This window comes from Cornus florida, unplaced genomic scaffold (assembly GCF_030987335.1).
Source record: "Cornus florida cultivar Cherokee Brave unplaced genomic scaffold, ASM3098733v1 CherokeeBrave_3.0.0_Hap2_Chr05, whole genome shotgun sequence".
NCBI classification, from domain to species: Eukaryota; Viridiplantae; Streptophyta; class Magnoliopsida; order Cornales; family Cornaceae; genus Cornus; species Cornus florida.
Genome location: NW_026775575.1, coordinates 115,778,401 through 115,922,579, shown reverse-complemented (window position 1 = coordinate 115,922,579; position 144,179 = coordinate 115,778,401). Strand labels below are relative to the sequence as shown.

The 144,179-nt window shown below is 35.1% G+C and overlaps 6 protein-coding genes, 1 long non-coding RNA gene and 1 pseudogene across 13 annotated transcripts; 6 read left to right on the top strand and 2 right to left on the bottom strand.

Moving 5' to 3' along the window:
* The first annotated feature begins 14,012 nt into the window (after positions 1-14,012).
* On the top strand, positions 14,013-25,153 carry LOC132308846 (ABC transporter E family member 2). Of its 2 annotated transcripts, none has more exons than XM_059807098.1 (13): positions 14,013-14,151; positions 14,257-14,433; positions 16,410-16,495; positions 16,598-16,695; positions 16,777-16,894; positions 16,993-17,082; positions 18,445-18,749; positions 18,851-19,046; positions 19,120-19,305; positions 19,404-19,673; positions 24,084-24,329; positions 24,547-24,683; positions 24,776-25,153. In XM_059807098.1, the coding sequence occupies exons 2-12, from the start codon at positions 14,331-14,333 to the stop codon at positions 24,664-24,666; spliced, it is 1,818 nt and encodes a 605-aa protein (XP_059663081.1). In that variant the 5' UTR covers positions 14,013-14,151; positions 14,257-14,330; the 3' UTR covers positions 24,667-24,683; positions 24,776-25,153. The 2 variants fall into 2 exon arrangements, with proteins under 2 accessions (XP_059663081.1, XP_059663082.1); XM_059807099.1 differs by having other exon boundaries at positions 14,030-14,151; positions 14,252-14,433.
* A 22,935-nt stretch (positions 25,154-48,088) lies between these two features.
* Positions 48,089-50,592, top strand: LOC132308845 (abscisic acid 8'-hydroxylase CYP707A2-like). The gene is made up of 7 exons (XM_059807097.1): positions 48,089-48,378; positions 48,467-48,785; positions 48,964-49,350; positions 49,573-49,747; positions 49,842-49,948; positions 50,063-50,181; positions 50,311-50,592. The coding sequence occupies exons 1-7, from the start codon at positions 48,182-48,184 to the stop codon at positions 50,402-50,404; spliced, it is 1,398 nt and encodes a 465-aa protein (XP_059663080.1). The 5' UTR covers positions 48,089-48,181; the 3' UTR covers positions 50,405-50,592.
* Positions 50,593-56,952: 6,360 nt separating this feature from the next.
* LOC132308844 (protein decapping 5-like) lies at positions 56,953-64,469 on the top strand. Of its 2 annotated transcripts, XM_059807095.1 has the most exons (8): positions 56,953-57,268; positions 60,765-60,865; positions 61,557-61,628; positions 61,719-62,561; positions 63,473-63,670; positions 63,851-63,961; positions 64,095-64,265; positions 64,397-64,469. In XM_059807095.1, exons 1-7 carry the CDS (start codon positions 57,088-57,090, stop codon positions 64,236-64,238), a joined length of 1,650 nt encoding a protein of 549 aa, XP_059663078.1. In that variant the 5' UTR covers positions 56,953-57,087; the 3' UTR covers positions 64,239-64,265; positions 64,397-64,469. The 2 variants fall into 2 exon arrangements, with proteins under 2 accessions (XP_059663078.1, XP_059663077.1); XM_059807094.1 differs by having other exon boundaries at positions 64,095-64,469.
* A 1,403-nt stretch (positions 64,470-65,872) lies between these two features.
* Positions 65,873-67,403, bottom strand: LOC132308843 (protein MODIFYING WALL LIGNIN-2-like). The gene is made up of 3 exons (XM_059807093.1): positions 67,119-67,403; positions 66,811-67,016; positions 65,873-66,403 (listed from the first exon to the last, which is right to left on the bottom strand). Exons 1-3 carry the CDS (start codon positions 67,221-67,223, stop codon positions 66,172-66,174), a joined length of 543 nt encoding a protein of 180 aa, XP_059663076.1. The 5' UTR covers positions 67,224-67,403; the 3' UTR covers positions 65,873-66,171.
* A 1,404-nt stretch (positions 67,404-68,807) lies between these two features.
* On the bottom strand, positions 68,808-75,300 carry LOC132308842 (long-chain-alcohol oxidase FAO4A). Its single transcript, XM_059807092.1, has 3 exons — positions 74,861-75,300; positions 74,318-74,587; positions 68,808-70,816 (listed from the first exon to the last, which is right to left on the bottom strand). Exons 1-3 carry the CDS (start codon positions 75,191-75,193, stop codon positions 69,002-69,004), a joined length of 2,418 nt encoding a protein of 805 aa, XP_059663075.1. The 5' UTR covers positions 75,194-75,300; the 3' UTR covers positions 68,808-69,001.
* Positions 75,301-104,161: 28,861 nt separating this feature from the next.
* LOC132310502 (uncharacterized) lies at positions 104,162-113,851 on the top strand. Its single transcript, XM_059808671.1, has 4 exons — positions 104,162-104,328; positions 106,086-106,422; positions 108,424-108,603; positions 112,854-113,851. Exons 2-4 carry the CDS (start codon positions 106,168-106,170, stop codon positions 113,520-113,522), a joined length of 1,104 nt encoding a protein of 367 aa, XP_059664654.1. The 5' UTR covers positions 104,162-104,328; positions 106,086-106,167; the 3' UTR covers positions 113,523-113,851.
* A 6,752-nt stretch (positions 113,852-120,603) lies between these two features.
* LOC132308841 (uncharacterized) lies at positions 120,604-137,857 on the top strand. Of its 5 annotated transcripts, none has more exons than XR_009482490.1 (5): positions 120,604-121,051; positions 121,395-121,486; positions 123,706-123,812; positions 133,666-133,854; positions 136,014-137,857. It is a non-coding gene; the product is annotated as an uncharacterized LOC132308841 (long non-coding RNA). The 5 variants fall into 5 exon arrangements; XR_009482488.1 differs by having other exon boundaries at positions 120,604-121,156; positions 123,645-123,812; XR_009482489.1 differs by having other exon boundaries at positions 120,604-121,486.
* A 559-nt stretch (positions 137,858-138,416) lies between these two features.
* Positions 138,417-140,925, top strand: LOC132310501 (methanol O-anthraniloyltransferase-like; annotated as a pseudogene).
* Positions 140,926-144,179: the final 3,254 nt, after the last annotated feature.

Sequence of the window (144,179 nt, the reverse complement as noted above, 5' to 3'; positions counted from 1 at the left end):
CAGGATGGACCTCCTCAACTTGAAAGATTTAAAATCTTAAATAAGGTCATTTCATATCTAGAATTTTAGTAAAAGATTTAAAAATTATAAACTATTGAACTAAATTTGACATTTGATTTATGATGTGTAAACTCATGAGGAAATTCCATAATAATTACAAATGATAGTATATAAATTTTTACGTATCCTTTTAAAAGTGTAGAGAATTTAACATATTTTTTTTGGTCACATAAAAAAGTTCATTAAAGCATAATAATTCATGCCTCGGTATAAATTATAAATGTATATATTATATATGACCTAATATTTATGAAAAAAGTTGAGGAAGATAAAAAAAAACATGTTTTTAATTCGATTAATTAAACTATTTGATTGTTCAGATTCTTCAACTCTTTTATATATGTATATATTTAAACCATAATTTTTATATTAAAATGATATTAAAAGTATTTTTAAATCAAATTAATTATACTTTTTATAAAAAAAGGAAAAAAATATATAATATTCCCACTATTTAAAAGCAAACGTGTTCTTTCCCAAAAATTTCCTCCCAAAAAATTCTAGAGCCTAATTCACATTATTCCAAAAGGAAAAAAAAAAAAAAAAATTATAAAAGGAAAAAAAAAAAATCGTACCAACTTTGTTTTAAAAAAAAAAATGCACAACAAACGGAAAAAGAAAATGTAAAAGGAAAAGGAAAAAATGTACCATTTTTTATTTTTAAAACACATGTCCACCCAACTTCAGACTTTTCTCTTTTTCCAAATATTTTTTTCTTATTTTAAATTTAGAAATTTTATAAACGTATATATCAACTATATATAATGGTTTATAATGCCTCTAGAAAGTTTAAAACAAAAAAAAGTGCATTAAAGCATAATGAATCATGCCTCATTCATTAATAGTATAGCTTATAAATGTATACATTATATATGACCAAACATTTTATGAAAAAAGTTGAAAAAGACCAAAAGAACATGTTTTTAATTCGATTAAAAATGAAATGATACCCTTTGAATTTTCAACCTTAAATTTTATTAAAACTGTATTATTTTTATTTTGATACTTAAAATCTCCAACCAAGTATTTCTTAACTCTTTTTTTTTTTCACTTTAAATTAAATCCAATTTTATTAAAAAGTATTAGTGGACATTAATTACTTGAATTTCATTTCATTTTTTTAATGGTTAATAACCTTTGGGATTTTCAACCCAAAAAAAATGTCATTAAAAGTGGACTACAAAACATGTATAACCTCTTGGAATTTTTAACCTTAAAATTTCATTTAAAGTTTATTATTTTTATGTTTAATGCAAAACTTTTGTAACTCTTGAAATTTCTAACCTTTAATAGTATTTGATGTCTCTTAAAATTTTAAACAATAACATAAAGGTCCGTTATATAAATAAAGGTCTACTATATAAATAAAGGTAAAAATTATAAGATAAAACTCTAATATTAAGGGAGCAGCAAGATTAGATGTCAACAAGAGTATTACAAGTAGGGATCACAAGAAGAAGAAGTATCAAGTAGTATTTTTCGTCAATTTGCTTTGGTGGTGAAGATGAGAATTCATGTGCAACAAACTAGGAGCATCAATTAGCTTGGTTAAGTTATTTGCATGTTTTGAATACTCTACTCAGTTTAACTCATAGTGATGAATTCATATTAAATTGTTTTAATATTAGGCGTAGTGATGATCAAATGATTGTTAGGTTTCGTTCATCAAATTAACAATTATTGAGTTTTCTTGTACTTATATTGAAGTATTTATTTGAATATGAGTATTTTGTTATATTCTTCCTTTGGATTACATGCACCCTTCTTTCTTTTCTTCTTCTTCTTTTTATTTTTATTTTTTATTTTTTTTTATTTTTAATGAGGACTTGAGTTTGGTTGTTGATGTTATCCAAAGCCTTCAATTGTTTTGGTTTTCATTTGATTTGCATTTGTTAATTCAATTTTTAAAACATTTTTGTTTAATCTTCCTTGGTCCTATTTCTTGGAAAAATTTAGATAGTATTTGTATGTCAACTTATTTCTATGAATTTTGGATTGTGATTTTTTCTTTTCTTTCTCCATTGTATTTATTTTTTGAAAGTTCGTTCATCTCGAGAAATTTGAGTCCATGAAAAGGAAAGTCTTAACAAAAATGTTATAGAAAGCAGAAGTATCTTCTTTCTTGCAATGCAAAATGCTGGAAGGTTATTCATTTTGTGCTTAATCTATGTGGATTACAAAATGCTATATATATATAAATATATGTATATATATTGATTAGAATCTATATTTTAGAATATATCTTAATATATATAATTTTGAGTTTAAAGCCCAAGAAGTGAAATAAAATATCTTTTGGTTGGCATGATGATCATTGAAAATATATGAGAATTGCTTTACTAAAATACTGAGAGATTTCTACATAAAATAATTATAGATAAAAGTGTGATAAAACTAAAAAAATATTTAATCCGAGTAACAAAAAAACAAATTAAAAAATAGAAGCTCATTTGTGATATAGATAACATATGAAGATATATTTTCAAATTCCTTTCACATTGAAAGTATCAAATCAAATAAATCAGTTTATCAAAGTTTTCTTAACCATTGATCAAATATTTTTTTTTTAATAATTTATTACAATCTTATTAATAACTTGGATTTACACCACGTGCATATGCACGTGCTATTTTGCTAGTATATATATATATATATGGATAGCTATAATGAGATTATGAGAGCATCCTTCCTTTACTGGAAGACAAATCCTTGAATTTTATCTCCTCCATAGAAGTAAAAGATGAGATATCATTGTTTTTTGAACAAAAATCGTAACACGATAAGGGATTTGTATTATATTCTTGAGCAGATTGAATAAAATGATAGTCAAACTAGTTTTAAATTATAAAATTTTATAATTTTAAAAAGGATATTTTGGTATTTTGGAATAAGAGTTTAGAGGGCATTTTGAACCTTAACAATAGTTCTTGATGCATTTGTAATTATTTTTTTCAATTCAATAAAAGTGAAAAATTAACTTTTGAAATTGATCAATTTGTTATTCAGGACTCCAAAATTCAAATTTAAACTAGTGTTGTTGACAAAATTAAGTATGGGTATTAAATTACGTATTTATGTAAAAAAAAAACAAAAAAAAAAAAAAAATTAATATTAATTATTAATGATAATTTTTTAAAAAAGAGCACTATTAGCTAGGAAAGCATGTGCGATGCATCTGAAATCATCTAAAATAATTATCATAAGAAACAAATAATTTATTCTAAAGAAAGTAAAAAAAAAAAAAAAAAAAATGTTACTTGTATTTTTGTAATTTTTATTCATTGTTAATTAATTATAAAATAAGGGCTTGTGAAATGAAAAAATATATATACATCATTTAGGCTCGGTTTTTTTGACGTAAAATATTTTCTTAGGAAAATATGTATTTTTTTTTGATAATTTTTTTTTAGTTTTATTTTTTTTCAATGCTTAATAAAGGTTTATGTCGAGGTTGATGTAAAGTCTAAATAAGTTATTTTTTTTTTTTTTTTATGTTTTAATATTTTTCCTTCGTTAATATTTTTATGACAACCAAAAACCATAAATGAAGATGCAAGAAATTATTCCCTCTTTCTCTCTCTAGAATTCTTACATTTCAATAGAAAAAAAAATCCCCCTCTTATCCACTTGTAATGGTCTATTTATAGACCATTACAATTATTATCGCTAACTGATTACATTGGGCCTATTTCCAAGGGTTTTCTTCCTTTTGGGCCTGATTTTCCAATGGGCTTGTTCTTCCTTAGTGGATCCTCCAGGTTCGGCCCATTCCGTGGTGCTTTTGCATGGGCCATACTTTAATTGTTCGACCCGATCCCATACCAACAATCTATATCCAGCCCATGCCACTTACTGCATCCTCAACTGCCCCCATAATTACCCCTTATTGATTAGGGGATAATTATTAGAGGCTACTTACTAATCATAACCTGACGGCTCGAGAAGATCGCGTGGGAGAATGGACTGTTAGATTTGGGGTCGGCGTTTCGGGATTCAAAAAACTCATCGCTTTCTTGACTCCTCGGCCCTTGGACTCACCTTGTCTTTATAAGCCTCGTAGATGTTCCATCGATCCTCTTTACCGTCTCCATCTCACTTTTTGTTGTTCGAATTTTCTCCGGCGATTTCTTGCAAAAGATCCTCCTTCCAGTGGCCTTGTAGTACCTTTTGCCGTTCTCACTCTCTGAGGTTAGTTTCATTTGCATTTTTCTTTTGGAAGACCCCTTTCTCTTCCTTTAAATCTTCATTCATTCTCACCATGATAGTAAATCTAGACGTTCTTCGCATGAAACTTCACCTCCTTGACGATATAGAAATTAAAAATTGCCCCCGAGAGGTGAATGTTAGAACAGGTGCTGGCCTTCTTCCCGGCGAGGTCCTGTTTTCACTTCTTCATCTTAATCTCCTTAGGTTTCCTTTGCATCCCTTCTTTTGCTATATTTTCAACAAGCTAAAACTTTCCCCTTTGCAAGTAAACCCAAATTTCCTTAGGATTTTGTCTGTTATGCTACTTCTGATCTGTGACAGAGGTCTAGATCTAGACCTCATAGATCTTCTCATCTGTTACAAGGTTAGCAAGATCAGAACTGATGAACCGTTTTACCACTTTTTCCCCATTGAGAAGAGGTCCATCTGCACGGATAAAATCAAATCCGAGAAAGGTTGGAGGAAAAATATAATTGGGGTTAGGGGAGCCTGGTTCTCTCCAGCTGTGGAGGATTTCCCTATCCCAAGCACTTTTGGAGAGTGCTCTGTCTCTTTTTACAAGAAATATAAAAACCATAAGAGTGACTGTCCCTGCGAGATTTGCATTCCTCGTTTTTGTAGTTTCTCGTGCCATTCCTTAGGCATTCTTTGTGATGATTTGAGCTACGGTGTGTGCAGGGATAGGGATAACTACCTAAAGTAGTACGTTCTGACCAACGTTCCCTCCTGCTCGGACCTCCTCACCTCAGACAACCTTCTCGCTATCTCAGCCCTCGGCATGACAATGAGCCAACTCCAGATCCCTTCATTCGGCAGGAAGAAAACTGCCCCTAGGCCTGTTATCACCCCTGCATCAAATTCTTCACCAGCTTTAGCATCTTCCTTTGCTACCCTTTCTGATACCACTCCTTCCACCGATCCGTCCGTGACGGCTACTGACCCGGTCGCTAACACAGCGACCGCCAGTCCGAACGTTATCCCCTCTGTCAGCAATCCTCCTGGCTCTACTACTGCTTCCGCACGGGAAAAGGCAAGAGGAAAAAGGCACCAGCCTGATAGTGCCCTCAGCGTCGATGATGTTCCTTTATCTCAAAGGGTCAGGCCCTCTGGGCCAAATGTGACATCTTAAGCAAGACCTCCTCAGATTAGGCCCCCTACCCCTTCTGGGCATGCCTCCGCTTCAGGAACGGCACCATGGAACCTTCGCTTCATTCGGACAGACGGATCGTCTGTTAAACCGATCGAGACCATGTTCAAGGATGGTCAAACCGCAATGGCTTACTACAGGAGCATGTGGACTCCCAAGGACATTGAGGTAGCCAAAGGTCTGTCTCAGAGGTAAGTGTTCAGCCGATTTCCCTTATCTGCCATGGAGGTAACTTCTGCCCCTTAGTCAATAAGTCTTTACACAGTCTTTTCACTTATTTTCTTCTAACCATCTGCTCGACTTAACCAGTTGTCCTGTATATCTCTACAGACCCTGTACGAGATGATGGCTATGCAGAAACAAGTTGAGCTTGTGAATGCCAAGGTCGTGCACTTTCTGACAGCCTTAATGCAGCGAACAAGGAGAACGATGCTTTGGCTGCTCAGAAGACCGGGTTGATGGTTCAGCTTGGTAAGATTGAAAATGAGAGAGATTCGCTGAGGAAGGAGACTGACTCTCTTCAGGATGAGAGGAATGCATTGCAGCTCGAAAAGAGCGTCTGGCATACCGAGCGGGAATCCTTTAAGGCTGAAAAGGAAGAACTGTTACGCCTTCTGAGTGATGAGCAATCCGCTCAGATGGCCTTTGAGAAAAGGGCCTTGGACGAGCGCAATGCTTTACTCGATACCATCAGTAGGGTAAACGGTGGTATGCTAGCTCTACATGCTCGGTTTTCTAGAGTTGGGGCCCTCAGATATGCTCAGGGGTTCCGAGAAGGTTATGCCGATCGTGTTCTGGATGAGGGTCAGACTTGTTGACAAGGAACTGGAGATTGACCCTCCTGGTGTTTATGCCGATCCAGACTCCACCGCTGCTGAGGGCATATTTGATGAATGCCAAGAGATTGCCTCTTCTCGGATCACTCCTACTCCTTCTGCTGCTCTGACTTTGGACATTCTTCCTCTGTCCATCGTGACTCCACCTATTATTACTGTTGAAGATAACCCTCAGCGGAATGATTCTTCCAACGCTATTGAGGGTAGGACTCAACAGAACGATTCTGTCATTCACCTCGACTCTCCACCTCGTGAGGATGGTGATACCAACAACAATGAGGAGACAGTCCAGCACCATCAAGAGGCTGACGAAGCGAACGTTTCTTAGTTAGAACTTTTTTTTATTTTTTTTTATGTATTGACTTTTGTATATTTGCCATCTTTACACCTCATCTTTTTTGTAACTCTTTGAACTTTATTATTAATGAGATGGCCGACTTCTGATCAAACTCTTTATGTAAACTTTTTGTTTCAATGATCTGATCTGGTTCCTCCCTATATGTCAGTGGTTGGCATTCAGCTAATTTTTTGGCGTTCGGCTCATAGTGCCAGCTGCCATTTACTTTGCTGAGTGGTTGGCGCTCGGGTAGAACATCATTTGCCACTTTCATTCTTTTACTTCTTTTGGCCAGTTTTTGGCTTTCGGCTAATAGTGTTAGCCGCTTCTTACTTTACTTAGGCGCCTGGCGCTCGGCCAGAATGCCACTTGCCACTTGGCCTTTTATTTTTTAGCAAGTGTTTGGCGTTCGGCTAATAGTGCCAGCTGCCACTTACTTTGCTTAGGCGTCTGGCGCTCGGCTAGAACGCTACTTGCCACTTGGCCTTTTATTTCTTAGCAAGTGTTTGGCGTTCGGCTCATAGTGCCAACTGCCACTTACTTTGCTTAGGCGCCTGGTGCTCGGTTAGAATGCCACTTGGCCTTTTATAGAGGAATATTATTTTTATAAATCTCAGAAACTTATACATTCGCCTGTATTCAATTGAAAATGAACAAAATTCAATATTGAAATTCAACTTTTTATTGATAATACCTCTTCAGAGAAGTAGCATTCCAAGGCTTGTTAACCAGCCTTCCGGCCATGGTTTCTAAAGTATATGCCCCCTTTCCTATGGCTTCTGCAATTCTGTATGGGCCTTCCCATGGTGGCATCATCTTTTTGACGATCCCCACCTTCTTTTTCAGAACCAGATCACCTGCTCTAAAGTCTCTGTGCTTTACTTTTTTGTTATGGCTATTCGCAAGCGTCTGCTGGTAGGATGCGAGCCTTACCGCTGCTGCATCTCTTTTTTCCTCCAACAAATCGAGGTTAAACCTCAACATACTGTCATTATGCTCTCGATTCCATGCCTAGCTTCGAACAGTCGGAACTAAGTGCTTGACTGGTATAACTGCCTCGGTACCATACGCCATGGTAAATGGGCTTTCTCCGGACAGTCATCTTGGGGTCGTTCTGTAAGCCCATCGGACGTTCGGCAGTTCATCTAACCATCTTCCTTTCTTTTCTTCTAGCTTATTCTTGATACAAGTAAAGATTGTTCTATTTGTGATTTTCACCTATCCATTGGCCTGTGGGTGACTTACTGCCACCAGCTTTTGTTTAATTCCATATTCCTCCAACAGCCCTCTTATTTACTTACTGTCAAGGTTGGTCCCATTATCTATGACGATTGACCTCGGAACACCAAATCGGCAAATAATATTACTCTAAATGAATCGTCTCACATGAGTTTGAGTAACGCTCGGGTATGGCTCTACTTCCACCCACTTAATAAAGTAATCTGTAGCCAGCAGCACATACTTGTTCTGAGCTCTTGCAGTTGGTAGATGACCAACTACATCCATCCCCCACTGTGCGAAAGGCCATGGTGTGGCCATTACATGCAAGTCCTCAGGTGGTTGGTGAATCAGTGGTCCGAACCTTTGGCACTTATCGCACCTTCTGGACAATTCTTCTGCGTCTCGCGACATGTTCGGCCAGAAGTACCCTTGCGTCATTGCTTTGTGCGCTAAAGATCTCCCACCTGAGTGGTTTCCACATACACCTTCATGAATAGCTCGTAGTATCTGCTGAGCCTCTGTGGGGGTAATGCACTTTAAGTACGGTCCGGAAAAAGATCTTTTGTATAACTGGTTATGCACTACGGCGTACTTCGCAGCATTCGCTTTGATTTTCCTAGCCTATCTCTTTGCTCAGGCAGAGTACCATTTCGGATGTAAGTTATGATCGGATCAATCCAGCTTGGCTCATATGGAATAACATTCACTTGCCAAGGATCTGAGCCCGAAAGTTCTTCGAAAATGGATGGCTGGTTTAATATTCCCACTGGAATCACCCTTGCCAATGTTTCTCCAAAACCCGAGGCACTACATGCTAGCTGGTCGGCATCCTTGTTATAATCCCTCGGAATTTGAATGAATTCAATTTTTTCAAAGTTTTTGACCTCTCGCATAACAGTAGAACGATATGCTTCCATCGTTTCATCCTTGGTTTCATACTCACCCTTCACCTGCCGAACAATTGATTGTGAGTCACTAAAAACTTTCAAATTCCTGACCTTCAGCTCCTTGGCAAGCTTAATTCCTGCCAGCAATACTTCATACTCCGCCTCATTGTTCGTGGCTTTGAATTCAAGTTGAAAAGCTTGGCTTAAGGCTGTACCTTCTGGCGTCTGCAGTTTGATCCCAATGCCTGCACCCATCTGATTTGAGGATCCATCGACGAAGAGTTTCCATAAGCAACCACGAAGATCTTCCTCCACGTCCTCTGAATCACATTTTAGTAAAAAATCTGCCACCGCTTGCCCTTTGACTACTGTTCTAGGTTCGTATGTGATATCAAATGAGCTTAACTCTATGGCCCACTTTGTCATTCTTCCTGAGAAATCTGGTTTGTGCAGGATTCTTTTGATAGGGAAAGTGGTTAGAACGATGATAGGATGGGATTCAAAATAATGCCTGAGCTTTCTTTTCGCATGCAGTAGCGAGAGTATCACCCGCTCTGCCTTTGAATAACGTCTTTCGACCTCAGTCATTGTCTTGCTAATATAGAACACTGGATATTGCTTCCCTTTTGCGTGGCGGATCAGAACACCACTTGTCGCGATGCTGGATACTCCGAGATATAAAAACAGCTTTTCGCCCGATTCTGGAGCTGACAGTACCGGAAGGTTCTGCATATACTTTTTCAGAGCAGTTAACGCTAGGCGCTGTTCATCCCCCCAAACTTGCCTGCCGTGGCTTCTTATTGTGTCAAAAAATGGTTTGCATCAATCTAACAATTTGAAAATGAACCGACTCAGTGCAGCAATTCGTCCCGTAAGTGTTTGCACTTCTTTAACTGTCGTCAGCTCGGCATTCTTAGTCAGAGCATCTGCTTGGGCAGGGCTTGCCTCGATGCCTCTGAGATTAACCACGTGCCCCAAGAATTGGCCTGAACTTACACCGAATGAGCACTTGGTTGGATTGAGCTTCATTCCATATTGCCTCAACACATCAAACACGTCTCACAGATGTTTCACATGATCAGCTTTCTTCTTACTTTTTACCACCATGTCATCAATGTAAGCTTCCACTGTCTTCCCTATTTGTTCCTCAAAAATTCTGCTAATAAGTCTTTGGTAAGTTGCTCCGGCGTTCTTCAGTCCGAATGGCATGACTTTGTAGCAATACGTCCCGCGTTCGGTAACGAAAGAAGTTTTTTCTTCATCAGCGGGGTCCATGGGGATCTGATTATAACCTGAATAAGCATCTAAAAAGGTCAAACGTTTATATCCAGTAGTTACATCCACCATCTGATCAATCTTTGGCAGCGGGAAGCTATCCTTTGGACAAGCTTTGTTTAAATTGGTAAAATCAATGCATACGCACTATTTCCCATTTTTCTTCTGCACAACGACAACATTTGACAACCAGTCAGGGTAGTACACTTCTCTTATAAACCCCGCATTAAATAGCTTGTCAACCTCCTCGGCAATGATTCGATTGCGCTCGGGAGCAAACCGTCGCTGCTTTTGCTTTACAGGTTTTGCGCTGGGATTAACGTTCAAGGAGTGATAAGATACAGAAGGATCGATCCCCGGCATGTCTAGGTGACTCCATGCAAACACATCTACGTTTTGAGACAAAAAATCAACTAATTCCTGCTTTTCCTCCTCAACAAGTCGTTCCCCCACTCTGGTAGTTCGTTCCGGTCGGAACTGATCGATCTGCACATCAAACAGGGGTTCTTCAGTCAAGTCCACTGGTTCCTCCTCCCCATTCTGCTTGGAGAGAGGCTCCTGTAATTGCTATCTCGGACTTGCCGAACGAATGGGAGCTTTCCCCTTTCCGGCATGTTTCAGTGTTACCGAATAACATTCTTTAGCTGCAACCTGGTCTCTATGAATGTCAATCACTTTGGTCCCGTCTGGCCCCAGGCATCTCATTACCTGATACAGAGTGGAAGAAACACCTTGAACTCTGTGGATCCACCCTCTGCCCATCAGAAGATTATAAGAGGGATGAATTTCAATAACCACAAAAGTTTCCATCAAAACCCTCTCGGCAGCATGTACCGCTACCTCCACCGTACCGATGGGCTCCACTCGTTTTCCATCAAACCCTAGTAGTGGATTCCTGGTGGATTTCAGCCGATCCTGTTTGATCTCGAGCCGATCGAATATATCCCTTGGCATGACATTCGCACTACTTCCAGGGTCAATTAGAACTCTGCGTACCAAGCATTTGGCCACTGTCAGACTTACGACCAGCGGGTCCTCATGAGGGATCTGAACACGCAATAGGTCTGTTACGTCAAACTTTATCTGCGTTGATGTGTTCTGTTGGTGCAGAGTGTTTACACTGCCTATTCTATTCATCTGTGCCTGGCGAAGGCGTGTTCGAAGTAGTTCATCTGACTTTTCAGCAGGTTCTAGCCGACCGTGAATTGCATTGATTATTCGAACTGGTTGCGTGTTGTGAGAATTCGACTTCTGATTCCTCTTCACGTGCTCCATTGGTCGGTTCTGTTCCACCTCTGGGCCTTAAATATAACTTGTGAACTCCCCTCTGGCTATCAGCATCTCTACCTGTCTCCTTAGGTTCCTGCATTCGTTAGTCTGGTGGCCAAAGTCAGAATGAAATGCACAGTGCTTAGACTGATTCTCTGTTCGAGGGGTTGTCTGATTGGTAAAGGAGGTCGGAACTTATCTTTATTTTCTTGGTACAGTCTTGCTAAGGTAACTTTCAATGGAGTAACCAGCTCTTCTTCTCTGGGCCTCTTCTCAAATTTCCACGAGGAGCGCTGCGGTTGAACCTGCTTTTGTCTGATCTTTGCTTTGGTCTTTTCTTCCGTGGATATGACGGATGTCTTCCGAGCATTTGCCGCCTCTTCTTCTTCCAAGCGCACAAATCTATCGGCTCTTTCGTTAAGTTCATCCATAGTCTTAGGCGTGTTCACCACCAAGCTTGTGTGGAATGGGGTGCCTCGGGTCATGGCCAGTATGAATGCTTGAACTGCCGTTGAAGGGTGACATTCAATAACCATACTCTTGGTAAGGTTAAACCTGATTAGGAAAGCCTGGAGACGCTCATCTGTATGTTGCTTCATTGTGAATAAGCTCGAAATATCTTTCGCTGGACGCTTGTTTCCATAATATTGGCTTATGAACCGATCACACAAGCTTCAGAAACTATCCACTGAACCCCTCGGCAGGTTCTTGAACCAATTCAGAGCTGGTTCAGCTAGACTCGTAGGAAAGCACTTGAACATCAAAGAGTCATTCTCAGTGTTCAGAGCCATTTTCAACTGGATGTGATACACATGATCGATCGGATCGGTCGTTCCGTCGAAGAGAATGAAAACGGGCATGGAAAATTTCCTCGGATTCGGAGCATTCAGAATCTCATCGGTGAACGGTGAATCAACCGTTCGAGCTGCTGAACGGAGTGCTTCATTTTCTCTCTGGAACCCCGCGGTTGCTCTCTGGTCTACAGACCTCCTCTCTGAGCCGTGATAATCGAACGTTGTCATGGAAGGCCGATAGGTCGGATCGAATGACCTGTCATCAATAAAGTCTTTGCGCCATGGAGGAACAGCTTTGTGACGATCCAACTCTGTTGCTTCACCTCGGCTGAGCGTTTCTTGATGTGGATCAAAAGTCATTGCTTCGTTTCGCCTGATCTGCTCACGCCGTGGATCCACGTGAGTTGATCCTTCACGAACATCAATACGACGAAGATTTGGCGACAAACCGTCTCGCCGGATTTCCTCACGGTGAGGATTAACCAGATTATTTCCGACCTTCTCACCGTGATGTGCTGCATCGGTACGTGCACCTTCTTCTCATACCGGGAGTGGCCGCGGAATTACTGGAGTTTCTTGACGCTGCATTTCAGTCCTTAGATCCGCATTTTCTCTCCAGAGAGCTTCGATCATGTTCATCAACTCATCAAGTTTCACTTGTTGGACGTTCTCGACCGTATTGGAGTTCTAACCCCCTATCATGATTCCGGATCAAAGCAAAGGCATGAATTACGAACTCCGAAACAGATCTGAGCGTCACCGATGCAAACTCCGTTAGATCTGGGCTCAACTTCACCAAATCGTGATCACTGTTTGCTAGATCTAAACTTTCCAAGCTTTGAACTCACCGGATCTAAGTACAATTGAGCAAATCACAATTGTGTCATTCCGAAGCAAATGCCTCAGAATCCACAATAAGCAATAATTCTCTCTGAACAAACTACAATCTCACTGATCCAGAATCAACTTCCAGAAATCACACTGTGTACTCACAAACTTGATTGAACTAATATGGTACTGATCAGGCTCGAATCGATCTTCTTCTTCTTTCCCACAGACGACGCCAATTGAAGATGCAAGAAATTCTTCACTCTTTCTCTCTCTAGAATTCTTACATTTCAATAGAAAAAAAAATCCCCCTCTTATCCACCTGTAATGGTCTATAAATAGACCATTACAATTATTATCGCTAACTGATTACATTGGGCCTATTTCCAAGGGTTTTCTTCCTTTTGGGCCTGATTTTCCAATGGGCTTGTTCTTCCTTAGTGGATCCTCCAGGTTCGGGCCATTCTGTGGTGCTTTTGCATGGGCCATACTTTAATTGTTCGACCCGATCCCATACCAGTAAGCTATATCCGGCCCATGCCACTTACTGCATCCTCAATAAAACACAAAAAATATTTTACGTTTAAACAAACCTAAATGAAATAGATAAAAATAAAGCAGATTTGTATATGATAGTTTGTTATTTGTAAGACTTACATTGTTTAATTTGATTTTATATATATTACCGACTAAATTTAAGTCCCGAAATTCAATAGGAAAAAGGCTATATAGCGCTTGGATTGGATATGCCCGTATTTAAATTTCCTTCCCCTACTTTGTTAGAAAGAAGTCATTTATTATATATACTCATATAAGGTTGATATTCCTCAATAAAATTTCTCTATGCCCGATTATTTTCATGAAAAGAATTATGTTGGCAGAGGAATAGTATTTTTAATTATATATATATAATAAAATAAAAACAATAAAGTAAAATATAGATATAGATAGACAATGAATAATACAATATATAATCAATATTACTACGTAGTAATGAATATATTATAAAAATAATATTACCCAAAAAAAAAAAAAAAAAAAAAAAAAAAAAAAGGGACAAAAAACAGACAAAAAAAGGTCAAAAAAAGGAAAAGGAAAGACGCCAAACGATGCCGTTCCTTACGGCATGTGGCAGATACACATTCGACCAATCGAACCCTAGAAATCCCACCGGCAATATATGCGTGAGCACTACGCCACAAGCGCTCTGTAGAGGTGGCGTTGCTCGTTCAGCTAATACGAGTTTCCCGTTCCCAGCACACGACACTCTCTCTCATTGAAATCTTGCTAGGTTATTCTCCTCTTCAATTTCTCTCTCTATATCTATTTCTGTATATATCTTTTGATTGTGTTTGTACTGAGTCCCTCTATCTATATTTGATTGTTTGAAGCACAGAGGCTTAGGGTTTGATAAACCTTCGATTCGATCTCCATCATCGTGTTTGTTCGTCTATCTATATAGACAGAGAGATGGCGGATCGATTGACTCGTATCGCCATCGTCAGCTCCGACCGTTGCAAGCCCAAGAAGTGCCGTCAGGAATGCAAAAAGAGTTGTCCTGTTGTTAAAACCGGTAACACATATTTATTTCAATGGTTTATCTCCTTAAATTATTCTTTTTCATTGGTTCTTACCGTCAGAGAAAAATATTATTTTTCTTCTCTTAATCGGCTATATATTTTTGGTCCTCCCAATTGGGTCATTCATGGTGTGGATTTTAGGTTTAGGTCCTCCCAAAATTTCCATTTTCCATCTAGTTGAGTAGTGACTCCTTAGATGTTTTTAAAAAATCCTTGAGGAGTGAGATGCCTTACACATAGCCTTTTTTATCTATCTCACAATTGATCGGTGTCTCACTTAATTAAAGTGGTCCATATTATTAACTTTGTTTCTCTTTGTCTTCTTCCTTTTACATATGCTATATATTCTTAGTCTGCATTATTTACTATAAAAATAAATCTTTACATCTCAATTGAAAAAAAAGAAAAAAAAAAACAATAACAATCTGTTGATGCAGGCACATAAATTTCAACCGGGTTTGCATACCATAAAATGTGAACACATAACTAAACATATACATGCTTCACAAGACATAAAAGTATCAAAACAAGAAAGGTGGAAAGAAAGAAAAGAAACTGCCATATGCTCTTAACAAATGTTAGTGCTATATCTTATCCCAAAGTATTAGGTGTGCGGGTTGTCAATGATGCTCAAAAGTGCTTATAGAAGCAATAGACTAGTCAATGAAAGAATACATAATTTAGTGTTATGTTTTATGTGCTATAAGGCAGCAATAACTTCCGATACGGCTTGGTGTTGCAATGTACCGGTGTCGGACATGTGTCCAACGCTTGGACACGTGTCCGACACTTGGTAGATAGAAGTATCTGATTATTTTATTTTATTTTTATTGATTGGACACGTCGGAGGACACACCAGATGACACGTCTCAGTCCAATCAAGCCTTTTTGTTTGGAAAAAAATAGAGAAGAAGATGATATATGTATGTGTATATATCCATTCCCTATATATAATAAACAGAGAAAAACCCTAAGAATCCACATACAAATTATTCTATTAACTGTAAAATAATACAATAGGCTCAGATCGTTTGGGGCTGTTGCCCTTGACTTGATCCGATAAGTCAATTCAGGGCCGGTCACTCAACCTAAGGTTGGACAGTTGGTTAATCGGCATGACGATGAGGTCTTGATGAAGAAAAGCACGGACGATGAGGTCTTGACGAAGAAAAGGACGGGAAAGAGTTGGAGAAGAAGAACCTTTTCAGAATGTGAAGAGATTGAGGGATGAGAGAGAGATGGAAAGAAATAGACGTGTCAATGAAAGAGAGAAGGATGGGAAGAGATAGATGGATGTGTCACTTTGTCAATGAAAGAGAGATAACAAATCTTATCACTTTTACTAGGTGTTTGGTTACAAGAATTACTTTTGGATACAAAGACATCCCTGGTTCATTTGGGCTTGTACACCTTTATTTATTTTTTAATAGAAATATGAGATGTATGGTGGGTCTTAAATATAATATTTATGGATATAAATAAAAGAAATTTAGCAAAAATTAATTTCATATATATAAAAATAAATTATATTATTATTTTATTGCCGTATCCTTGCCGTGTCCGTGCCCTATTTTTTTTTGAGATTTGCTGTATCGCCATGTTGTGTCATACCCGTGTCTCGTGTCGTACTCGTGTCTCTCGTGTCCATGTTCGTGCTTCACAGCATATGAGAGTTGGGTCATTGTGCATTTTTCTGTGAGATTGTTCAATTGTGTACAGAGAATTTATTTTGTATCTTTGAATTGTAGGACTCTTTACTGTAAACGCGATAGTAGTTTCCTAAATTGGGCTTTAGGGTTTTGTATTTGTAACTAAAGGCAGATTGTTAAGGAATTTATTTGATGTTTACTTCCCTTATCATGTACCTTCTTCTTCTATTAGAAAAGAAAGGGAGATTGCCTTGCTCATTAGACTCGTTTTGTGCTATAGATTTATGCTTCTTTAACCCATACTTGCTATATATTTGCAGGTAAACTCTGTATTGAGGTCACTGCTGCATCTAAGATTGCATTCATTTCAGAGGAGTTGTGCATTGGATGTGGTATTTGTGTTAAGGCATGTCAAATACAATGAGTCCATTTTTTTTGTGAAAATTGTGTTGCCTACTAGCGATTAACAGGATGTTTAGGCTAATTTTTGTTTAATCTGCCGATGCAGAAATGCCCATTTGAAGCAATCCAGATCATTAATTTGCCAAAAGACTTGGATAAAGATACAACCCATCGCTATGGCCCTAACACCTTCAAATTGCACAGGTTAATTTACAACTGCAGTTCCTATATAATGAGTGCTTCCAATTTTTTGTTGTTTGGATTTGAGGAAAATTTCAATTGCAGGTTACCAGTCCCAAGGCCTGGGCAAGTTCTTGGATTGGTTGGAACTAATGGTATTGGGAAGTCAACTGCCCTTAAAGTTTTGGCTGGAAAATTGAAACCTAATTTGGGCCGTTTCAATGTAATTCTCTTGGCTATCTTACTAATTCTTTTTTATTATTTTTATTATTTTTATTTTAAATTTATACATGGTTACCTTTTATGATCCTCCTTTTGCAGAATCCTCCAGATTGGCAGGAGATCCTAACGTACTTCCGAGGATCTGAATTGCAGAATTATTTTACCCGTATTCTTGAAGACAATTTGAAGGTGCCTTCTGAATTGAGGTTTCTAATAATGTTTATTTAGCCTCTTTTACTTGTCAAGGTCCAATGGATTTTCTCTTAAATGAGTTTGTTTTAAGATTTAAGGCATATGCTTAAGTGGGCATTTCACTACCTTATCCTTTCATTTATCTGTTTTATGGCTTGAGATATTTAAGATATCGGCTGATTGTTGAATCATTGGTAATGTGTGGAATCTGTTGCATCTACTCTGGATCTATAATCCATTATCTAAAAATAGTAACAAGCTAGTATTGAATTTGTTTTAGAAAGGTAAGTCTATTAGTGTTTCAGGAGGCCCAAAGCCATGTTTGTGTCTTCAAGTAGTACCATATGTCAAACAAAATGTTAAGATTTAAGGCATATGCTTAAGTGGGCATTTCACTACCTTATCCTTTTATTTATCTGTTTTATGGCATGGAGATGTTTAAGGTATCGGCTGATTGTTGAATCATTGGTAATGTGTGGAATCTGTTGCATCTACTCTGTTTTTATAATCCATTATCTAAAAATAGTAATAAGCTAGTATTGAATTTGTTTTAAAAAGGTAAGTCTATAAGCATTCCAGGAGGCCCAAAGCCATGTTTGTGTGTTTTTTTCATTTACTTTAAGGAAATTAAATCATTCCATTTTGTTTGACGTACGTTACTGCTTTAAGAAACAATTACATACTTAGAAACAATTCCATGCCATTACAGATTTGTTTTTTGTTTTTTTTCTTAGTAAGCCGCAACAACAATTCAACGCACACACTCACTATGCCACCGTACTCATAGGTGACTTGAACCCTCAACCTCCCATATGAAAAGATGAGGACATACTACTTAAGCTAAAAGCTCAATGTCTGCCATTAAAGAAAAGTGTGTAGTCTTTACATGCAATGAATAGAACTCACATCAATTGGAATGGCAATACGTGTGTGTGTAGATATATACTGGATTAATGGGTCACTCTGGTGGGGTTTCTGCAATTTATTATCTAATTATGTTTAAAAACTACCCAATTTACCTATTTCACCGAACTAATTTTCTTTCAGAAATAATAATTGTTTTTATAGCAATAGTCATAGTTTCTATAGCTCTTCTTCTTATTTCTTTTTTCTCCCCACATATCTGGTATTTTGTTTTTGCATTTGAAACTATCAGCTTATGTTTATTCGTAATTCTGATATCTAGTTGTATCAGTGTTCATCTGAGCGTCTTATGCAATTACTTGCAACTGGGTCACTGAGGATAGGCCATATTGTCTGTAAAATGTTGGTCGTCTATATGTTCATGACATCAATCACTATATTTTTCAAAGCATATTTTTACTTCTCCCATTCAAGATGTATATTTTTGCTCAATAGGCAATTATCAAGCCCCAATACGTTGATCACATTCCAAAAGCAGTTCAAGGCAATGTTGGGCAAGTGCTTGAACAAAAAGATGAGAGAGATATGAAGGAAGAACTATGTCATGATCTTCAGCTCAACCAGGTTATTGACCGTAATGTAGGGGATTTGTCTGGTGGGGAGCTGCAGAGATTTGCTATTGCGGTCGTTGCCATCCAGAATGCTGAGATATATATGTTTGATGAACCTTCAAGTTATCTCGATGTCAAACAGAGGCTTAAAGCTGCTCAAGTTGTCCGATCATTGCTCAGGCCAAATAGGTTTACTTCATAGCTATTTCATATTGTATTGAGGCTTTACGTATTTTGTTTACCTTTTTTGAGGTTTCAAAACTAATTATGTGTGTTGTTGGCACTTTCAGCTATGTAATTGTCGTGGAGCATGACCTTAGTGTCTTAGATTACTTGTCTGATTTCATTTGCTGCCTCTATGGGAAGCCTGGCGCGTATGGAGTTGTAACCCTTCCCTTTTCTGTCAGAGAAGGAATTAATATATTTTTGGCCGGATTTGTTCCCACAGAGAACCTGCGTTTTCGGGATGAATCTCTTACTTTTAAGGTAAAATTGTCAAATATATGGAGTGTCTTAACACAGCTGTGGTACTATTTACTTTACTTTTGTTCTCCCCCAGGTTGCTGAGACTCCGCAGGAAAGTGCCGAGGAAATTGAAACATATGCACGATACAAATACCCAACGATGAGTAAAACTCAGGGTAATTTTAAGCTTCGTGTGATAGAGGGTGAATTTACTGATTCTCAGATTATTGTAATGCTTGGTGAGAATGGGACTGGGAAGACAACATTTATTCGCATGCTGGTATTATTTTTGTCATTTTGTTTTTCCTTAAAATGAATGGTTGTTTTAGTTATTACATACCACGAAGGCCTGAGCTGTTTTACTGGTCAAAACTGCAGGCTGGTTTATTGAAGCCCGATACCGTTGAAGATTCTGATGTCGAGATTCCTGAGTTCAATGTTTCTTACAAGCCCCAAAAGATCAGCCCAAGATTTCCAGCTTCAGTCAGGCACCTACTCCATCAAAAAATACGCGATTCATATATGCACCCTCAGTTTGTGTCAGACGTCATGAAGCCTCTTCAAATTGAGCAATTAATGGATCAAGAAGTTGTAAATCTTTCTGGTGGGGAGTTGCAAAGAGTTGCATTGTGTCTTTGCCTTGGGAAGGTAAATATTTGTCATTGTTGTGTATTTTTTGCCGTCGCCGTGGTGCATTTTTTGCTGACAGTTGCTATGTTGATAGCTTTGTTAACTTGACCAATTTTGGCTTAGTGTAGTGACAGGTTGGGTATCAGACAGGCACCATCTGGACCCATCTTGGCATAGAGAACTCCCATCCTGTTCAAGTGCCATACCTGTGACAGGTCTCCCCAAACCTTCCTATCCCTGACCCCCACCCAACACTTGTCATTGACCTCACAATCATAATTCTTTGAGACTCGCATGAGGTTCCCGAGAAATTAAATTAGTCATGGCATTTGGTAAATTAAAATCCAATTTTTTGCTCAAACTTGCGGAAAAAAGAATCAACTGGAGCTCAATGAATTTTTAAAAGTAGCAAATAATATACATATGCATGTGCACGCATATAAAGTGAGAGAGAATGGTAGAAATAAGAGTTAAGAGATGGATCTACTGAAAGCCAATGCAATTAAACAATATCTAATTATTTATTCTAGGGTAAAATGCAATAAACCCCCTTGAACTATTGGTCAATTTGCAACAAACCCCCTTGAACTACAAAAGTTGCAATAAATTCCCTAAGCTATACATTTTTGTTACAGTTTGCCCCATCCGGCAATGCTCCGGCAGTTAAAAACATCACGTGCTGTCACGTGACACACATCTTGCATTTATATGACCATACTGCCCTTTTGAATATTGAAGAACAATTGTATCCTTCTTTGTTACCCGTAGAGCCAAACACCACCTAACTCAGTTACCTTCAATCCCTAAATCGTCGGCCTGAAAGCGCGATTCGTCTCCTATTTGTCAACCCACTACTCAAGTATTGTCTCTCTCAACCTTTACTCTCTCTCCTAACTGTCGGCTATGGGAACCACTGTCTGCTAGAAAGTTTTTGGTGGTGATCCTTATGGGATGTGCCGAAGGTTGTGGGGGAGAGGATGGCGGTGGTGGTTAATTTACCGGAATATAGAGTTGTTGCTGGTGGTTGTGGAGCGGGAATGGTGGCGGCGATGCCGATTTGGTTGTGGTGGGTTTTGTTGTGTAGATATGGTGGTGACGCCGATTTGGGTGTGGTGGTTTTGTTGTGTAGATGTGGTGGTCATTTGCCTAAACGATCTGAAGCGGCTGCCGTGGTGACAGTCTGAGGCAGTGGTTGAGGGTGAGGATGGCGGTGGTGACGGCCCAAGTTGTGGTGGTGGTTAATTCGTTGGGATATATTATTGTTGTTGGTGGTTGGGGGTGGAACGGTGGTGGTGACGCAATTGGGCTGCTGGTGGGTTTTATTGCATAGATTTGCGGCGGCAACGATGGCAGCATTGATCTGCAGCGGCCCTGCGACGCAATGTGTAACTGTCGACAGTGGCGATAGATGTGGAAATGGAGATATATAGATATAGCACCGTATATGTATAGATATAAATTAATGCATCAAATACCCCCATTTAAAAAACAACCCCCATAGTAAATGACTAATAAAGTGATAGGTTTACACAGAGAGGGGATGTATTTGATTTGAGTTAGACAAGTGATGAGTTTTACACTAAGGGGGTTTACACTTAATTGATTAAAGATTAAAATTGCATTATTTGCCTTAAAATAAAAAAATAAAAAATTAAAATTGTATATTTTTATAAGGGTAACATGGTCTTTTGACTTTTCTGGTACCAGAAACTGAACTGATGGGGTTAAATTGCAACTAAAACATAGTTGAGGGGGTGTTTCTTGTAGTTCTGGGGGTTTCTTGCAATACCTCAATAGTTGAGGGTGATTTATTGCACTTTACCCTTTATTCTATTTAAAGGGAAAGTAGATAATATGTCACCTTTTATTTTCCTTTTCCTTTCTCTGTGATTATAATTTTCTTCTGTAGCTAAAGCACTGCGCCCTGCACTAGTTCATGTCTTATTTATCTGATACTGTACTGATAACATTTAACTATGCAATCAGTGCCACATTCCATAGGTTTATCATTGGGCCTAGAACTGCAGTGGTGGTGCTGAACTGATTGTAGTCCAATTTGTAAATTAAGAATGCCGGAAAATCGGCCACTTACTTTCTTTTTCTTTACTTCTTTTATTTTTATTTTTATTTTTTATTTTACATATATATATATATATATATATTTTGGGTAAGCTTTATCTTCCTGTAGATCTTTTTTGTCTTTAAGGAATGAGAAGAGTGTTACTTAAGTCATGGGGTGGGAGATTGTAGACAGAATGATCTGGCAATTATGCATGGAACAAGTGTGTGGAAACCATTCCTTTAGTTCTATGTTCTGTTCCGGATTGGCATCATCAAATATATATATATATATATAGATTCCCTAGTCGATACTCGCCCACCCCCTCCCTCAAGGAATTGTTTCCATGCAAGAGGATTCGAACCTTAGACCTAATGCTTCATGAGGCGCTAGGGCCAAATTCTGGGTTTACATCCTCATGTATTTGTTCAGAGAATCAATCTACTTAAAATAAAATGGAAGGGCTGAAAATAGACATACTGCTAGGGTTAGGAAAAAAATTATATAAAGAATTCAGATAAAGAATGTGATGGAAGATAAAAGTAGGAAAATCGAAAAAGAATGGTGGTAGGTTCAGGATTTCAATTTCACTTGGAGAAAAAGTAATTATGCAATCTCAATGTTCTCCCCTTTTTGTTTATTATCCATTGTGATTCCATGTTAGAAATATCACATAGCAGGAGGCTTATTTTTTGATCGAAATGCCCATGGTCAAATATTTCACATAGAATGCAAGTTTTGGGGTCTCTGCAAAGAAAACAGGCCCCTACAAAGCATATAAACCTTATTCAGGATATTAGCTAGACAAGGACTAGAGTTTGTACTACATTGTGGAGAGACTAGTGGTTTCTTTATAGAAATTAGGCCCACATTTATTTACAGTAGTTTTAGAGGAAATAACAAAGGATATTCAAGAGGACATTTCACGGTGCATGTTGTCTGCTTATGACATAGTTCTATTGGATACTTTTAAGGAAGCCTCAACAATAAAATTAGAAATACGGCGAAATGTCTAAGAAGCGAAAAGCCTAAAAATTAGTAGGTCTAAAACAGTATATATGGCATGTAAGTGTAATAAAGTACTAGACGAGGACAATATAGCTGTCACAATCCGAGACCAATGGGTTTCGTAAGATGGTCATTTTTTATATTTAGGGTCCATTATAGAAGAAGGTGGAGAGATAGATAACAATGCTATAAGTAAGATTGGAGTAGGGTGGACTAAATGTAGACCAACTAGGGGTATTCTATGTAAAAAATGAATTCAAATAAGTTTAAAGGAAAATTCTATAGGAAGGTTATTGGGCCAACTACACAATATGGAGGAGAATGTTGGGCATTAAAACAAAAAAATTACATTTCAGTAGTTGAAATGAGAATGTTAAGATGGTTGGTAGGAGTGACTAGAATGGATGGGATTAATAGACGTGCGGAGGAATTTAGGAGTGACCTATTAGTGACAAAATTAGCGAAAATGGACTTGGGTATACTGGTCATACCCATGGATGCATTGGTAAGAAAAGGTAGTTCTATTTGCACAGAAGGTAAGAAACAAAGAGGCCGACCAAAATTCATGTAGTATGAAGTATTTAGAAATGATACTAAATTTAAGTATAATATGAGACATGGATTGTTATAGAAAAGAATGGAAAAAGAATAGGCTGACCTAATTTATATAATGACGAGGCTTGTGTTATAGTATTTGATTCGGAATCAGTCAGGACCCTATTGATTATCTTTCTCCTGCTTCATTTAGTCCCTACATGTGAAGGCTTAAGTCTATCGGACCTGGCTTTCTGTTGTGTGGTCTTCTATATGGTTAACGTTGTAGCACCAACCCAAATGCTGTTGCTGGACACACACATGGAGATTTCTTGAGAGTAGTTAATTTTCTGATTTTCTTAGGGGTTTGGTCTTCAGTTTGGAGATGCTTGCTTTATTCTACATTTCCCTCTTCATTTTCTGTTTTTTCCTTTTCGTTCTTTCTGCTTTGTTGTATCTCTTGTAATTATTTATTTATTTATTTATATTATTATTTTTTGTAACGTAACTGAAACACAACGTGATTGTTTTTGATCGAAACTGTTGAAACTTTTGGCCTTTTGAATTGTTTAGTAAACATGGTTTTTGTTTTGTTGTTTTTATGGAGTTGCTTTATTTCTTTATGTATTTTGGGGGACTTGTTTGCAAAGCAAACAGGCAGGGAAGTTGAGTCGGAAGTTTTTGTAATCACAATCAAAACAAAAGATGTTTTCTTTCAGAAAGCATATCATTTGGATGATCATCGTTGTTTATACATATTTGTTTTTGAATTTATATATAGAAACACACGCTCACAATCTAAACTTGAAATCTGTTGGTTCATGCAGCCCGCGGACATTTATCTGATAGACGAACCAAGTGCATATCTAGACTCTGAGCAGCGTATTGTTGCTTCAAAAGTCATTAAAAGATTTATCCTTCATGCGAAGAAGACTGCATTCGTGGTGGAGCATGATTTCATAATGGCTACATATCTGGCAGATAGGGTCATTGTCTATGAGGGGAGGCCCTCAGTGGATTGTACGGCAAATGCGCCTCAGTCATTGTTGACTGGAATGAACCTTTTCTTATCCGTAAGCTTTGCTAACACCTTTTCTTGTTTTTATTTGTTTGGCATCTGTTTATTAGAAGGAAAGAAATAATGATTTAAAAAACTTTAATGAATTTGATGTAAAACATATCATTTCCTTGCTCAATATTAGCTGATAGTCCCCTTCTTTCCCTTTAAAACTTTTCTGGGGAACATTCTCTCTCTGTTAGTAAAAATTCTTCTGAATACGGTTTATGCAGCATCTGGACATCACATTTAGGCGAGACCCAACTAATTTTCGCCCGAGAATCAACAAACTGGAATCGACCAAGGACAGGGAGCAAAAATCTGCTGGATCTTATTATTACCTGGATGATTAATTTTGTTATGGACAGAGGTTATATTCATGAACTGGGACCTTCCAATTCATTCATGTACTCTCTTCTTTTGGTATCTGATATTAACAGTAGTTTTAATCTTTATTTGCAGTTGTTGCTATCCTAGATAAAAGGGCATCTATATCTGCTGAATTATGGGAGCTCACGGATGAATAAGAAGGGGCTCTAATGTTTTGTGACAAGATCATGTTCGTCTCCCAGTTTATTCCAATGCATTTTCTGGTCGTTTTGATGCTGCTTTAGTATATTTATGGTTTTTATAAAAACTGTTTTAGGCCACAATTTCGGATGAATAGGTTTTTTTCCCAGAGTGTACCTCTTTTTTTTTTTTTTCTTTCTCGAAACTGGCAAGTTGTAATTTGTTTAAATATATAGAACCTACAGAGAAGTCAAAACTAATTTATTGTCTTCACTAAGTCCTAGACACATGATTTACAATTCCATCATGTCCTTTTTGGACTCTTTTTAAGACTCGCCCTTATTCTTCCTCCTTCAATGGAAAACAGGATCTATTTCCTTTTTTTTTTTTAATTTTTAATTTTTAATTTTTTTAATTTGGTTGATCAGAGTGTGGGGTTTTGATCACCTGAGAAACTAAAAAGGTTTTTGACACAATACTGTGGTTCTGAAGTTCACATGGTTGCTAAAACGTGATGCAGGTGGTGCATTATAGTGGGTATTTCTGCCCTGTCAGAGTGGGGTTAATAGGATTTTAAATTGTTTGAGTAATCAAAAAGACCTAACGGAATCTTGTTACCCTCAAAATCCGCGGTTCTATTTAATTTTTGAGGGTAGAGCCGATCTGATTGTCCTTATCACCCTACACAAATCTGTGTTTTAATGAACATGTTCGTGAACCTATACAATAAGCTTTATGTTTATGAATGTGTTTGTGAGTCTATACCTGTTTGTGAGCTCTAGTCGAGCCCTGGACCTCAAATTGTGCCTAATACAACTTAATAACACAAATACTCAAATTGTGCCTAATACAACTTAATAACACAAATACAAATATGAAACAATGGATCGCTTCGACTGAGTCAAACGTTAATCACTTTCGTAGGTGCATATATCAGCTTTTTGATTCTATTGTAGGTCCATCAAATTAGGTCCACTTTAATTTGATGGAGTGTTTGTAGTTGTCTATTATAACGAATAACTGCTCGTGGGTAACTTAACTACCAAAGTTAATTTTTGTCCTAACAAAACCACAAGTACTTCCAATAAAAGCCCATTAATGAATTATTTCTCAAGGGTAACTAGTAAAGTTAATTTTTGTCCTAACAAAAACCACAAGTACTTCTAGCGAAGCCCATTAAGTCATTTTGCCAACAAAATTTTATGGTGGGCACTGATTCGTCTTGTATTAATGGAACTTATGGTTCAAGCTCAACTTAGTACTTGATGCGCTACACAATACAGAGGACAGCTATTATTGAGATCCAATTTAAGCAGTACAATAGATATGATCCGATCCACATGGATTGGATCCGACTAACAAATTGACGTATCAAATTAACTTTTTGTGAGTGATATGGGCGATATTGTAACGACTCACTCCATCATATGATATGATATTTGTTCGCTTTGAGTCCGAGTTCATATGGTTTTATTCTTGGGCTTTATCTCAAATGACGTCATACCAATTAGAGTGACATACCTTACATATATAATACTTTTTCATTTCACACTCAGGTAATGTAGGATTGTGCACCTATCCACAACACACCCACCCACAAGGTCGCCACACATATACTCTTGGATCGGATCGGCTCATTCACGGATTGACGAATCAGTTATCACAGCTTACTAAAGCATTTTATTTGGGCTCGGATAAAGCCCAAGATTTTGCAGTTGACAATTGAGAACTTGTATTAATATGTTTATCTGACAAAATACAAGAAGAAAGCTCTCTGAGAAGCACTGAGCATGTTCCTTAAAATAAGGTCAAATCACGATACGATAATGTCATTTTAGAGGGCGATTATTACACTTGGGGCATGTTCCTTAAAGTAAAGTCGAATCACGTCATCATTGTAATGATTGTAACGAATAATTATTAATTACTTATTAATATTAATGCAAACCCAATAAGGATTTTACTTTCTTTTGATATTGTTCTTGGTTTAACAATATTGAACTATTTGAGAATAGCCTAATCCGCAAAATCAATCCAATCCAATCAAATATCCCATAAATCGAATCGAATTGGATTCATATTTTTCTAATTTGTTGGGTCGGATCAGATCCGTGGTGCCAACTAATTTTCATGGATTCTTTGACCTTTATTTCAGCAATCAATAGACTTCCAACGAGTAACGATACACATTAAAGAAATTCTAAATGATAATATTACAAATATTTATTGCAAATTCAATCTGACCTAGTCATGAAACATGGACCTTATGGTGAAAAGAGAGCTATAGATTAGGTTCTCACTAAATTTATTGAATCCTTAGCAGTTCAATTAAACCTCTGAAATTCAAGAGCATAAGGTCCATATCACCCACGAAAAGTTTTTGTGGTGTATAATAAAATATTTCACGTTGGTGTTAAATTTTATTATTGTCCCTACTGAAATTATTAAAAAAATTTACCCCCAACTTATATATTTTTCAGGGTCAGTCATATTTAATTTCAGCTATGTTTTTACCAAGGTAGGATTTATGTATATATGATGTTGAAAAGAACCATATCTATATTTACTACTCATGCCCTGAATGAGTAAAATAACATTTTGTTAAGTCAGTATCCAACTTACAATAACTCTATTATCACTTATTTTTTAAGATTTAGCCTTGATGGAATTTATCACGGTATTCTTGACTTAAGTGATATGATTTTCATCTCCCAAGATTAAGGGTTCAAGTCGTAAAATGTGTGCGCAATTTATTTACAAGAAAAAAAAAATTTAACAAACGAACATTCAAAAAAGACTATCCATTTCAATGCAACAAATATAGTGTGTGTATACACACAAACACACACACATGGGTAACATGCAAATGTGTTTTTCCACGAAGCTGCTCCTATGCAATCAAATGGGTAACATTAACGTAATTCATAAGCATGCATGTTAGGAAGCTCACTAAACTACAAATGTCAAAAACTCCCCATGCTTACTTAATTTCATTATATACATGTGTGTGTATATATACACACACACATATATAACTAGAGCTAGAACTTCTATAACTCCTTTCGAGTTGACTTGTGAAAGAGTCAACGATGCCTTCTCATGTATTAGATCTAATATTAACCCATTGTAGTAGGCAGGCGTTGAAACCAAAAAAAATTTTTAAAAATCTAAAATAAGAGCTTATTATAAGCATGATTAATTACTCGATCACCCAAAAATAAAAAATAAAAAAATACAAGCATGATTAATTATGACATTAGTGATTAGTTTTACTAATTGTTCAACAAAGCATCAAAACAACTGGCAAATTTTCGTCGTTTTGACTTATCTCTTTAGTTATTATAAATAATATATAATTTAAATTATGTGTGTGCGTGTATTTGTATTAAATAGTTATATACATATATAAGCTTCTTCCAAGGCTCCGAGTGTTATGCAAGGGTCGCAGTGCGATGCACTAATTAATGTCTGGCGATTAGTTATATACTGCTTATATATATATATATATATAGTTGCTCATTAATTTATAGTTATTCTGAGTATTGTACATAACAAGTACGTGCATGCGTACTTCAAATTAAAGCAAAGCACGTGTCTGAGAGTTGCATGGATATATTCGCATGTAAATCATAGAAAATGGGAATAAATTAATTAGTCTTTAATTCCATTATATTATAGTATTTATATAACATAAAGAAGGTTGTTATTGTTATAGTTTAAAATTTTACATTTTTAATTAGTCCACTTCCTTAGTATTATATATACAGACACATATATAATATCATATATAATATATATGTTTGTGTCCTATATGTGGTAGCTAAGTGGGACAGCCAATGCATCTTCTAAACTGTGATAACAGCTACAATTAGTACATAATTATATATATTGACTTTAATATAAATTAATTTAAGCTAATGAACTGTTTTTCCTATAAAAATATGTGAATGAGTGAAGTGAGGCCGCTAGGAAACACTACAAAAACAGCTTCACCTTATCTGTAAAGTCAGAAGGTGACTTGTATATTAAGTGATTGCATGAATATAATAGTTTTTCTTTTATAATAAATAATAAAAGTAAGTAGCATAATGACAATCTTTCTATATATATATATATATATATATATATATATATATATGAGTAATTTTGTCAAACTTGACAAGTCAATGAGGAAGCAAGCTGAGTCAAATAGCAAGAAAGCCACCGTTATTAAATAAATTTCCTAATTTTCGGAATGTTTTATAAAATCTCCTCCTTTTATTTTGTATTTAAACTATGAATATGTAATATTTCCACATATATTATTAGCCGGTGAGTACTGAACTCGACTGAGTTACTTATGAATGGAAAACGGAGTTGAATCAATTATCCAAATTTTTTGAATGTGTTAGATTTGATAACATCACCAAAAAGTGGTATACAGTGGCTTCCACCCCAGAAATTGCTGGGATACCGACTTAAATCAATTATCATTTTTTTTTTTTTGAAATACTGATATATATATATATTGGATTTGATAACATCATCAAAAAGTGGTATTGAGTGGCTTCCACCCAAGAAATTGCACAGCCCTAGAATCAAAATCAAATATCAAGGTGGGACAGTTTAATATGGTAGTATTGTGCATACAGTTTTCAAATCCCATCATCCATCTTAATGTTGTATTGTCTTATTCACAATATATATATATATATATATATATATATATATAGTGATGAATAACAGATTCCTAGAGAGAGAAAGCAGGTACATTGCCCATAATGCAACAAGGACAAATTGTCTAACAAGATTGGGGGTACCAATACCGTATATGGATGACCCCATCGCATCACCCTCTTCAAAACTCTTCTGGTCCCGATTAAGTCCCATGCATTTCAACCAACACCACTCGTGTCAGTATCACTTCAATTGGAGGTATTTGACTTGCAAATTTTCCACAAACCGCCACAGACCATGGTTTTGTTCCGGCACATAGACCTACAAACCGCCACATAGACCATGGTTTTCCACAATTCAGACTCTTTGATTAAAAATGTAGACCTACATGAGTGTATAAACACTAATACATGTATGTATAGAAAAAGTTTAGACGGTATATGATGAGGTTTAGAGGCTTAGTCCAATTGGTTTCTTTCATCTCTAGACCGAGAGTTTGAATGGAGCAAATGGGCGTGTTTGTAACTTTACCCCTCAAAAAATGAAGGTTGGGTATGAGTAATTGTGAAGGGAGAGGTTTGATAACGCTTATATGTGAGATATTATGTAATTATGTATAGGCGTGTTGAATAAAATCATAAGTAATAAGTAGAAAGTGCGTAAAGTCGAGACTATCTACATAGTGCGGGTCACGACAGTGACAGTGACAGGTGGTATCAGAGTCAATCACAAATAAAAAATGGAGACCCTTGACTATAGACCCCATAATTCTAACGTCCTATATCTGTAGAATTGATGACATTTATTTGTGTTAATACCCCTTGTGTTTTGATAAAAAGCATGAATATTGAGCGAGGGCAAATCTTAAGAGTACTCAACTAGGCAAGTGAAGTAGAGGTGGCTCTCTAGTAAAACTCATGATGGTAGGTAAGTTCACACAAGTTGTCCTTCAAAGACTCATATTCTATTACGAATAATTCAGATGGTCGAACTATGTTTGCTTGAGTTTAGGGAGGGAAAACAAAAATTTCACTCCACATTCTCTCTCTATATTTAATTCACTTACTTCCTGTATATTTTTATATATAACTAAATTTTTTTCTTTTGTGATTTTTTTGAAATTTTCATTTATAATATTTTGCTGCGCTAAGACTTATCAAAAAGTTTTATTTATTTATTTTTGTTGCTAGTTGGTTCCCTTTTTTTTTTTTTTTTTTTTGAAAATTAAGATAATATTAAAAGAAAAGAAGTTACAAATGTTCCAACTTAGCCCAGACTAACCAAAATAAACATAACCCAAAAGAACAACGGGCCCATGAAGGAGCAACCCAACCAGGCAAAAGATGGAAAAGTTGTTGCTAGCACCACATTCATACAGAGATGATAATGGAAGAAATTCCTGTTGCTAGTTATTTTCATCATGATTCGTCGTATCATAATTCTTTTTTAAAGATCCATTATCATTGCACATCTTCATAAATAAGATAATTTATAACGATATTCTCACACTCACACTCCTAATTTTACATTCTCACACTCCTATAAAGTATGAAGTCATTGTTTAATTGGGAGCTTACCTATTGCAAAGAAACCACACACCAAGAGTAAAACTATCTTGGTGGGGTCGGGATTACTTTTAAAGCTAACAAATTAATTTTTGATACACTCCTAATTTTACATTCTCACACTCCTATAAAGTATGAAGTCATTGTTTAATTGGGAGCTTACCTATTGCAAAGAAACCACACACCAAGAGTAAAACTATCTTGGTGGGGTCGGGATTACTTTTAAAGCTAACAAATTAATTTTTGATACCATGAATTGATAACTTCTATTCCAAATTATTTTCACTTAAGTTTTGTTTATCAATAATAATTCAATTATACGTTAGTTTATTTTCTATCATTTATAATACTAATTAACAAGCAACAGTAACCGTTTGCAAGGAAGGTGCATGATTGTGATATATGCTGATATGAAAATGACAGATATGCCATTGTTTGAAAGTACTTAATTGAAGATTTAAATTTCGAATTAAAGAAAGTTTAATTAAAATTTTAAGGATTAAATGCTCTCACACCTCTTCAGGTTTTAATTTATTGTTCTCATATTAAATCTCAGCCAATTTTGCTAATACACCCCTATGAGGTTTGGATTATCTTGCTGTGACATCCTTTTTTTTCAAATTGATAAAATATAATGCCTAAATTACCCTCCTTAATTTTATGTGAATATAATGCCAATTTAATGGACCAAAATAACCCTAGCAGTCCTTCTATGGCCAACCCAAATACGACCACAACTACAGTACCACTGGAAGAGCAGAAAACAAACCATGGTCACCCCAAACAAACACCACCACCGCCACACCACAACCACCTGGGAGGGAAAAAAAAATTAGAAGTAATGGCCATCACTATTTTTACAAAGTCATTCATATAGAATTTATCCAATATATATATGTGTGTGTGTGTGTGTATAGAAACAAAGGCTAGTTTATAAAAAAAAAAAAAACATGATATAGAATTTTTTTTAAAAAAAATCCATTTTACTTTCCAAATAAATAAATCTTTTTTATTTTCGTTCCATTTATTGGCAACCAAACATAGAGTTGGTTTACTCCCAAAAAAACTCTTTTGGTAACCACTCTATCTATTGACAAATATATATATATATATATATATATATATATATGAAAAGATTTATTTAAATATTGTTAATGCATCGACATTAGAATCTAGAGAGCACCTAAAATCGGACCTCTGAATTGGGACCAGAGAGTGAGAATCTGGTTGCAAGTCGGCGACGCACGCCAGTGGTGGTAATGGCTCCGTAGTGAGACAGAGAGAGTGGAGATCTATATGTAGTTAATATTTGAAGAGGCTTCTGCAAGGGTGAGTATGATACATGAATAGAGGCACCGGAGTCAAGGATCCAAGAGGGTCCAAAATAACCTTTGTGGTCAGCCGAGGTAGACAGCGCAGTGGTGGTTGTGGTGGCCATTAAGGATTTTATTTTTACTTTATTATTATTCTTTTTTTTTTTTTTTTTTGGTTTTGACAATTAAATAATAAAGGATAATATTGTTATTTCACGTTTGACCTGCACATGTCAGCAATGACGTAAGTATGAGATTTTATAAAGTCAAGGGTATAATAATAAAAACACTTTTTTCATATTTTTTATAGGAGGTGTGAGAGCAATTTTGGCTAAAGTTTAATATAAAAGCAATAAGTCAAAACTTAAAAGGGTGTGAGAGCATTTAGCCAAATTTTAAATATATTTCCTCTAATGTTAAATCCAAACTACAAATTCATTGCGGCAACATAAATGTTCATCATAGCATAATTCAGGTCAGATTAAAAAAGTTTCTATTCCAAGCATTTACTCAATTTTGATGCACTTTTATTCTCACTTATTGGTGGTGGAATTGATAATATATATATGTAACCTTCTTTGGAGCAGAAGATAAGTCCATATAGATCTTTTAGTGTTCCAAAAAAACTTTTGCTGATATTGGGGTATTACTCATGAAATTTTGTCGAGTGTTAAAAGTGTGTGTTTCTATTTATATATATAGACATATATATGTACTTTGTCATATCTAAAGGCAATTATCTGATTCTGTTTCACACTAAACGTGAGGTGATGTCAATTCCTGCACAGAGGTTAAAATCTTTTGCATGTTGTGGGTACACAATCCCACCAAGATAAAGGTATAAAATCTTTTCTTTGATCACTATCGTTTTCATTTTTTAATTTTGTAGGATAAATAACTCACACGCATTCCATAAATTAATTATTCTCTTATTAGTGACCCACTCTCCCGTAATTTTTGAAAAAAAAAGATGAAATACAACCACTTAAGCCAAGCCGTTCATGAATCATGATCATAATCGTTTTATCCTTATGCACATATATCTAACATATATATATATATATATATATATGCGCGAGCGCGCATTTGGGATGGCCATCCCAACTCCTATCCATATTACTAACACAACTTTTTGCAAAGTTCTTTTATCAACCAACTGCGCTCCATTATATAATTTTGTTGTACGTGTTTGGCAAGCATGCAATGCAAAATCAATCTAGTACAAGTTAATGTTGTGATTTGACCTCGACCATGATATTTTTCATAATTAATTTAGATTCAAAACTAAACTCTAATTTTGATGGTGATTAATATACGAAACAAATTCAATCCTGGTTGATTGTCAAAAGGGTGAAAGAAAAGAAAAAGGAATTTATATATAAAAAATTAATAACGCATTTTATGCACAAGATTAGTTTATATTTACAACAAACTATGAGCTACTACTGATCCCGGCCATTATAAATATATACAAACACACTCGTAGGTACAGTCATGAGATGACATAAATATCACTCCACCATATGGCTATAGTAATCATATAACAAATCAAATGCCACAATAGCAGTCGTAGTGGGAAAATTTTTCCTCTATAAAATAAAACGTCAAATTAATGCTAGCTGGAACCAAGAAGCTCTCAAAGGAAAAGAAGGAATTAAATAAAGTAACACAATTGACTCTCATAGGCCAACACCAAACTTTAGTGAAGCAGCCAAAGTTAATTTGAATAATTGATTAAAAGCTTTTTTGAACTTCTATCTTGCCTAGATCCATATGAAGAAACCCACCTCATTTATAGAGTACTTATCCAGCTATAACCAAACAACTGTCTCATAGAATATTAATTTTTCAAAAGCAAGTATTAGTGCGTAATAAGAAACATATAATAATATGTGATTGTTTTTGCTAGATTCAATTAACCTTAGACACTTGTGTCGTATATACCATTGATTTATGTCCCAAAAAACCTTTTTGTTTTTTGTTTTTTTGTTTTTGGTTTCATGTTAGTTGCATGTGATTTAGTAACAGCTCTAACAATAATATATTAGAAATATATATAGTGCGTTCATGGAAGGATTCAGTGGATGATCTCAACTACATCCCGTTCAATTACCTAATAAGGGAATGTATATACAAAAGTTGCAGAAAAAACTTTAATATATATATACATATATATATATATATTCTTTAACATACTCTCTCACGTACGCGCACGGACAAAACTAAAAGAGTTTCGTGAGGGCACAGGCCCCAACTGGATTTTCGGAAAATTATATTTTTACTTATAAAATCTTGGATAATTTTACAAACGTCCTCGGAACTTTTATTTTTTGCCCCATTATTTTTTCTTCTTCTCACTCATGCACATATTACATATAAGTACTAGCCAAGAACTCCCATCATTTTTAGTCTTTCATATCAACTATCCTTCCCTTCATCATCCAAGGCTCTCTCTTTAAATAACTAAATTAATAATTTCATTTCTATTCTTTTCATTGATAATCCATCTTTTTACGAAAGAAGTGTAAATACTAAGACAACAAGAAAAGTCATAATTAATTTATCCTTCCCTTGCGGTATATTCAGTATTTAACAGTGTTGCAACATTTTTATTCATGAAAGTAGTCAAGGATAATTGTTAATATATTTTATGAAAATATTATTAATTTATAATTAAGTTTAATATTATTTTAGTTAATTTTTTTTAAACTTTATTATTATTTAATGTCATTTATACTGAAATAAATTTATGGATCTGTTATTGCTCACGTGTGATCTTCTTTCTTTTGGCTCAACACGAGATGATGAACTGGAGACTTTGTCTAAAAATTTAAGCGATCACAGAAAACATAACTTTTATATTTCCTCTAACACTAATATTATTATTATTATTATTATTTTTTATGTTCTTGAAAGGAAGAGAAAACAAAAATAAAAAAAAGGAAGAGAAAACATTAATGATAGAAATTAAGAGGAGACAATGAAGCCCATACATGTGGGGTCCAAAAATGAATGATAAAAGGCGTAGTCAAATGTGTCATGTGTAGGGGCAACCTTACAGCTTGGGAAAGGGAAACATTGAATACAGAATCCAATACTATTAAAAGCCGAAAGATAGTAAGATCTGACAAGTGGCCTCACCCAACGCTAGAAGTCGAACGCATATACGAGTACTATGAATGGATTGTATTGTATTGTATTATTACGGAGTACTATATCTATATATATATATATATATATATATATGATATATCGTAGTAGATGACGAGATGAGATTAAAGAGGACGGCCCAGCAGCCAACTGTACGTGCATGCACTTACAATTATTGGAAACCCATCATTGACTATGAAGAGGGATGGTCATCCGTACAGGTGTCTCGCTGTTGTACCTGCTCCTTACTCATTTCATTTCTTCATACAAAGGTTTGGTACTGCTACTACAACTTCAATCTTAACAAATTAAAATATACAGCTATTTTTAGCAAAAATTTTATTGCGAGATAAAGTATTCAATTCGACTTTAATTTAATTGATGATGGTGTGAATAAAAATTAGTTTGTGTCTTCTCTGTCTCTGTCTCTGTCTCTCTCTTACTGACAGTAAATGTCTTTTAAATCATCTAAAATACCACGGATTTAAATAGGTTATTCCCTGTATTAAGTGGACCGATTACCACTCGATAAGATGCAACTCTTAACTAAAATCTAGTTAAGTTATTCCTTGTAAAATCTTACATATATAAGGTGTTACGTTATCTATTTTTTTCATTATGGATTTCTTTCATCTAACTAAACAAAAAATATGAAAAATATCATTCGATTCATAGAAATACCTCATTCATTAGTCATTTTTTTTTTCCATCTATTTTTTCATCTTTCTTACCATATGGAGCATTAGATTCCGGTGCCATCAATTTTAATTTCAAAAAGTCAATTTGATGCTCTCAAACATAGTATAATTGTAGTTCAAATTTATAGGTTTAAGTAAATTTTATTTTTATTGTTTTTTAATATTATTGATTTAGAACCGTTTGACAACTACAATTGTTTTATATTTTTATTTTAACCCAAAATAAAAGTAATGTTTTTACTTTGAAGTGAAACTATAAGCAATTTTAGTAGCTACTGCTATTGTAATGCATTCAAGAGGGGAGATTATAGACTTGCCCTTAGAAAACACCATTTTTTTTTTTTTGGGGCCACTTTTACCATTTAAATTGCAACAAAAATTATCAAATATGCTTCAATGTTATACTTCACTGCAATACACTACTTAAAAAAGGAAACCACCAAACAAAAACAGTTGCCCATGTTCAAATTTTGATTTGAGGAATGCTAATTTTAGTTGCACTCATAATTGGTTAAGATTCCTAAATTTACACTAATTAATTAAATGTCTTCGATGACTTTTAAAATATAAATTTATAAGACAAAAGGGCACTTTTAATTATTTCTTTTCTCTCCTCATGTGGATGGTGCGTATATATAAACACCTAAATTCTTTTATTTTATTTTATTTTTCTCACACTATACACCTACAGCTTTCCTTTTGCCCGTGTGTGTGTGTATATATATATATATAGTAATTATATACACCCCGTATATAGCTAAAAGACAATTAAAAAAATGAAAGAAAAGAATCCACAAAAAAAGAAAAAAGAAATTGAAATAGAATAATCATAATCCATTATGAGAATGTTATTCATATGCATATACACACGTGTTTATATATGTATATGATCAACTTAGGAGAAAAATAATAATTAAAAGGGCACATTTATCTTATAAATTTATATTTTAAATGTCTAATTAAGAGTACGATTGTATAAGGACAGTCACATGTGCGACTTGTAATTAACATTTCTCTTTTGATTAAGTAACTAATAACGGTTATTTTTTATTTTTTGAATAATTAGTTAAAAGAAGAGTGATACATCTTTCGACTTCAATTAGCGACTACTCCTCTAAATATAACGTGGTTGGGAGTGAGTCGAAGAGAAAAAGATGTTTAATAAAAATTTTCAAGAGTTCTAATGGAATCTTACCACATTGTATTCGAAGGAAAAATCAACAATTAACGTCGGAAGACATATCATTTTTCTTAGTTAAATGGATAAGTAATTTCTCCAAGGTTTTGGTTGGTGCCTTGTCACAAAAGGACGCATCTTGATGTTAGAAACTGATAGATATTAAGATGACCCAAAGATAATGGAAAAAACTAAATCCAATGTTTAATTTACAAAATTTGTAAATAGGTCCAAGTAGGAATTTTTATTTATTTTATTTTATTCTTTAAGGGTGGTCTTATCCGACCGAGGCACACGGGGTGGTAAGATGCACAGTTGTGGATGAGTCAGTTTAATTAGCCGACTCAAAGTGGGTTCCAAGTAGAATTTTCCTAGATGAAATTAAGACAAAACATGAGTCAATATTGTTCAAATCTAAATTCTAATCTATAAAACTCCAAATAAGTGCATGCACATTTCTTAGCTGGACCTTTAATTTCTAAAGATTCTGTTGCTTACAGTCCCAACTTCCAACAATCCACAGAAAATGAAAATGAAAATGATGGTGAATTTAGCTTTATTCATCATCTGACAGAGCATCAGTCTATTCAAATGCCATGGCATCATCCAAGTATCCAAACATCTTACTGTCACTTCATTTTCCAATCAAGTACAATAGATATATATATATATATGTATGTATAGAACTATGTATGTGTGTGTATCTTTCCAACTTTACTAAAAAATGAAGTCGATCGATCATAGGTAGGTTGGCCTTTGTCGCCTTTCAGATGTTATATGTCTCGTGATTTTCACCTCCTCAGCGCCGAATCAAGACATCGGTGAAGTTCAACACTACGTGCGTACATTACTGGGGGATTCAATGTATACAACTCCTTTATCCTAAATTTATTGTAAATATCTTAAAAGCAGATTATTATAAATTTCAGAAATTGAACATGTAGTTCAGTTCAATTAAAAAATTTCAATTAAGAAAATTGAACTCAAACAGAGTATACTAGAATATTATAAAGGAATATAAATATAAGTTTTGGTTGGACAATTACAATTGTAATATGTGATCCACGGTATATTGCTTCACAAATTAATAGAGTTGTAGACAGGTACGATTTTTGATAGAATTGGAATCAAATTGTCTCTAACGGTTTTTTAAAAATTGGAATCGAAACAAAATTGTTAGGACATGGAATCAAACTGAACCGTGAAGACCGGTCCGGTTCGATTCGATTCCACAGTTCCCACTATAAAAAATTTTAAAATAAATTATTTACTTTTTCAAAAAAAAATTATACTTTTGATAAGTAATTTAAATTAATGTATAAATCCTTACGGAAGATCACATTCATTTCGTTAATTAGTATGTTTAACTCATTTTAATAAACATTCTTATATATTGTTGTTATAGGTGTGAGACATAAATTTGTAATTGCCATATTTTGTTCTCAAAACGAGTTCGATTGAGTTGTAAATTTTCAGTTTTACTTGTTAAGAATCAAGATCGAAAGCGGAATTGAAGAAGTGATTGTGTTCATACTTTGATATACTCCGTGACGATGAAAACAATACTTTAGGAAGGTAAGAAAGTGTGTGAGGACACTTTGGAGTTTCAAAATTGGTGTTTTTCAAGTCTGGTCAATTTGAATCGGTTCAACCACCCTGAACTGGTTCACGTGTCAACGTTGTTTTCTTGGAAAACTCATTGACCAACTTGAACCGGTTCCACCACTCGATTCAAGTGTCCAAAATTATTTTCTTCGAAATCTCACTGGCCAACTTGAACTGATTCAACCACTCTGAACCGATTCAACATCTTCAGACAGTTTTGGTAACTTAGTTTCCTGATCTGTGTTGGCTCCCTATTGTGCGTAGATTTTTACCATAATTATTGTACTTTTACCATATTAATTATGCATGGAATTGACTTGTTTTCAAAGTACAATTACATTTTTAAAAGTTTATAAAAACATGTTTTCTCAATTAATTTCACGGCTTTTTACATACAAAATTGTGATTTAATTAAATGAGAGTCTCTTTGTGAGATTTTTATTCAAAAAATCAATCTGATTTTTTTGATTTTATTTTTGAGAGCTCACTCAAACACAAGAGTGTTGTTCTCTATCTCATCGAAATTGGAGTATAATTAAAGATTCAAAAATTTAAAAATAGATCTATTTTTTCTACAACAAATTTAGATTTGAAAAAGAAAGGTATTTAGATCACACTTTAAAGGGATCAAGGCGTTTTGCGAAGTGTTATTGATCTACCTGCAAACCTTTTACAAGATTTAAGGAGTATATCCTCTCCTATATAAATCCCTCTTATACTCTTATATCTCTTACATCAATACAGTATAATATTTTCTCTCTCTATGTTTAATTTGTTAATAATTTTCTATATAATTTTTTTTTTTTGGTTTTTTAAGAAAAGTGAGAGAGAAAGGTGAGTGGATGGAAGAGAGAAAGTGACCTAGTGAGTAAGCCCTATAAGAACAGGTCAGAATAAACTTTAATTGACACTAAGAAAACAAAAACGTTATCGTGTAGATTTTAAAATTTCTTTCATGATATGTTTGAGTCATGAGATTTTGAAGTCATGAAGCTTACATTTGGTTTGTTTGTAGTTCAATTTAACCATTTATGGAAATAATTTATTATTTGATAAAAGAAAAGCAAGACTAGAGACATAAGATTAATGTTAGAAAACTCTTCTAATATAGTTAAAAGTAAGATTATCAAATCTCTAAAAATCTTTTTCTATTTTTTTTTTTTTTTAAAGCAAAAAGTACAAGGGAAGTGAGAGATCACGCCAAATCGTGATCCAATTCCTTCACAATATTTTTCCACGATTATCCAAAAAAAAAAAAAAAAATTTGTCCCACAAACACTCCACCTCATGAAACATTTTATCTATAATAGAATTTTATAGGTAAATTATATTAACCTTCTTTGTAGGATACCTAAATAACGATAACTTTTTCTCTAATTACATAAAAAAAAAATAGCATAAACCTTTCTGTAATTCAGATCAAAGTAATACTAACATCTCTTGTTGTAAAATCTGTGATCGAAAAAATGTTTGAAAATTTACTTTTATCCTTGAAACATTTGAAAAAACATGTTCAAATGTCTTAATGATAAAAAGTACAATGAATGGTGATTATCATTTCACCTTTTTAGTAAATAGATAACATTAATAAAGGAGATTTATGTTATTTAGACATTTTACGAAAATATGAGTGTAATTTACTCTAATTGTATTGAAGTGACAAATGGAGGATTTTATTAAATTTTATTTTCAAAGATGTACATTTGCAAGTCATCCTTTTGACCTATCAAAGTCGTCATTTTTAATTAGGACACTATATTAAAAATAAAATGAAAATAAAAAAGAAAAGTTAAGAATGCTAGGGAGTAGCTGTGAGCTGGGAGGCGCTATAAGCATCCCCAAAAGGGCAAGACTCAAGGCCAATACGCGTTGTAAGGCAATACCCATGAGTTAGGGCGTGGAATACACACACTCCAATCGTAGTTGAAGATGTCCATGTCCCTACATTATACCAGTGCCGTACTCATGGACAAGCTTCGAATCGAATTTATTATACCCTACCCCTGTTGCTATAATTTTTAGTTGCAGAAAAACACACACACACACACACAAACACAAAAAGCAGTGAAATGAACAAATAAACCAAACGGAGAGGTCGGGGTCGTCCTCTCAAGCTTTTAGATTCAACCAGCGAAACTCAACATGGGTACCGTCCCATTAAGTTGTTCGGTTCGTTGGTTTGTTTCAATTATATGTCTGTTTTTCTTTTCTTTTCTTTTCTTTTCTTTTTAAAAAAAAATCATATATCTATATATATATATATATATTTTAAGAAGCATTATTATTATGTTTTTCTTAGAATCTCAATATGATATTCTCCCTTTAGAATTATCAATAATAAAGCAAACAACAATTGTTAAGGTGGGCATGGATTTTAATGAAAAACACAGACTATATATATATATATATATATTGTTTGCTTGGTTTATGAATTATGGTCCTCACTGGGTAGTTGCCATCTTAAACTTTTAAAGCTCCATGCACCTACCAATTTGAAATCGCCTTGAATTTGTCTTCCTTGTGTTCCCTCACTTTACATTTGGAATACTCCTCCTCCTACTTTGTCACCTTATCTGCTTTATTTATTATGGCCTTTTTTTTTTTTTTTTTTTTTTTTTGGGAAAATATTATTGCCTTTATATTGCTGCATATATATTTCTGCTTCTTCCGTGCCCCTCTCTCTTATCTTTTGTCTGACCTCATTCTGTTTATATTTTTATTTTTTATTATTACATAAAAATAATCTATTAAAAACACGTTCATCTCTTCAATAAAATCTAGTGAAAGCTGATGTCCTTTATAAGAGAGATGAGTCAAATAAAGTATTTTCGTCACAAGGCATACGGTTTTGATACTGTCAAAAGGATTAATTATGGAATTTTAAGTAAAAGTGTCTAAAGTATATACAAAGAGGTTAATTGGTCCTTCTCACAATCTCAAAAACAAAATCATAAAAAATATGACAAATTTCTTTAATTTCAATTCTAAGTCAGCAATTTCATACTACATCAATTCAAAAAGATCTTAGTAATTTTTCTTTCAACTTATGAAAAAAGTCCATGATCGTATGAAGTTTTGGAGCTAGATAGAATTAGCAGTAAGGTTAATTAGGTCATAAAAAGAAAAAGACTAGGGATTTTTATTGTTAGGAGTTAAATTTCGAAATAATTAATGTGAGTGGGGGCATGAGTTCACATCTCTCACTCACGTGTCCAATTTTATGACTTTAAATTACTCCTTCTCACAATTTATTAAAAAAAAAAAAAAAACACTTAAAATGAGACAAAAGTAATATCAAATACTCAGCAAAAATAGGAGTTGTTTACAATGAGCACCTATTTGTGTAAATGAATATCAATTTTATTTTTTAATCACCAAACAAAGTTAAAGAAATATAAAAAATAGGATATGTGCTCAATTGTTTAATTTTTTATTAACAAAATATATACACAATTTTTTATTTTTACCAGAATTTAAACAAAAAAAATATATCAACAGGCGAGACAGTCATTAATAACATCACTGGCTGACAAAAATGGCAATGCATTCAATATTCTCTGACTTAATTGATTTGAAGGCTTATCTCACGTTGTATTTTAAATTTCAAAGTCAAATAGTCTAAAATGAGCAGATTCAATGATGACACACTACTCTTTGGATGATTTTTGTATTTTTTGGACTTTGAATATATATATTGTATTGGCGTTGAATTGTTTTTTGGTATTCCTTTTAAAATAGTGTGGTTTTAATGCAGATCTGGACCAGTTGACTCTGCGTGTCTGTGGTTCATTAGTCGGAGTACCTGGTTCTGCTCCAATTTGATTGCAATGGACCATTCCATCACTACTACTAAGGATGATGAGTTGTTAGGCTTCAGTTGGGTTACAGTGTATGATGATATACTCGTAATTAAAGTCCACAACACAACCCCTAAACTCAAAACTCAAGCTCAAACCTCACCAATCTTATTAGGATATAGATAACCACCACCCCCGACCATTCATCCTCATTAAACATTCAACACCTCTGTACCAATCAATATTAACCTTTTAGGTTTTCTTCCCTATTGCAATTCCAAAAGCTATCCTATTTTAGGTGGGTCCAACATAGCTATTGTATCCGAACCCAATTGGCCAATGCCATATGCATAAACAAAAATTACTAAAACATATAGGTAAATAATCATTTTTACTTGTTAACGTTGGTTCATAAAAACATTCTCCTTTAATCGATCCAAAACCAAGTGGGTATCATTCCATAATTATTTATAAGAAAAATTACATGTACATGCTATCAGGTGTCTTAGTTGGTCACACTTCCAACTTATATCATTTGTAACAATCTACTTTAGTTTTTATTTTAAAAAGTCTCATGTCAGTTAATACTAACTCGAGTGTACAATACTTATATATATAATATTTTTCATTTTCATATCCAGATAATATGAAATTGTGCACATAACTGATCTTGCCTCGCACCCGTTCACGTAAGTCAACATAGGATTAAAAGTGAAAAGGGCATATTAGGTAATTCAAAACAATGTGCATTATTATTATTAATCTTTTTTTCTTTTTTTTTTCGTCTCACTTTTGATGAATTAACCTGTACCAGATTTGAAAAGTTTGAATTTTTTATTTTTTTATTTTTTTATTTTTTTGACAAGAAAAGTTTGAATTCATGTGATTGGAAAAAAGTTTTCCTAACTTCATGTATATGTAATTTTTCTTATTTTATGTACAACACTATTACCAAGTGTGATGTGTGTAATAAATACTCCCATTGTGTTAATAATAATAATAATAATAATAAAGTTAATTTTACTCACAGGGCCTCAGGTTTGGCCATTTTTCACCTTTAAATTTCCTTTGAAAATAACTATCATTTACATTACAAAATTTTTACTCCGTTTTTCACTCGCACCCCACACTACAACAAAAGGTGGCTTTTGGGACGCCACTATTTTCCGACGCTCAAAATTTAGTCAAAAAAACCCCCTTTTAGTGACTCTAAATTTTGGCGTCAGAAATAAGGGGGTCAATTCCGATGCCCACTAGTAGGGGTCAAAAATCCACCTTTCCCTCCTTCTTTATTCACCTCCCTGCCTTTTTTTTTGGGTCCCTGCCTTTTTTTTGGGTCCCCGCGTTTTTTTTGGGACAAAACGGCAGCGTATATGTAAAATTAGTTTTTTCTTACGCTAAGGGGGGTTGGAGAAACCTAAACGACACCGTATATAGCTAAATCTATTACTAGTATTACTTTTTAATTTTTTTGAGATAATTTGTTGGACTCTGTGCTTTAGGGTCACCGATAACCACACCATACATTTTCTCCAAAATTCTTTTACTCTAGTTCAGCTCGAATCGCAATTTATTCATCGTCAATTGTTTGCTTTCTGATCATCAAGCATTTCATTAATGATCGTTTGCACTCTTCGTCCTCGAGTTTGTACGGTGAGTTTGTACTATCGTTTGAGATTTGAAGAACAAAATAAGTATTTCATCTGTATGGTTTTCAGATCGTAAAAATCAGAAGAGTTTATGAATTTTTTTGCTTCAATTTCGGTCTTCAAGGCTTTTAGATGTGATAGTTCATATGTATGGTTTTCGGATCTTATCTCCCTTTGATTTTCTTAAACGCGAGATGCGAGAATGTTTCGAAAGTGTGTGCCCTAACCCATCGAGGTAACAAAGAGTTCTGCAAATCTCACTCACTCACTCTTCTCTGGTATGATCTCTGTTGAACTTCTTTCCTTTTCTTTTTTTTTTATTATTTTTTTTTTCGTTTATTATTATTATTATTATTATTATTATTATTATTTTAACTCTATTGTGTATGGACTGCACTGAAATTAAAATAAATTGGTATTTTTACAGCATGGGTTACTTCACAGGATTTACTATTAATTATGGAGTTCACAGTTATGGTCTTGCTCCTATTTGTTTCCTATGCAGGGAGAGCTGGTTCCAACAGTACAAGCTTTAGATCCTACAGATGGAGATAGACTTGAAAAAGAGAAGCAAGCATTCGTTAAAGTTCTTGGGAAGAGGCCCAAATATATTTGTGGCTTGGGGTATAGAGTGAAACCCCCTCCAGCCCGTCCTAATGCGGAGCTAAAGAATGAAATAAACCTTAGGATTGCAGCTGAAAAGAAATATGCTAATGCTATTAAAGTAATCAAGGATATGAAGACCAATATGGAGCAAAGATTAGAAGCTAAGACGAGTATGATTCTAAAAGGGTTGCTCTCTCAAAGCAATGTTCCACCACCAAGCTCTCCATAGGAAACAATTGTGACTGAACATATGGAAATAATATTTGTGGCTTGGGTGATCATGTATTTTTGTTGAACATGTGTTGATTATAAGCTTTGGTGATCATTTGAACATATGCTACTGAATTATATTTTTGTTATAAATATCAGTTTGGTGAAGATCCATTTTTGTAGCTATTGAAAATAATTGTGTTGATTATAAGCTTTGGTGATCCATTTTTGTTGGTATTGAATCACATGGACCAATTTTTGTTGAATTGTGACTGATATGGAACATATATGCTACTGCTTTGCATGTACATCATTTAAAATATAATTTTTAGCCCTTTTGTGACGCCAAAGAGGGTCAGTAATAAGTTGTATTAAGTCGCAATAGGCTATGTATCTTCGACAGAACATGGCGTCGAAACTGTGTAGGCTTTTATGACTCCATTTTAGGAGTCGCAAATAAGAGGCTATTTTCGATGCCCTATTGTGTCGTAAATACCAACATATTAGCGACGCCAATCTGGCGTCAATAATAAGGTTATTTCCAACCCCAAAAAAGGGTCAGAAATTAATATGAAATTTGTGACCCCCCATTAGCGATGCCAATCCGGTGTCAGTAATAGCATTATTTCCAACCCCCAAAAGGAGTCGGAAATTCATATGGCTTTTGCGACCCAGCCATTGCCGACACAAGATGCAACCCCTATTTAGGGACGTTAATACCCTTTTTCGACACTATTTTTTGGTTTTTAAGACGCCTTTTGGGGTCGGAAATAACACCATTTATTGTAGTGCCATCCGTTAGTTGAACAGTTATGACACAATGTTAAATGACTTAAATACCCTTTGCTTTTGTCAAAATAACTCTTTAACCTAAACAATTAGATTAAAAGACTAAAATATCCCTCAAAATTCTGTATATTTACAAATTATATATATACACACACACACACACACACACACACAAGCACAACACCACCACAAACACCTGCGAGGATCTCAGCGTTGGAGACGGCGGCGAAGCAGGCGCAAGAGATGACGGAGTGGCAGGAGAGCTATCATGGTGATGAGCTCCCGGGTAGCAACGGTGATGATGTCGGCATAAGAGACGATGGCAGGACAAGCGAGCTCGAAAGCAGTCTTGGGGCGGACAACGACAGCGAAGGCGTCGTCGAGGAGGGAGAGGTTAATGTCATCGTTGCGTTCAGCTTTATTGTGGGAGTGGAGGAGACGATGACAGAGGCGTTATAGCCCTGTGGTTCATCGTCTTCCTTTAGACCAATGGTGTTGACGCGATCCTCTTACTGTCCTTCAATCAAGTATGTTTATTAAGTTCATCATTGCCGACATATCCGATCTTCTGTGTTTATCCCTTTTAGGTTTAATACACCGCTGTGGGTTTAATTTGGGGTTACGATTTGGGGGTCGTGGTGGTGGCTGTCAGCGGTGGCGAGTCCAGCCATAGTAGCGATGTCATTGGTGTGTTAGTGGTTGTGGGATGAGTATGGCGCTGGCTGTCACCGGTGGCGGTGGCGTTGGCCGTCACCGGTTATGGTGATGGTGGCGCCGGTTGCGCAAATGGTGGTGGTGGTGGTAGGTGGGTGTGGGGTATTATGGTTATTTAAGTATGTGATTAAAAATTTTGGGGCAAAGTTATCTTTTTCCATATATTTAACGGAGTCTTTAACAGAAAAACAGAAATAAACCTAAGTAATAGTTATTTTCGAAAGAAGTTTGAGGGTGAAAAATGGCCAAACCTGAAGGGGTGTGAAAAAAAAAAAAAAAAAAAAAAAAAAAAAAAAAAAAAAAAACTTTTTAGGAATCTAGCTTTTTTAAGAGATGTTTTTTTTTTATTTTTTTAAATGAATTATCAAACCTTGGGTCTACTAATTTTACAAAAAATAAAAAATAATAATAAGTACTTTGAAGGGAGTAATATAGAAACGTAACCATTATATCCTTATTTAGGAAAAATTCTAGAATACTTTATGGGTACCATATCTCGCGGAGTCTCACAACTATTTGATCATCCATCATGTGGGCTCCACCACATCTCAGGATATTCTATGTTTTTTCATATATAAAGGTATAATAGTTATTTGTAAGAAAGATAAACATGATTATATATATATCGTGAAAAAAATAAAATAAAAAATAATGGTACTGATGGTTATGATTGGTCTTGCATTATAGATTCTTCTGTTATATTGATATTGTCAGCTTTACGTGCTCCGATTTTCAAAGCTTTCATACATGTTAATAGCCTCTTCTATTGACGTGTGACATTGTCGATCTGAGATCATTGACTTATGCACCATCAGACCATCTCTCGCTATCTATATTTTCAATTAGAGATAGACTTTAGTACTATAGTCACGTGTTTTGAAAATCGTAAATACTAAAATTTAATTTTTTACATTTTTTTTCCTCAAAATTTTATGAAAAATATACTATATGTATATATATATATACACACAGTCGTATTCATGTCCATACATGACTACTGTAGTTTGTAGCCTCTCGCACAGTGAAAACGTGGACAAAACTATTTACTTCGAATGTACATGCTGGTGGTACGGATTGCAAGTTCTTCCCTTTATGCCTTCTTTCCTTTGTATCACCGAAGGGGCGTTTCGGATCACCGATGGGCCCAGTCACGGTCAACAAATTCATACATACTCTTTCTCCATCCGAACTGACACGTGCCTGTCCTCTTTCTCTCTCTTCCCCCTCCTTCCAAAAATATTAGCTGGAGGGAGATTCCGTGTGTGGGATTCGAGCTGGAACTGAAAACCTCCTCCCTGCTTCGTCTTCCCTATATATACCCTACCTTTCTTCACTTCATTTTCTCATTCATACACTCTCTTTTTAACACAACTACTCTTAGTACTCTTACAAAAACCACTCACTATCTCACATATATATATATATATATATGGAGTACACTACCTTGTTCTGCATATTTGCTTTCATTTTCTCTCCCTTTCTCCTCAACTCACTCCTCAAGTTCCTCACCTCTGCCCGCCAGAAACTACCTCTCCCTCCGGGGTCTTTGGGCTGGCCGTACATCGGCGAAACCTTTCAACTATACTCTCAAAACCCAAATGTTTTCTTTGCCTCTAAAGTGAAAAAGTTAGTAGTATTTCATTATCTCCGTCTCTTTCAGCTACTTGTTGTTTGTGTGATGCTTACGAGCAATGCGTGTTTTGATTTTTGGCAGGTATGGTTCTATATTGAAGACCCACATACTGGGATGTCCCTGTGTGATGATTTCGAGCCCTGAGGCTGCGAAGCTCGTGCTCGTCACCAGAGCTCATCTCTTCAAGCCCACATTCCCGGCAAGCAAAGAGAGGATGTTGGGCAAACAAGCCATTTTCTTTCACCAAGGACAGTACCATGCCAAATTGAGGAAGCTTGTCCTCCGAGCATTCATGCCAGAATCAATCAAAAACATCGTCTCTGATATCGAATCCATAGCTGTTGACACTCTCAAATCATTGGAAGGCCGCTTGATCAACACATTCCCGGAAATGAAGACGGTGAGAACTCACCTCCTCTCACACTAAAAGAAACAGAGCAAAACAGAGCTCCCCTGTTTCTCACTCTGTTCTGTTTAAATATTCAAATGGGCAGTTTTTTTATTTTTATTTTTATTTTTTACAATTATTATTGATATGTTGAATACTGATTAAATTTTATCAAATTTAATTGTTGCAGTACACATTCAATGTTGCATTACTATCTATATTTGGGAAGGATGAAGTTCTGTACAGAGAAGATCTGAAAAGGTGTTATTACATTCTTGAGAAAGGGTACAATTCAATGCCCATTAACCTTCCGGGGACACTCTTCAACAAATCTATGAAAGCAAGGAAGGAACTAGCTCAGATCTTGGCCAAAGTCCTCTCTCTCAGGAGGCAAATGAAGCACAATCACAATGATTTGCTTGGATCTTTCATGGGAGACAAAGAAGGCCTCACCGATGAACAGATAGCTGATAACATCATCGGTGTCATCTTCGCCGCCCGGGACACCACCGCCAGTGTCCTAACGTGGATCGTCAAATACCTCGCCGAGAACCCAAGTGTCCTGCAAGCTGTCACTGTAAGACATCATCAATTCCCAACTCATCAATCAATATATACAGGGTGACTAAAATTAACAAGTGGTAAAAACTTAATGATATAAATAAAAATAAATTAGTAAAAGAATTTATATGACCGACCCCATTATCAAAACGAGAATAAACACGGTTCAGAGATATTATGGCAAATGAAAATGATAGTTGCAGCAATGACTTAAAAACCGTGTGCTTGTGTTTGACAGGAAGAGCAAGAGGCCATAATAACGAGTAAAGAGGAGTGTGGGGAGAGGAAGGTTCTGAGTTGGGCAGATACCAGGAAGATGCCAATAACTTCAAGGGTGATTCAAGAGACACTTCGAGTTGCCTCAATTCTGTCTTTTACTTTCAGAGAAGCTGTTGAAGATGTTGAATTTGAAGGTCAGATTGACCAAGTCATAGAAATACCCATTTCTCAATTCCTTCTTAGTTTGTTTTTTGTGCTAAAACTTTTTATTTTCATAATTATTTTCAGGGTATCTTATACCAAAAGGGTGGAAAGTTTTACCACTTTTTAGGAACATTCACCACAGCCCAGAGAATTTCCCTGAGCCTGAGAAGTTTGATCCTTCAAGATTTGAGGTATACTACTTACAAAGATTTGTTAATTATTATTATTATTATTTTTTTTTGTGATTATTTGTTTTTACCACCCATCATCTTAAATTCAATTTTTTATCTTTCTATAATTAACAGGTATCTCCAAAACCCAATACTTTTATGCCATTTGGCAATGGGACCCATTCATGTCCTGGTAATGAGCTAGCCAAACTGGAGACGTTGGTGCTTCTGCATCATCTGACCACTAAGTACAGGTTGGTTTAACCTCACACTTCCAAATTAAGACTCTTCATTACCTTTCCAGTTGTGGTTAAAGTTTAGTACCTAAAATAGAATGCTTAATGAATCATTGCTGATAAGGTTTTGTTTGTTTTTTTCTACAGGTGGTCTATCGTGGGCCCACAAAATGGAATTCAGTATGGCCCCTTTGCTCTTCCCCAGAACGGGTTGCCCATCAAACTCTCCCTAAAGCCATAAACAACCATAAAGCCAGTCCAAACTACACACAGATCTTTCCAAGTTTGGAAAAGGATGCTTTCAAAAGTGGTTTCTACTTTATTGAGAAAAAATAAAAAAATAAAATAGAGAGAGAGAGATCATTACTACACCGCCAGTCTAAGACGAAGAGAGAGTGAGAGATAAAATTCTCTTCTTTTTTTTTTTTTCCTTGCAAAAAAAGCAATCCAGAAGCAGAGAAGTAGGAAGAGAAGAATCCAAGGGAAAGCAAGTTGTATATAAGAGTCTTCAAACTAGGAGAATGTTTAAGGGAAAACCCAAGTTCAAATTAGATCATGTTCTTTTTTCAATAATTGAGAACGAAGGTTAATCAGGGGATGGGATAAAGTGAATTTAGTTAAGAGTTAGTCCAATTTTATGTTGTTTTGTTATATGAAATATGTTTAAAAGTCCGCAAGGCAATGAATGAAAATCCAAGGTTTTGATTCCAAAGTTTGTTATGTTCCTTTTGTTTTTTCTTGTTAGTTTTTCCCTAAAACATATATATATATATATATATATATATAGTTCAAAGATATCATTCTCTACTCACATAACAGCAATCGGATACATCGAAAACATTCAAAAGTCAAATGTCATTACCATGACTTTTTTGGGTCACTTCTGGCTGATCTTATTTGCAAGTTGCCAAATCACAAATATACACTTCTCTATTGAAATATCAAGAGAGTGTTACAATAACTGACAAAAAAAAAAAAAAATGCCAAAAGAAGAGAAATTTGAAGGAGTTTTTCATACTAAACTGAGCCTTTAGAGGGAGCCAATATTCTAAGTAAACATCTTAGAGTTTATCCAACTGGTAACTGTACCTCGTTTTTCTCAAGCATGAAGCATGCATTGACAAAGCTGCTTGTTGAGGTTTATGATCAACACATAACCAATCAATCGCTGTTTTATGGTTTTAGACAGTTACTGTTACGTGCACTACTCATTTTTCTAGCAACGACCAACTTCAATCACTTCCCCTTATTTAGTATTTTTGCTTTTGCCATTATTCGCGAATAGCCAAATAGACTAATGCAATATTTTCCTTCATCAATTTCCAAGAAAGAATTTTTTTTTTTTAAATTCCTTCATCATTCACAAATAAATCAAAGTTTTCCTTCATCAATTTAGTTTTGTCCGATACCAAAAAATACGAACCTACTAATGTTTCATTTATTTAATGGTATAATATCTTTCTCTTTCAAATGAGAATCGAGAAGATTGAGCTTGTGGTGAACAATTTGTGAAATGTGTGTAAGTGTTTATGTAAAAAACTTTTTCAATACTGTGTAACTTCTTGTTTTAAAACAAAATGAGCAATGCTAACGAAGCGACTGTGAATTAACAGTCACTCTTCTCATTGGTCTTAATATTTACAATTAATGTATTTATTAATGGTATGTTTTCTATTTTTATGAAACCCTAAAAATATGTATTTTTTAACCATATTACCCTTTTAGTCTCTCTCCTCACTTAAACCATATAAAAGGTAACATTAATACATTACATGTTTCCTACTTTTAATAGGACATTAAATAATTAATTTTAACACAAAAATACCTTATTTCTTTCATTTACATCTACTTCCCACCCCTTCGTCTGTGGATAAAATTTTTTATTTTTATTTTTATTTTTCTTATTGAGAGATAAGAATTCATTCTCTATAAAATTTAATTAAATATGTATATAAATATATATGTATGTATATATCAATTGCTATCATCTAATTTTATCCTTTACTAACTAAATCATCTTTATCTCTTATATAGAGAATGAATTCTTATCTCTCAATAAGAAAAATAAATAAATAAATATTATCCCTCACCTATCACTGGTAAACAATAACTAGAAGAAAATAAAAGAATCCATTGTTATATATGTGTGTGTATGTGTATGTGTGTGTGTGTGTCAGTGTGTGTGTGTAAACACACGCACGAAGGGGTGGAAAGTAAAGGTTAATGAAAGAAATAAAGTAGTTTTGTGTTAAAATTAATTATTTAATGTCCTATTAAAAATATTTAATGTTCAAAATTAATTATTTAATGTCCTATTAAAAATAGATGTAATGTATTAAAGACATTTGATATGGTTTAAGTAAGGAAAGAGACTAAAAGAGTAATATTGTCAAAAAATATATATATTTTTTATGTTTCAAAAAAATAAAAAAATATACAATTAATAAATACATTAATTACAAATATTAGAACCAATGAAAAGAGCGACTATTAACTCACAATCGCCTCAGTAACCGTCTTAACATTGCTCAAACAAAATTCTTTCCAGAGTTTTGTTTTATCACTGTATCGAATATTTGATTGAATCATAAATTTTGTCAGCATGGGATGAATTTAAGAAATGTTTCGTCATTATCACATTCAACAAGGAAATTAATAATAATTGACAGCCAAAAAAGACCCACTGAAACTGCAACGAGTAGAATTTAGCCGAATATCTTGAAATATTTTGTAATCTAGCCTGCTTTATTAAAAAGCAACACCAGATGTCTTGTATTTTCTGCTGCCACTTTTAATGGTCACTCTCTCTCTCACTCTCACAAACTCTTTCTCTCTCTAAGATCATATTTATATTACGTGGTCCACTGAATATTTTCTCATTTGACTTGCTAGAACTCCCATAGCTGCTTACCCAAGCACAGCTGACTTGGGAGCTCCAGCTCTTGTAACTTGAGCACATGTGTCCCTCATGGCTCATCGGTTGATGGTTACTTCTAAACAACTCTGTGTTTGGATGTAATTCTCTGAACAAAATCATTGTATATATCTCTATTTGTTTCGAGCATCAAAAACAAGTCTGATCATTGTTACATACAATATTCAACCCTACAATTAATTCTAAGAAAATCATACAAGTACATATTTTGTTACCATTTACGTGCTAATTGTTGTGTGTTTTGTTCTGTTGCAACTGGAGTACATTTAAAGGAGTGTATATAAGCATTCAAATGTTTAGCATTGTGGTTTTCTTTGGATATCCAAACAACCCTTATGTATTTCTTATCAAATGTCGTAATCAACATTAAGATTTTTTTAAAAGGAGTTGTGTTAAGTGTTCCAGATTAGAATTTGAAGCCGAAAGAAAAATTCAATAATGGCTGCAGAGCTTCCATGTGTCGGAATTTATTTGATTGCACATTCCTTTTCAAAAATGTCAAAGTTTGAGAAGTTGTATCAGGTTAGAGTCCCAAAAATGTGATTCATGCATTGTTTTGTCCTAGTCATGATCTTCATGACATAATTAATTATGTAATGTTTTTGAAAACTGACTCATTTTGAAGAATTTATTTACCATCCAAAATAATGATTATCGCTATTATAACACATTTAACTTAAGGGTGCACAAAATTGTTAGAATCGGTAAACTAGACGGGCTATCTAAACTTAATATTTTGTTCAATTATGTGATGGAATGGTTCGGTTCTGATTATAAAATTTAAAGAATTGTTGATTGGGGTTAGTTATATATATATATATAGTATAGTATTTGTTGGGGCCAGTTTTGTAGTCATTCATCCAAAAACAGAACAAAATGGTCCAAATCAGCTCATGTGCACCCCCCCTTAAATTTCAACATAAACCACTCTTTTTTCCAAGCCCTTCATTGTTTCTATCAAAGGATAAAAGACTTCCTGACCCATAGCCTTCCACGAAGGGGTCGTCCTGTTACTGGTTCACATATATATATATATATATATATATATATATATATATATGTATGTATATGCGCGTGTGTATCAGTACGTATATTTTTTTATTTTTGGTAAATGAATGGACTTGTTTTGCAGGGGGTGTCTGCTTGGGAAAATTTCAAGGTGTGTTCGCTTAAATAAAATTGGAGATAAATTTAAACCCTTAATTTATGAAATTGTGAATTTAATTTTGTTGGAACCTACGATGAGTTTGATTTCATTAACACTTTAGGTCTCTCCTTAATCAACCTGAAGGGTCGTCTGGTTGTCAACTGAATAGAAGGTATGCATAAAATTATATGGTTAGCTAAAGTTGAGAAAATGGAAATTTCAGCCCTTGAAATGGAACATTTTCCAAGCGAAAATTTTGATGCACAATTTATTGATGGAGAAGGTCAAGTCCATTGAACTTTAAGCCCACAATTGTAGAATAAGTCAAATCCAAATTACAAAAGCCCAACATGTAAATTCTACAAGGTAATAAGGCCCACATTTCTGTTTAATTGTGACCAATAAAGCCCATAATTCTACAAAAAGTAAATCCAAAATGCAGTCCTGTTTCTATCCTTTTAGGCTCTCTCTCCCTCTTACTATAAAACAGAGGGATAAAATTGAAATTTCATATATTTTTCTCAAGAAAGTAATTGTGGTAAAATTAGATACTTATGAAAAATTACTTTCTCACAAAATTTTTATACTTTTTCCAACTAACCAAACCTACCTACACTTTAACTTTTCTCCCAATATTCGTCACTACCACATTATCGCACAAAGCTTGTTTTTATCATATTATTTTACAAAAATCCTAATCTTTCTAACTTAACCAATAATTTTGGGTTCCATGTTATATATTTCCAGCACCAAGACAAAATTAACTAAAATATTGAAGATAGAATGATGGCATTAGCTTATTAATTAGTAGAGATAAAAAGTCCCCTTATGATTTGTTGAATTAAAACTCCAATTAATGGAAACATGAGAAGAATGTTAACAAAAGAAAACAAGAATTATACCGTAAGTTTAAAGCATTTTGAGAGACAAACACTAATTGGAAAGTATAAGAAATAAATGCCTTGTTAACAATGAGATTAAAACACACTGGGATTAGGTGGAATAAGGTGTTAATCCAGGTTCAACACATGTTTCAATTCTTGAAACTCCTAGACTATCCATACAGTACAGAAAATCCCTTGTGTATTATAAAACATTTCCACACTTTTAAATTGGTGCAAATACTCCCCTGATTATTCAAAATGACTCTAATACCCTCTTGTCAATAGAATTATTTTATTTTATTTTTATTTTTTTGGAAATATAAGTAATGTAAAATAACTATTTTATCCAATTTCCGAAGAACTTCGTTTGGTACAAGGATAAACCAAACTCCAAACACCCAATTTAAAATATTAAAAGAAATAATACAATAATTATCACACAAACAAAAATGTAGCAACATGCTATGGTGATGGGAGAGAGAAAGAAAGAGAGGCATGGGAGAGAGAGAGAGAGAGAGAGGGTGTACAACAAAAAGGGTTGCCGAGGAGATTTTATGCACATAATGTGAGTAAGGGTAAATTGGGATGGAAATGGGCAAAATCGAAATTTTCAATTTACTTTTGGCCAAAAAATTCTTTAAAGGGTGTTATTTGCACATTTTTTTGAAAAATAAGAACGGTCATGTATTTTCTTTAAAAAATTAGGACTCTCACTTTTTGAAAATGTAGAGGTCATTGTGTACAAAATCTATAATGTAAGAGCATTTTATGAAATTAACCCTTCTTTCAATGCAAGTCCAGCCTAACGTTTATTCTTCTGAGCTTTCCAAATCCATGCCCAACATATTTTCAAATGTTTATACTTGGGTTGAGATTAATTTAAGGAGTTTGAGTTAAAAATTAATTTTTAAAATAAAAATGACATGTTACAAGACAACATTCTCCAAGTCAGTCTAAAATATTTGTGAGACACCCGAAATGCCTTAAACCACTTAACACACATTCTCTTTTTTTGATCTCCTTCACTTTCTCTTCCATCTCATTATAAGTGTATTGTATGCATAAGTCACTAAGAGCATTTTAGTCATTTTAAATTGAAGTTTTTAGTAAAATTATTTGTCATAATTGACATCCAATAGTCATTTTCTAACAATCATAAGATGGATAGACCAATTTGCACACAATTTTCCTCCATAAATCACACATTTTTCAAATGTTAAGTGATTATATGCTCGTAGTTAATATGAAATGGGGTTTGCTATTCATTTTTGTACATAATAGGGGTTCCTTGCACTTCTTAGGGGTATTTTAAACAATTCAATATTTGCAAATTAATACTTATTTACGGAATTTGAAGAATGTAAGGAGTTTTATAAACTACATTTTTTATATAATAGGAGTTTCTTGCAATTTATTCTTACCGTAAAGGATGAACGAATTTCGATTTATTTATTTTTCGATCCAAATTATACTCACAATATATATATATTTATTCTTACCGTAAATAACATCTCATTTAGAAATCAAATAAGAAAAATGAGATGTTATTTTGATAGTAGATTTTAGGGTCATAACTCAATTTAGATTAATTTTTTTAAAAAAGATTTATTTGTATAACTTAATTTTTTATTATCATATTTTAAGGATAGTTATATAATTTCGTCAAGATGAATGATGGATAAGGAGTGATTTGCAAATTTAAAGGTAGTTTTTAGAATTAGGAATATTATTTGCAAATTTAAAATAATTAAAAGGAATTTTTATCCAAAACGATGAATCAGATTCTAAGTAACTTCAAATTAGATTGAAATCAAATTCACACAGAGTTAAGCCAAATAAAGGAAAATAGAGCGAGAAACTGATCAAAGAGAAAATTGGGATTACTAACAAATATAAGACGAAATTTTTTCTTCATTTTCGCTTTCATTTTCTTTTGATTGGAGTATTTTCTTCTTCCAATGGCGTATGAATATAGTAAGATAGGTTCGTCTTCTTCAGCATCACCGTCGTCTTCGTCATCTTCCGCGGCAGATTCGTACGTAGGAAGCTTGATAAGTTTGACATCCAAGTACGAGATTCGATACGAGGGCGTTCTTTACTTTCTCAATCCTCAAGATTCGACCCTTGGCTTGAAGAGCGGTACGGTTCGATTCCTTTTCTGTATCAATGCACGTAAATGTACATACATATATGCATATTCACACACATTTGCTTGCATCTGTGTAATTTTTGTATATATGCGTTGTTTGTACGCTAAATATTTGTTCTAATTAGGGTTCGTGACATTCGATCATTATTATTTTATTATTAATAATAATATTGATATTTTTGTGATTCTATCCCTCTTTTTCTGTGTTTCTCTATACGTTTATTTTGTTTGAAGTCGGTACATAGCTTTGTCGTTTGATTAGAAATTTAGAACCAGTCTCTCTCTCCCTTCCTCTCTTCTCTCACTCGCGCGCGCGCGCGCACACTGTGACTCTCTTTTTATATGTATATTTATGGCGCTCTACTGCAATGCCAGTACTCAAAATCATTCCACCCAAAAAGAGGTGGGAAAACGAAGAGGAAAGAAGTACTCCCCTGCATTTTTGCCCTTCAAACATCACCATTGCCATTGTATGGAAGGATACAATGATAAAAGAAGAGCTTGTAAACTTATAAAAAAGGTGAGAGCATGAAAGGATATCTCTCCTTTATCTCCTTGCTGTTCATCCAAACAAACAAAGGTGAAGACGTATTCCTTCCTGTTTTCCATCCTTTCTATCAAGTGAAAAAATATTTTGGTGCGTAGTTATGACTTATGAAGGCTCAAAGGACGAAGGTCTCGTAGAGTCTAAGCGTAAAAATGTAGCTAAGCCCTAAGTGAACTAAGATTTAATGTTTCATAAATATGTACAGTCAATATATTTGGAGTTGTATGATAAGGATACTTACAATTGAAAAGTCAAAGCGTCGTACAAAAACTAATGAAAATTAATGGATTTATCCTTTCAATTTCATGTGCATTCAACAAAATCAAATAGCATTGCAACAAATATTAGCCCAGTATATTATCAACTCTTTTGTCTAATGGATTGCGTATAGGGAAATGGGTTATTTGATGCTATTTTCTCATCCTTTTTCCCCTAGGGGTTGATTGCTAAATCTTGATGCAGAGGCCAGTAAAAAGCTTCAAACGTTACACCATATAGCTTTCATACTCAATAGTATTAAAATATTAAAATTAAGTGCTAAACTTATTTAATTCAAACAGTCAACCAAAACTTTGAATCCAAAAGTCCAAATGATTGATGTGATTAAACATATGGTTGTGATGCAGTAAAATGGTCTAGTATACCCTTACTGGAAAAAAATAGTGCAATATATCAATTAACAGTCATTTAAATTGAAAAAAGAAGAAGAAGAAGAAGATATAATTTTAAAATAAAGTCACCTACCCAAGGATAAAAAAGGTCCTCAATGAAGCGCATATTTTCTTTTTCCTGGACCTGCAAAAAGCACGGGCATGAGGATTTAAGTGTGCAACTGAATGAAGATGTCTCGCTCTTCCTGGTGTAGAATGAAGTGCTTTTGCTGGGTGTTGATTAGGCTAGAGATATTTTTTCATAGGTCTAAATGTGCCGTCATTACAAGCTATAACGTAGTAATTATAAAATGGGTAAGTAATATTTTCAAATTAAAACTGGTATATAGGGAAAGTATCGTGGAAACCTCACCATTTTGTTGATGAATTTAGAAGTAATGGAAGGTAGATCTTAGTGTGTCGAGATATATGTAAGTAAAGTTGTAGTACTAGCAATATTACATATCTCCTAGTTCTGATTTTGCAGTTTTTGGCTTGTTTGAGCATGGAAAAATATAGTTTTCTTGGGTCAGGTTAGACAATGTTCAGAACTAAGGAAGCCTCAACTTCTGAGGAAGCATGTGAGGAAGACTATAAATAGTGACCCGCAGTGTGTCTCTTTGAAAACAAGTTAATTTAAATATCTTTCCATGATTTTCATTTGCAATCCTTATAGTTTTTTCTTTCCCCCTTTTGAACACTACATCCACAGGATTTTATTAATCCAATTGTCAACCTGTTTGTAGCCACCATTATTTTTTAGTTTCTATTTACTGTAACTGGTATTACAAGAGTATTTCTTTGCACTTGTTTAAACCCTAGGGGGTGAAGCAGAAGGGATTCTAATTGAGTTTTCTGGGATATTCTTTGTTTGTTCTCTTCCTCATTTGCTATAAGAGTTCCTATTTTGCACACCAGCTTTGGTTTCCTTGGTGGTCTTCCTTTCTGAACATGATTGCCGTTACAATGAATCCAAATTTGTCTTTTCATTCGTTTAAGAAATTTGCCTTCTTATTACGGAACTTCCTTGAGAAAGTTGTGTTTCCTGGAGCTTATTTTAGGGTTTGATGTTTCATAGAAAATGAGAACTTCTGTATTCTTAAGTTGGTAACTAATTGTTTACAATACACCAGCTCTTACTTCTTTTGGTAAGTGCAATTAAAAAAAAAATAAAGATATGCCCTTACTTAAACTAACTTGAAGAGAATTTCGGAATTTTCTGCTTTTAGTTATCCTTTCTTTGTGGAATACTCCAAATATTTTAAGCAATAAATTACAATTGGTCAAATTATATGAAAAAATTACTGGTAAAACTTGAATATATTAAAACTTAGATTTTACGATTCACTTCAAACAAGTTATGTTAAAGCCAAATCTCTAATTTTATGCATATGAAAAATTTTATTCTGGCAGCAAAAGTCATCCTACCATGCTTATGGCCTGAAGTTGATATAATTCACTTTTTCTAGATTTTGTATTGTGGATTCACATTTTTTCCTTTCTATACTTCAGGTCCTCGTCATTATTTTTAGATTTGCATGATAGCAGGCCATCTATTTTCTGTTTGTGGTGCATTAATATTGTGCAGTTCCTGGGTGGCAAATGATTCACTAAATTTTATCCTTTACTTTCTCTGGATAGAGCTTTGTGCTTTTAATATAGCACCACGACTAGTACGCGGAATCTGCAATAGCACGAAGATAAATAAGTAAAAAGTGTCTGCTAGGGCTCTCTAATATATATGGTTTGATAAATTGGAATCATTATGTTGTCATGGTTGATTTAGATTATTGATTATTATTCAGAATTCTGACCTAATATTATCTTCTCCCCATCTTTTTTCTCTTTATCTCTCTCTTCTCTACAGCTCTCTCAGTCCTACATCAGGTTGGTCAGCTGTATAATCCTCATCTTTAATCAAAAAAAAAAAAAAAAAAAAAAAAAAAAAAAAAAAAAAGAAAAAAAAAAAAGAATTTTGATAATTTATGTTCTATTCCTGGTTGAAGATTGCCAGTATGTCATATGGTAGACTTGCTTGTTTCGTTGCAACAACAACAGCAGCCAAGCCTTTTCCCAATTACTTGGGGTCAGCTACATGAATCCTATGTTTCCATATCGCTCTATTTAAGGCCATAGCCTTAGTCAACCGCATGCTACTTGCTTGTTTTGTTGAATTCTAATTAATGAACAAGGCAGCTTGTCCAGCTAGTTGAAGTTGCAACTGTTTATTCTGGTTCAAATCACTTTCTGGAGATTGAACCTTTCTTTATGCATTGTATAATATTGCAGTGAGGTGTTTTGGAACAGAGGGACGAAATAAAGATGGTCCTCAAATTCCTCCAAGTGATAAAGTGTATGAATACATAATGTTCAGAGGAAGTGACATTAAGGTAAATGGAACTATACCCAATGATGCTCGGGTTTCCATTTTGTATTCTGGTTTTATATGATTGATCTGTCCAATGGATAATATTAATAAGACTCTAGATTATCTTTCAATCATTTTGTCTTATTTCGTAAATTTCTTGATTCTGAACCTCTCTTGAGACAGTTAGATTGAGTGAGTATTCCTTTCACTAAAATAGTCAACCACTTAAGGGTCCATATCAATTGCGTTATTATATAGGCTAAAATCAATTTACTTGAAAGGAACATCTATCCACAAAATGTTGTCCCTTGAAAGCACTTTCTACCATCTCCCACCTATGATTTAATTATTGACCATTAGGACCCTCATGTTTCCAATAGGTCTCTCCTCTACTAGCCAACTTTTGCTGTAGCAAGTTCCTGTAACCCTTTTCCTAACCATGCTTGATTCAAGGAATGAGCCTCTTTATTTTCAGGAGAGCAGACCATTAATATAAGATAGGATAACCACATACAGTTTTTGGCTAACTAGAAACATTGTACCTTGACCAAGAGGCTCAGATTTTGCAACCTTGATGTGATACTTTTTTTTTTTTTTTTTTTGAGATAGACTGCCAGTTCTATACTATTTACGGCAAAAAATGCAAGCATAATCTTGATTTGTGATTTATGCCTTTCAACTATAGTTTTGAGTATTAATTTATTCAATTTCAGGACTTGCAAGTGAAGTCACCTCCACCTTCTCAAAAAGAGGAGCCAATACACAATGATCCTGCTATTATTCAGGTACTCTCTCTGGTGGAAACATATTTGGATAACAATATTTAAGAGTAATTCCGGGAAATTGTAAGTTTTTCCCATTCATGTTCTCCACAGTCACACTGCAGTATGAAGTCTTCAAGTTCATCAAGATCAGTTTCAGTTGGTGGTGGATCATTGACGGAATTCAGCTCTTACCAGGAACCCCCTGCTTTAACCAGTAGAGGTTATCCTGGCGCATTGACATCATATCAAACTGGAGCCCAGGTGGGTCCATCTGGTCATCTGCAAACAAGTCAAACTGCCAATATGGCATCTTTTGTGATGCCAATGTTTTGGCAAGGACATGATGGAACATCGAACAGCATCTCTTATGCTCCCCAACACCCCTTTCCAATTGTGCCCATGTCTGCGTCTACTCAGGCACCTACCACCTTGGTGTCAACAAATTTGTCGGATAGTGTTGCTCCTGCATCTTCATTGATCACTAATTCTGTAAATTCAAATATTATATCAGGTCTTACTCCAGAACAACATTCTACTTTCCCTACTAATACACCTCCTTCATTTATGAAGCCATCTATGACATCTCATCCTGCACTTTTGACTACTAATGGATCATATATTTCATCTGGTCAAGAAATGAACACCATCAAAGCTCGCACTATTGATAAAGCTGGTTTTGATCCAGTAAAGGTCCTCTCTGTTCAGTCCTTGCCATGTTCTGTATCTTCAGTTGCAGATTCTACATCAGGTCCCTTGTTAAAGCTGCCACCTACTTTGTTAACTCCAGATCAGTTAACACAGCCTAAACCCCGTCTACTTTCTCCTGCTCAGCAATCCAACTCTAGTCAGAAGGATATAGATGCCATGTATTCAGCATCCCCTAATTTTCCGCTCTCAATGACTAATCCAGTAGTTCAAGGACCACTGTTACCATTGCCACTTTCTGCACAACAGGTTGGCAAAAATTTCTCCTCTGCCGAAATTTTTAATTTTTCAGTTACTCTTAATCTGCTTTGCACCTGTGTATGGTGTCACTTTTGCCATTTTATTACCTATTGAAGTTCTTTTGGTGCCATCACATTTAATGGAGACTTTTTAGAAATGGATGTGATAGTTTGATTAATTTCATCATGGTTATATATCTATATGAAGAAATTTCTTCTTCTTTTTTTTTTTTTTTTTTTTTTTCTTTTCTATTCTTTATATTGGTGTTGATGTTGAAAGAGGTGATGCCAGAAATAACTGTAGATTACTAGAAACCCTAAATTTGCAACAAAAAGTTAGATTTCATCCTTTTTCCCCTGTTGATGCATGAGTCCAATCTTTCTTTGTAGGTAGCTAGAGGCTCCAATTTCACTAAAGGTTAACCTACCATTGCATATCACAGACACATTATTATTATTATTAATATTATTTTTTATTGTGTGTTCCTTTTTGCCTGCGATTCCTTGATAGCCTATGAAGCATGGTTCCTTATCCTCCCTGTTATACACATGCCATGTTATCTTGGACTCTAATGGTATGCTATTCCAACTTTGATATGTGTGTGCATGTGTTTATTGTCCTTTCTTGGCTAAAAAATATGTCTATCCTTTCTTTATTTGTGGTTGGAAATTTTCGATGTTTGATTTTGGTTCATGGCTTGTTCCAAAGGAAGTTATAGTATATGATCCGATCTCATTGCTGAATCTTAGCTTTTGTTTCCTCTCATTAGATGAAGAAGGTTGTCTAACAAAAAAAGTTCCTGGATGCTGCATGTAGTTACTCGTGCCCATGTAGAAACACATTTTTGTGAAGTACATAAAAATTTCGATTGAAACTCTATTTTTGTATGTTATTTTTTGTTTTTGTCAAAAATATTGCAGTCCCAATATTCTATGCCGCAGTTCACTGAAGAATTCGACTTTGAAGCCATGAATGAGAAATTTAAAAAAGATGAAGTATGGGGCTATCTTGGAAATGCTAAGCAACAGGATGAAAAGGTGGGGATGGTGGAAAATGAAGCTGGTCAAAACTTGGGTGATGAAGTGGTTCATGGCTCGGTACAGAAGTTCGATTCGAGAGTAGGTCTTGAAGAACTTTGTGCATATATATTATATTTTTATGAGTTAGATTCCTCCTATTTGTCCTTGTCCAGATGTGAACATAACAATTTGTTATTCTGAATTTTGAGAAAACGGTTATCTTGTGCCTGTATTATATATGTAAACTTACAGAAATGATTTTTTTGCTTCTCTGTGTAGTCTGCATATAATAAGGATGAGTTTTTTGACACAATATCCTGTAATTCGCTTGCCCGCGGAGGAAGGAATGGACAAATTAGGTTCGTAGAGAGAATGAAGATGGATACTGAGGTTTGCCTTTTCTTTCTATTATGTTCAGTTCTGGAATGTTAAAAAACGAGACACAATGTTTTTACGCAGCTAAAAATAAGGGTATCAATTGTTCTTTGACTACCTATTGATTAGCTGTTATTCTTTTTTCCAGACTTTTGGCAATTTCCAGCAGAGACCTCATCTAAGTTATGGTGGTCAGAGAGCTGGGCGTGGTGAGGATTACCGAGGCTCTTATAGCAGGGGAAGGGGATATAACTATGGTGGGAGGGGCCGTGCTGGGAACTGGAGGATGTGACATTATTTGAGTGTTAATGCTTCAAAGGTACATGCTTGCTTGTGTCTATAGCAGTTACGCTTTTGATCTTTATTTCCTTCATCAACTGGCTTCTGAGAAATGAATCTTGGTATAAGAATCTCCATATAAGAACCACAGATACGTTGATGGTTTTGCAGTTTTTGCTTGGTAGGGACAAGGGAAGCTAACAATTACGACTGGTTCATGTGCTTCTTTTTTTTTTTTTGGTAACGGCTCTCTTGTTAATTGATTCTAGCAACTTCTATCCGCGAAATGGGTGCTCTCATGGGAATCATTTTCTGGAACAGGTTTCCCCCATCCCCCTAAGCGAGATGTAATGTTGGCACTATGTGCTATAAGTACCATGTTCACTTCAAACTATGTGTATGGCACTATGTGCTATTAGTACCATGTTCACTTCAAACTATGCGTTTGTTCTATGATACCTAGATCCATGTCTAATGTATAGTGCCAAATATGGCGTTTGGTATGATTTTGATGATAATATGCTTTGATTGTGTTTATGATTTTTTTTTTTTTTTTGGCTTCAATGGTAAAAGGGGTTTTGCTTTTATGTTTAACATGGCATTTGAATTAATTCTCTCCCTCTCTCTAAATAATATGTAAAAGGTATACATTTTTTGACACTAGAGAATTATTATAGGAATTCCTGGGTTATATTTCTCCCCCTATCATCATAAATGGGGTTCTTCATCTTGTGCACGTATAAAGAATCGCATGCTTTGATGTATAAAGAAAAAGATTAGATAGTTCTGAACACACTACTCGCTAGTCATTTGTAGTGATTGAATCTCAGAGGACATTCATCCCATCCAGTTTTTAAGGATCGATTTCAATGGTTCCATTTGCATTGGTTTTCTTCTTTGCATTGATAGTGATGTTTGGAAATCTAATCTGCTTTGAGACAGCTTGCCAGCTTGGTTTTAAGGTTAAAAAGAAGATATGGTTCTGTGAAGCTTTCCGCTTTTTGCATTGTATAACACTTTCTGTAGTTCTAGATTTTGAATCAAGTGTAAATGTCTGTGCCCACTCCTTTGATAATCAACAATAATATCTTTCTTTCCAATGTCCACAGTGCCCCCCTCCCTTCCTTTCTCTTATCAACAATAATTTATTGTTCACCATGGAGCTCATAGCCTCTACTAGAAGTTGTTTTCCAGCAGACCTCATCGTAGTTTTTGGGATGAGATTAAATATCTTATGGTAGTTCTTAACCGTACATCGGAGCTACTAGTATTTTTCGTAAGAAATACTATTTAATGGTTCCTCTGAGTTTTGGAGGGGCTGAAATTGTCATCAGTTTGATTACTGTAGAGGAGTAATATTATCATTCCTCAATTTCATTTTGAGGAGACATATTGGTTTTGCCTTGTTCTACCACTTTTCTTTTTAATTATCGATCTAGTTTCAAATGTTTTTCTTTAAAGCACATTCTTGAATTTACACTCTTCCAAGGTCATGCTTTAATGACTCCTCCATGCAATAAGTGCTGGTATATAATATTATGTGTGTGTGTGTGTGTGTGTGTGTAAAAATGCAGGCTCAAATAACAGTGTAATATCAAATTTGTGTGAGAGGGACCGGGGTAGAATGCGTACAAAAGAAACTTCTCCTTTTGGCAAATTTTTTTTTTTTCATATAATTTTTTTTAACATTAGGTGGGGACCAAAAGTCCCAAGTGAGCTGTAGAGGAATTCCTTTATTCACCATCTTCCCCAATACCACATCCAAAAGAATGGTTACAGTTTTGTATCTTTCTGTTTATTTATGCAGTCCATTTCTTCGGTGGATGCAGTTGATATATGGTGCAGTTGTCTCTCTCCCACCCACCCCCGTAGATTGGCTTTAGCTGTTCAGCCTCTCTCTTTCTCCGTCTCTCTCTTTCTGTCATGTTCTTTTGATCTCAATTTTGTCATGAACTTTGTGCATGCACCTTCCAGCATTGTTCAATTGGGTTATTCCTTGTTATGATGGCCGAAATGAGCGTCAAACTCGTGGTAAGGAGGACTAGCGTAGCCGAACCAATATATATTCCGTCTTTAACGACGTAGCAATCGCCGTCTAACCATCCTTTCTGGTATAATTGCCTTTTGTTCATACTTGTGGCTGCAGCTATTAATACAAATGCAATTACAAAGCTGATCCTGCAATAGCATAAGATTCATGAGCCTTCTTTATATATATATATATATGTTGTCTCAGGCCGTCTTTTATTCACATATACTACTGACTATATTCATGTACATCTACCTTTCCGTGTTCTTAGGTTCTATTTTAGGGTGTGTCAAAATATTATTCTATATTGTTAGACATTGACCAATAATCATAGCATCCCAACTTTTGATTATGGCCACCGGCAAATGTTGATAATCCATTGAATTAACAGAAAACACTCCCTGGTGGCCGATTAATTGTTTATATGCTTGTTGAAAAAAAGATTTTGATTATTTTTTTTTTTTACATTTAATAGAACAATGGTCTATTCAAGTTCTAGTTGTATGATCTATTTTGCTTAGAAATAGGCAATGCATGACATAGATAGATCACCTACCATGAGAGAACCAGAAAATTGATTGCAACCATTGGTTTTTTGGACTTCCAACCGGTTCTCTTCTCTCTTGAACAGAAATTTCTGCAGATTATTGCGTTCCCAATGATCTGAGCAATGATCAGACAGAAAAGAGCAACTATACCGAAATTGAAAGCATGACTCCCTGGCAAACTACAGAGCTTTCCATCCAACTTGATGTCCTTCTTCTGCACCACAAAACACCAGCCAGTAAATATGAAACCATTTGCACAATGCAAGATGTTGCAAACGATGCACAATTTAACAAAAAAAACGTGTAACCCTCCTACCTTTGTCTTCTTAAATTCGGCCGCGATGCAGAGTGCGAAGGACACGAGGCCAAGGACGGCGATTATTGTCAGAGTTATGGTGACCCCGGAGCGGTGGTTCTCCATGGGAGGCTGTGTTTGGTTTGACAAGGCTTGAAAGGGGAGAATTAGCGAAAGAGGAGGAGGCTTGAGGCCAACTCAAGGGAAAGAAAGGTTTGTTGGTGTCCTCTGGGTTAGGGCCACCCCCTATTGCCAGGGGAAGCTCTTTCTTCCCCTGGGGTGGTTGACTTGTTTCCAAAGGAGTCTTTCATTGCAAGAGAGATGCTATTATTCTTCAATTGTTCTCTGGGGACAGTTTTGGAATGGGAATATATTTGAAGGTTTGGTGTTAATCTGTTGTTGTCATTTGACATTTGAGCTGGTCAAATTCGAGAGGAGACCTATATTTAATTATGGGTTTCCAGAATTAAACACCGACGTGTTTGGGTAGAAACAAAGCAGGGGCCTTTTTTTATATATATATATATATATATTCTATTTTCGTGGCATTCTATGGCACCCCTTCTGAAAGGGAGAGCTGGAAATTTCGGTTTTGTTAGGGATCTATATACAAAGATGGGTAGGGAGAACGTGCAATTTGTGCAAAGTGTGGATGCTTAATTAAGTTCCTAGAAACTTCCAATAAGATTCTTCTTTAATTTGATTACGTTTTATTATTATAATATAAATTGTACATATGAGATGGGGGTCTATGCGAGAATATAATTGTTTGAGATTTAGGGTGTGGGGCCAGAGTATTCGCGGGCATCTGATGCTGATGAAAGATGATAATGGATTGGGATCAACTTGGAAAATAAATATTTGAAGATATATCCCATTCCCCAGATGGTTGCTGCACTAGACAGACACCATGCCTATTATTAGTTGAATTCTTAATTTGGTGATTTTTTTAAAGGGTCATTGTCCCTATTATTGAGTGATGATATAAGCTGTATATATTAGGGATGTCAATTTTTACCGCGCCGTCGGGGTTCCGCCCCGTTCCGCCCCGTTAATAACGGATATGGAAATACTTTTTATACCGTTGGAGCGGGTATGGATATAAATTTTGTACCCGTCGAGGGTCACGGGGCGAGTAAGGATTCAGTATACATATCCTAAGGGCCCCGCCCCGCTAAGCATATATATATATATATATAATATTAATAACTTATTTTAGCGACTTACTCAGTTACCAATCTCTTACAATCCTAATTTGGAATGTAAATTTGGTATTAAATTTGTTTTTGTTTTAGTTATAGTGGAAGTTAGAGTTTAGAACTTCTTGTGATTTAGTTGTATTAAACTTTTATTTTTGTTTATTATGTGCTCTGAATTATGTTATGTGCATGTTATTTTTTTATTTTTGTTGGGATACATAATTTCATTTATATTGTGCCATTCCCAGTCTTTCCACATATAGCAGGAGCTTAAGTTCCAAAAAGTGAGAGAAAAAAATTTGTTAGCGGGGCGGGCACAGGGGCACAGTATTTTCCAACGGGGCGGGGCTGGACATGAAATTCCAACCCGTCGCGGGTCTCGGAGGGCATGGACTTGACAAAAATTAAAAGGGACGGGATTTAGGGAAACCCGCTCCAAACCCGCCCCGTTGCCATCCCTAGTATATATTATGGATATACATTCAAGTTTTTTAACAGGGGACAGTAGGTATAACAGCATATAAGTAATGAAATTAGACTAAGATGGTGTGTATCGTCTTATTCAACCGGAAATTACATGATGTGTAAAATCTATGAGAAAACATGGTGTATAATACAATATATATATATATATATATATATAAGAGAACTCATGTGATATGGTGGGATTAAGGCAAAAGGATGATGATGATCGGTGAGAAGGACTCATTTAGCATAATGTGTGACTTTCTTCCTCCTGAGAACTTGAAGAACTGATTGTGCAGTGCAATATGCAATGGCCTGAACCGTCACCATTGGATTCACACCTAATGCAGTTGGAAACACACTTGAATCAGCAACATACAGTCCCTCCACCTCCCATGTCTCCCCCATCTGGTTCACTGCGGAGCCCTTGGAGTCCACACCCATCCGGCAACTCCCCATCTGATGGGCTGAACATATTGGTGTCGAAAGGTCTCTCAATGCCCTTGAACTCTCCTCCTTCACAAACCTCTCAAACTCATGCGAGCTCACTTGCTTCACTTTCAAGGTTTTTCCTTTACAATGATGAGTTCCGATTTCGTCAGCTCCAGCTGCTGCCAGTATCCTCAGGATCTTCTCTAGTCCTCTCTTTAAATTCTCTTCATCAATCGTGTCCATCCGATAACTAATTTTGCTTGGTGATACTATCTCTCCTGATCCTTTATCCCTTGCCAATGCAAATATATGGGCTGTCCTTGAAAACTTGCACATTCGCGTCTTGATTTCAATGCCAGAAACCCATGGCATCAACACTGAGAACATCCCGGGGTGTAATGCCGGTGTCTGTATCACTGCGCCATAGCCAGAGGTATTGTAATTCCCAACCACTGTAGACATTGCTGTCATTATCCCCCCTTCGTAGCTCGTCTTCTCAGCTTCTGGCCATGTGCTGGACAAAGCTGTGTCCGGAAAGTATCCCCATGCCATAGTCACCGGATGGAGATGCAAGTTTTCCCCAATGTTGGGATTCTTCAAGTGGCTTCTTTTGAGCAATGGAGGAGTTCCTAGAGCACCACATGCCACAATTGTCACCTTCGATTCCACTATACAGATCTCTTTTGCCCCTTGACAATGGAATTCGAATGCAACCCCAGTTGCGGTGCCTCGTGCTCTCCCTTTCTTTCGCTTGTGCAACACTTGTATGGCTTCACTCTCTGGAAGAATCACACCATTACCCGAATCCATCATGTCCACTAGCCATGTCTCTGCAGTCCCTTTCTTTCTTCCATCCTTGCAGCCAAGGCAGCACCAACCGCAATAGTGATCTGGTGGTGAATTTCTGGGAATGGTGTTCACAGGATAGCCCAGTTCCTGACACCCTCTTCTTAAAACAGCGTTATTGAAACCTTCCTTGTCGATTCCAGATTGAACTCCCATTCTGTCACAGACACCGTCCAAAGCTTCTTTGTACAATCTACTTTGAAACAATTCAAGTTCATAGTGGTTAGACCATTCTCTGAGTACGTGTTCAGGAGTGCGAATCGAAGCCGACCAATTGATTGTGGAACCTCCACCTACAGTGGAACCTGCAAGTACTACTACACCCATATCATCAGTTGCTAGTAACCCATTGCCTAGGTACATTTGGTCCAAAGTTTGTCCTTCAAGAAGCGAGAGATTGCTTCTGGCCGTATATTGTCCTTTTTCTAGGACAAGCACTTTGTAGCCAGCTTTGGCTAGAACTCCGGCAACGACACCCCCACCGGAGCCAGAACCGACTACGACGGCATCACATTTGATAATGAAAGAAGGGTTGAGTGAATAATAATTTGATTTTGCTTTCTTCCCATGGGGAGTTGAGATGGAAAAACCAGATTGTGTCAGTGTTTCGAAGACTAATTGTCTTGGGTAGTTGAGGTTGATGAGGCATTTGTAAAGAGGCCCAAACAGCTCTTCTTGATGTTGGGCTTTTGGAAAATTACATCTGGTTTTGAAGTCTGGGTCAGGTCCACAGTAGCCAATTGCTTTCCAAGACTGGTTCTCATTCTTCTCATTTACCTGAAAAAAACAAAAATATAAACACACTGTGGTGCTTCAAATTTTGGTATAAGCATTCAAACACAGACTAGAACAATAGGCCCATTAGCCAAAAAAAGCCCAAAATCAGGCAAAGCATGGGCCAAGAAGGCAAACACCAGATTTTGTGTTTCTCATTGTGGAAAGTTGATGGCATATAATAATTGTGAACATTGGGATGTGATGTGATAGTGAATAAATAAGGAGGATTGTTGGTCCTTGTGAAATCTGTGGCCATTGTGACTTTTCGTATGACTAGTTTTAATCCTAAATTAATGAATCCAACCCATGAAAACACCGACCTAACCATTCCCAGAACTACTTCTCCCATAAATTGAACCAACAGCAGACCCAGATGTTTACAATTCATACTGCTCCCGATTGCAACAAAACTTGAATATATATATATATATATATATTTGTTTTTTTGCTTCTTTCATTCGATCAGTCAATTTCTGTTGCCATGTTTTTTTTTTAAATCCTTAATTAAGGAACGGTGTATCTGAGAAAAAGTTTAAACGTGTCTTGCATGTATTTTATACATGTTCATATGTATAACAAGTTGCACGTATATTTGTATATATATATATAACAATTTACATGTATAATTAAATGTCTATATTTGTATAGTCAATGTCATTCAGGATACCTATGTACCTATTGCCTGTTTGTACGGGTAACGTGGTAAACAACCCTACACACCCCAACTGAAAGCTTCTTGTGGTGCATTCTAGAATGTTATTGTTGTTACATGATGTTGATATAACTGAGTGAAATCAATCTAATTTTAATACTTGTATAAAATAATGGCATTTTAATACTACGTACCATTGAACATGCGTGCGCACATACATACATATATATATATATATATATATATATATATATATATATATATATATTCAAGAATTAAAGGCCCTATGAATTTGGTGTCATGGTGTGGGAGTCGACTGTGAAATGGATAAAGCTTTATAGCATATCATTGGATATTTCATTTTATTATGATTCCAGTTTTGGACTTTATGTGTCTCCTCTCTTCTTCTGTTGGCATTATTAATTGCCATCTCTCACATTAGTGGTAGATATTTCCTTTTCATTAGTAACTTACCAACTTTCCACATCTTCATTCATTGACATGTGGTATACTTTCTTCATTTATAATTGGGTAAAGTGCAAAAAAAAAAAAAAAAAAACTTTTGACCAATTTGTTTTTATAAAAATAGCAAAATACTCTTTAAGGGAATTTAATATATTACTTTTTCTCCAAAAAATAATAATAATAATAATAAATAAATAAATAAATAATAAAAACCAAAAATAAATAAAATAATAATTAAATAAGAGTTTTTAGAAAAAATATTTATTTTTTATTAATTTTAAAGACATTTTAAGTTTTACAGTGTTCAATAAGGATATGTACATTCTGTATATCGTTGTTAATGGATATATGTACTTTGCTTTCTTTCTTCCTTCAAATAATTTACTAACATTTGTTAAACTAAGTAAGAAATTTTTTAACTGTGAGACTATGATATTGGCTAATTTAGAATTAACTCGAGTTTTTAATCCTGAGATCATTATGACAAATTTGTCCTCAATAGTATTATCACACTCCATAATTATGAGAAAGTATAAAATATTCAGAGATATTTACTCGCGCGGTACTTCAATGAATAGTTATAAAAAAAATTAATTTATCTTGGTATAGGAGAAATGAAGAGTTGTCCAGAAAAACGAATGAATGTATAATTAATTCAGTACCACATATTAAATACTTCGGATATTATATACCTCCTCATTGTGAGTTTTAAAAAACAATGACCACCAATTGATGGGTAAGTATGTCATCTAAATAAGGACAATAATAATGTCATCTTCAGAAAGCACGACATCTAAATAAGGACAATAATAATGCCATCATATGAGTAAGAGAGTAATGAATAAATGATACAAAAATCAAAGAGTAACGTTTATAAGAAGTTCCTTTCATAAGAAGACTTATGAGTTTTTCTTATTTAATTATTAGATAGAAATTGTTTTTTAAGATATGTAAAAAGTTAAATAAATTATTTAATGCATAACGTAATTCAATGACTAAATAAGAGAAAGTATTAAGTGCGCCCGATATATTATGCACCGACTTATTCAAACCATACATATTATGTAAGTGTAAACCACATATATAAGAATGGCTCATATATAGATGCACCGGTGCGCCCAACACACCCAAATCTAGCTCAATAAATATATCTAAACAGCTCATGTGTGATTTGGTGTTTACATTTATATCATTTTTCAAAAGTAGAATATAAAAGTGAGAAAAAAAGTCAAAAGTGAAAACGTTGTCAAAAATGGCCGTATAAAGGCAAACACACCAAAAAAAAAAAAAAACTCAAGAACAGGCTCCAAATTTATTAAGGAATAAGCTAACACATAACAGTGGAAACTACTAAAGGAAGAAGAGCAACAAGCGAGAGTAAACAACAGATCTATCCTATCGAGTCAGAAAATCAGCAAATAAGAATAAATCTAACAAAATAACAGCAAAACAGCGTGAAACTACCCACCGAACAAATTATGTATAACACACCGAATTTATTACACAGTGGGCGATAAGGATCAACACCTCCCCCACTCAGAGAGAGGTGAGAGAGAGAGAGAGAGAGAGAGAGAAAAGAAAAAGTTGATTAAGAAGTTTGAATGTCAAAAGTGAAAATTAGTGAGAAAGGCAAATTGAACAAAGGATCGTTAAAATCCCATGTGCCTCGGGGAGGGACATATTCTTTATTTAGGAATAAATAGTGGAATACAGACCATTAATTACCCTAATCATACATACCTGCATCATTTCAGTCACAGTCCACAGGATAACTTCACAGTCTATCCTGAGTCCACCCCATGACTCATGCAGTACTTGAGATATATATATATATATATATTGCTCAGTGTAATTCATGCATCTGTATATATATATGTAACACAGATGCATGAATTACACTGAGCAAATATATATATTTATGAACCTGGCAAGAATTTATGGGTTTGCATGTGTGTTTTTATTACAATTGATTCACATAACAAGCACGAGGTAACGTTGACTGGTTCGGGAGTAAAATACAGTGTTACTATATGTGTATAATTGGATAATTATATAAAAACATGTCTATACAAGTGGATCAAAACATATGCTATCAGATTAAATATATATCATATTAATTATCTCCTACTGCTAAAAAAGAGAGAATTCACTGCACAAGGCTCTCTCACCACTGCTGGATTTATAGAGGGTAAGATGTATAACATTTTGATGAAGAGATTAGGAAAATATGACCAGTGAATAAGTCGATCAAATGAATAGATTAGGAAAATAAGAAAAAATGAGTGTAATATATATATATATATATATATATATATATATATATATATATATGTATTATGATGGAGGTGCAAATGAGTAAAAGATTGAATAATAAATACACATACCTGAGTGAAGAATACAAGGAGAGTGAGATACTTCAAGCCTAAGAAGAGCATTCTGTTGAGATAGAAATAGCTGAGAGACAATGACCTGAGGATGTCTTCTCTATTGTGGAGTGGCAATTGAGAGAACCTCCTGAAATATGGAAATTGGCTTGTCAAACTGCGTCTTCCACATATTATGAAGGTTCCTATCCATGTTGCAAGCAACCATAATGCCAATCTCATCAATACCAGCTTCGGATGCGTTAATCTCCCACTAATCATCTCTTCAACCTACAATAATTTACCCGCCATCAAAACAAAACTACTTTTATATATAAACAAGTTTCATAAATATTAATTATTTGTCTACTTCCTCATTAATTAGGGTTTTCTTTTCTGTGGGTAGTATACTGTTCTCTGGGGTATTCTATCCTTCGAATTCTCATACATATATATGTGTGTGTGTGTGTATCGATTTTATTTGTTGTCAAGGGACTTGATTGTGTGCTTTGAGTGTTTTTTTTTTAGTAAAAAGAAAAGAGGTAGGGAAGTAATAATTGTTACCCTTTGCGGAGTTCGAGCCATGGAGGCTGAAGTTTGATAGAATTGAAGGATTGGATCATGATGATGTATGGTGGTGGTGTGATTGGAGAGATTGATGGAGGGCAAGAAGGTGTCACACAAAGCAATGAGAGAGTCCATTTGGGCAGAAGAGAGTGACTTCATGTAAACATGCTCTCTATCTCCTCCACCTTTTAGGAGTCTTTGTGTGTCCACTACTGGACTTCCCAACTCAATATTGCTTGCATGATCTGCAACTTGCTTCCCATTCATGAATATTTCGAAACCAACAGTACTACTACTACAACTACTGTCGGCACAATTCGGCAGCTCCATATCAAAACCACAAGAGGTAGAGCTAGCTGTAGTGACAAGAAATGGGCAGATATGATCTTTGTTATTTATGCTAGCAGCTGCTTCATTGATCACAGAGAGAGATAGAGAGAGGAAGGCTAAAGTATAGAGAGAGAGAGAGAGAGAAAAGGACACGTACGAGTTGATAACAAATTAAGACGCAAAATCTACCAAAATTCAATTAATGATGCTTACAATCATACCTGTAAACTACTGCATCTGCCAGTATTTAATTAGGGTTTATTATGATCGATATCCAACACAGCCATTGCTTGTGTCCAGTGGCCCATGCAATTGTCTGCAAGTATTAAACTAGGGTTTCTATCTTCCCCAATGCAGCCATTGCTCGTGTGCCAAGTGGCCCATTTAAACACATTTAGAATCAGCTAACTTTTTCCTTTTTCCTTTTTCCTTTTTCCTTTTTCCTTTTTTCGGAAATTTTTTATTCACCTAACTTCCCTTGCATACTCTTACCATTTTAAGTTAATATATATAATTGCTTCTACATCTAATTGCTTTTGCATAATACTAGTAAATACTTCTTTTGTCTAACTAAGGTGTCACTGAAAATTCAAGTGACAATTTAATTTATAAAGTTTTTTTCTTATGGTTAGCGCAATGGTAAAATTAATTGCTTCATTTTGATCTAAAAATAAAACTTCCTCCATTTAACCCTTCTCAAATTCTACAATCAGATTGCGGGAGCACAACGCACTATTCCACTTAATAATTTTATTGGATTGTAGGGTCGGAAATAGAAAATTGGGATTGAATAAGATTCCTACGTACTCAGTCTAACAACAATAATTAAAGTTGAAATGATTTAGTTAAGCTCAGAGTGTGAAGAAGTAGGTGACTTCCTTTTGAACTGTCCCTACAACTTAATTTGAAAGTAAATAATAAGTACTGTAACTGCCGGCAACTGCAATTAATAATTATGTCAAATTATTATTATTATTACTGTATCTTGTACATTCGCTTGGTTTTGCGTGCCTTGTTGTTCCTTTTAATAAATCTTAATTAATTACCAATTGAAAAAGAATTCCCAATTTCAAAATTATTTTGTTTTCACAATCTAATTTGCAAAAATCGGAAATTTACTAAATTATATATAAGTTTTGAAACAGTTTTCAAATTGATAATGTAAAGTTTAAATAAACCAGAAATTGGTTTTGAACTTTTGATTGTAACATATATTGATGAAACTGAGAACAGAATTAGTACAATGACTTGGTTTCCTCTGTTGCTACGTACTTATAGGATTCATAATTTTTTATTTAAATATATACTTTTACTTAATTAGTTTACTTCATTTACTAGTCACCATATATAACTGGTGGTGGCTTGGCCTCAGAATTAGGATATTGCTTTTGTTAAGTTATAACTGGACTACGTATGAGAAAATGGTAGAGAGAGAGAAATGGACAATTCAACAAGAAAAAGTGAAAATTGTAGTAGTATATATATGATACACTGAATCGATGCGTTGTGACAATGAACAGACTCTACTTTAAAAAGTGCTTCGATCTATATCTACATAGTTATTAATGGTGTTTTGTTTTCTTCAAACGACTGGTATGTTCCAGTACCCAGCGTTTTCCTGTACTTGCATGTTTTGATTTTTTAGTTGTTGGATCACTGCAACAAATTATAATATATATATATATATATATATATATTAATAATTGACATTTATAACACTCAGACAGTAAGTGCTACCAAACTTTTATTTGTTTATTGAATATTTTATAGTAATTTCAATTTATGGTGTAAGATATTTTATATGTGGAAGAATGTTTGCATGACTATCTAACTAATTAATCCGATCCAATTAACGAAATTTGATGGTTAGGATTGTCCAACACACAACCTTATGCGTATAATTGCTAATTAATCTGCACGAACTCTTCACACACACAATATATATATATATATATATATATATATATATATATATATTAGATACTTTTATGTTTTCGATGAAATGATTTAGTTTGGCATGTGCTTTATTTTAAACGTTTTGTTTTTGGTTAAATTAGAAACAGTGTTTTTGTTGTAGGAGTATTTTGGAAAAAAATTGAAAGCATGTTTGATAACGATATTTTGTTATGAAAATATCAAAAACAGAAACATGCAAAGTATAGTTTTCAATCATGAACAGTTGTCAAAATAAAAAAATAATTTTTTTGTGTTTTGATTTTGGGCCATTATTTACGAAGTGTTTTAATACTGTGTAAAATAAAATAAGACCACACCGAACATGTTTTTATTGCTAAAATTGATACTCTAACCGTACAAAAATAAAAAGAACAAAAACCAAAGCATGTCAAATGAAAATATTACATTATTACATGCTTGTTGCAAAGATATTGTTGAGGGTGGTTTAAAAGTGATTACTGAGCTTGTCACTGATATTTAAATGTGAGTTTATTTATTTTTCTTGAAAAGGCAAATCTATGGAGGGGAGAACAGGAGAAGTAAACGTTGATTGTTTGACAACCTAGCTAGATATTTCACTTGACCAATATATATGTGTGTGACTTTCCGGAAAAAATATATATGTGTTTGTGTGTGTCACATTGTGTGTACCGTTCTTTTAGGCTTTAGCCGACCGATAGGAAAATAATAAAGCAATAGTCTCGTCATAATAACTATGTTTCTTTCATTCAAATAGAATTTAGTTAATCATTAGAAATTGTATGTACCGTGTATACTTTTAGCCGACCGATAGGAAAATAATAAAGCAATAGTCTCGTCATAATAACTATGTTTCTTTCATTCAAATAGAAATAATAAAGCAATAGTCTCATCGTAATAACTATGTTTCTTTCATTCAAATAGAATTTAATTGATCATTAGAAATTGTGTGCACCGTGTATACTTTTAGCCGACCGATAGGAAAATAATAAAGCAATAGTCTCGTCATAATAACTATATTTCTTTCATTCAAATAGAATTTAATTGATCATTAGAATAAAAGCCAGATACGTACTATTCTCTCTGTTTTATAAAAGATATCTTGTTTAGGGAACTATAATTTACATGAGTCACGGTTTTCCAAATAAGACATCATGTGAGTTACGGTTTTCCAAACATAATATTTTTTATGCGACAGAGATAATATAATAGGTGAAGGACAATATCAATGAAAAAGATTTACTAACCGTATTTTTTTTCTTTCTTTTGATGTGCAAGTGATTAGGTGAGGCTAATAACTAATGAGTATTGGTTATTGTATTTTTTTTTGTATTGAAAATCCTTGTTTGAGAAACACATATTTGGTTAACCTAATGGGTTCATTGGCTCAAATGAAAATTTATTTGGGCGGGTGCCCCGTGAAATATCTTAGAGACTTTTTTTTGAATGTGAACAATTTATTGGGGTCATGCTCAAGCTTTATTCCATCCATATTTCAAAGATTAGTAACTCTAGTGATAATAATTGGCTCAATTAAGTGTTGTCACTAGATTTGCCCGGGATCATCACATACGTTCCTCGCGTGTGGTTTTATTTTGGTCCAACACATGTTTTAATTTTTTATTAGAGTGATGGTGATGTTTGAATTCAAAATCTTTGATTGTGATATTATGTTAACAATCCTCTACTCTAAAATCTTAAATTATGAAAGATGACGTAATTTTAATATTTAAATATTGAAATTTTGGTTTAAAGTACGAAAATTTAATAAAAAAACAAAACAAAACAAAAAAACAAAACAAAACAAAACAAAGTTTGAACAAAGTGGCCGTCCATTAAGCTATACCTATTACCTACCAACAAAAACCATCAATATTTTATTTTCTTTTATTTTTTGGGTTAGGTACACATATATATTTCACGAAGTGTGTTATGGGAGGAGATCAGTTGAACTAAAAACAACATTAAATTCAGAAAGTTTAGAAAAAAAAAAAAAAAAAAGTTTTATTATGTTTTTGAAAACAAATGATAATTTAGTATACAACCATAATTTACATATGCAATGATACGCTACAAAAAGTTAAAATTTGGCATTGTTTATAAAAAATCTGAAGAAAATAAGGAAAAAATCTTAATTTTCCAATCTATAATTGAATTTTGACGTATCAACATGTCCCATTCAGGATCCTATAACCCAAAAGGATCACATGTACTGTAGCATAAATGCCACGTGGTTGCCAACGAAGCCAATTGAATTGACCATGTTTTCTTTTTCTTTTTTTGTATTTTATTTTTATGGTCAGTAATTGACCACGTTGTGTTGCTTTGATAGTCCATTTTAAATTGAACAACTCTATTTGGGCCGGTCGGCCCAATGTTTCATTTTAGAATTGGACTTGTCATGGATTTAGGTGAACATGTCAGTCACTTAATGAGCAACTGTCTCCCATACAAAATTGACTAGGCTGATAAAGGCTTTTCGCCAATACAAATTCTTCTCACAGTCACTTTCTATCGGACCAAACGCCTACAAACTACGCGCGCGTGTTTATTTTGGATGAAATAGAAGAGTGCGTGCATTGTATTGTGTGATCCGTATGTGAAAGAGAACTTTTTAGACAAGTTGTGTTTTATCTTACAGAATGTTGGGATAACTAAGAAACATAATATGCATAAAATGAGAGTGACGAAAATGTAATGGCTGTGAGACAATACACACACACAGAAAATGATAGAACAAAAAATAAGTACATTAGTAAAATGGTTTAAGTAAAACCAAATGAAGATAAGTAGAGCAAAAACAAGTACGATGATTTGGACATGTAAATAAGTTTAACTCACATAGGGAATAATGCTAGAAGAATGAAAAGTTCAAAAAATATGTTAAGATATGATTATGTTGGAAAGAAGGTTATGGTGAGTTGAATTGTATACCGTATATATTTTAAAACAGAAATAATATCTTCCTCACTGTTGAAATAGAAATTTATTCATATCAAATATTTTTTAATCGTCAGATAGAATTAGTTTTTTTTTTTTTTTTTTAATAATTACATTTTTAATAATGTTGGGCACAGTGGAAGTTTCTGATGCTAATTTGTTGAGCATCAACAAAAACCCAAACAAATATATACACAATAATGGCAAATCTCGTAACAGCAAAATATGAATAAAGATGAAAAGAAACACACCACAAGACAAGATTTATACATGATTCACCCTCACAAATAGGATTACGTCCACAAGCGATGATAATGTATATCACTATATAGAAGAAGATTATAAATTGAAGAACATTTTGGTTCTTCGAGACAATTATCACTCTTCTCACAACAAAACGTCACCCACCAAACGAAGAAAAACTCACCGAACGCTCTTAAGAAAAATCCCCAATAATTATATGGTTTACATAAAGAAGAAAACCCATCCAAAAATAAACTTCAAATATCTCTCTTGAAGATTGCACACAAAAGGATTTCTTCACATAAAAAAACCAATATAACTTATTCTGACTCTACCCTCTTGATCAAAATATCTCTCTAGGATCTCTGAAGGATCTCACCGGGATCTATATCTTTTGCTACGTGATGGATGTATAATTTAAATATCCATAATTAAGGGAAGATTACTAAATTAACGCACTATTGAGATAGGCTCTGCAGATTACGATAAGGATTACATATTGAGATAGGCTTTACAGATTACGATAAGGATTAAAGATTGTGATAAGGATTAAAGATTACGATGAGGATTAAGTCTGCAGATTACAATAAGGTAATTCTGCGTGACATCTTAACCTAAGCCCTATAAAAAAAGGCGGGGGAATCAACATTTTGAGGTACGTAATAAACCCTAACTTAATTTCTCGATTTCTCCAGGGAGATTATCATTCATACTGACTTGTTCGTCGGAGCCTACTCCACCGGTAACACACCGGTGTTCGTAGGATCACTTTTTCTTCTCTTTATTCAGGAAGTCAGATCAGATCCAAGTTGCGCAGAATCCATCATCAACAATTGGCGCCGTCTGTGGGAACGATTTTAGTTCTCTAAATAAAGTATGGTTCGATTGCGATCTGGTCTGGTTGCTGGCGAATACGAAGCGTTGCAAACTTCTGATCAAAGGGACTCGACGAGGCAACCCCTCGCCATCCCAAACGATCAGGAACGCATCACAGTGTTGGAACAACAGGTTTAAACCCTAAATAAGGGAATGAACCAATTAGTCCAGAAAAATTCAATGATTCTACAACGTTTAGCCGCCCTTAATGAGGTGGAGAATAATGAAGTACCCAATAATGACTCCCGTAGGATTGACAACGACGCTGAGCTTAGTCAAATAGGGGGTCAACAGAGAAGCCATCACCATTGGTCTCTTGAACGGAATAATACCAGGTCCGTGCAGGTACCTCTGGTTGTGTTGGTGACAAGACTGAAGACGTCACTTATTTCAATCTGTAGATGCAAGATCTGAGAACTAGGGTCAAAGACGTCATGCAAGCAATGAAAGGGAAGGGCCAGGCCACAGTGAACGATCTGGTACAGAAGACCAACCTAGCATTTAGCCTCGCTATTATGTTATGAGTTGTCCTCTACCTAGCAAATTTAATATGCCAACTCTCGAGAGCTTCGATGGGACGCGGGACCCTCTCGATCATTTGGAGACCTACAAAGCTCTTATGTATTTACAAGTCGTACCGGATGAGATTATGTGCAGGGCTTTCCCTACCACACTAAAGGGTTGGGCTCGTCCTTGGTTCAATAAATTAAAGCCAGGCTCCATTGAAATCTTTAATGAGTTGAACAAACAATTCATTGGACACTTCATCGCTGGGCAGAGGCATAGGAGACAGCAACACACTTATTGAATGTGAAACAGCAGAAGGGAAAGCTTCTCCGTGGTTACATAAGTCGTTTTAACGCTGATATGCTGCAGGTAGAAGAGGTGGACGACGAGGTTGCCCTCACAGCCTTTATGGGAGGACTACAGACTTCTAAGTTCCTATTTTCCTTATCAAAAGAAGCCCCTACAAGCATGACAGAGTTGATGGTTAGAGCATGGAAGCACATAAACGCTGAGGATGCTATGAATGCACGAAAAAACAAAGATGGTGAAGATAAGAGGTCGGAGAAGAAGAGGCCAGCACCTAACACTAGGGAGGAAAAGGAATCGAAGTACAAGAAATTCTCAAACAACCAGGCTGACAGATCGTCTCGCCGCCCAGTGAGCCCAGGCAGGTATAATAACTATACCCCCTAAATACATCTGTAAATCAAGTCTTTCTGCAGATTCAAGATGACGCATCATTAAAATGGCCGCCAAAGCTAAAAGCTGATCTAACAAAGAGGTCTCTAGGTAAATACTGTAGGTTTCACCGGGACCATGGACATAACACAGAAGATTGTTTCGACCTCAAAAACCAAATCGAGAACCTTGTTCGTAAAAGTCATTTACGCAAATTCATAGCTGGAAATGGAAAAGGAGGCTCCAACCCAGCCCAGGAGGGCCGAGATGATCACCCTCCTCAACACCAACCAATGGGTGAGATCAAAATTATATCGGGTGGCTTCGCTGGTGGTGGTGAGACGAGTTCGGCTCGGAGGGCTCATGCTAGGAGTATTCGGAGTTTTTCAGAGGTGAATGAAATTGGAATGACAAGTCCTCCAACAAAATTACCTCGAGTTGAGGAGCCGGTCATAACCTTTTCTGAAGAAGATGACAAGGGAATTCACCAGCCCCATGATGACCCCCTGGGCATACAAGAAATTGAAAATTGGCCGAGAGAAGCTCCGACCCATGAAATCACCACTGGTGGGATTTTCAGGCGATAAAGTACATCCACTGGGGGCAGTTACCCTTCCAGTTACTGCAGGAGCCAATCCAAAGCAGGTCACTGTAATGGTGGACTTTGTAGTGGTGGACTGCCCATCATCATACAATATTATCCTGGGGAGGACAACATTGAATGCCATGAAAGCAATCACGTCCACTTACCATCTCCTGATGTGCTTCCCAACTGAATATGGTATGGGAGAGCTAAGAGGGGACCAAACAATGGCTCACGAATATTATGTCGCCTCTCTTAGAAAAACAAAATCGTAAGAGGCATTTACGATTGAAGGGCTGGAAGGGAAAGATAGACCAGACTTTCATAGAGCGGAACTTACAGAGGAGCTAGAAGTGGTCATCCTTGGTGACGGTGAGCCCGAGAAAAAAGTGAGTATAGGGTCTTTACTCCCCCCAGGTATCAAAGATAAACTTACTCAATTCCTCAGGAAGAATCGAGACGTATTTACATGGGTCCATGAAGACATGCCGGGTATAGACCCCACTATCATGGAGCACCGCTTAAATGTAAATCCTGACTTTAAACCTGTAAGACAAAAGATGAGGACTTTCGTTCCAGAAAGGAATCAGGCTATATCAGAAGAGGTGGAAAAGCTCTTAAAAGTCGACTTTATTCAAGAAGTGTACTACCCCGATTGGCTGGAAAATGTGGTCTTAGTGAAGAAGGCAAATGGAAAGTGGAGGCTATGTGTGGATTTCACCGACCTTAACAAAGCTTGCCCGAATGACAACTTTCCTCTCCCAAGAATCGATATGCTCGTTGAGGGAACGGCTGGACACGAACTATTAAGTTTCATGGATGCATATTCTGGATACAACCAGATATCTATGTACACCTCAAATAGAGAAAAAATGGCCTTCATCACTGATAGAGGTTTGTACTGTTACAAAGTAATGCCGTTTGGGCTCAAGAACGCTGGTGCAACATACCAAAAGCTAGTGAATGCAATGTTTAAGCATCAAATTGGTAGAAACATGGAGGTATATGTTGATGACATGTTGGTGAAAAGCTTAAAAGCTGAAGACCATTTGACTGACCTGCAGGAGACCTTCGAGGTACTTAGGAGGCATAAGATGAAATTCAACCCCAGCAAGTGTGCCTTTGGGGTTTCCTCAGGAAAGTTCTTGGGATATATGGTAAGCAGAAGAGGAATTGAGGCCAATCCAGAGAAGATCCGAGCAGTCATTGACATGAGATCGACAAGATCAACCAAGGATCTACAATGACTAACAGGGAAGATTGCTGCCTTGAGTAGGCTAATCTCTCGGTCAACTGACAGGTGTCTACCTTTCTTTCGTGTGCTAAGAAATGCGTTTGAATGGACCCCAGAGTGTGAGCAGGCGTTCAAAGAACTAAAGCAATACCTTAGTTCTCCCCCACTACTGTCTCGAACCATACCGGGAGAGGAACTATACATATACCTTGCAGTCTCCACGACAGCTGTCAGTTCAGCTCTGATACGAGAAGAAGAAGGGCTCCAAAGGCCAGTATACTTCGTGAGCAGAGCACTTAGGGGTGCGGAGGAAAGATATCCAAGGATGGAACAGTTGGCCTTTGCTTTAATTGTGTCCGCCAGGAAACTGAGACCATACTTTCAAGCGCATACGATAGTGGTCCTAATAGATCAACCCCTTCGACAGGTCCTACACAAGCCAGAAAGCTCTGGTCGACTGATGAAGTGGTCAGTAGAGTTAGAAGAGTTCGACATTCAGTATAAGCCAAGAGCAGCAGTAAAGGCTCAGGTGTTGGCTGATTTCTTAGCTGAGTTTACCCCTCCAGAAGAGGAGAAACAACCCCAATTTTCGACAGAATCAGGTTTAAGTGAGCAGATGGGCCCAGAAGTAGTCTGGGACTTGTTCGTGGATGGGTCATCTAATGTTCAGGTTAGCGGAGCCGAGCTTCTTCTTGTCTCCCCAAAGGGAGAAAGTATACAGTACGCACTTCGGTTTGGTTTCAACGCAACCAACAACAAAGCTGTAATACCCATAATTTTAAAAAGGATATTCCTGGTATTTAATGGTATTTAATTTATTATTTAAGTGCATTTTATTTGATTATGTGTCATTATTTTTTTTATTAGGTGCTTAATTGTTTTCTTTTGTGGTGATTTAATTTATTTAAATGATATTTATTTTTAGTTATTTGATTGGAATTACTTGTTAGTGTTTTAATTATTTAATTGGCATTAATGGTTTAAGTGTAATTGGTTTAGTTATTTGATTGGAATTACTTGTTAGTGTTTTAATTATTTAATTGGCATTAATGGTTTAAGTGTAATTGGTTTAATTATTCTATGTGTGTCTTATTTTATGTGTGTCTTATTTGGTTTAATTGGGTTTACTACTTATTATTTTGTTCAATTAGATTATTTGTTAAGTATTTAATGGTGAATAGAGTAATTAGGTAAATACATCTAACTAGGGTTTTAATTACAGTATAAATTAGGGTTTTATATTATAGCCGTCGTAAGTTTCTACGTTAATTGGATGGGCCGGTTAAGATTGTGAGTTGGACTTAAATGAACCTAGGGTTTAGGAAAACTCTATAAGTATAAGATAGACGTCTGTGTAGGGTTTTTTTAAATAAAGCACACGTTTTGTGGAAGTGGAGAAGGAAAAACGCAGTTTTTCACATTCTGCCAAGGTTTGATCAAAGCTCCGATCCCGCTTCGTCCGTGGTCCGATCGAGCTGAATTTTGGAGGAGAGGTTCATGACTCAATGACGCACAATCTGAACGGTGGAGATCAGAATTTAACCTTGGGAACAGTGATTCGTACTCGTGAACAATAACTGGGTCGCACAGGTTTTTTTCCATTCTGCCCAGATTTCATCAAACATCCGATCCCGCTTCGTCCGTGGTCCGATCGAGCTGAATTTTGGAGGAGAGGTTCACGACTCAATGACGCACAATCTGAACAGTGGAGATCAGAGTTTGACCTTGGGAACAGTGATTCGTACTTATGAACAGTAACTGGGTCGCACAGGTTTTTTTCCATTCTGCCCAGATTTCATCAAACATCCGATCCTGCTTCGTCAGTGGTCCGATCGAGCTAAAATTTGGAAAATAGGTTCATGACTCAGTGTCACACAATCTGAACGGTGGAGATTAGATTTTGAGTTCGGGAATAGTGTTTCGTACCCGTGAACAGTAACCGGGTTTTGGAACTGGCCGGGATTTTTTAAGAAGACGACGTTGAAACTTTGAACAAAAGTTTCTGAGGCAAGATTCTATCCTTACTCTTTCCCTTAGGCTTCATACTCTTTGCACTCTTAAATGATTCCAGGATTAATAAAGATTAAACCAAATTAAAATGATATCTGTTTTGCTATGAAACTGGTAGTTACAGCAGTGTTGTATGCTTGTTCAACCTAGACTAAGCATGTTTGTGGATGCATTGTGATTCTGTGGTTCACGTTTTTCCTTACCACTGCTAGTATAAATTATTGGAAGGATGGGTCTAGATGATAGCTATTTTAACTTCTGTAATAGCAACTATTGGAACTTAAATACTAGGAGGATTTGAGTTTAACACTAGATCGGTTTTGTGGAACACTATAATTTGAGCATGTCTACATACATACTGTGAATATTGTTTTGATGCTTACATTATCACAGTTAGTATCAACTGTGGAAGTTTTAATTAATTCTGTCTTTATATCAGACTAAAGGGAACAACTTAAATTGGGCATGTATATGTTGTTGTTGTGACCCTGTTTATCAATGCTTATTTTATCACTGCTAACATTGAATGTTGGATGTTGGAATTTAGTTGATATATACTTGATTTATTGGTATTATTGACTATTGGAGGATTGGAAAGTAGGCACCGGTATGGGACGGTGGCATACTAAGGATGGGTTTGGTTTTTAAAGCAATACCATTACCCACCTACTTGGAATAAGGATGGGATTAACTAAAAGTTAAGTCCCGTGGATTTGTATTGTCATGGCAACTACTTGTTGAGCGGCAATACCAGGGATTTTGGATGGATTTTATATATGTACTGTTATGGTGCCTCGGTATGAGCTTGAGCCTCAGGACCGATGGCTAGGGAGCGTATATGCATCGGGATGTGTAGCTGGCTACGATGGTTGGAGGTGTACCCTATTTAGGTATAGGTACATATGCCCACTTCGTGTGCGTTTTAGCATATTACCTCTATTCAGGTTGAGACCGGCCTGTAGTCCAGTGAGAGTCCTTTAGTGTGACTATATATATATTTACGGACTATTAGCTATTGTTGAATTGTTTAGGATGTACATGCGTATCGGGCCTCTGTTTGGATTGTAGTAGTATAGAACTTGCGCGTGGGCCTGACCCACTTCTATTTTTCAGGTACACGACAGTTCCAGGCTTAGACGTGTTCGTGCTGAGCAGATGTCTCTATTCACTCTTCCGACGATGTAGGGCTCTCTCTATAGTTTTATTTCTGGACGTTTATTACAGTTGTTCTATCTTCCGTTTGGATGTTTAATAGGGGTTCACTAGAGATGGATTCCCAAGTTGTAAACTGATGGAGTTTTGGAGTTTGGGTTTGATGGATTTTAATAATTATAATATTTTGCGGATTCTATTTTTAGTTCCTTCCAGCTTTAATTTCATTTCTTAATTTATTTTGTATTCCGTGTTCATTATAAAATATTAATTGTTTGACATTCCCTCGGGTTTGGGCCTGGGCCTGATCAACCCGTGTCTCGGATCCGAGGGGTATCTCAAAAGCAGAGTATGAAGCCTTGATAGCAGGATTAAAAGTGGCAAATGCCCTAGAGGTTGAGCAATTACACTGACTCCGAGTTGGTCGATGGACAAGTTCAAGCGGAATATGAGGCACGAGACGAGAAGATGAAGAGTTACCTACAAAAGGTGAAGGAATTAAAGAATCACTTCCAAAGATTCTCAATTCATCAAATACCACGAGAAGATAATGGGAAAACAGACGCTTTAGCCCGGCTAGCTACTGCATTGAACCTGAGATCAATAAGAATATACCACTGGAATATTTGGACGAACCATCTATATCTCAGGAGAGACAAATTGAAGTGCAACAAGCGATATTGAGTATGGAATGGGCAGATCCTATCATCAGATATATCAAGGATGGGGTGCTACCAACAGACCGAGCAGAAGCTCGAAAGGTCAAGATGCGGGCAGCTAGGTATATGCTTATCAAAGGGGTGCTCAATAAGAGAAGCTTCTCCATGCCGTATTTACGATGCGTTTCTAGCGAGGAAGCTGACTACATTTTAAGGGAGATCCACCTAGGAGTTTGTGGAAACCATGCTGGGGGTAGGTCACTTGCTAACAAGGCCATCCGACTAGGATACTATTGGCCCACCATGCAGAAAGATGCACTTGACTTCGTTCAAAAGTGCGACAAGTGTCAACGATTTGCCAACACCCCGAGACAACCGTCAGAGGAGATGACTCCCATGTCAAGACCATACCTCTTTCCCCCTTAAAAGAATGAAGGGTCAGCTTCATCTACTTCCATCGTAAAAAGATGAGGGGTTAACTACTTTCCTTGTTAAAGGGTGAGCTGAGTGAAGCTCATAGTAATCTACTTCCCCTGTTAAAGGGTGACCTGAGTGAAGCTCGTATTAATCTACTTCCCCTGTTAAAGGGTGACCTGAGTGAAGCTCGTATTAATCTACTTCCCCTGTTAAAGGGTGACCTGGGTGAAACTCGTATTAATTTACTTCCCTTGTTAAAGGGTGAGATGAGTGAAGCTCATAGTAATCTACTTCCCTCGTTAAAGGTGAGCTGGGTGAAGCTCATAGTAATTTACTTCCCCTGTTAAAGGGTGAGCTGAGTGAAGCTCGTATTCATCTACTTACCTTATTACGAGTTACGTGAAACTCGTCTTAATCTACTTTCCTTATTAAAGGGACGAGCCGACTAAAGATGTCAATAAAATCAAGTATAAAATAACGGTAGCATGCCAGCAGGGCAGCTTGCCAAATAATGGGAACATGCCAGCAGGGCAGCTAAAGGCAGCTTGCCAAATAACGGCAGCTTGCCAAATAACGGCAGCATGCCAGTAGGACAGCTTAGCAAATAAAATCAGTATGCCAGCAGGGCAGCTTGCCAAATAAAGGCAGCATGCCAGCAGAGCAGCTTGCCAAATAACGGCAGCATGCCAGTAGGACAGCTTACCAAATAACGGCAGTATGTCAACAGGGCAGCTTGCCAAATAAAGGCAGTATGCCAGCAGAGCAGCTTGCCAAATAACGGCAACATCCCAGCTTACCAAATAAAGGCAGCATGCCAGCAGGGCAGCTTGCCAAATAAAGGCAGCATGCCAGCAGGGCAGCTTGCCAAATAACGGCAGCATGTTAGCATATCAGCTTGCCAAATGAAGGCAGCATGCCAGCAGGGCAGCTTGCCAAATAAAAGCAGCATGCCTGCCAGGGCAACTTGACAAATAACGGCAGCATGCCAGCAGGACAGCTTGCCACGGCAGCATGGCATGGCAGCTTGCCACATAACGGTAGACTACCAGTATGGCAGCTTGCCACATATACGAGCTGCCAATGTGGCACTACGACAAATATACAAGCTTGCCAATATACGACAAATATACGAGCTTGCCACATATACGAGCTGCCAATGTGATACTATGACCCCCGACTGTATTCGCAAAATAACAATATAAGTCAGGCTAATGGACAAGGCTCTGCAATTCTAACTATATATTATTGTGTGATATTTTGGAATTAACGTTCCGGTGGTTTGACAAGCAATCCTCCGAAACGGGGGGCAACTGATGGATGTATAATTTAAATATCCATAATTAAGGGAAGATTACTAAATTAACGCACTATTGAGATAGGCTCTGCAGATTACGATAAGGATTACATATTGAGATAGGCTTTACAGATTACGATAATGATTAAAGATTGTGATAAGGATTAAAGATTACGATGAGGATTAAGTTTACAGATTACAATAAGGTAATTCTACGTGACATTTTAACCTAAGCCCTATAAAAAAAGGCGGGGGAATCAACGTTTTGAGGTACGCAATAAACCCTAACTCAATTTCTCGATTTCTCCAGGGAGATTATCATTCACACTGACTTGTTCGTCGGAGCCTACTCCACCGGTAACACACCGGTGTTTGTAGGATCACTTTTTCTTCTCTTTATTCAGGAAGTCAGATCATATCCAGGTTGCGCAGAATCCATCATCAACACTACGTGTTATGCCTAATTTATAAGCCAAAGTCGCCGCCTTTGGATAGCTGACTTGTTGTTGGCACAAAGTAATTCATTCCTTATCAATTACTTTCCTTAAAGTTTGTTTACTACCTTATCAAACCCTTACCTTGCACATTAAGTCATCCACACGACCAAATAATTGACCACCACAATTGTATCATTCAACTAATGAAATTATGCCAAAATCCCAAAAATCTCTGTCTTAACACAAATGATAAAGTATTACCATAAAGAATCTTTCTCCACCAGAATGTGAGTAAAAAAAAAACGTCATCATCATCGCCATCGAAAAACCAAATTAATGAAGAATTTTAGTTAAGTTTGAGTCCTCCTCAAACCTAACCATCGGGATCTCCTTCTTCAACCCAAACACAGCTTATGCAGCCACAAACATGCCTCTAATATTTTTGTCAAACTCTAAATGCTTATCAACAGCACCCTCAGAAACTCTAAGTCTGACATCTCTTCTAGCAACCTTCGCCAACCGCCCACAAACTGCCGGTTGGTAATGAAAAGTCATCTTCTTACCCTTGTGGAGAATAGGACGTCCCTGACTTTCTTTCGCATCTCTAATGTGATATGTGAGTTATACGTAACGGAATATTTAGAAAGTTTTGTATTTTTAGAAACAGATATGTATCTTACTAACTTTCCTTATTTTAGCAATTAATAAATTAATATTATGCAAGATAAAATAAAGCAAAGTAAAGAATTAGAGATGATACCAAGATTTTTTAGCGAGGAAACCTCAGTTGATAAAATACGTCAACTATTTACGCGGGAAAACCTCGTGGACTGTGCAGTCTAAAGTAAACTGATCCACTATGTTTGAAACAAAGTACACTGAGTTTTGACTCTGACTCATACCCTATCGTTATACCAAATACCAATAGCTGACAATCCTCAGGCGTTGTGATGAGAATGCAAAATGTCATATTTTTCTCCCTTAATGTTTAGTCTTTTATACTTATTTGGTGCCTAAATGTACTCATTATTCTTATATTTTGATTTAGGATGCAAATGAAGGCGTTAAATGCAAAACGAAGCTTATTGGGCGATTTTGGACAGTTTCAACATCGCTTCGTAATCTGGGCATAACTTTCTCATTTAAGCTCCGATTGAGATGATTCAAAATGTTGTGGAACTCCAAGAAAGAGCTTTACAACTTTCATGTTTTGAGTTTTGAGAGATACTGGCTGTATTAAGGTTGAAATAGGGCTTGAAGTTGACGCACCTGCACTACTGACACTCTGGAACGTTCCTTAGCCTGCAATTCTGATACGCGGATCTTATGCGATTTATTTTCGGAAGTTTTCAAGATTTGGTGCACGAAAATTCTAGCTGAAAACACCACTTTCCTAGTTATATTAGGACTTTATTTTATTTTTAATATTTTCCTTAATTAGCCAGATTTGGGATATTGTTATTTGAGGATAATACTTAGAAGATTTTTAGGGGAAAATTAGGAGACTCACACACGCCTCTCTCTCCCTTCTTCCCCAACTTCTCCTTGGAGTTTTCAGGATAGCCTTGGACGGCTGAATTTTAATAATTGGTCAAAGGAAACGGAAGCCTTGGAATTAGTAAAAACTGTGAGATCTAATTTGTTTTTATTGTTCAATTTATGTTTTGAAGTATTGGATGTTCTTCTGTGCCTATTTTCATGATTGTCTCATTTAATTACTAGGAGGCCTACTAGCTTATTATTCGTTGCAATCTACTGCTGGGTTAGATATTAAATCCGTAATTGTTTGATCCCTCTAATTTGTGAAGCAACTAAGATTTACTTTGCGATGTCCCGTCCAACAACAACTTGACCTCAGGCTTATGCTTGAACTTTGTAGGAAAGTAGTAGGTGGATCAAACAACACTTTACGAATGCTTTGACCCTTTTAAAGTGTGATCGATTTTACTTCTGTTTTTTAATATTTGAATTTGATGTAGAAGTAGATCTGTTTTTCTCTAATCGATATAGATGCAACTATATGACTCACTATGTGTTTATGTGTATGTTCTAGAAAGATTGACAAATAAATCTCTTGGATTTTTTACAAAAATAATATTCCAAGGCTTTTATGAATAATGAAGTTGTAGTGCTAAAGCCATGCATAAACCTAGATGACTAACAAGGTTTATATAGAGTTTAGAATGTCTTAATCCCTCTGAAAATATGAAAAATTTCATGCATAGGACTTGGTACAGTTCTAAACCAAATAGGAAAGAAATCAGAATCAGGAAATTGAACTTACCATAAGTTGTCAGGACCTTTTGAACCGGTTCAAGGATGCTAAACCGGTTTAAGATTGGCAATGGAATTTCAAAGCAAATCTTGAAGGCCTTGAACCGGTTCAAGAAAGGCTGAACTGATTCAAGTCTTGCAGACTTGAATTCTGAGACTCTGAAGGCTGAAAACACTATTTTAGTAAGTCTGAAAAATATACCAAGTGTAGAATGTGTCCTAACCTTTTTAGACTCCTTCCTAATGTGTTGTTCTTACATTTTTCGAATGATCTTAGTCATGGTAACTTCGAACAACTTTCCACTTCCGCAGTCGCTGTTGATCCCGATATAGTAACTTGAAATTACAATTCGACTAGGACTTGTTTTGTTTCCGATAATTGCTAATTACAAAATAATATCTCACATGATCAACTACTTATTTCCCACGAATCTTAATGGCACTCAAATGGCTATATTATTGCCACTAAGATCGTTACAAGTCACCACCATATCTGTCCTCATGAGTCTGCCTTCCTGTAAAGACTGCTGCAATTTCGGTTGCCATCTGAAAATAGATTTCATTCTCCTATAATGTTGTGTAGCCCCCTCACAACCCTTTTGAGAACTAAGATCGTCACTCTTCTCTATAACTCCTCCTTTTCCAAGACCCGAATACAGATTTTTGCTCACTGTAGAAGACCCCATAATAGCTCCACCTGTTACTGCATTACCTTGAAGAATATACAAGTTTCCTATCTTGATTCCCTGCAACACCACAAGAGAACCCATCATGACCCTCATAACTCCACCCTCTATTACAACCTTGTAACCTTTGGAGTCTGGCACACCTACTAAAATAAGGTTTTTTTTTTTTTTTTTTTTCAGATTCGGTATATGTCGCACACCTGACAATGTTCTCACCAACCCATCGTGCGTCTTGATCTTGATTGTTCCAATTCCTAAAAATTTGAAGGCTTTTTCATCCACTGTCAAAATAGATACACATTTGACCTTTTTGCAGGAGGAAAAAAAATCCCTATTGGTTCACATATGAACATAGCAATCTGAATAAAGAATTCAACTGTCATTAAATGACATACCTGAACACGAAGTTGCCATGAGAATATAATCATCATATTCCGAATCACTCGTTGTAGCAGCTACCAAATTTGCCTCTTGAACCTTCTCTTTGCTATTCCCATTCTTTGCCTTCAGTTCGGAACATTTCATAATGATGTGCCTTAACTCATGACAGTAGTAACATTTCTTGTCCTTGTAATTCCTTGATTTGGACCTAGAGCTGTTTGAATTTGAGTCTTGATTTTCTGTCCTCCCCTTTGCAGCTAAGACCGTGGCCTCTCCGTCTCTGTCAATCTTCGACACTTTTATCTTATTCTCATGAGAGAGAAGTGTTGATTTGACCTCATCCAGGACTACAGTTGTCTTCCTATATAACATAGTAGTCACCAAGTGATCATATCTTGTGGGAAGAGAAGTTAAGAGAACCAAGACTTTGTCTTCATCATCCATTTTTACCTCCATGTTTAATAGTTCCGAGAGAAACCGATTAAACTCATTGAGATGGTCTTATATCGTAGAACCCTCCTTCATGCTGAAATGGTAGAACTCTTTCTTGAGATTGATCCAATTTGTAAGCGACTTTTCCAAATAGAGTTTTTTAAGCATCTCCCAAATCTCCTTTGCTGACGTCTCTGTCATCATGTTATGCTTGATCTTCTTTGATAAACACAATCGGATCGTGGAACAAGCTTCCATAGAAAGCTTTTCTCATTCGTCTTTCTTCGATAGATCAGGATTTTCATCTAAGGTTTTTATCAAACATTCCTTAACAAAAATATCCTTCACTTAATTTTCCACACTCCAAAATTGTTCTTTCCATCAAATTTCTCAACTTCGTATTGGAAGCCATCCCAAAAAACCCTAGTTTGCAACCTAGGCTCTGATACCACTTGTTGGGCAAAGCGAAAGCTTTTGATACCAATTTGTTGGGTAGCAACAGAAACCCAAACAAATATACACACAATGATGGCAAATCCTATAACAGCAAAGTACAAATATAGATGAAAAGAAACACACCACAAGACAAGATTTATACGTGGTTCACCCTTACAAATAGGGTTACGTCCATAGGCGATGATGATGCATATTATTATATAGAAGAAGATTACAAATTGAAGAACGTTTTGGTTCTTCAAAACAATAATCACTCTTCTTACAACAAACGTCACGCACCAAACGAAGAAAAACTCACTGAACACTCTCAAGAAAAATCCCCAATAATTATATGGTTTACATAATGAAGAAAACCCACCTAAAGACAAACTTCAAATATCTCTCTTGAAGATTGCATACAAAAGGATTTCTTTACACCAAAAAAAAAAAAAAAAAAAAAAAAAACCAATATAACTTATTTTGACTCTACCCTCTTGATCATAATATCTCTGATCTTTGAAGTATCTCACGGAATCTATATATTTTGTTGCGTGTTATGCCTAATTTATAGGCTAAAGTTGCCACCTTTGGATAGCTGAGTTGGTGTTGGTACAAAACAATTCATTCCTTATCAATTATTTTCTTTAAAATTTGCTTATTACCTCATCAAACCCTTAACTTGCGCATTAAATCATTCACACAATTAAACAATTGACTACCACAATTGTATTATTCAACCAATGAAATTCTACCAAAATCCCAACAAATAACTACGGTAAAACATATTACGGTCATCTTGTTTGATATAGAAAAAATTTCTTATTTATCCTTGAGCAAAAATTCATTACTTTATTTTATTTTATGTATCACACACTTACATTTAGTTTTTATACATGCTTTAGAAGGACGATTACTAGGGGTGGGCAAAAAATCTGCGAATCCGATTCGATCCAATCCGATCGGATCGGATTGTTAGACTCACGGATCGGTGGTGGATTCAAAAAAATTAAATTCGTAGTTCACGGATCAGATCACGGATTAGGCTGTCAAAAATCCGATCCGATCCGTGGCCAATCCGTAATATATATATATATATATATATATATATATATATATATATGAACTCCTAACATACGTACTTTTTCTGTTTTATTTTTTTGGTAAGTATTATACAATTAATTTCAAAATATTTATTACTCAATCAATAGCAATGGACCACTGACTTTTTATTTAAAAAAAAACTTAATTAAACCTAACCAAAGTTGAAAGAACTCGAAGAACAAAAGAAGTGCAAAGAGAAAAGCGGCCGTTTCACCTATTATGCATTTAAATTGATTTTATTTATGTTCTGTTATACACTTATACTGCTTTGTAAGTGAATATAAAATTGGTAAAAATAGATTATTTTAAAAAATTTAATCCGCGGATTGAATCCGATCCGATTCGATCCGTAATTTTATGAATTCGATCCGATCTGATTTATTGACTAACGAATTAGTGGCGAATTCAAAATCTCTCAATCCGTTGCGAATGAATTAAATTAAAATTAATGTCTAATTCGATCCGTAGTCATTCCTAAGTATTACGTCTTTGGGACTGTAAAGTGTAGAGACTTAAAATTGTCACTTTGAGACTTCAAGTCCGCCTGATAGTGTCTTAATTATGTGTGTGTATATTTCAAATCCTGATATATATATATATATAAATAAGTACCTCTTGGTTTCAGTGAAGGCACTGAATAGCTAGGCAACCTCTACTGAGAACCAAAAACAATTAATTATATAGATAGGGGATGAAATCCATTTGGTCAAAAAAGTAGTTGGATCAACAAAATTGGTATTAATATCGTAGCCACGGCAGCAGATTGAGAGTTTAATATGATGCTATTCTAGTCTCGATGGTCCAAGTGGGTCTAATATGAGTGATTTGAGTGTTGCAGTTATATATAACCCCATTCAATGTTAACACCATCACCATCACCATCACCATCACCATAATAAGTCATGCAATTGGACAATCTTGATTTGATCTTGTGGAACTCACAAAGTACAACATGAAAATGGAAATGGAAATGGAAATGGAAATGAAACAAACCAAATTTAAGTCTCCATAACAAAACTAATATATAATATATATATATATGTGTGTGTGTGTGTGTGTCAGTGTGTGTGTGTTTTGGGCATTCTTCTATTGGTCTACATGGGGTTAAGCCAATGGTTATTCGACACCTTAATGAAGGGAGAGTTTGATTGTATTAGAATACCATGCAGCTTAATTAGTGTATTTACGTGGAGCTTCAAAAGATTTTTAAGTCTTCTAACTTTAAATGATTTTGTTTTGCAATCTCTTGGGGCAAAAAAAAATGTGATTTTGTTTTATAATCTCTTACTTAAAAATGCAGTGGGATTATCATTAGAGTCAATCGACCCAAAATAGGTTCACCATTCTTTCTTTTTCTTTTCTTTTCTTTTTTTTTTTTCATTAGTGGTTCACCATTATTTTCCTGAAGCACAAATCTTGTCTCTAATCAATTATTCGGATAATGTATACAATGTGTGCGCAAAAAAAATATATACACACACACACAATTGTCTCAAAGAAATAACTCTTTAGTTAGGGGGAAAAAAAAAAAAAACAGGTTTAATTAGTAAGAAAATGGGTATTATTCATCTTTTAAAAAATTTAATTTTAAACAGAAATTTAAATCTTATTTTGTCATCCAATATTGTCCTAACTTAAAAACGGATAACCATTTGGATGATGACTTGTGTTCTAAGCATGTGATCGCTTGACATGGCACATAATGATTGGTTGTGTTTAGTTTTGAATTGAAAAGGAGAAGAGAACAATTAGAAAACAACACGTGGTTCGGTGGTCAATTATATAATTAATTATTTATTGTTGGGAGTATAATAATATAACGATTTTTTTTTTAAGGTAAAAATAATAATATAACGTTTCTAACGTTAAGTATCTCAAACAGACTGGGCTGGTCTTCATAGGCCTGACTTTTCGAGTTGTGATCATTCACTATTGAAAAATTACAAAGAAAATCAGACTACCAAATTGCATTGAGGAAAAAAACCTCCTCTCAAAATAAATGTTCAATTTTTTATTTTTGACTATTTGAAAATAAATGCAAATCATCACATCCCTAAGGACTTACTATTGATAAATTTAATAAATAAAAAAAAACTAAAACGCATCATTTTAAAAAGTTAAATTCCCAAAGAGACTTTTATTTTGGAGTGGAGGAAGTAGTAAACTTGTTTTTTTTTTAATTTTTTTAAGTAAATCAATTCATTGAACGAGAAACCTGTACAACAGGAGCAACAGCCCAAAAAACAAAATCCAGACTGAAAATGCACAAGCCCAAAGGCTACAAAGACCCAAGGCCGACAAACAAGACCAAACACTTCCTTCAGATCAAACAGCACAATTTAATAAGAAGACTTCAAAGCCTTGTATTTTTAAAGTAAGAATGTCACGAACTTAGAGAATATAGCAGCAGTAATAATGACTTAGTGCCCCAGGCTATCAATTATCAAGTAAAAGGCAATTATAGATGTTGCCCGGTGGGTAGATAAGGTGTTCACGATACTACATTGGACAGTCCACATGCATCATAAATGTGTGGTCGCGCACACGTTTAAATGATGAGGATCGTCGAATGCAATACAACATGTGCAATTTGATGCATAAATGTGTGAGTGGTGAGGACGGTCGAATGCAGTACACTGTTTAGAGGATTCTGAACGAGTTGCGGGACATTTCAAAATTTCAGCTAATCTCAAGGGTCACAAAGTTTGCCAACAAAATTACAACTTTACTAAGATTCTCTCTCTCTCTCTCTCTCACCGTTTAGAATAGCATAGGATCGAGGTGGTCCTGCAGTCAAAGTAGAAGTCAATCCAAGGTAAGATGTGAACTGAATTTATATTAACATGCAGAGTCGACTCACATTTTAATATTAAGAAATTGATAACAAACAAATACACAAACAAAAACACTATTGCATGCACTACACTACCTTCACTCTTATATATATATATATATATATATATATATATATATATATATATATATATCACACCGAGAAAAGCTGTTACTAGAAAAACCCTAATTCATCCTACAAGATTGGACATAATGAATCCTCCTTCACATGCCTTATTTCCCATTCTCCTCACTTTGTTCCATCAACCTAGCTCACTTCCATGCAGCAAATGACTAAATTAAGATGGTCGAATGCATGCAGTACGTTATGGCGCACTGGGTGGTTCTTGGTGACCAACACCGGGGCTATGTCCCGGAGTGGTTGGCCTGAAAGCTTCCATCTCTGTCATCTTGTAACGGTTTATTTTAAACCCAATAATGGATGGAGGTCTAGGTCCAATAGAGATAGCTGGTTGATGAAATTTTGGCACCCTTGACGCAGATATCAAGTTGAAGTGCTGCTGAAGAAGAAAGAAAATCATACAAAGAGTTAGTGTACAGATTCCGCGATACGAGGCCATAAGAAGTGAGAGGGAGTACTGGTTTTAAATATTGTCAAGCTAAAGGATCGAGATCGAAATGGGAATGAGCAAGAGATGAATTGCAGGCTTGTTGAATATATAGTAGTCCACAACTTGCACTTGGAGTACTAGTATTTAAGACAACCATAAAGCTAGGTCACACACATGGCCTTGTTGGTTTTAATGAAGAAGAACACGTACAAAAAGAAGATGGATTCACATGGGTAGGGTTTGTGAGAGATTAATGTAATAGAGAATGTCGAGAAGCAAGCATGGGAATAATATTTTTCATTTAGTGTAAGGATCGGAGGGATTTCTTGACTCATCCCAATTCAAATAGTAGTACTTCTTTCACAGCCACCCATTGAAATTTTTATAGGACTTGAAAGAAACAGCATGTGGCTTGATTAGACATCGCAAGCACATATTACTTTGCATTTCTGTTTTGTTTATTAGGGGTTGTGTGACTCAAGTATGCTATAAGTTGTGCATCTAAATTATATATGGAAAATGCTTTCTTCCACTAAGCTAATTAGGGATTTGTTATCATAAACTTTTCTACTTTATTTATTTTTTTATTTTACACAAATCTAAGTACTAAGTTCTGTAAGATGCATATGTAAAGTTAAATCTTTTGCACATTTGATATTCTCTAGTGTCACTTTAAACCATGGAGAGAAACTCCTAGCTCCATGTTATTAATATTGCAAATGATAAGAGGCCCAACAACTTTACACTGGCTTATATATTACCACATTTACCTAATACACTATTGTACTAAAAGATTAGGTTCTCCTAAAAATGGCAATTTTCATTACCTCTTCTACGAACTGCCATTCAGAAGAGAATTGAAGAGAGCAGTGATAGGGATATATTCCCACTAGTATGATATGGCACTAAAGCCTATTGTGACCCTTAGAACACTAACTTATATTAGTGGTGATGCTGACATCAATGATGGGCCCACCCTCTCAACTCACATAAGTGTAACTAATTGAAATTAAATCATGCTATATATAAAGAATGAACTCTTAGAATGTAGTCGATTGATCAAATAGAATTATAAGTGGAGTCACACCACATCCCTAATATATATTGTCACTAGCGCGACTCTAAAACTCAACCTCTCGTCCCATCTGAACTACCAAATATCCATTGATAATGACAAAGATTTGAAAGTTACAAGCAGGTATGTGGCTTTAGAAGGCTATTTAGAAAAACTCATCTCCCTTCTGAACTTTTTCAAAAGTACTCATTCCCTTTAAATCTTTAATAATTATATTAACTAAGTAATGGTAAAAAATTGAAACAGATATGCCTACCCTAGCTAGGGCCTATATGTGGATACAATTTCATCCCATGTGGTCTCTACTAATCTGGGCTAATACACAATTCAACTTTTCTCACTTAAACAGGGAAAATTTGATAATGATAAAGAAACCTGCAGCTCCACCACTGATGGATGGACTTCTAGCTTTCACATGACCATAACGATTCAAGTACCCGAAATGATGATTCCTAACTCCACCTTCTATACGTGTGTGATGCATAGATATATGAATATATATATATATATATATATATATATAAAGAGAGAGAGAGAGAGAGAGTCCTCGTGTGTAAAAGGCACGTACTGATCTAATTCCCTTTACTTTTAGATACTTTATCCACTATAACACGTATAAAAAGACTGCTTAATTGGCTTTGAATATACTTGTTCAGTCAACATCGATTAAAGCTCTATTTTGTTTAAGGAAATCCTAACCCTAGCTAAAACCCTAGGCTAAACATTAGTTAGGTATTTGGTTGGAAATCCACGTTTCTACGCATGACCAATCCCAACCCAGGAACATTGCATGATCAGTTACCATGTGATTCGTTTAACAGATCATATATATTGGCACCAACAACATAGCAATAGATTATAGCCTATTGTGTCCTTTCAAGTGTCTTTTAATGCCATAAATATTTCTTAGAATACCTTTTTTTTTTTTTTTGGTAAATAAAAATGAAATTGTTTAGCATACTTTAATTGTGAGCGTGTTGTAGTATCCCACCAAGTATCTAAAACCTTGCTCTCTTTGATTTCCACTTTACAGCATGGAATTAGATTCTTATAAGACACGGGAAATTAAATCATTAACTTGTCAAATCAACTCCACTTTATTCCCTTTGTCAGCTAAAAACTAAGGGTGTTTATAATTAATTTCATAGCTTTTTCTTCTTTAGAAAAAGAAAAACTTTGTTTGTTTAGGCTCATGTTGAAGCATGAGTCTAAAAAAGTGCTCGTGTTTTTCTACTATTTGTTAATGGTTAAATTAAGATGAGGCCAGCTACAAGTGGTAGGTTTGAGTACGAGCAATTAATCACTTTATTGCATCACTTTAGCCTTACTCACTAGAAGTACATTGGAGAATTTAAAGTGAAACCCAAACATGGTCCTCACTTCGAGTGATCAGCCATAATCTTTTCGGTTCAATAAGTATATTAGACACTTACTTCGGCCTAATAATCATTTTCCTTTTATCAATATATTTTCTCCTACAATCTGCATATATAGTCGGGACAAATTAAATCCAAGTATTATTAAATTCTCGGTGTGTATGTATATTCCTCTCTCCTTCTTGTTCATGCTTCAGTCCATTTTTCTAAGTTACGTTCAGATATATTTGCCTTCACAGTTTCACCGGCTCTTTAGGGAATTTATAACCTTTCAGTACTTGTCATGCAAATAGAGGCTGCATTTTGAGATAAGTAGTAGATAAGCAACCATTCTGATCATCCCGGGTTTGGGCCTGTGAATACCCATGGCCCTTCAAAAGTGGGTTTTACGGTCCACGAGCCAGTCTTTATGGGTCACTTGGATTGATTTCATGCCTAGAGGTTGGTTTAACATCGTCAGTATGGATGCAGAGTTGGGCCTAAAATAATAGGTCCAGTATCCCAATATAGTGAGCCTACATTAGAAGGTCCAGTCATCAACCTGCCCAACAAAATTTGCGATAAGGAAAATGGATGTTTTTTTTATTAAATATTATTGACAATTTGTATAACTTTTTCACCAAAATTCAAAATGGTGTAATTTTATTTGTTTATTTTGTAAACTATAAAGCGGTGCATGCAAAAAGTAAACTAAACTGTAAATATTTTTCAAAACTTTATTTATTTTTTTTTGTAAAAACACCTTACGACAACCAAATACCAAAAAAATAAATTATATCAATGATGCGACTTGCTAATCGTAACGTAGACTATTGAATATATATATATATATATATATATATATATATATATATATCACGGATAGTTGTTGATTCAAAACACCAAAGACCTATTCACTAACAGGAACAAATTCCTACTTTTACTTTCTACAAAAATAAAATAATGATTCTGATTCTTAGGGTGAAACAGAAAGTAAAATGAGGATGATGGATAAGCAGAAGAAAAGGGTTACACTGACAGATTTTACTTCCTATCTACAATGTAGAAAGTAAAGAAAGTAACAAATCCTCATTTTCTCTTTTTTTCATATTAGGCTTCATTTGTTTAAACGTAAAATAATTTTTAAAATATTTTTTGGTGTTTAGTTGTTGTAAAATATTTAAAAAAAAAAAAAAAAAAACCTAACAAAAATAATTTATTTATCAATATTCGGTAAGTTATTTTAAATGTTCTACCCGATAGACTCGATTTCAACCTCAACTTAGACCTTTACCAAACATCAAAAAATAAAAATAAAAAATATATTTTACCAGAAAAAAATATTTTAAATCGAAACAAACTTAGAAGAAGAATTACTTTCTTATAATTGAAAAGTAAAATTATATTAATAAATAGTACTTTTACTTTAAATATTTTTATATTTTAATAATTTTTCAAATTATATTAGCTTTTATTAAAAAAACTAATAATAAAAGGTAATGGCCTGTCAAGGAGACAGCCATGTCAGAAAATGAAGGTCATTACAGAAGGTAATGATGCCAACCCTTAAGGATTCCATGGCCACTACTATGAGTGGTTAGATCCTACTCTTGGGGCTAGAGATAACCCCTAGGCTTGCTTCCTAAACTTGGTCTTTTGTATATTTTTGGGGATTTTAGTTGTAATTGATGTTTTGACCATGAATAAATATAGATCTTGTGATTTTTACATGATTTGTATGGATTAATGATTTCAATTGATCATTCTCACAAAATAGCTTTCAACCTAAAAGACATGGTTTAAGCTCCAAATATCAAAACGGATCAGCACACAAACTCTTCCACTTGGACCTTTGTACTTGAAAAATGATTGGGGTGAGACAAGGTCCGGATGGAATCAATGTTGGTTTTGTTTTGATAGGTGTTGTCCTTTTGATCGATGATGATGATGGTTGTTTTGGAGATCAGTCATAGTGATTGATTTGGTTGTTGTTGGTATGGATAGGAACGCCCATACTCTTGATTATCCCTTCATCTGTTACCAATTCTATAAGAATATCAGCGAGTGTGAACTCAAACTGATTCCTTATTTAGTTCACTCTAACAGAGTCGAATGAGTTTGGTAACAAGGCAATAATCATGTCAACTTGAAACACAACAAAACTATCACCACAACATGCTTTTCACATAAAACAAATCATAATCAAAATCATGAATTTCTCTAGACATCAATTACACAACATTGAAATAATTAACTCTCAATTTAAGCATGTTTATCACACAAAGGAGATATAACTCACAATGGAACAAGAAGGAAGTGGATTGAGGTACTTTCATTTAAAGATTCAACATATACTCATTAAAACACTCTTCGCGACTACTAGGTAGCACGAATAATTTTAAATTCAAATTCTTGTTTTGTTTCAAAGATTCAATCTTCACATAGTCATCCGGAATAGCAGATCTCCTTTCTCTTTGAGATCGTCTTAATGTTATTCCTTGTAATTCTTCTATAATCTATTCATTGGTGAGTAGTTAGGCGATTCTTGTCAAATCCGGGAAGAGAAAATACCTTTAAGAATTGACGGTAGAAAAACAGGAAGCAATAGTTCTACACTTCTGTTCTTAATTGAGACCAGTTTCGAATTGAACACGCGTCAGTTGTCAATCCGTGCAGTGCACACTCTTGGCGCCAAAATGTGAATACACGTAAATACATGTACATATAATATATACTCCGTATTATATACTACGGAGTATATCTATTTGTGTGTGTATATATATAATCACACACACACACACACACACACACACATATATATCACTCTCATCTCTACTTCGTAAGTCACGATTCACGCTCACACTCCTCCTCCAACGTGTCGCTCATGCCGACGGACGTGTCACTACTTCTGCTTCCCCTTTCCTCGCTCGTATAAACCACTTTCTCTCTCCTCTCTTTCTCTGTCTCTCCGTGTCTCTCAGAGAAGTTTCTGTCTTCCGCCTGTTGAATGTCGCAGAACCAATATATGTAGTTCTCTTTCTCTCTCTCAAAGCATTTATATGTTGAATATTATTGTTTATCTTCCGCTTTGTTACATTGACAGTAGGTGTAATTGCTCTTCATAGAGGCGTTCAACTTTCGCTTTTTTATTGTTAGTCTGTTTGGAATTGAAGTAATGGAGGTATTCTGCTTTATGGTAGGTTCAAAAGATTGTTTCTGTGTCTTTAATCGTTTTGTTATTTAGTGCATTTGTCTATTGGGGATCAGGGTTCTAAGGTTTTCACGAAATTAATCGTTAGTGAGGGCACAGTCTCCAACATGCCCTGTTTATTTGCAATGTCATAGCTCTATGCCTTTCTTAGATTATATATATATATATATATATATATATTTGGCGGGTGGGGGAAACCAAATACCTTGACCTAATTGTTCAATCATTTATTTCCTTGTCCTACAATTACTAGGTGAATGTTTAAATCTGCATTTGATCTTCCATTCTGTGTTTGAATTGAATGGTTTGAGTGGCACTATAAATATTGGTTATTTTTTAAACTTTGTCATGAAATTTATAAACGTAAATAACATTCTTACATTTCATTTTGTCAATCGTTTTATGACACTGGAAATCAGTCTCTTGAATTATCTGTATAGAATTAAATACTCTTTATTTAAGTGAGAGTGCATCCCAACTTATGGTACATGACTATTTCTCTTATCTCTTTAGTGACAGATTACTTGCCCTCCTTGTGCTTTCTATTGGCAATTAACAAACATAACCATATGGCTTTCTTCAAAATGAACCATTGTTTTCGTGTTCTATAATGTCGTGAAGCACTCATACAACCAAAAAATAATTAAAAATTAAGGATGAACAAGAAACAGAACGAAGTCAAAGATTCATATCAGCCTAAAAAAACCTAATTAGAGAAAGCAAGCATTATGCTTAGATCACTTATGACTCATTTCTTAGGTGTGTTTCACTTGGGTTTTGGGATGTGAAATGAATTTCAACTTTAAGTAGCTGGAAATTGATTTTCCAACCTTTACCATATTAGCCTGAGGCTGTCTATTGCCTATCACACACCTTGTAACAAGGGTCATTTGTCCCACATTGGAATCGGATGGGAAAGTGATTGGGTATAAATGGGTGGGTATGCAGCACTATCCAATAGTTCGAGCTTTTGGATAAATGGGCAAGCGTTCACCCGTTACAATTGGTATCAGAGCCAGACCCAGTCCTTGATCTAGTGTCACGCCAAACGCCCGTCCCGGAAGGCGTCCGGGTTAGCACCCCGGGTAGGCAGGTGGCCCGAACCGCAATAAGGGCGTTGCGAGTTTGGGCGGGGGAGAATGTAATAAGGGTCATTTGTCCCACATCGGAATCGGATTGGAAAGTGATTGGGTATAAATGGGTGGGTATGCAGCACTACCCAATAGTTCGAGCTTTTGGGTAAATGGGCAAGCGCCCACCCATTACACACCCCATGACAAAACATGATTCATCTACGTTACTGACTTAAGCTAAACAAATACAAGTGTACTATTTCCTGATGATTTTGTGTTTGTTAGAACAGAATCAGATTGGTGTTGAAGTGAGAGGATGAATTTCTTGGTGCTTTGTATGTGTTGTTAAATTTTTTTCTAAGTCAAGCCCTTCAGGTACCTGATTTTTCTATCCTCTTCGGTTTGGTAGAAAAATATCACCTGTATTCCATTTTGATATTGATGCCACAATTTCTTTTTGAAGGATTTTTTCTTCTTACTGTGATATATCCTTTATGCAGGATATAGGAAAATATTTGACTTCCTACCTTTATGGAATTGGTGGCATCTAGTTGGATGGGAATGCACTAGAATTGGTTTATAATGGTGGATCTGATGGTGCTGTTCCTTGAATTAGTGGCTACCATAATAGTCTTGGTGACGAAGCCTTTCTCACTGGTTAAACTATCTTGCTTGTTTGGTTTGAGAAGTTTTTTCCTTGTTGTTCACACCTGGGTAGAGCTGGTGAGAGCTGCTATCTGCTTACATGTATACATACTTTGGAAATTCCTGATATGGACCGTTGCTATACTATCGCTTCCTGTGCGAGTTTTGACTTCATTGCAGAGGGAGAGGCTGGTTAGTTTTATGTTGCCTCTGCTACGATATTGTTCCTAGTTTATGCAGATAAGCATGAGTTCATTCAATTTATGTTTGCTTGTTTTGTTTTTGTTTTCTGTTATTTATTAATTCTTTTCTCGTTTTCTATTTATGTTTATTAGTAGTTCAATCTAATTTTGTGGAGAAGCATAATTTTCCTTAAGAAGTCCAAGCACAGAAACATTCACATACTTGAAAAATGAGAATTCTAATTAAAATAGAAAAGTTCCAGTTTGACGTAGGAGTTGGGATTTGGGAAAAGTCTGATGTAGATTGGTTTTATCCCTTTAGTGGGAAGGGTTTAAATTTTGCTAACAGAAAATGGTTTAAAGGCATGAATGAACAAGTGGAGATATGATTTTAAATCTCACCTTGAATGCTATGTTTTTAAGTTAACCAGTGGCTTTGTCACTCTTATATGACATATTTAAATTCCAATATGCTTCAAAAGTACTTTGTGCATCTCATGCAAATAATCTTAAGGTAACTTTTGTATTCAACTCACACCTTCCAGCACTCTGGGTTTACCAGACCAACATAATGACCTTCTTTTACGTAAAATATAATAATATATACATACATATAAAAAACAATATAATAACTTATATGTAATTCCTTACACGATACAACATGTATGTCTAAAGAAAAACTAATAATCTTGCTTTGGAGGCTGGCTGGAGCACAAGTTTATTTAAAATCAATGTTCTTACCATATTACTCCTGCTATCGAACTTGTTTTCTTTCTTCACTTTGGCCACAACGGTTGGGCCAATGAGGTGCACTTAGCCTGTGCTTAGCTTGTAACTGCATGAGCAGTTGTGTTTCTAGTTAAGGTTGTATGCAAGCTCTTCTTCTGAGGGTCTTATATATATGTTAGACTTGACTCAAAAGTAAAAGGTTAGGGCTCAATGCCTAATCGGCTTATGTAGTTCATGTACACGGTAAGAGTTTTGGATAACCATATGATATCGTAGTATTTGATTAATTATGCTTCTTTTGATGCTAATATGTTCTTTTGGTAAAGGAGTTTTTTCGAATGTACTTCCAAATTATTCATTCATGATGGATGTTGGCTTTGACATGCTATTGGATGGGTTCATGTAGTGGTGGCCCAACCTATATTGAGTATTTGCCTCTTCATTTTGTTTTTTCTTAAATCTCTCCATCAGTTTTCTCAGTAAGTAGTTAGCCTCTGACTTTTGTTTTCTTACCATGATCCCAAACTGATTTTTTGAAACTAATGTTTCATGTTGTAGTCTTTGTTCAATCTGAGACTCCAAAAAAGGTCCCCTATTATGAGTTACTAGTTTGATTTCATACTAATGAATGCAGTTCTGGATGTTGCCTTTAATCTTGAACATAGGTCAGAAATGCTTCTTTGCATTTGGTATTTTCTTGGATTGCCTTTAATCTTGAAAGTAGGTTAGAAATGCTTCTTTGCACAGTTTCTTTCATGATGGTCTTTGTTCAATCTCAGACTCCAAAAAGCCCCCTACTATGATTAATTAGTTTAGCTCTGAATGTTACCTTTAATCTTGAACATAGGTCTGAAATTCTTTAGCGTAATTAGTATTTCTTAGATTTTATAACCTATTGAACAATTATATCATCATAATACACCACTGCAAGTGAACTTGTGGCACTTTAAAATCCTATTTGAATTGTATTAGACTATGATTGGTAGATAGCTGAGTTTGTAAGCCATATATATTCTAAGATGATTATCAAGGGTTATTACATCATGACACTTAAAAAATCCTATTTGAATCCACAGAAGACTAATATTTGGTAGATAGTTAAACTGGTAAGCCTTATAGAGATTACGATAATGCTTTCTTGTTTATGTTTTCCTTTTGGATATGTTACTCTCCATTTTGTTGCATGTTTATACTGTGACACAATTGTTCAATGAGTGGTCTTCAAAGTAATCTAAGTTGTCTGACATATTCCTGATATTAGAATGGTGTTTATGATACACAGCTGGAAATGCATCTGCATGAGATCCAGATTGAGTTGGAGAATCTTGTCTGCGATAGGAAGGAACTCGAAGAACGTCTTCAGATGGCCATTAAAGAACATAGAATGATGGAGATCATGTTAGCAGAACTTGAAGAGGAACATGATCAGGCTATTATCAAAATTGAACTGTTAGAGGGTGAGGTAAATTGCTAATAGTTTAGTTCACATACTTTCTCATTGGGTCAGAAACAGCCTGAGGTTTTTAATAGAAGCCCTAAAGGGTTTTGAACTATTAGTCCTTTTTCCCCCCTAAATGAGATGGTTACATTGCATTAAGAAATAATCACAAAGTACAATACTTATCAGAAAAAATAATAATAATAATAATCACAAAGTACAATGAGAAGCCGGGCATTTCCAATAGGCTTCTATTAGTGTTTCCACTGCAGTTCTGCAATACATGTGAACTTCATAATGGTTTTATGTCTCTATGTTGGCATTTCTACATGTCATTACAATAGTGCTTGATAAAGGTTTCTCTAATTAGCCATTTATTCAGAAATTTTTTATTTGCACTTCCTGTCACTGGACTTGGTCTTGGAATTTCTCTCTTTCAAAAGTCTATTACATTACTTGTATATTTAAGTTTATGTATTTCATACATCTCTTCAACATGCAAAACCGTATTACATGTCCAGTTAACTGTAGACTACATAACTTTTTTTGTCAAGACTATGTCGGACGAACATAACCAGTACCCTCCTATCAGGTATGATGCCACAATTGATGTACTGCTTGGTGAAGAGGGTACTTTTTGTCTGTCTATAATTGGTTTTATGTGGCTAAAAGGTTTGTGGAGATGGAGGGATTTCGGGTTTGTGAAGGGTGTAAAGTAATGGTTGCCTACAAATTTGTTTATAAAAAAGGCCTTTTTTTATCCTGGATTTATAATAAGGCTTTATGTTATACGGTTTTTCACACTTATTGATGATTGAGATACAATTTTCCTCCCTATATTTTACCTTTTCTCTATTCATCTCTTCTTTTCTCTCCTCTGCTCTGCATCAGAGAGTTTAGGGACTGTTGTGTACTGTGAACAGTATCTTTGGACACAACCCTTGGATCTTTCTAGTTCTCCTCGTGTTCTACAATTGAATAATTGAAAGAGGAATGGTTAAGCTTGTCCAATAAGCCAATAAGGTAAGGGTAAAACAAATGTTAAATAAATCTCTTCGTGGACTTTGAAAGGTTTACAAGTGCATAAATGATTTATTGTAAAAAGGAAGAAAAAGAAACTTTAAGGATCACCTGATTCACCTCCTAGAATCTGGTAGGTATCTATCTTTTCTTTTTTCTTTTTTCTTTTTTTTTTTTCTTTTTTTTTTCCTTTTTTTTTTTTAAAGCGCAATAGAATGTGGTAGGGATCAACCTAGGTGGAATTGCATCACATAATCCTTAAAGAGCATATCTGGTGGAATTGACATTTTGTAATAACACTTATATAGACTGGACCTTTTCGGTTGATTTACTTCATCTTGCCATCAGATATCTCTTGCTAGCTATGATCAACTTTGGCTTGCTTAGGGTCTAAGTGGCAAAAAAGAGAGAGAGAGAGAGAGAGAGAGAGAGAGAGAGAGAGAGAAATGTCTGGCAAGTGAGGACTCATATCAGAAATCAAGTAAAGCAGCCAGCACGAACCCATATCAATTAAAGCATGAATAAAAGGATGTGCGAAAACAGTCAGGTGGTAAGGCTATATAAACTTGCTGAAGTCCACAACAAAAGACACATGACCCCAACTTGAACCAAAATATAACCAAGTCCACAATTACATTACGTGTCCAGCAAAATGTCTTGCTTTAAAATGTAATTGGTTGTAAGGTATTCAGAATATGATTGTAAAAAATATCTATTGACAGCAGCTAATTAATTGCTTGGAATTCTAAAAGTGACTGTCAAAGGGATATGGAAGTGATAGATTCATGGAACTGGGACATGGACTGCTCTAATTGTGCAAAATACTTGTGTTGAAGCAAATGCTTAGACATGTAAGCACACTTGACATAAATATCCCAGTCTATGCAACTTAGGTTGTGGTGGGCATTGTATGTTAGCTCCACTTTTTTTTGGGAAAAACAGTGTGGAGGAAGAGGAGATATTCCCTACTGATGCACGTGTCTACACGTTCTATGTGTATCAGGCTATCGGGACAATAATTTAAGTTGGTATCATTGGTTTCTAGCTTGCTAATGCTATGTGCGCCTCTCTCTGTGTGCTAAAGTCCACTTAAACAAAACTTTAGTTTCAACCTACAGCTTTAGGCATCAATAGTCATTCTATAGTGTGTTATAACATTGTTCCTTTGGCACTACCAAAAACTCTGTGGTGGACATGCTATTTTTTCCCAACCGATTTGGGGATCAGGTTGGTTTTGGGTAATAACAGAAACACACTTCCTTTCCCAAACTGATCAATCATAGAGAGAGAGAGAGGACCCTAGAGCTGCTTGCAGATAAACGATACTGGAGACAAGCAGAAGTTACAATAGGCACTGGTGACGAGCACAAGATCGTCCAATGATGAAGGGACCCTAGCGACAATGCTTTGGTGAAGACACGATGGTTGTTCGAATGGCTTACGGTGGTAACAATTGCAACGTGATGGTGGTGGTGTTGCGATTCTGATGAAGGTGAGTTACACTGTGGCCGTGAGAAGGCTTTTTATTCTTTGTTGTGGCAGCGGTGGTTTCGCTGCGGGCTTATTGGTGGTTTACGACCGGTTTCAGCTGGCTGTATTTGGGTTGGGTAACTGTGGGTTTAGGAGAAGTTGATGGTATGGTATGGTCTTTGTTTGATGGTTGTTTGGGTGACGTCGGGTTGTAATGGGTTTCTGTCCAGAGAGCTCGAGTGGACTTTTCAGATGTTGTCAACCCACCGACACGGGTTAGGGTTAGGTTTGTTTGGGTTTTGCATAGTGCATATATTTAGGCTATTTTGTCTTGGGTATTAAACAGTAACAACATATTCGATTGGTCTTGGATTAGGTGATTTAAATGTTTGTATTAATTAGATCTTTCGTTATGAACAAACTTGGATCTTTTGCTTTGAACCAAGTTGATGTTGGACAGATAGGGTGGTTGTGATAGAGATTTAGAATTAGAATGAAACAAGGGGATGGGAATGAAAAGATGAGATGGGCTAGAAGAAGGATAGTTGGCAACTCACAATAATAGTTCAATAATGAAAAACTGAATTGTTTAGTTACAGAAAAAACACAAACAAATCCTAAGAAACCTTAAAATAGTAAAATAGTAAAATATTCCTAAAAATAGAACATTGCCAAAAATAATAAAAAATAACCCTAATTAAATTAAATCCTTGATTTCATCTATCTTTGCCCCTTCTCCAAGAGTAATGGTGAATCATGTGCGGCTTGTGAACTACAACTCGTTCTCCATCACATACCAAGTCCACAACATAAGACACGACCCGAACTTGAACCAAAAGATGACCCACAAGGCTATAATTACATTCCATGTCTGCAAAATGTCTTGCTTTAAAAGTTAATTGGTTGTAGGATATTCAGTATATAATAGTAAGAAATATCAATTGACAGCAACTAATTAATTGCTTGGACTTGTTAAAGTGACTGTAAAAGGGCTAGGGAGACGGTGGATTCATGAAACTGGGATGTGGACTGCTCTATATGTGCAAAAATACTTCTGTTGAAGCAAATGCTTAAACATGCATGCACACTTAACACAAGTATCCCAGTCTATGTAACTTTGGTTGTGGTGGGCATTGTATGTTAGCTCCACTTTTTATGGGAAAAAACTGAATTAGTGTGGAGGAAGAGGAGATATTCCCTATTGATGCATGTGTCTACATGTTCTCTGTGTATCAATCTATCAGCACAATAATTTAAGTTGGTATCATGGGTTTTAAGCTTGCCAATGCTATGTGTGTATCGCTCTCTGACCTAAAGTTCACTTAAACAGAACTTTAGTTTCAAGCTACAGCTTTAGGTATCAATAGTCATTCTATATTGTGTTATGACATTGTTCCTCTGGCACTACCAAAAAATATGCGGGGGGACATGCCATTCTTTGCCTTCAATTACTGAAGTTTTAACTATGTGTGTTGATGTCACTTTCATACTTGTTGATTGGATTGAAAATTTGAATTTCTGAAATTTCAAGCAGTTACCGAGAGACTGATGGTATAGCTAATGTTATCAAAATAGTGAATCCCCACACACCTGGAAATGACCTGAAGGTTTTCAGAAGGAATTATATTATAAATGCTTCTCCTTATTTTTCTGTTATTTTCCTTGTTACTTCTACGTTTGACATATAGAGTACTGGTCTGTGTTCTTAAGCATTTTCAGCAATTTTGGCCTGATTCAATACTTTAGGTATGTAACTTGTACATGACCTGTGGGTGTTCTAACAGTTGCAGGATGTGAAGGATGAAAATCTAAGGCTGAAAGAGGTTCATGGCAAAGGACTTTGGAGTTTCAGAGATCAAGATGACACGGGCAATGACCACAACACTAATGTTGCTGACAAGTATGACATTTCATATGGGGTCCCATCATGGAGATCCATTTATGATAGAAGTGGTATTATCCTCCAAGATCTCCTCGTGCACAGTGATGCTTGGGAGAATGAGAGGAAAAGTAAAACTGATTTGCCTGATTTTGTGAGGACAGGATCTGAAGCAAGTGAGCCCATCCACTCACTTAGACATGGTACTATCTCTAGAAAATTAGATTTGAATGAAGTTCTTGACCATAGAAGGGAGGTTGCACTTTCACAGAGCCTTTTTAGCGCGGTATTATCACTTTTGGTTGGAATGATTATCTGGGAAGCTGAAGACCCTTGCATGCCTCTTGTGGTAGCACTCTTTACTGTGGTTGGCATTTCGTTGAAGAGTGTGGTACAGTTCTTCTACACCATTAAGAATAAACCTGCATCTGATGCTGTCGCTCTCTTAAGCTTCAACTGGTTTATACTTGGCACACTCACATACCCTACTCTGCCGAGAGTTGCTCATGTGCTGACTCCACTGGCCTTAAGGTTTTTAGAACGGACAGTTTGCTGGCTTGGTTTTTCTTTCTAAAGTTACTTGGCTCTTGGAGTTATCATATAGTGTCATGTATCATAGACCTTGGATTGTGAAGTTTGTTTATTTTCTTGAATCTTCTTTGCAGCTTGTAAAGGTCAACTGAACTATTTTTGTTCTCTCTATGTAATTCTGAGGTTTTTTTTTTTTGTTTTTTTAAAATCTGAATAGGGAAGATACACAATTGGGAAACATCTTGTAAACTATAGTAAATTCTCTCAGATTGTACTATGGCTATCTTTATTAGTACTTTTGCAGTACAAAAATTGGTTATTACTTCGGAATTATGCAGGTTACTTCAGTGTGTCAGTATACTTGAAGTGGTCACTTCTGTTTACTTCTCATTGTGCACATACAAGCATCTTGGTAGACCTCCATATGACACCTTCACATGACAGGTTAGTGTCACCTCTTTTTTCTTTTTCTCTGTTAAGTAATTGTATTACATTTTATTTTCTTTTTCCTAGGGCAAGCATATTGTATCCTTCAGTGGCTCTTGGTAGCCAATCACTGCTCAGGTGGTTGGCTTGAAAAATGTCTGGTCGCTGTCATAGGTTGGAATATGCTATTGCTCTAATGATAATAGTCCAGGGAAAACTGTTGGTTTCACTCCTATTTCGTTTTTAAGAGTGGGGCTCTTTGCAGAGTACTTGTCCTTGATTGTGCCCCAACAAAAGTACTGCCACACTTGAGGTCAATGGGCTCAGAGGAAGAGACATGAGAAACTAAAGCAAGGTCAGTTCCTGGTGCACTTGTTTTTTATTTATTTATAGTGGATCATTCCATGCCAGTGTCTCTTCTGCATTTGTGCTTGGTGGGCTCAGATACATAAGAGGGCAAAACAAAGGTCGGTTCTGGCAGCACTTGTTCATTGTGTGGTGGATCATCCAATTCCACAGCACTTAATCATTATTCATTCTATTGTAATATTATTGAAGTTGTTGACTTGTGTGTTCTTAATTGAGCTTAAAGAAATAATGACTTCCAATTGTCACCATAATCACCTTAATATTGGATTCTATGAAAGAAATTATAGGTTAGTTATGGATGGTTCCCTTTTATCAGGAATATTTTTTAGTAGACTTAAACAGACCATCTCACACTAAATCACCGAACCAACAAATCAAGAGTTTTTTGGGTTTTTTTCCACTGCTTTTCCAGAATGCTTTTTGTGAAATGCGCATTGTTTGGTGACTCTTAAATTTGATGGAAAAAAAAAATCAAACATTTGCTTGATAGTTGTACCCGTTCTTTTGAACTTAATTGAAATTACACGTCTGCCTTACATATTCACAGAGCCAATACTAATATGTTATATGCCTCTAAGAACAGGAAGATTTACTTAAAAATATCAGTGTCCTATTTGGATTGCTGGATTTGAAAGGAACGGCTTTCAATTTAATTGTTTGATAATGATTCTAAAAGTTGATCCTTCTACGGACTAGTGAATTAGAGTAAAATGTGCTTTCCTTTCAAGTCCATCATCAACTTGAACACAACCAAAAGTTTTGCATGCAACAGGGGCTCGGTCCCTTTAAGCTTTGGTACGTAGGACTGCAGTTTTAATGTTGGTAGGTGGTCCTGCATTGTTTAAGTGTGTAACGTGAGAACGAGTTGGAACTTTCTGCTAACCATGTTGAGATTTTTATCCTGGTTATCACTAGCCTCATTTATTGATGCCAAAAATTTGGTACCACTTGAAAGATTAGATAAGGTGGGGTTACTGGGATTGAGACAGACAATGGGAAACTGGTTTGTTTAGTTGTCAGGGATTAAATCTGAAATAGTGGAAGTGAATGACCCACCTTTTTGGCATTTTAACTCTCTATGAACTTATGCCGCGCGTGTGTGTAGGAATAGAATGGAATGCTAGTGGAAATGGAATCAGAATGGGAATGGAATGGAATGACCATTCTCATTCTATTATTTGGTTGTAAATATAAAATATGTAAGAATGAAATAATAGTAGCCATTTTATTATTTGGTTGGACCAATTTAAAATTTAGAATGGAATAAATTTCTAATTGAATTCTCCAAAATATCCTTCTTAGTAACAAATAAATCAAATTAACAAAATGAGATTCTCTAATAATTTTTAAAAATAAATGGTGGCGGTAGTGGATGGTGGAAAGAAGTAGTGGTGTAGGTGGCAGTGCTAGAAGGTGGCGGTGGTGCTGGAAGGTGGCAATGCTGTTGGTGGAAGGCGATGGCAGTAGTGTGGTGGTGGAAGGAGATAGTGGTGTGACTATGGTGGTGGTGGAAGGCGGTGGAAGGTGGTGACGATGGTGGTGATGGAAGGTAGTGGCGGCGGCGGTGGTGATGGAAGGTGGTGGAAGACAATGACAATGGCAGTGGTGGTGGTGAAAAGTGGTGGCAGTGGTGCAAGACAATGGTGGCGATGGTAATGGAAGGTGGTGAAAGACAATGGCGGTGGTGGTGGAAGGTGGTGGCAATAATGGTGGTGAAAGCTGACAGTGGTGGAAGGTGGTGGCAATAATGGTGGTGAAAGCTGACAGTGGTGGTTGTGGCAAACGGTGGCAGTAACGGTGGTGAAAGGCGGTGGCGGTGGCGGTGGTGGAAGAGGGCGGTAGTGGTGGTGGTGGTGGTGAGTAAGGCAGAGGTGGTTGTGGTGGAAGGTAATGGTGGTTTTTGGACTTGAAACATAAGGGTTTTTTGGGAAGTTAATTTTTTTAGAAAAATTACTTGAGAATGGAATAGTCATTCCATAGGTTTAGTTATGGAATGGATTTTTATTCCCAGGAATGGATTTTCATTCCAATGGAATGGCCATTCCATTTCATTCATGCGTACCAAACAAAGGAATGGTTGGAATGGGCATTCCATTCCATTCCATTCTATTTCTGTACACCAAACGTAGCATTAGCTACTTGTGTGTTATTATGTGTTGATGGAATTAATTAGTGTTAATTAGATTTCCATTATTCACCATGTTGAATTGAAAGATTTTATCCATCTCGATTACATCTGTCTATGTGTTCTTTGCAGCATATGATGTTTTATTTTAATCAAACTGTATTTATTGATTGTTTCTTTGAATTGTGAAATTGGAGTTTGTTTTTGTCCTCCTGGTAGAGAGAGAGACAAGGGATCATGTAGTGTTGTGGGAAGCCTGAGGTGTGTGTGAATTGCATACAGGGAATAAAAGAAATTGGAGATTGGGCTTAAATAATGAATGTTCTAAGGCTGTAAATTTGTGTAGTAGTACTACTCATAAGTAAACAAAAACTTGTTTGGAGATCAACGACTCTAAAGAACCTTCTACTCAAATCTTTTGAAATCCTATTAGGCTGCTTTTAATTTGTATTGCATGTTGTTGGTTCACCCAAATTACATCCGTAACATAGACATCAGCATTTACGCAACTCATAAATAAATGTAACAGTTGATGAAAGATGGTACAACAAAGTCAACACTAGCGTGCTTTTATTTTCATTCATCAAACAGCATTCTCACTGTCCAAAACTTGAATATCCATGCCTTTATGATGGCCTTTGCTTTGACTACGAGTAATAGGCTTAAGCCTAAACAATGATGCATAAATTTTAGGGCTTTTACGTATATCCCTTCCAACATGCAGAAATTCAGACACTAACATAATCATTTACTTTGACAAATGGTTAAAGGCTACTCCTCAAAGTGACTCTGTTTCACTACTTGTGTCTTATCTCTCACGTCAATACAGAAACCGAAAGCACATGTATACATATATTGAGCTGATCCTAAATTCAATGCAAGAGTTGAGGGTTTGTGTATATATATATATATATGAAATGAAGCAATTAAAATCATTTTGGCTTGTTTTTGTGTGTTTTCAAGTGGTAGGTGAAGGTCATCACCATTGATAGTGTGATGAATTTTACCCACTGGAATGAAACAGAGAACTTGACTGAAGACAATTGATAGAATCCATCTCCGAATTAGAGAGCGACCGCATAACAACCACACGGTGGTCCACACTAGTGGTCTATAATTAGCCTCTCTCTTCCTCTTTTGCAATACATATGACTTTAATCAAAGTCTTTTGTTAGAAAATGTGAGCCATTTATGAATTTTATGTCATATGTATATCGATCTCATCCTAAATTCAATGCAAGGGATTGAGGGTTTGTATATGAAGCAATCAAATTCCTTTTCGAGTCATGTTTTTATGCGTTTTCATAGTGATAGGTGAAGTTCATCACTCTCAACCATTCACCACTGAATGAACTGTAACCCAAGAGGATGTGTGATGAATCTGTTACCCAACTAGAGTAGCCATTGCGCCACCACAGTTGTGAGTCTCTAATAAAATTTTATTTTATTTTATTTCTTAATTGATATTCACACACTCCCCTCCAAGAAATTATTTATACCTAATAGAAATCGAACCTGATGCCTGATGCTGCAAGAAAAAAATTAAATTTTCTCTTCATCTTTTGCAATACATCTCTGTAACACTTACGAGTTCACATGAACATTTTTGTGTAAATATTTTACACACAGAAAAATAGGTAAAACTAGGACTTGGAATCATCTTCTCATCAAATGGATTTGGTTTGTTTACTCATTTACTTATTAATTAGCTTTGTCTTCTCAAATCTTTTTCTTCTTTTCTATTTATTGATTAATTTATGAAATTGTTACAAAAAAACTTTAACCGTGATTTAATAGTGCTTCATCACTTTCTACGTTAAACTTTCAATTTTCAACTCTATTATTATGAAATGTTAGTGTGTTATCGTATTGCGCGAACCCAAAGTCAAATTTATAAATCTAAATCTCAAAGATAATTCTTTGTTATAATTTAGGCTTGTCAACTTAAGTATGTGAAACAATGTTTTCTATATTTATTTATTTATTATTTTTATTTCTGTATCTCCTTTCGCTATCATTATGTTTGTCCTTTTATTTTATTATATACTATATTTGATTATTTTTCATATGGCTTAATTTCTTTGTTGATTGATCTTTTCTTTATAATGTTTGTTTTGTTGTTCTCTCTTTTTTAGTGACTTGTTGATGTGGACGTTTAAAACTTAGTAATTTTTGTTGTTCTAAAATAATAAGCTACATGAAAATGATGTAACTAGAAGTCAACAATTTTTTGAAATGGAATTTTCATTCGTCATTATTTTGATATATGTTTAAAATATTTTACCATTCCAACAGAAACCCTACTTATTGCTATGGATGCAAGAAAATACTATTATAGCCTTATTTTGATAACGTACAAGTCATCAATACCCAACAAACAAGACAGCAAAAAATCACAAATGAAGTTTTACATGATTATAACACATGTCACAATCTTGAATTATAACCAGAAAATAATCGATTCATCTTGATTTCATGATAATTTATGCTGAACTTAAACCATAATTGGGAATGAGTTTTTACTTTCCAAGAATGTTTTAATCAGACTATACATAATAATGGTAAGGTAAAGCAAGGACTTGTATGAAATAGAGTAAAGCGTAGAAAACTCTCTTGTAATATAAGTTTTTATGCACAAGGTATATTTTTTTTTTGAAAAAATGTAAATAAGCCCCTTCAACCACTTTTTAGTCAAAATTAACATAAAATAAATTTAAAAATCATAATTTGCCCTTTTCTCATATCACCAAGATCAAATAATATGTTTTCTTTTACTTTGTCTTTTTTTGTTTTACTTTTAGTATGAATCATTAAATGCAAATATTTATTTCTTTAGGTCAAAGATTATATGAATGTTTTACAGTTTTGGTGTTAGTATGAAACATATTAAATATAAACATTTATTTTTGTAGATCACAGATTATATGAATACAGTACAATTTTGTTTTTAGTTATATTAAATATAAATATTTATTTCTTTAGATCTGAAATTATACGAATACTATACATATATAATTTCATATTTTATATAATGCTTTCAAATTATTTGTTTATTCTTTCTAATAAATTTTGGTAAGGAATTTCTAATTTTTCAATTATACATATAAAATCATTTACTTTTACGTTTTCAAATATGTTCTTTAATTTTTTTTTTGGTCTATGATGAAACAAAATATTATATATATATAGCTATGTTATTTTTCATAAAAAAAAATTGGTCCCCATGCTATTGTATCACACACTACTTTGATTGATAAGACAAATAAACATAATTCATTGATAAGAGGGTATCATAGTCTTTTTATACAAACATGAGGGTATTTGCATCAAATTAATAGTATATGTTTTTTTTTTTTTTTTTTTTTTTTTTTTTTTTTTTTTTCACACTGTGATCGTTTTGCACTATATCTAGAGGTTTTTATTTTATTTTTATTTTATTTTTTGTTCTTAACCCTATAAAATATCTTATTTAGACTTTTTAAGTGTGATAAGTATTTTGAGACTATCCCAAAAAAAAAAAAAAAAAAAAAAATTGAACACTTATTTTAGGACATTTAATAAATGTCCACATTACTATATAAATACATATTTACATATATAGTATGACAGGGGGAGCCACATCATCATTTATAGTACTTATCTCAATTTTCTTTCACTGCTCATAAAATTTAAAGTAACTTTATTTAAAAAAATTCTGACATAAGGTCTCATTATTTAACCACAAAATTGAGGCACTTTTTAAACAATTGAAATATTTAATGAATCTTTAAATTCAATAATTAAATAAGGAAAGTTAAAACCTTTTTTTATGAGAGGGTTTTGGTAATAATATTATTCTAAAAGTAATTATGCAAAGGACAGATTTGTACACAAAAAAATTTCCATACCCCCAAAGTTATTTTAGTAACAAAATACTTTTATTTCTCACTCCATAATCCATATCAGTATGAATATGCAGATACTACGACTGTAAAATTTTCCATTATAAATCATATGGTAATAGTCATCATTGTAAAAGAGCACATCACAGTTACAAAAGTCGCGCACGTGCAATTACTGTTATCTCCACGTAGTCACCACTGTGGACTTTTTGGTAATTTCAGCACTAATCAAGGGTCCAAAACTTCAAGACTAGAAGCTTCTCTCTCTCAAATCCAGGGTTAAAAATTCCAACGGCACGAACCACCTCTCTCTCTCTCTCTCTCTCTCAAAACCCCTCACTTTACTCTCCTTTGCCAATCGTTGCAGCAAAACTCGGTGCAACGTCTACGTGTCAGTATCCGATTCGTTCGTTTCCCCTATAAATACCTCTCATCTCCACCATCACTTCCCTAACAAGCTATAGCTCTCCCTATGGCTACTGACCACTGACACCGCAAGATAGGGTTCTTCCTTGCATGCAATTATCTGATCTATCTATTTGTTTCTACCAATATACACATAGATAGATCTATATATGCACACATAGATATATGAATGAATTGGTCGTTGAAGAGGAGATTTTGTTGCGGTGGTCTCTAATTCGCTTGGTGCAGGTCGGGAACTGCTTCGCCGGCGACGTCGTTTCCGATCGGAGGCCGTGTTTGGCTGTTCTATTTGAATTTTAGCGGCGAATTGGGTCCCGCCTTGCATCAACTGAATCGGAGACCACGGTGAGTATCGGAGTTGCAAATGTTTCAGATCTTGGATTGTTGGATTTGAATCTGTTGCCGCCTTTTTGTTTCTGATAGATACGGCATTCAATGCTTCAATTTTAGGTTTGAAATTTTCTATTTAGTACGATTTTCTTCTAGATTTCTATACTTCATGGATCTATTATTACAGTAGAAATCTGTAGAGTTTTTTGATTTATTGATGAAAGTTTGATTCTTTGTTCTTCAAAAAGGTGATCTCCATTTTCAAGTTGATGTGATATGATCTGCGTCTAGAATGGCATCTAGATCTCGGTCTTTCCTTGGTTATCCATCTTATAAGTATTGACATTGAATTTTTCAGTGTTTGATATGGCGTCTAAAACTTCAATTCTTTCTTCTGTGCTTATTTGCTCCAAGAAGATACTGAACTGACCAACACGGCAATTAGAAAGAGTAAGTATTATTATTTGGGTTTAGTTCCTTCTCCAAATTACTATCTTGGATTTATATTGAGCTTTGTTCGTGTTTTTACTTGTTGTAACTCTACATTTGGCAATTATCTTATTGAATTCCACACTGGTGAATGAGGAATCTGTAACTTTGATCGCTGCATTGATTATTTAATTAAATGATGTGAAGTTTCCTTAAAAAATGTAGTTGTCTTGATTAAACAAAATTTAGTACCATTTTTCCTTTGGTTTTTATTTTATTTTTATCATACAACTGAGTTGTATCAGAACAGATTCTCTTCTAAGTACGAATAGCTGTTGGCGGACTATAGGGTTCAAGAGTATCAATTTCATTGTATGTGGGATTTTATATGCAAGGAGAAATTTAAGAATGTTCCCATGTTGAAAGAATTTTGAACTTTAGAATACCTAATAGAATAGGAAAATCGTGCATTCTAACTCATAAATTTCTATTGTCCTTCCTCACTACAGTTAGAGAATCATATTTGCAAGAATGAAACTACATTTCTAGCCCTTTGTCCTTTCTATATTTGGCGGGGACATCTTTATATAGAAAAGTTGGGGAAATTTGCATCCCAATGGATGTTTTCTGGTTTGTGTTTCTTTAGCCAAAACTGAAAGTGAAATTAGGGTATCCTGGTTTGCAATGTCGGTGATATGTATGGTCGGTCAAAGATTTTTTGATGATGGTACTAGTCTTGTCACTGTTATTATGAATGTAACAGGAATAACTTTAAGTTTTAAAGCAACCTGGTTTTCGAAAACGAAAACTTGCTCTAATGGTATGATAAAATAATTAGATGGACAATCTAGCTTTCTGAAAGTTTATTATCATGATAGTTGTTAAGAGGAAAATAAAAGTTGTAGAGAGACAATAAAACATGAAGAACACGAGAATAGAAACGCGGTTCAACCACTAGGGCTTACATCCACAACACACAAAGCCCAGAGGGCTACATCTCTTTCATTCCATTCTCTCTTAAGATTGTTTACAATGAACACCTCTAATATTTCTTTGGGTGGGCTAATAGTAATAATAATAATTTTTTATTTTTATTTTTATTTTTATTTTAAGACAGGGCTAAAAGTAATTTTTTTTTTTTTTTTTTTTTGGGTGGGATCAGTGCCTCTATTTATAGGTAATGATAAATATGAAAAATACATTAATGGAGGATTCATAAAATCAATCCCATAAATCACTCCAGTCATATTTTTTCATAGACTAAAATCACTCTTACAATATCCTCAGAGCAATATTCTGTGGAGTAATTTAAGGTTCCTATAATAATATTCTCCAACACCCTCCCTTGAGTTGGTACATGGAGATTTTAACTCAAGTGTCCAACTTGAAGCTAAGTACGAATAGGTAGGGAATGATAAACCTGCTCTGATACCATGTTGAAAGAAAAATAAAAGTTGAATGTTCTGATACCATGTTGAAAGAAAAATAAAAGTTGAATGCTCTGATACCATGTTAAAAGAAAAATAAAAGTTGAAGAGAGACAATAAAACATGAAGAACACAAGAATACAACGTGGTTCAACCATTAGGGCTTACATCACGACACACAAAGCCCAGACGGCTACATCTCTTTCATTCCATTCTCTCTTAAGATAATTTACAATGAGCACCTCTCTTTATGGGAGAAAGAACAAAATGATAAATATGGAAAATAAATTAATGGAAGATTCATAAAATCAATTACATAAATCACTCCAATCATATTTTATCATAGTCTAAAATCACTCCCACAATATTCTCAGAGCAATATTATGTGGAGTAATTTAAGGTTCCTATAATAATATTCTCCAACAATAGTCTTATATCTTAATGCTCTTAATAGTTACTAATGCCCAACATTAGTTGTCTTGGTGGATTGAACCTGAAAGCTGGTTCAATTAGAAAATCTATGGCTGTTGTTTATGCTTTCCTCACGGCCTTGAAGGTTTGCTATTTGATAGGCCACCTGATTACCATGCTTCCACAACCTGCTGCTTTCTATTTGAGTAGATTTGCAGGATGGTAGTTTCTCAGAATAAGAATTGTTTGTATACGGCGCCAGTAATGTGCCAAGGCAAGTTTTTAGTTTGTCATTCATTATTGCATGGATTCTGGCCAATGTTTTTTTTTGCCTGTTGCAGCGAAGTTAGTTAACTTTTTGTCGGCAATCATGATCGAGTCAAAGCTATTTTTTTTGGTCAGATTTGAGTGAGGGCGTTGCAGCGGAATATAACTGCACAACATGACAGTAGTCTCGGATAAAGAAAATTCGATATGTATGCTTTGCAGTTACGAGATAAAGCAAGGAGGTAGAATTCTTTCTTTAAAAGCTAATTGCTCTAGTTAATTATTCAACTTGTTTTTGTCAAGTTGCTAACATTTCTTCATAAGACCCTGCTAACTAAAGATAACTCAGACCAAACTATTCCTCACAGCTCTAGAATAATATATTATTAGGGTTCTTTGCCTTGCTAGTTAGTTTTTCGTAGAACATGCCCTAGATTTGTGTTGATAAGAAAAAAAATATGTGAAGAATCTGAATGGCAGTGCAGGTGCTTACATGGATCTTGCATTCCTTCTTAGGTTAAGTTCAGATCTTAGATTCATGTGAACATCTTGGACCCCTTTGCTGAATGTTGCGTTGGTTGTTTCATTGTTTTGTTTTGGATTTCCATATTTGCAATTTGATTTATTATGTGCAGTTTTTTTTTTTTTTTTTTTTTTTATTCGGGGTATTAAAATGACAGTTCATGATTTAGCCAATAACCCTCATTTCCATCAAAGCTTCCCCTGCTAGCTCTCTAGTAAACTCACTTATATGCGCACTTGAGAACATGACATGTAATTATAGATGCGTGTGTATATATTCAAACACGTGTTTGTCTGTGTAATAAAAATACATATATTTAAGTATGAATATAGGTGTATATAAGGCACATGATTAAATTACATCTGGTGTAAGAATTACTATTCCGGACCATTATTAGCTTCTCGTAGGCTTTATTATTATTATTATTATTATTTATTTATTTATTTATCAAACCAATAGTTAGATTAGATATCCTTCCATGCCTGCCGGGAAATGCTTGGAGTTTGAGAGCTCTCTTATCAATATAATTCTAAATTAGAGGTTAATTTAATAGATATCAAGAAAAAGTAAATTTATGAGCTGAACACTTGACCATATTCAACAAAGTTCTTATGAATCATTTATTTTATGCATAATAACCTAGTAAACGCGCTTGAGAACATGACATTCAATTATAGGTCTGTGTGTATATATACATGTGTTTGTGTGGGATAACTATACATGTATTTAGGTATGCATACAGGTGTATACAAGGCAAAGTATTAAATTAGATCTGGTGTAATAATTACTATTCCTACAGTCATTAAAAGCTTCTCATTCCAAAATTTTGGAAAAGCTCTATTATATATATGTTCCAAAATCCAATTATATAAAAATTTCCCATTCTTTTACAAAGCTACTTGGCATCCCCCAGTTTTCTTCCACAGTCCATACTAAACTAACAGCATATAGTCATTCTTATAAAAGAGCATATTAGACAAAGCTACTTGGCATCCCCCAGTTTTCTTCCACAGTCCATACTAAACTAACAGCATATAGTCATTCTTATAAAAGAGCATATTAGAGTTGCAGAACAATTACTGTATCTCCATGCAGTCACCACAATGACTGTTTTGTAATTTCCCCACAAATCAAGGGTTTCAAAACTTCAAGACTAGAAACTTCTCTCTCACAAATCCAGGTTCAAAAATTCTAACGGCACGACCCACTTCTCTCTCAAAATGCCACTTTAGTCTCCCTTTGCCAATTGTTGCAGCAAAAGTCAGTGCACCATCTACGTGCCAGTATCAGATTCGTTTGGAGGCCGTGTTTGGCAGTTCCATTTGAATTTTATCCGCAATTTAGGTCCCACCTTGCATCAACTGAATCTGAGACCGCGTTGAGTATCAGAACTACAAATGTTTCAGATATTGGATTGTCCGATAGATACGGCATTCTATGCTTCAATTTTTGGTTTGAATTTTTCTTTTTAATACGATTTTCTTCTAGATTTGAATACTTCATGGCTCTATTACTGTAGATTTGAGGAAAACTGTGGAGTTTTTTATTTATTGAGGAAAGTTCGATTCCTTTTTTTTTTTTTTTTTCCCCTTCATTTTTCTATGAGAAAATGGTGATCTTCATTTTCAAGTTGATGAGATATGATCTGCTAGGAGACCGCGCTGAGTATCAGAGCTACAAATGTTTCAAATCTTCGGTTGTCTGATTTGAATCTGTTGCCCGCCTTTTTGTTTGTGATAGATACGGCATTCTATGCTTCAAATTATGGTTTGAATTTTTCTTTTTAATACGATTTTCCTCTAGATTTGAATGCTTCATGGATCTATTACTGTAGATTTGATGAAATCTGTGGAGTTTTTATTTATTTATTGAGGAATGTTTGATTCTTTTTTTTTTTTTTTTCCCTTCATTTTTCTATGAGAAAATGGTGATCTTCATTTTCAAGTTGACGTGATATGATCTGCTAGTAGAGTGGCATCTTTCTCGGTCTTTCCTTGGTTATGATGCTTATGAGAGTATGAACATTGAGTTTCAGTGTTTGGTATGGCCAACACGGCAATTAAAAAGAGTAGGTATTATTATTTAGGTTTATTTCCTTCTGCAAATTACTATCTTGGATTTATATTGAGCTTTGTTCATGTTTTTACTTGCTGTAGTTCTACAATTGGCAATTTGATCTTATTGAATTCCACACAGGCGAATATAAAATAGCTGGTGACGGATTGTAGGGTTCAGTGATATCTACCAGTATCAATTTGATTACATATGGGATTTTATATAAAAGGATAAATTTAAGAATGTCCCTGTGTTGAAATAATTGGAACTTTAGAATTCATGAGCTAAAAATGAATAAAATGATACCTAATAGAATAGAAAGATCACGCATTAGAGTAGGAAAAACATGCATTCTAAGAGTGAGAATTTCTTTTTCAGTATAGGTAATTCAAAAATTTCTATTGTCCTTCCTCTTCAAATCTGCAACTGACTCAAATTAGAGAATCATAATTTCTATCAAAATGTAGCAAGAACAAAACTATATTTCTAGCCCCTTATCCTTTCAATTTTGGCCGGGACATCTTATGTAGAAAGGTTGCTGAAATTTGCATCCAAATAGGAAGATTTCTAGTTTGTGTGTGTGTTTTTTTTTTCTTTTTTTGCCAAAACCAAAAGTGAAATTAGGGTATTGCCATATTGGTTTTCTTCGTCCGTGAAATGTATGGTTAGAGGTTTTTTGATGATAGTATCAGTCTTGTCCACATTACTAGAGATGCAACAGGAATATAGTTAAGTTTTAAAGCAGCCAGGTTTCTGAAAACTAAACTTGCTCTAATGGTATGATGAAATAAGTGACATTATGAAAAAGTATATATTTTATATCTATATATCCTTACGTAAAATAGGTAGTTTCTCAAACATAGGAGGCTTAAAAGGTTAAAGAACAGTTGCTTTCAGAAAGTTTGTTCTCATGATCGTTATATCTTAATTCTCTCAGTAGTTAATAATGCCCAACATTAGTCGTCTTGGTGGACTGAGCCTGAAATCTGGTTCAATTATCTAGGATTGTTGAATATGCTTTCCCGTTGTATTTTCCTTTCCATTCACTCAGATATCTTCCATTTCATTGATTTTGTCTGGATCCTCCTTTTCTTCTGAGAAAAGGGGAGGAGAAGGGTCTTCGTTGGTGGATTCCTCTTCTAATGGCCTTAAAGATCGCTATATGTTAGGCCACGTGACTACCATGCTTCCACAACCTGCTGCTTTCTATTTGAGTAGATTTGCAGGATGGTAGTGTCTCAGAATAAGAATTGTTTATATACGGCTCCAATAATGTGCCAAGGTTGCATGGATTACGGCCAGAGTTTTTTTTTTGCCTGTTGCAGCGAGGTTAGTGAACTTGTCAGCAATCAGGATTCAGCCAAAGCTAGTTTTTTGGTCAGCTTTGAGTCATCCTTGCGCTTGCGTAGCAGCGGAATGTAACCGCACAACAGTACTCAGATATAGAAAAGTCTTCATGCCTTGCAGCTATGAGTTAAAGCAAGTAGGTAGAATTCTTTTTTTAATAGTTAATTGCTCTAGTTAATTATTCAGCATCTTTCTGTCAAGTTGTTTACATTTCTTCATAAGACACTGCTAAGTAGCAAATATCTCCGACCAAACTATTCTTCACAGCTGACGAATAATATATTATTAGGGTTCTTTGCCTCGCTAGTTAGTTTTTCGTTGAACATGCCTTAAATTTGTATTGATAAGAAAAAATATGTGAAGAATCTGAATGGCAGTGAAGGTGCTTTCATGGATCTCGTGTTCCTCCTTAGGTTAAGTTAAAGCAGATCTTAGATTCATGCGAACGTACTCGACACCTTTGCTGAATGTTGTGTCGGCTGTCTCGTTGTTTTGTTTTGTGGGGAGGGGATACTAAAATGAAAGTTCATGATTTGTCAATAACTCTTCATTTCCATCAAAGCATCCCCTGCAAGCTCTCTATGGATTTTGAACCTAGTAACTCACTTCTATGCGCACTTGAGAACATGACATGCAATTATAGATGTGTGTGTATCAACAATTGGAGATTGAGAGCTCTCTTATCAATAGAATTCTAAATTAGAGGTTAATTTAATATTTATTTAGAAAAAATAAGTTTATGAGCTGGTCACCTGACCATATTCAACAAAGTTGTTATGAAGCGTCTATGATATGCATGATTAAGGTATGTATATAAGGCACATGATTAAATTAACATCTGCTGTAAAAATTACTATTCCTACCTCAGTCACACAATTCGTCCAAAGAGGCCTCGCTCTCAAGTTCCGCACACGAATTTGCGACTTGAGAGCAAATTCGCACAAAATTCACGAATTCAATTTTTGCAATTCGCGAATTTGTTTTCCTAATTCACGATTTCCATACGAATTTATGTTATATAGCTAAATTTGTTAGAGTCCCAATAATATGGAACACCTATATTACCATATATGCATTTATTACTTACACTATTACTCAATATGTACATTAATTACATAAATTTTAGTGTGCCTCAACTGTATGGCGTTGCTATACTACCATATATATATATTAATTATACATGTTTGAAAATATACTACTAAAAAACTTCCCAATTAGAGAATATTACAAATAAATCACGCTTCTATTAATGAGAAAAGTTAGTTTATTTATTACATATATCATTAATGGAATAAATAATCATGAATATATTTGTATATGAATTTAAATAAATAAAATATATATGTTATGACTGATATAATTTTATTTAAACCTAATATACGACGCTCTCAAGACACTCCCGCTCTCAAAAAATTGACACTTTGACGCTTTCGCGCTCTCGCACTTGCTTCAACTCCCGCACTCGCTCCCGCTCTGTGTAACTTAGATTCCTACACTCATTAATAGCTTCTCATAGGCTGTATTTTTTATTTTTTATCAAACCATTTTTTAGATTAGATTTCCTTCCGTACCTGTTGGGTAAAGAGAGCTCTCTTATCAGTATAATTCTAAATTAGAGGTTAATTTAATACTCTCTCCATTCCAAAATAAGTGCTATGCTTTCCTTTTTTGTCTGTCCCAAAATAATAGTTCACTATCCTTTTTCAAACAATATATTTCACATCTTTCCATATATGCTCTTTGAGTTTAAAATTTCAAACTTGAATATTCAAAATTTAAAAGGGCAAGTTAGTAACATTCCAGGGAGACAATGCATGTCCAACATGTCCCCTTAAAAATTACTACTCCCCATAAGCGACACTTAAATTAGGACGGAGGGAGTACTTATCAAGAAAAAGTAAGTTTATGAGCCGGACATTTGACCATATTCAACAAAGTCATTATGAAGCGTTTATGATATGTCTGATATGTTGGAATGTTTGGTGAATGATTATTATAATTATTTGTTTTGTATTATTATTATATAACTGTTGAGTTTCTGAAAGTCGTGACTATTTGTACATGACATGTTGATGGGTTATATATCCCAAAAGGTCATGACTCTTGCCAAGAGTTGTCTATTAATCTTTAAATATTGAGTGTCGTATACGTTTAAAACTATCAAATAATGATCATTCTTCTCCCTGCAAAAATAACTTTATTCTACTTTTACAGAAATCTTTCATCTACTGATCTTACTTCACGTTTCATTAAAGTGAAGTTCTTTTCCTACTTATACATATGTAATATATTTAAGTCTTTAAAGTGGGTAATTGTCATTGCTTTGATGGAATCATCATATTGGATTGCTGTCTTATGAGTTATGATGATGGTTGAAGACCGTTGAATCCTGCAGATAGATAGACGTCTGCAACCCAACAACATTGCTTGAAGGATGTGTGGGAGACGAATCTGCCTTAGGACAGTGTGTTGAACATCTGCCTCAGTCTCTAATTGATAAGTGCCTCTTAATTTACTGTGGTTTTCAATTTCCTGTTTAAGTATGATATTATTTATGTTATATTGATTATTTTTGGGCATTAAATTTCTCTACAAAGAGTCAAAAGACTACAATTTTCTGTGTTCTACAAACAACATGATAAACTTGTCTAATTGCATTGTGGGTTCGGGCCCCTTTCAAAAAGTTATAAAGAGGGTATAACAGTAACTATTATTTTACACCAGGTGTAAGTTCCTGACTATAATATAATGTGTGTATATATATGTATATGATAGATGTGTGGATTTGGTGGAGAAAGATATTTTTGCTGCAGTATTTTAATTTTGCTTGGTTTAGGTCGGAATTGCTTTGAGGTTGACATTATTTCTTATTTGGGGGCCATTTAATGAGGGGGTTTGGGTGTAGCCTTGCTATGTTGTGTGGCTGGATGAAAATGTTTCAGATCTTAGGCTATTCGTTTGGAACTGTTGCGGCATTGTTTTTTGTTCCAACAGTTCTGCGATGCCACCAAATGATTTTGGATTCCTCCCCTGAACCCTGCTTCACTAGAAGCTCCTCTAGAGCTTTTCAAGCTTCAACTACCAAAGCTGGGGTGGTAGATATAGATTTATACTAAAAATGGTGCTTATAATGAAAATCAACCATTTCCCTTCCAATAGATATTACAACTTTCGATCATCAAGTCTTCTTTCAAATCTTTCCATAAAGGGTACACTGAAGTTGCCTTACAGTAATCGTATGGTAGCCTCAGAGAGGAAGAGGGAAGAAATTCTACCTTGCTTCTTAAAGGACTGTATTTGCCTCCTATCGCATCAGAAGTATCTTCCTTCTTATAGGGGACTTGGCCTAATAAAAACTTTACATCTGTATAAAACTTGAAAAAAAAAAAAAAATAAAGGTGGGTCATCCAGCTATTTTTTTTTTTTTTTTTTTTTTTACATGTAATCCAAAGACAATACATGTTTTTCTCTCCCCACATCTGAGACGGTACGGATTCTCTATCTTCACAGTCAAGACTCCATAGCTCTTCTTCCTTACCTCCATCCAAAAACCCTAATATTCACCCTTCTCTTCATGGATGTTATTTTTCTCTTAACTACAACAACTCTTTTTTCTTTACGGTAAGAGCAGCTTTCAAATTCTCAATCACTTGCATAAACTCCTCTTCTCTGGCTGCCTCCACCCCCTCTTCCCACGCCAGATCCCTCACTACGTTGATCCCCAACTTGGATTTTAGGGTTTGAGAATGGAGGAGGTGGCAGCCAACGGTGGTGGAAGGGGTTATTAGCAGAACCTAAGGACAGAGATTAGGGTTTTGAAACGAGGAGGTGGTGGGCAACAATGGATCCAGAACATCCACCTTTAATTTTTTTTTTTAAATTTTTTTATACAGATTTAAAGTTTTGATCTGGCCCAAGTTCCCCTATAAGATGGAAGTTCCCTCGGATGGGGTAGGAGGCAAGCATTTTCCCTTCTTAAATTCTTGCCAGACATCTGCAACCTACCAAATACGAATAATAGCCACACTTTTGGCTATATTGTAACAGGAAAACAGATTTAACTGGCTGGATTTTTGAGAATACTGGAATCACCTGATTTATGGACTACATAATAATACAAACAATATATTTGCTTTTAAATTATTAGAAAAGACTGATATTTAAAATTTTAAAATATTTTATTTCTTTATATTATTTTGTCCCTTCTCAGTTTTGCCATTATTTTGTTATAAGTAACTTGCCATATTGTTGTTGATGTGTGATTTGGTACATCAATTCAATCCCCTAGTTGCGCACACACTCCAGACTAAAACAGCTAAGATCGCAACCAATAACCGAATCTCTACCAACTGCGCTACCTTTCAAAGGTTGGTGCACACAATAATCAGTGTTTCATAACTATATGAGATCGAAACTAATTAATATTTGACCTACTTTGATCAACCCAAGCACGAAAATCAAATCCCGTGCAAGTTCATGCCCTCCAAAAGCTTCTCCATTTTTATAGAGAAAGCAACTGATGAGGAAGGAGCTGTAGGGATGAGTTGCAAAGAATCATTTCATGTCCTCGATCAAAGTCTAAACAGAATGGTTCCTTAAATTTTTCTTGGCCTCTGATCTTCAGGAGATGTAATTGCAGATTCCATCTTACCTTTGCATGGGTTCTTTAGTTATCAATCATAGAGAGGAACATGCCCTAAACCTCCTCTAAAACCTAGGCATTTAAAGAGGAAGGAAATAGTGGGAGGTCTTGTCCCTCAATATGTTGAAATTAATGATTGAGGTATGAGAAGCTATTTGCTGTATTTTTGAGTAATGGTGGCCTAATTTATTCATTTGGACCATCGTCCAATCTATGAAATGCTACCTTCTTTAGTTCTCATGCGTCTGAGACTTCAGTTTGACATGTGGTTTGAACCGGAATAGTGGTTTGACTTGGACAATTCAAAAATGTTGCTTCACCACTGCAGCATGCATGGGTCACTGTGGCTGGCTAGAAACATTTTTTTTTTCCCTTTTTATTCTTACTCGTACTAATTACAAGTTTTAACATGAGGTATCCTATTTTAGACCCTTTTTTTGGGAGGGTGTGGGGTGGTTTGGAATAGGTCGTGATGTCTTATTTAACTAGAACTGTAGTTGCGGGCGAGCACACACTCAGGTTAAAGAAAATTCAGTATAAAATGCAGTTTTGAACTTTTGATGAAGTCCCTCGTTCCAAAAATTTAACTATAACAATTTCTCACAGCTGCACTGAAGTGCATGTTATTACAGTTTCTGAGGAAAACATAATGACAACCAGAGTTGAGCAATATTTCAACTTTAAGCTTCTGTGAATCAGATATATATGAATAACATTAGATATGTCTTGGTCAAGAAAATATGTGAAGATCCTGTTATTATGCATATAATTTGGCTGCAGCAGTTCAGGAATCATGTTACCTGAGTGGTTTTTGGAAACTTCTTCATATGGAATTAATTCCATTAGTGGTGAATTATACAGATTTACCTTGCAGCAACTTAATCTGAATTATTAGTTAAAAGTTGGATTTTGTGTTACATTCAGTTAATAGATGTGTTCAAGTATTTTATGTGCTTTCCTTGGTGAAAACTGTGCCAATTTCTTTGTTACTTGGCACGGGTATCTCCTTTTGGGGTTTGTTATGGTAGAATTGAGTGAAGGTTCCAGTTCTGTGGATTGTTCATATTTCTGTATGATATTTTGTTGGAATTTTAAATATTTTTCTTCAACTGATCATTTTTTTGGTAGTTATATTGTTCCTCAAATTGTATATGATGATTGGATTCATACTTATAGTTATGTTCTGGCTTTTTTTCTGTTGAACATATGAACACAATAACAGATTCATGTGTGTGATGCACACGCATGTGTTTGTGTGCAGATCACCATTTGGATTAGGATTGTTTTAGCTTTTGAAAACCTTTAATCGGGCTCATTCCCTTCATTTGGATGCTTTTTTGTTTATAATGCCTTAATGTTCTTTTGCTATCAAATTTGACAAATAAGTTGTGTCTGTCTATGTTTTGTAAATTTCCGTTTCCAATAATGTTATGTTAGAAACCATGCAACTCAGACGATATATAGTGTTTGACATTTAAATTGGCACGTTACTGAACCTAATTGTAGTTCAATAATGACTGGCTTTTAGGTACAAAAGAATGATGTAGAACTAACATATAAGCTTTGAGCAGATGTGGGATTATACCAAGTAACGAGATTGGGAATACTTCCACATCAAATTGGTCAAGGATTTTGAAGTTAGTTTGCGATGTATGAGAAACCAACTCAGAGAAGATACAAGAGTAGATTTGAGACGAGGAAATCCAAGATGAGACTGGTATGTTGTCATCTTTGAAGTGCTTAGCTTCGTTTAGTTAATAGCATTGCATTGTCTGAGATTAGTAGGAAGATGTGTTGTAATTTTAAGTGCTTAGCTTAGCTTATATTTGGAAATGTTGCATATGTCATTTGGAATTTATGGAGTGTTCAAAAACAAACTCAGGATTTTTTACGACTTAGTTTAAGATAGAAATAAAATAATAGACACTGAGGTGACTCTGTTTGTAGAAAGTCCAATGAAGGCACCCAAACCTAGTTTTAGTAGTATCAAGCTTCATTGCAAAATGTCCCCTTGGAAAATAGACGGAAATTGGTTCATGTTTATATCATGTGAGTCTTGAAATTATTGTAAATACCCATCTTACCCTTTTGAGATATCCACTGTATGCTCAAGCCTGGGCGAGAAGACCAAAAATAACATTTTGCAATTGATTTAACAATTCTAATTATTGTTACAGAACCCTCAAAAATCATGTGTAGGAAAGAATATAGACAAAATGAAGTTCAATTAACTAAGGAAACTAAACTAGAATAAATAACTAAAGAAAGTTAAACTAAACTGGAAAATTGAGAATGACTTAAACTAGAAAAGCATGATTTAGAATGAAAATCTATTAATGCGTTTGATTGTGAGGTGTTGGACCTCTTACATGGAGGCTTTTACAATTATTTATAGAATTTCAAAATAACTAAATCTATGATTAAGTAATGAATATTACTTAGGTCCTCACTAATGAGGATTTACACCATCCTTACTGTTGATGTGAACCAATAATAAATGAACATTTTATCTTTAATTACCAAATTCAATACTGTGGGGGTAGATATCCACTTACCAAATCATAGATGGTGATTTGATTAACATCTATAGTCAAGTTATTATTGGTTCACATCAACAGTGAGGATGGTGTAGATCCTCACTAGTGAGGTATTGTCCTTAAGTAATTAGATCATCTTGAAACTCATCCAAGATGTTATTACTTCATAATCTTATCCAAATCTAAAAAACTCAAGCTTTATCCTCAAACTTTGGTTTATATCATTATCCTTTCCACCCAAGTATCATCAATCAAATAGCGGCGCATCACCATTTAAATACCTGTCATGTCATCGCCACATAATTTACCAAAATGGGTGTCAACAATGCCCCTAATTTTAAATGTCTTATCGGATGTTGGTCGCCTAATTTGATAATCGGCTGTTGGTCGCCTAATCCGATCAGATATTTGAAATTTAAAGTACCTTGGAATGATATTTTGAACCATGACTGAGCTAATCACTTTGAATAAGATGACAAATCAATGAGCTCCATAACTTCATTTATTCTGAATCACCTCTAAGATGATTTTTATTTCATATTAGCCAAATCTGCGGATCCCGCTTCTTCTTAACTTCTCAAAAAGTTGGTCAATATCGGCTGCCCATAAGAACCTATGAAGTACTTGCCCCCAATGTTTTCCCACTCTACTGACAAAGCATAATCAAAATCGGATGGAATTAAATTATTGTGAAGCTTTATATTAGCCGATCTGACTATTATCTTTGCCAAAAGAACGATGTTGCACCAATAAAGAGTTTTCTCAGCTGATCTTTTTGAATTTTGGTGTTCCTCAATAATTTTGGCCATATCAGCCGAAAAAAACAAAATTTCTTTGATGACCGATTTTCCCTCTGCCGATTTGATCTCGCAGCTGATTCCATCTTGATCCAATCAGGCTTAAAGAAATTAAAATGGGTTTCATCAGCAACTAGCTGAGTAGGTTCCATCCTTAACCGAGATACTTGCCTGAGTAACTCTTCAACATCAGCTAAACTTCTTTTCATGGCAGCTGATATCGGCAGACCCACTATATCTTTGTCGATGAACCTTAGCAACATTCGATTCTTGCCATATAGTGTTGTATTAGCCGCATAAAATTTTGCATTCGATGACCGATTCTCTCTCTTTCGTGATCTTATCATCACCTTAATATTTTTCCATTGCCGTCTTTTTTTTTTTTTTAGGGTAGCAAGCTAGAACAATTATTTCAGCCGATGATTGTTCATTAGATATCACAATGGGCCAAGCATTTCTAGTACATTTGCCAATTTTCTTTCAGCCAATTAGCTCTTAGCCGATTTTCTTTTAGCTGATTTGTACCATTTCATTCGGGGCAGCAACCATGTTGAATGAGAGCAAGTTGGTTCCTCTCAGCTGCTTTATCTCCTTGACTTGAATGGCTGATGGCGTACTTTAAACAACATTGGGCTACTTCTCTTCATTACCAAGATCAACCTTTTATCTAAGAACAAGGTTGATCACACTTTTATTTGTTCTGATTTTCAGTTGCTTTTCAGGGAATTTTAGACTGTTGTCGCCGATTACCCTTTTCTTATTATCAGCCATTCCCTTTTCAGCTGATACGGTAGATATCTGATTGTTACCTATGGCTCTGTCCATTAACATTGGCTAGTTGGGCTGGTCAGCAGCTGCCATTAGCTGCCCCCCGACCCGAGTATCAAAGTTTTCTACTGATATTCCAGCAGAATTTCTTGGTAATCGACCACTTGTTCCCATTAATTTTCCTCTGCTGGTTGATTTGTCCGCCCATTAAATCGGCAAGGCTGACCGATTTTAGTATATTGCTGATTTTTTAACGATAGTTACTGATATTCTGCCCAACTTTGCTGCTGATCAAGTTCAATAGCCACATCTGGCTGATATTCTGCTAAACTTTTTTGCCGATATAGACAAGTTTGCCGATTTCAGTATTGGCTATCGGTTGCCCCTCACTTTTCAGAAGGTGACGGTATTGGAGTAATTACTGGACTTGAATGTCCCCATCCAATATCACTGCCCCGGGTCTGGAGGTTCTTCTCCGAGAAGGTTTTCTGGTGCAATCTGTGACCATGGTCGATGGACATAAAGTTGATGCGATGGCTGATGCACTGTAGGTATCTGCTGAAAATTCTAAATAGTTGAATGTGGTGAATATTCTAGCCAACCATATGTTTGATTGCAATCCGGCTAACCTTGTTGCTGGTTTGCCATCGACTGCCTTCCAAGTACTAGTGGTTGATATATAAGAGTGTATGGTTGATTTACCACATGCCGATAATCTGCTGCTGGCGGCTCATTTACCATATGCCGATAATCGACAGAGGGTAGCTGACAATTTTCTGGCTGATTGCCCCCTGCCCCTAGTCAAAGAATTCTTCAGAAGCTACCTGCTGATTTTGAATTTACCGATATAATGCAGGAGGCTGATATGCGGATATCACTGCTGCTGATTCTCTATCCAGATCGGCTGCAGGTTTGCTGGTAAGTCTGCTTGCTGATCCAGCTAAGTTGAAATCACCAATGCCGGTTGGGGGGAGAAACTGTCGCCAAAGGTATTGAAATCCGCCGAGAAACCGATTCATAAGCAGTGGAATTTCCAGCCTGCATCTGCCGATTCTGAGGAGCCGATATTTGGGCCATCACAGTATCCATGTTGTGATTATGTTCTTCGCTGAGTTACGCATGTAACTCGGCCTTCATCTTGTTATTGTTTTTGCTGATCTGTGCTTGCACATCAACTTTATGTGTGTTGAGCATGGAGGCTTGGACATCCATTTTACGCTCTATTCATGTCATCATATCCATGATCTGTACTAATGGGAGGTCATGCATAGTCGATACACAATCAGCGGATCCACCCATAGGAATCGGCTGATTCTCTTCATCATTATCGTCTTCAGTAGAGACGACACCTTTAGAATTCTTGCAATTCGCTCGCCCCAGTGGGTCCCACCGAGGGTGCCAAAATGTTGACCCTTAAATTAGCAGAGGCCTGTCAATTTAGAAATTGGTTAGCGTGGGCGTGTCAGAACCAATGGGCCTGGGCATGTTAAAACCAATGGGCTTGATTTGATTGGGAGAGATGAGTTTCTTTTTTGTGAAAATAATGGAACATGAGACAACATGAAACACTCAGGTTCAATTTGCCTTAATTAAAACATGACTTTAAAGCAAAAGCAAATTGCAATAACACAGCGATTTAAATTGAAATAGAAATTAAAATTAAAATGGAAGCTATCGTAGCTACTGGGAATTGTAAGGAAATAATGGAGAATAAGAAATGAAGTGTAGGAAAGAATATAGACAAAAGGAAGTTCAGTTATCTAAGCAAACTAAACTAGAATAAATAACTAAAGAAAATCAAATTAAATTGAGAATGAATTAAACTAGGAAAATATGATTTAGAATGAAAATCTATTGATGCGTTTGATTGTATGGTGCATGCACAAAGTCTTTTACAATTATTTATAGAATTTTAAAATAACTAAACCTATAATTAAGCAATTAAGCAATTGGATGAACTTGAAATTCATCCAAGTTTTTATCACTTGATAATCTTGTACAAATCTAAATAAATCAAGCACGTCATCCCCAAATAATTTGCCAAAATCGGCGTCAGTGAAGCTTTGTTTGAAGTCTGCACCCTGTTCTGTATATAAAGGGGACCATTCACTCATAAAATTGACAAATATTCACTTAGTAACTTTAATTACAGAATAAAAATGTTTATATATGGAAACAACAGGCCAGAACTTAGTCATTAGTGTAATATGCATAAATTCTACCCATGGTTTGAAGTCGCGATAACGGCCGCGGTCAAATATCGATGTAAATCGATCGAATCAACCGATTCATGAAAGTGTTTAATGATATCTATTCTTTGAAAAAAAGTTACAAACACCGAGTGACACCTAAGTTTAAGATGATGCGATGAGATTTGAGTCCCAATTAAGTGGCTTAAAAATTTGTGTGAGTGGTCAGAGTTGGGTCAACAAAAAAAAAAATCCGACTTAAAACGTGTGACCAAGATTACATAGAATTCCTTGATCTGTACTAAAGTAGAGTACTGTGCATTTATTTCTGGAGACGTGTCCTGTTAACCACCATAGGATAAAAAAGGGCAGACGACGATCCAACAATATGCTCAATTGACGCAACCTATAAATACCATTTCATTTTTCACATAAAAAAACACACCATCGAGTCTAAGACTGACTAAATCTCCTTTCTTTTACTTTCTTCATGGCATTTCCTTGGAATTAATGGCATGTCCATCCACTATGGTAAGGCATGAGGCTGAACTTGTAGTGCCTGCAATGTCCACACCCAATGAAATAAAGCAGCTCTCAGACATACATGACCAGAAAGGTCTTCGCTTTCAAGCCCCCGTCATAATGTTCTACAAAAAAAGGTCCTTCCATGGAAGGAAAGGACCCTGTGAGGGTGATCAGAGAAGCACTGGCTAAGACACTTGTTTTTTACTACCCATTTGCTGGTAGGCTTTTTGAAGCCTCCAACCGAAAACTCATGTTGGATTACTCCACAGAGGCTGATGCAAATGTTGGGCTCCACCACGACATGCTTCAGCCACCCTCTCCTTACTTGGACCAGCTTTTGTACAATGTCCCTGGCTCTGATGGAATCATCGGTTGCCCTTTGTTGTTGATTCAGGTGTGTTCAACCTACCTTGCATCATAACTTCTGTTACTATCATATATATATATATATATATATATATATATATATATATACACATTATATATAATATTTAAACTATGGTTACTTCTTTTTTTTTTCAACTTCACCACTTAAATCTTAACTTATTGCATGTTAACACTTACCACAATTAATTTTCTAATATTTTGTTTATAATTTATTAAAAATCTACAAAAAGTCTTTAAACTTTTTTTTGTTAAAGAATAATTTAATCTAAAACTAATTTAAGATCATATTAAATTTTCTGTATGAAAAATAGTTATATGAGTAACTCGAATGAACTCGAAGTTTTAATCCGGAATCTAAACCCGAGTTGTAAGCTTGAATTTAAAAGTAGAGGATGGGTTGGGTTCGGGTTGAGTAATTAGGGTTGAGAATAGGGTTAAGATTGGGCTTGGATTTAATATTTCATATGGTGAGTTGAACTCCAATTATACTTCAAACCCGCCCAAGATGCAGCCCTAACTACTACTAGTAATACACAGGAGCATTAAATTAAATTAGTCTCTCTCAAATAATTAATGGGTGCATGCGCAGGTGACTCGTTTTGTTTGAGGTGGATTTGTGTTGGCACTGCGCCTAAATCACACAATGTGTGATGCAGCTGGTTTGTTCCAATTTCTCAGCACAATGGGTGCGTTTGCACGAGGTGAACCAAATGCACCTTCTGTGACTCCTGTGTGGGAAAGGGAAGTGTTCAACGCAAGAAACCCTCCGGCATAACATGCCCACATCACGAATACGAAGAAGTAAGAGACACATCAATGGCCATGGACAACAACAACAACTTGATCCAGAGGTCTTTCTTTTTCGGACATGAAGAATTAATAGCCCTCCGGAAACAAATACCTCCAATCCTAGGTAGTTGCTCAATATTTGAGGTAATAACGGCATGTTTATGGAGATGTCGCACAATTGCACTTGAAGTAGATCCTGATGAGATTGTTTGCGTTTCTTGCATTGTCACTGCGCGTGTTGTTAATAAGGGTATTCGTATAGCTCCCGGTTTCTATGGCAATACACTTGTGTACCCAGCAGCACTTTCAACCTCGGAAATGCTATGCAGAAAGCCATTAAAGTATGCTGTGGAGTTGGTAAAGAGTACAGAGGGTCAGATGAGTGAAGAGTACATAAGGTCAGTGGCAGACCTTTATGGTGATCAAGGGAAGACCCTTGTATACGGTGGGTGGGAACTATATGGTTTCGGATCATAGACGAGCTGGGTTCGATAAACTCAATTTTGGGTGGGGAAAGCCCGTATATGGTGGCCCTGCCGGAGCCCTTTTTTTGTTTAGCTTTTATGCTCCATTCAAAAACTGTGAAGGAGAGGATGGGATTGTGGTACCAATATGCTTGCCACCACCAGTCAGCATGAGCTTCACAAAATGACTCAGGGTGGTGTGGAAGATTCATATGATATAAAGCCCACTAAAATTCAATCCATGCTCTGAGTTAATGAGCAACAATGAATGAAAATTAATTATAATATAATGCTTTGTGTATGTGTACCATGTGAAGTAGGGATTTAAATTTCAGATTGGCCTTATTTTATTAAGAAAATATAAATAAATTTTCTTTCCTTTCTTTCCCTATTCCTATCATTTCTTTTCTTTCCCTTTATTAATCAACTAAACACAACAAATAATTAACATCAAAAAATCCCCCTAAACTATTGCCCTTTTGTAAATAACTCCCTGACCTAAAAACCACCAACCTAAACTATTGATTTGTTGCAATTAAGGACAAATCTATCACAAAAAACTATTTTACCTTTTTTCATTAAAATTTTCATTTCTTATTAAATTATTTTTATTATCTTTTCTCTTATGCAAATATTAATTATACTATTTACCTTAGTTTTATTTTGAGTATCAATTTATCATAAAAATGAAAAAAAAATAGATAAATAGATTTGTAACTATCATTTTCTAAATTGATTAATTTATTGTTAAAACTTTATTACTTATAATAAAACGTATTATAACCAATTTAAACATTTTTATCATAAAAAAATATCATATTTTTCATACAATATATTGATGAAAAATTAATAAAATACTTTTAAAAAAAATACCTTATTTTCATGTAATAAATTCATTAAAAATTTTAAAAATTTCTACTAAATTTTTTTATTTAAATAATTCATTAAAAAAAATAAAGGTAAATTTTTGCAAATTTAATGAAAAATATCTCATCAAATTAGTTTGAATTTTTTCATAATTTATTTAAATAAGAAAAATATATTAAATATAATTCAATAAGAAGGGGCATTATGGTCATTTAATGAAATATAGTATAGTCTTTAGGGTATGGTGCAACAAAATGAAATAGTTTAGGAAGTTTTATGCACAAATTATAATTTAAGGGGGTTATTTGCAAAATCAAACATAATTGAGGAAAATTTTTTTACACTTTACCCTTGACACTCTCGTCTCATTTCCTTTCTTTTATTTTCTTTTTCCTCCAAAAGGGTGAGAGTGAGAGTACATGCTGCTTTTTTCTTTTTGATTTTGGGTTTTTTACTCCATGAATATGACATTGCCTAGTATTCAGAAATCAATATGAGGTACTGCTATTGGTACACTCGTGTTATGTGGGGTCAATTGCGTGAACCCACTGATATTTTGTTCACACACACGCACACACACACATATATATATATTTTATTTATTTATTTATTTTTGATAGGCACAACTCTAATATCAGGCGTTTATTGTTTTCTGTAGGATCGCCCCTCCGATACATCGACGTCTCGCTGTCGCGTTTGATACCAAAGTTGTCATGGTTAAAGAATATTATAGATCGATTATAGATAACGAAATTAATAATAGTATCTAATTTATTAATATGAATTTACTTATAAGTTGTGTTTTTTGACCTTTGCCTAGTACTCAGAAATCCATGTTTTGGAGATGAAATTCAGTATCACATCTGATCAAATGTTAAACTACTTCTCTTTCAATAATTATTGTTTAAAGTTGCATATTTCGTGTCTTGGAAATAATTGGAACTGAACTCTTGACAATTGCATGAGGTTCTCTAAGAATTGTGGGTTTTTTGGTAGCAACGTACTCTTTATGAATTAGGGTTGCATAATTGCATTGATACATATGAGGTTGGTCTCTACCGACAGTTGATTGTAGTTGCAGTCTCCACTCTCACAGACGGCTTGCGCGCAGATATATTTGTTGATTTATATTTGTATACATATATATGCTTATGATTAGGATAATATTTATATTTGACATTATCTGAAATTCACACCACAGAAAGGCAATCCGATCAAGTGTTTATGGTTAATTTGCATAACCAAATTGCAAATGACTTGTTTAGTTCTCGAATTTAAAATTTTATATGTTTAGTTTAATGTAACATTTTTGAGACATTCACATTTTTAATGAGTACTGCTTGAATAATGTTAATTATTTAAGTTTGAATTTATATTTTTTTAAGATTATATTTGACATTAATATTTATTGTTAAATTGATATATTTCATTGAGTGAATGTGGTTGTTTTATTAATATTTTTGTATTATAAAAATAAAATTGTTATGAGTATCATATATTAAGGGCAAAAATGTAATATGTACAACTTTTAGACTTCAGTTTTTGTATATAACAAACAATTCTAATGAATTCAGCACTTAAAATTAAGACGTTGTCAAACAGGTTTTTAAATTAATACATTTAGTGCTTAAAGTTTCAGCGCTTAAAATTCAGTACTTGAAATTTTCAGTGCTTAATTTTCAGTTTTATTAAACAGCACCTAAGTTTTACAACAAAAGCGCCTATCGTAATGCCATTATCTCTATTCCTTAACATTTTCACCTTGCTAGCTAGCTTCTTCATTTGTTATATTTCGCTGTCTCTGTTCCAACTGGATCACAAATAATCCTAAATGGAGACAAACATATATTACATGTGTTGGAATTTGTGTGCTCTAGCATATTAAATTCTTGTTTGGATCGTAAAAGTCAATGTTCTTTATCGGAATATTATTATTTATGCATTATATAATTTGGTGAATGTAATATATTATTATTTTTTGATTCATTATGGAATTGATTTTGATTCATTATAAAATTGATTGTGTCCACTTGATTACAAGATATATTTTTTTATATATATGTGATGACAATTAATACAAGGTTATAAATAGTAATCATAAATAGTTCAAACTTGGTAATTATGGATGGACATTTAATTAACTAAGATTTGAACCGAATCCATGATAGGTTGAGATATATTGCGAGAGTCGTCGTATGCAATTGTTCTCTATCACTGTCATGGCTTTTGACGCTTAAGCATGAGAGAAATATAGACTATTTTATTAATTAATAATTACTTTGATTTGTTCGGCGGATACTTCGGAATTCAAAGACCGATACTTTAGGTAGTTATGTAATTAGAGCATCTCCAATGCAAAAATGTTAAATTCGGATGCCAAATCTATATTTTGACAGTGTTACAGTGTCAAAATGCTACATTTTAGTAATTCTGCTCCAATGATGAAAATGCTATTTTTTAACACAACCACTATTCTTTTTCAACTACCATTCCCGCCATTCATATTTGCATCAGTAATGTTAATATTAGGCACATTCCAAGTCAAATTGTAGATAGTAGAAGGAAACTAAAATTAAACTTAATTAAAAAGAATCAAAAATCTAAAATATCTAGTCAAAAAAGGACCAAAAACGAAAAAAAGAAAAAAAGAGAGATAAAACAAAATGATACATATATTTTTAATTTTTTTTTTTGGGAATTAAACATTTGTGGGCACGAC

Coding starts and splice junctions, on each gene's coding strand:
- LOC132308842 (XM_059807092.1), bottom strand. CDS start 75,193: ATGGAGCTGCCGAATTGTGCCGACAGTAGTTGTAGTAGTAGTACTGTT. Junction 74,588..74,860: donor TGGCTCGAACTCCGCAAAGG/GTAACAATTATT, acceptor AAATTATTGTAG/GTTGAAGAGATGATTAGTGG. Junction 70,817..74,317: donor TCCTTGTATTCTTCACTCAG/GTATGTGTATTT, acceptor TGTTTTTTTCAG/GTAAATGAGAAGAATGAGAA.
- LOC132308845 (XM_059807097.1), top strand. CDS start 48,182: ATGGAGTACACTACCTTGTTCTGCATATTTGCTTTCATTTTCTCTCCC. Junction 49,949..50,062: donor TTGATCCTTCAAGATTTGAG/GTATACTACTTA, acceptor TATAATTAACAG/GTATCTCCAAAACCCAATAC. Junction 50,182..50,310: donor CATCTGACCACTAAGTACAG/GTTGGTTTAACC, acceptor TTTTTTCTACAG/GTGGTCTATCGTGGGCCCAC.
- LOC132308843 (XM_059807093.1), bottom strand. CDS start 67,223: ATGGAGAACCACCGCTCCGGGGTCACCATAACTCTGACAATAATCGCC. Junction 67,017..67,118: donor CCGAATTTAAGAAGACAAAG/GTAGGAGGGTTA, acceptor TTTGTGGTGCAG/AAGAAGGACATCAAGTTGGA. Junction 66,404..66,810: donor AATTTTCTGGTTCTCTCATG/GTAGGTGATCTA, acceptor ATGCTATTGCAG/GATCAGCTTTGTAATTGCAT.
- LOC132308846 (XM_059807098.1), top strand. CDS start 14,331: ATGGCGGATCGATTGACTCGTATCGCCATCGTCAGCTCCGACCGTTGC. Junction 16,496..16,597: donor GATGTGGTATTTGTGTTAAG/GCATGTCAAATA, acceptor CTGCCGATGCAG/AAATGCCCATTTGAAGCAAT. Junction 24,330..24,546: donor GAATGAACCTTTTCTTATCC/GTAAGCTTTGCT, acceptor CGGTTTATGCAG/CATCTGGACATCACATTTAG.
- LOC132310502 (XM_059808671.1), top strand. CDS start 106,168: ATGGTGGATCTGATGGTGCTGTTCCTTGAATTAGTGGCTACCATAATA. Junction 106,423..108,423: donor CATTGCAGAGGGAGAGGCTG/GTTAGTTTTATG, acceptor TATGATACACAG/CTGGAAATGCATCTGCATGA. Junction 108,604..112,853: donor TTGAACTGTTAGAGGGTGAG/GTAAATTGCTAA, acceptor GTGTTCTAACAG/TTGCAGGATGTGAAGGATGA.
- LOC132308844 (XM_059807095.1), top strand. CDS start 57,088: ATGGCGTATGAATATAGTAAGATAGGTTCGTCTTCTTCAGCATCACCG. Junction 57,269..60,764: donor GACCCTTGGCTTGAAGAGCG/GTACGGTTCGAT, acceptor ATAATATTGCAG/TGAGGTGTTTTGGAACAGAG. Junction 61,629..61,718: donor ATGATCCTGCTATTATTCAG/GTACTCTCTCTG, acceptor TGTTCTCCACAG/TCACACTGCAGTATGAAGTC.